Source organism: Rhododendron vialii, chromosome 6a (genome assembly GCF_030253575.1).
Source record: "Rhododendron vialii isolate Sample 1 chromosome 6a, ASM3025357v1".
In the NCBI taxonomy this organism is placed as follows: domain Eukaryota; kingdom Viridiplantae; phylum Streptophyta; class Magnoliopsida; order Ericales; family Ericaceae; genus Rhododendron; species Rhododendron vialii.
In genome coordinates this window covers 29353023-29455452 of record NC_080562.1, presented here as the reverse complement: position 1 = coordinate 29455452, position 102430 = coordinate 29353023, and the positions used below count along the sequence as shown (strand labels likewise).

At 37.7% G+C, this 102430-nt stretch overlaps 4 protein-coding genes and 2 long non-coding RNA genes across 9 annotated transcripts; 3 read left to right on the top strand and 3 right to left on the bottom strand.

The window, feature by feature from the left end:
- Positions 1–18486: 18486 nt before the first annotated feature.
- Positions 18487–21462, bottom strand: LOC131330141 (transcription factor TCP3-like). Of its 4 annotated transcripts, none has more exons than XR_009200981.1 (3): positions 20168–21462; positions 19064–19116; positions 18487–18599 (listed from the first exon to the last, which is right to left on the bottom strand). XR_009200981.1 is itself a non-coding variant. In XM_058363633.1 (3 exons), exon 2 carries the CDS (start codon positions 21112–21114, stop codon positions 20206–20208), a length of 909 nt encoding a protein of 302 aa, XP_058219616.1. In that variant the 5' UTR covers positions 21115–21134; positions 21221–21462; the 3' UTR covers positions 18638–19116; positions 20168–20205. The 4 variants fall into 4 exon arrangements, 3 of the variants coding, with proteins under 3 accessions (XP_058219615.1, XP_058219616.1, XP_058219614.1); XM_058363633.1 differs by lacking the exon at positions 18487–18599 and having other exon boundaries at positions 18638–19116; positions 20168–21134; positions 21221–21462; XM_058363632.1 differs by lacking the exon at positions 19064–19116 and having other exon boundaries at positions 18492–18599.
- Positions 21463–51702: 30240 nt separating this feature from the next.
- On the bottom strand, positions 51703–53704 carry LOC131330140 (uncharacterized). Its single transcript, XR_009200980.1, has 3 exons — positions 53577–53704; positions 52271–52334; positions 51703–51925 (listed from the first exon to the last, which is right to left on the bottom strand). It is a non-coding gene; the product is annotated as an uncharacterized LOC131330140 (long non-coding RNA).
- A 1534-nt stretch (positions 53705–55238) lies between these two features.
- On the top strand, positions 55239–60659 carry LOC131328604 (uncharacterized). Its single transcript, XM_058361530.1, has 5 exons — positions 55239–55437; positions 55573–55696; positions 57774–59172; positions 59485–60470; positions 60584–60659. The coding sequence occupies exons 1-5, from the start codon at positions 55239–55241 to the stop codon at positions 60657–60659; spliced, it is 2784 nt and encodes a 927-aa protein (XP_058217513.1).
- Positions 60660–69986: 9327 nt separating this feature from the next.
- On the bottom strand, positions 69987–71562 carry LOC131328603 (pentatricopeptide repeat-containing protein At3g58590-like). Its single transcript, XM_058361529.1, has 2 exons — positions 70107–71562; positions 69987–70000 (listed from the first exon to the last, which is right to left on the bottom strand). The coding sequence occupies exons 1-2, from the start codon at positions 71560–71562 to the stop codon at positions 69987–69989; spliced, it is 1470 nt and encodes a 489-aa protein (XP_058217512.1).
- A 4930-nt stretch (positions 71563–76492) lies between these two features.
- LOC131330139 (uncharacterized) lies at positions 76493–80047 on the top strand. The gene is made up of 3 exons (XR_009200979.1): positions 76493–76807; positions 78248–78330; positions 78567–80047. It is a non-coding gene; the product is annotated as an uncharacterized LOC131330139 (long non-coding RNA).
- A 5407-nt stretch (positions 80048–85454) lies between these two features.
- Positions 85455–86289, top strand: LOC131330138 (signaling peptide TAXIMIN 1). Its single transcript, XM_058363630.1, has 2 exons — positions 85455–85790; positions 85976–86289. The coding sequence occupies exons 1-2, from the start codon at positions 85675–85677 to the stop codon at positions 86097–86099; spliced, it is 240 nt and encodes a 79-aa protein (XP_058219613.1). The 5' UTR covers positions 85455–85674; the 3' UTR covers positions 86100–86289.
- The last annotated feature ends 16141 nt before the right edge of the window (positions 86290–102430 follow it).

Below are 102430 nucleotides of genomic sequence, written 5' to 3'. Positions count from 1 at the left end.
ATATTTGACATTTCGTTCACTCCGTTAACGGCATTGAGATTGTTTTTCCTTTTCAGTAGATGAAGGAGTGTGTATGGGAGTTTTTAAAGGTTGGGGGGGTGTCCGTGTCCAAACCAGATAGATGAGGGGGTGTCCGTGTAATTTCACCAAGGGTATATTTAACATTTCGTTCATTCCGTTAACGGCGTTGAGGTTTTTTCTCCTTTTCAATAGATGAGGGGTGTGTATGGGCGTTTTTAAAGATTAGGGGGTGTCTGTGTAATTTCACCCAAAAAAAAAAAAAAAACCCCAACTTCAATGAATTGCTGCATTAAAATTTGAGATAAATGTGCTCCAATTATATAGCTACATCTCAAAAAATTTCGCATGAATTACCAACTCGATAAGACAAGAAAATGAACGATCGAGATCAATCAAAGAAGAAGCCCAAGGTGGGCCCAATAGAGGGCAGTCGCCCTCATGCTTAACGTGTTCAAACTTCAATGCAATTTCTGGTTTCCGTTTCTAAAAACAAGTACGAACACAAATTGAATTCAAACTTTACAATTCAATGTACCCTTTTCTTAGTTAATTTTGGGTAAACTTTTGAAATGGTCCCTCTTGTTTCAACCAAGTCTTAGTTTTTGTCCCCCTAATAATAACAATTGCAACGCTTTTAATCTTGAAGTTTGGTTGACGTACCCATTAGGGTCAATAGATAACATTTGCTCCCGATAGAAAAGTGCCCAAGGATGGGCAGTTTCAACATTTGAGGACCTTTTCCATGTCTATCTATTCAACTCCTTAACCATGTCTCTCTATTCAACTCCTTAACCGAACTCGATCAAATAAGTTCATAAACGCGGAAGTATATTCAAAATTTCTTATTCTGGTAATATATGTGCAGTAACTTTCACTATCTTATTAGTTGTATTCTAGTGCTTGAGTTTGAGCTCGAACATGGCTCGTTTATATTAATTTGATTTGGCCCAAGTTGAGCTCGTGTTTTCCAAACACTAAAGAAACGTAGCTAAAAACTCGAGTACGTACTTCAACTAGTTTTGAACGAACCGAGGTTGAGACTTAGCACTTCAAAGCTCAACTCTACTTTGCCTTGTTTGCAAGCCTACTGCGATGTCTTTCGTACTTTCTCTCCAAATTATGGAATTATATGTGTCTCTCCTTCCAGTAAATAAACCAAGCATCCATGCCATGGGAAGTATCGTAAAATAAACTGAACAACAAAATAAATTTACTTGTAGCTCCTTGAAAGTAAATTGAGATAACAAAAAAAACAAATTTCTTTTTAGTATTTGAACATTTCAAACGTTAAGAATGGTTTATGTGGTCGAGTATGGTAGCGTGATTGGGGGGGTTTCTAGGAAAACGTTAGTCCGTTTACCAGGAAAAAAAATGGTCTCGGGAGAGAAAGACAGGTCAACAAATAAGACTTTTGTGCTAAAATGGCTTACATATTTGTCAATGTTCTCATTTAATTTAAGGTCTTTTTGTCCAAAACAATGACGACACCATTTGACTTTTACCATGAACCCACATTTGACAAATACGTAAATATAAAATGTGTGTATAATTGGGAGCATAAAGAGGGGTAGTGTAAGTGCATCTTGTCCCGAGCCAATAGACTCGGGGTATAAGGTGGGTCAGCTTAACCTCATCGATTCTGTGATTGGTGTTACGCCGGGGACACCCAGAAACATACAACACACACGCACCCATGCAAACGAAATGGGGGACCCTGCTCCTTTAGGGGACGGCGTGGGTGTTGGTCCCATCCAAGTTGTTCATGCTCGGCAAAAGACGATCTAGATTTCACCTTGGTCTCAGCCGTCCAGCCGAGGTGAAATCTAAGCCGTTCATTGCTGAGGATGGACGGCTCGGATGGAATCAACAAACATAAGGGACAACAGGATCCCTGGGTTTGGGAGGTGCATGGCAGTTGTGAACACACTAATTGGGTTTGGCCCCCAGTAATCCATTGCCAGCCAGATCGATCCAATCTAACCCAACTTTCAACCATTGGTACATGTGATTGCTTCGATTGTATTAGGTGCTCTAGAGACTAATTGGATGTATTAGGTAATACTTAGTGGTCGTAAAAGGGCGGGTTTTGGCAAAAATGGGTAAGTTGCAAATGAGCTTGGGTCTTTAATAGGTCATTGACCCATTAATTATGAGTTTAATTACACATACCCAACCTGACCCATTTATTTAAAAGCAAATCCGACCCACCTGTTAGCCCAATTACATACTATATACTAAAATTTAAAATGACTAAAATATCAATGTACACTAAAATGACTATATTATCCCTGTAAATTTAAATGACTAAAATTACCATACTATCCCTCTACTACTAAATACCAAATTATCCCCGTACACTTATTTTTTTCGATACATAGCGGGAGTAGCATGTCACTAGCTACTGTGAATTTTTTAGAACGCCTAAAGCAACTATATAGGAAGCAAGCTAAAAATTGGATAAAAACGATTCTTGTGAACTTTTTTGTCCATAATTTTTTTCGGTATTTTTTATTTTTCGTAACTATTTGTTTAGATTTTTGTGTTTTTAGAATTAATTATTTATCTCGAAGAGAAAAATCGAAAATGTATAAAATTATGGACCAATATTGAAAATATTCAATAACTGTGAAAGAGAGAAGGGGGGGTTGGTCAAAGCATGAAAGAGAGGACAGTTATTTAGCTTGGGTGGTTTTTTAGTTGGCCTATTCCTATTGGGTCATTTACCCTAACCTAACTGAGACCCAATTAAAATCCATTAGTCTACAACACATTAACCTAACTGAGACCCAATTAAAATCCATTAGTCTACAACACATGCACGTAACAGTCGTGTTCAAAAAATTTATACAAATTTCACAAAACAAACATAAAAGTAAAATCCTAATGAGTTATTTAATCTGGTAGGCTTGCAAAAAAAAAAAAAACTTTATCAGGAAGTATTACTTTTGACAACCGACTAAGTCATAAAATTATCTTAATTTACGAAGCTTTTGAAGGAGATTCTATATTTATATGGCCCATATTTCTATTGCTTCTATTTTGCATAACAAAGAGAGAGAAGAAGAAGAAGATCCCAATTCAGTGGCGAGAGAGGTCGAAAGTGAGGGAGGAGATCGGGGATTTTGATCTCATCAATTGATGAAGGGTTTTTTTGTATGAGTCATATTCATGGCTTATTAGGTCATTTAAGTTGACCCAATTAGACTCAATTAATAAATGGGTTGGACCCATTTTAGCCCAACTAATAAATGGGTTGGGTTGGATCTATTTTCTAGTAAGTGCGTTTGGATTTATTAATGAGTTTAGATTCAATTTGCCACCCATAGTAATACTTGTGCAAATATATAAATATAATGTGGCGGATTAAATTATGTTAATTTCTAATGGTTATGTACTTATGTGTCCACGTTAGCGTAAAACTGGGCCCAGATAGCTTCAGCGGAATGGGTTCCCAAGGTGGGCTTCCTTCAAAGGCCCATCCCATATAGATAAACTCACCAAATTAGTTAACCTCCATTCTTTAGTGGAATTCTCATGAATTTCATCTAAAAACAAATTCACCAAAAGCTCCATTCCTTAGTAGAAATATATACTTTTTGGGTAACAGATTAAGTTCTCCCAGAAACACCGAGCAAATGAATTGCCTTGAAAAAAAAAAAAATTCGTGGAATTGCCTCAATTTGAAATAGAAGAATGGACGACGGCCCAGCCCATGGGTCGGCCAGAGTTAGGTGGTCATGGTACTCCTGCGGCCTCCATACGCACATGAACTCTCCATCTTTCCATAACTCTACTCAGGCGGTCATGGTACTCCTGGGGCCTCCATCACCACATGAACTCTCCACTCCATACCTCTCCATACTCTATGAATGGCTCCCACTCCAGAGCCGACACCGAGAATCGCAATTGTTCATCTCATAAAACTCGTAGTTAGATACAACAAGAAAAGAAATAAGATTCATTGGACATTTATAAACATGTAAACAAATCACCTTTGTTTCAAACATATGTACAGTTTAAGTCTATAATCACATTGCTTTCCATTTTGTGAAGCAAAATACAATATGTTTTCATATTTATAAATATCTGATGAATATGATTTTTTTCATGAACGTAGATTGTCACACCCCAAAATGGGAAGTGACCGGCCATGAACCACAAGACGGAAACTCGTAGAACATGCAGCCTAAAAAAAAATTGATTAAAAACCAAGGCAATGAACTAATAAACGGTCAACCATTTTTTATTAACAACAACTCCAACCAATTAAGTTCAACTAAAAGTATGGGGCACAACCATCCCATGAACCAACCAATATCTAGTGATCCAACAATAATAAAGAGGGGTCGTTATCTGACAATTGTTTCGAATGCTGAAGTGATTTATTAAAATAAAACTAAGATGAGATACTCTAAGGAGGTCAAACAAAAGAATCCCCGAGGTGCCGTCAAAGTCTTTGCCTGACTCCTCAACTTGCCTGAAAGAGAAGTTAAAATAAACCCGTCAGCTGACGAGCTCAGTGAATAACAAGTATGTATAATAAATAAAGTTGAAAGCAGGGATTAAAATAATTTATCATTAAATCATAATTTGGCATACGAGCAAGGATGGAACCAAGGGGGGTCTAGTGGCAGCGGCCACCACGACAAGAATTTTAAAAAGTGCAATTATTATATGTGACAATTTTTTTTATTCGCAACTTATATAGTCTCGCAACTGCTAGGTTTTTTTTTCTTATTTTTTATTATATACTAGTCATAAATCTTCTCTCTTTTTTTTTTTCAAGAAAGGAGACCCAAAAAAATATTCCAAAATTAAATTCAATGGTCCAAAGTGAAATAATGTAAATAATGATGTGTAGTTAAGAAAAAAAAATTCCACACTCTAACCCTAAAACAATTTAACCTAAAAAAATTAAGGGAATTTAATTAGTATGTCATTATCGATGCCCAAAATTAAATTTAGTCTTTTTTCTTACTCCATGTGTAAATGACAAACATTATTTAGTTTAGTTTTTGTTATGTTATTTTAATTTTTTCTGGAGCCAATAACTGTGGAGACCCGCAAATTATTATAATTTTAGAAATCGTTTAATGCGTGAAAGAATTGTATTATTAATAAAGTTGTATGTTTATTTGTGGGGGTGTACGGATATACGTCTACCGTTGGGTATCGGACATTCGGAGAATAGTTGGATTTTGAGTTTCGGTGTTGAAATGATGTGTGGAAGTGTTGGTAGCAATCGGGGTTTGACTTGATGGACGTTGGCAAAAAAATTTCGAATCTGTCTTTGATGTACAGGTACATCTTTTTCCAGTACAGGTACATCGCGACCAGAAACTATAAAATGCTGAAATTTCTGGGTACCTGTACCGGTACCGTCATTCCACGGTACCGGTACATCGGGCAAAATTTTTGATTTTTCAGCACGCATGACAGCTCACTATAAATACCCCATTTTACCATTTTTCACACCCAAAACCCTCGAACTAGACCTGGAAACACCCCCTCTCACCTACCCAACTCCAATCTCACCCAAAACTTTTGATTTCAACATTAAATCTTCAAGATCCAAGGGTTTTCTTCCTCAAAATCACAAGATTCTTGCATTTGGTGAACCAAGGGTGAGTTTTGTGTTCTTGTTCTCACTTCTTGAAGCTCTACCACGTTTTTCTCTATCTCCTCTCGATTATTTGTTGATCTTTACTTGTTATTCATATTTTTGGGCTTTATTTATTCTAGATCTTGTATTCAAGCTTGGGTGAAGCTTGTCTTTGAAGGATTCAAACTTATAGCTCTTGGTAGACCTAGGGCTTTGCTTAAAACCCATCTAGGTAGGGATTTCTCTCTTCCTCTACATGTTTTGTGGTGACTATGTGTGATTTAGGTATTTATTTGCTATATATGATTGAATAGAATGTTTTATGGCTTGAGGATTGCATTTTCTTTGATAATGGTATTGTGGTAACGAGTGTCATGGTCCATGAGCTATATGTGTCGTCTTAGATAATGTCGGTGTGTGTGGAATGAGTTTAAGGCATTGATATCAATTGTGACGATAGTATGGTTATTGTTGTTGTGAAGTGAATGGGGGATTTAGTGTGACGCAAGGGGTGGAAACACACGGTTCGCAAGGGGTGGAGTCTATTGTGACGCAAGGGGTGGAAACACAATCTCGCAAGGGGTGGAATTTTGTTGGAAGGAGTGTGTGCGTGTGTGTACGTATGGGTTTGTGATTGGAAATTGTTACGACATTTGTAAAAGGGTGTTGATGTGCATTATTTGGATTTGTCGTTTAATTTGATTCGTTCATGCTTATCATCTCATTGCATGTAGATTTTGTAGAGAATTTCCTATTGGGCTAGTGTTGTAACGCCCCGACTTTTCGGAAGCAATATAAAGTAAAATCTTAAGAAAATTTGCTAAATAAATATAATTTTTCAAAATAAAGTTTAGCTATTACAATCACAAGATAAATTTACTGATTCAAAATACATTAACTTCAGAGCTGACTCTAGGCTTGATACAAATCCGAAACATATTCGATCTTCGTTCTTGATATTCTTTTCGTGTTGAACTGCAACATCTTTGAATCCTCTCCATTGAATCCTGCGCCCACTGGCAAATTGATTGCCGAAGCAAACGATTTGCCAGGATACAGACGTATCCGTGAGTGATAAATCACCCAGTAGAATAATCCAACCCAACTACCCCCCTTACTTTACAGATAGCAAGCAACAGGATAAATATAGTACGAAGAAGTAAAACATAGATTTCTCACATAAATTGATTTATTACTATCCATTATCTCTTTGTGTGATATAAGATCCCTCCGCGAGATTCTTTCCTCTCCAACCGCTAGCCATGCTCGGTCTCATGAGATCACTTCCCTTTTGCTGTCGCAGATACACCTAAGTTATGTACCGAGTATGCATCCTAATAACTATAACAAGGGGAAAACTTATCATGCCTGAATCACAACTAAGGTTTGTTTATCTTATATACCACCTCACAAATCACTTCACAATCATCACTGGACACCTGCCAGTCTATCAATTTATCACTGGACACCCGCCAGTTTCATTTTCATCACTGGACACCCGCCAGTCTATCAATTTATCACTGGACACTCGCCAGTTTCATTTTCATTACACAATTTATCACTGGTGTTTTTATCACTGGACACCCGCTAGTTTTATTTTCATCACACAATTTATCACTGGACACCAGCCAGTTTTATTTTCATCACACAAATATTCACTGGTGTTTTTATCACTGGACACCCGCCAGTTTTATTTTCATCACACAATTTATCATGCCTGCAGGCAATCTAAAAATAAAAACTTTCTAGTTTATCTATTAACTAGCATCGTCTAGACGAATTCTATTTCGCAATACCATCCCATGTTTCTAGGGTCCAATCTAGCATTTAAATCATGTATCGGCACAATATGCAATTAATCAATAATAATTAAACAATTAATAAATCATGAAATCACGCAACTTTTTATGGATGGGCTGTTGCCCTTAATCTCGTATGGCCAAGATGATGATAAGAGTAAGAGTTTTTTAAAATAATTTAAAAAAAATATTTTTCTAGGCTCTCATTAATTATTTCTAAGTAATTAGATTAATTAAAAAAAAACTAAAAAAATATATTAATTAGATAAAAATATTAAAAATATTTAACGTGACTTGATTAAGAGTTCGAGAGGTCCTATGCAACTAGTTGACTATCAAAAGTTGGGTTCGGTGGGTCGTAAGATTATTTTAAATAAAGACGTTAAATAAAGTGACCAAAAGTGAAGTAAATAGATAATAAATAATTTACTAATTAAAATATATTGAGGTTAACAAAGTTTTATCTTCGGAATGTAGAGAGTCTAAATAAAATTACTCGGGCATTAATAATATGGTTTATAAGGTCGTAAGAAATTTTTAATTGGAATGCTATAGAAATAACAATAAATGGTAAATTAAAAAAAATATTAATTTAACAAGATATCATCTTTGAGATGCAAGGAGTCTAGGAAAAATTAGTTTGGGTGTTAAAATGTTGTTTGGAAGGTCGCAAAGATTTTTCGTTAGTAAACTTGATAGATAACTAATAAATAATTCAATAAATAGATAATTAAATAATATAAAAAAAATGATCTCAACAAGTTATGATCTTTCAGGTGTGAAAAGTCTAGAAAAAATAGTCCGGGCGTCAAAATGAGGTTTGGATGGTCGCAAAGTTGTTTCGAAATATTTAAAACCAACTCAATCTACCAGATAAATTAAATTGATATAATTAATACATTTTATACTAAGATGATATTATACTGTAAGAAAAATAATATCAGATCAGTTGTTGTCATAATATTAATATCAGATAGATTGTAAAATAAATATCAGAAAGGTCATCTTCTATGTAAATAATTACAAATAAAATGTCAAGCTCAAAAATAATAACAAATTGGTGAATACGGCAGAAAACGCGCGGTAAACTATATATTTTTTCGTTTGGGACATATGATTAAGCATATAAACACTTAATATACTTAGAGAAGAGATTGGATAGGATTATAGTACCTTTAATCGGATCGAATTAATTTAAAAACGAATCTTGAATTTTGGGGAAGAAAACTTCGAATTTTTTTGATCGGGAGACTTTGGAACCAAATTGGACGATGCTTGGTGATGCTAGGAGTAGAAGGAAGAGATTTGAATGGTCGGATTGAGTTTCGGTTGGGTCTTGATACGAAACCCACTTTTCTCTCTCTTTTTTTTTCTCTCTCTAAAACTCTATGGATTGAAACTTGATTTTCTCTAGTTTTTCTCTCTCTTTTGGACTGGTGGGGCGTGGAGAATATTGTGGTGTAAATTTCGTGGGTCAATGGGGTGGGGTATTTATAGGAGAATTTCGGTGGAAGAGAATAAGAGTGAATTTAATGGGGTTGGGTTCATGGGATTTGAAATGGACGAATTTGGCTTGGTTTTTGGGTTAGGGAGGAAGTAGAGACTGAGTAGGAGACGGAGAGACGGAAAGAGTTTGAGGTGAGGGAGGAGAAGGAGTGTGCATGTACGCATGTATGTGTAGAAAAATTTAAAAAAAGAATGCATGTATATATTGTATACATAATTGTATTTAAAAAAAAAAGAATTGCATTAAGGAAAATAATTCTAATAATATTATATTTAGAAAAAAAATTGGGTCAAAAATCCGGGTCGTTACAAGTGTAGCTCAGCAAAATCCTTCTTTTCAGGTTTGAACGCAGGGCAATAGGTTGCATGACAGGGTGTATTTGGAAACGAAGACTTTTGGAAGCTAACATGACTTAGTTACTCATCCATCTTTGTATTAGTCTACTTTTGGATAGAGATGGTATTGTAACTAATTTACTTTGTTTGATCTTTTGACATAAGGTTGTAATATTCTAAATACTTTGCACATGTATTTAACTTAATTTGGGCCACGGTGCCAAGGATGTATTTTTTTTAAAAAATTTGGGGACTTCGTTTGTAATTAAACAGGTTGTAAACCATTTTGGGTATTATTTGTCCTATGCGAGGATCTTTTATCGAAATGATTTATCTATTTATATTAAAAATCGAGGGCGTGACAATGACTATTAATATTGTAATGCATTTTTTTATTTTTTTAGTATACATTTTGAAACGCCCCTCTATTTTTTAAAAATAAACTCCAAAATACACTGTATTTTAAACACTTCTAGGTCCCTATTTCTCCATAAATAAATTACATCACAAAAATAAACTTAACCCGCCTTCTAAGTAATCTTCTAGATGCTCCAAAATTATCAACTCTTTCAAGACCTCTCCAAATTAATCCTTATATGCTCCGATTCAATTTCCACTAATCCAGCTCTATACCTGAAAAAGAAATTATTCGGGAAGTATATGATACAACAGAATAACAAAGCTCATGTTCAAGTGGAATCAATAAGCGATAATCGACCACCAAGTCGAAGCAACAATCACAAGGGACCTCATACTATGTCCTCCTCAGTACATGACCAGTGACGACTCTCCCCCAATACCTTCCTCACCGAGTCATCCTCGACCCATCCTATATATTGGATAAGCTATTGGTGCATGAGTTCACTCGATCCGTGTACTAAACAGTTTTATAATACACAATCAACAACATCATATTCGATACAAATTATTTCACTTTCCAATAATATCTACAAGATTGAACAAATATCACGAGATAATCAAAAGGAGTACAAAAATGAGAGTGAATAAAGGATTCCAGAAGTGGGAAATATATCTTATGCTCCCTGTATTACCTCAAATATGACCGGCCATTTTGTCCATGAATCAATGCCTTAAAATATTTTTCCACATTTGAACTAAATATACCACTAGCCCACCAATATCTACCATCCAAGACATTATTATCTATTTATAAAATAAACTCTCAAGCTATATTTTTTTTTCCTTTTCTCTTTCTCCCTCCCTTGCCGAATTTCCTCTCTCTCCTTTGTCTTTCTCTAAAACTCTACAATTGGAAGCACACGAGTGGTGTGGTGTGTGGAGGGGATCGGAAGGAAAGCCTATTGATACTAACAATCTTACAAAATCGGATTCTAGAGGATAAGATCATAATCTTATAATGTCTAAACAAAATCCAATCTAATCTTATCCTAATCATATCTAATAAAATCCAATCTAATCTTATCTTAGATTTTTAGGATTATGAAGTAGGACTAGGGTTTCCTAGAAAGTCTAAGTTTAGATTTATCAATTAACAAAATCAATTATATCTACAAGAATGCTTCAATAAAATATTTAATTTTATTCAGGAAAAAAAATTAGCCTGAGATTTGGGTCATTACACATTTTGCCACTGCTAGGATAAAATCCTAATTCCGTCCAGTAGAATAATAAAGTAATCAATAAAGCATTTAACCTATGAACATTCTTAGTGATGATCACAACAATAACTCCATCAACAATAGGGAACCACAATCAAATAATACCATGACCAAAATAAATCTCATCAAAATTGGATCCAATATCAAACTTAGAGTCACTAGGGTTAGCAGCTCATAGTACTTTTCCCTTAGACGATCAGGCGAAAGAAAGCCGTTGAGCTTTGAGGTCACCGGCTTAACACGGTCATTTCCCCAATGGCTAGGGTCACCAACACGAAGAGTAATAATTTCCTTGAACTTCCAAAATAAATGTTCCCATTAATATCCACTAAGTTCTTACCAAAAAGAATATTAACAATTGATTTCAGAAAATTTATCGCACGTCAATTTATAGAACAACTTATAAACAGTTTTGAGTCTCCGAATATCATTCATATAAATTTCTGAAGGAAATACTTTTAAGGGACACAAGAGACTTTTGAAAATACATAACATATTTAACCACTCACTTGGGTCCAAAGGTAATCTAACCGAACAACGCGAAATGAAGTTAACCTGAACAAAAGAATATTACGAAATAATTAACCAATATGGATACTACGTTGGCCATGTACTAACTAGGAAATAATGTATCAATGAACTACCCAATCCCCAATCTAGATAACTAATTCAGTACCAAACTGAAACTATAAAACCCAAACTTTAATTTTAAATTTCAACAATATGCCTTCCATGCAGCCACCGATTTCCCTTCCAAAAATCAATTTGTCCACACACCACATGTACGTATAACACACAATCAAGGCCCAAGGCCATTTGGTTCCCTTCCCTATTGTGAATAACCAAATTCATAGCCCCACACTTGGCCATTATTTCCCACGCCACAACGCCATGCATAACACTCGATCGACACATGATCTCACCCATTTTACACAAACCATGACAGCACATGCACGCCACCACCCAACTCACAACCAACGATCACCGAGCGTCGAACACACACACACACTCTCTCTCTCCCTCTCTCGTTCTCTCTCCCGACACAAGCATAAACACAAATAGAACCCAATATATAATAAATTCTATATTAGTGCTCAATTCATGAACCCGATGTTTTCTTAAAAGAGGAGGCAAAGAGAGACGAAGAACAAAATTACCTCAAATGATCCCAGCGGAAATCTCCTCTGACTGCAGCAGCTCTCTCTCAAAAAGTTCTCTCAATCTCTTATCACAAACGTTCTCTCCAAATAAAAACCCTACACGGTAAAAATAACTCCTAACTTTGTAAAACTACCCACTACTCCCTATATTATAGCTATATAGCCAACTGATGTAATACCCCTAATTTGCAGCTGACAAGTTAATTAACGTAACCAACTAAAATAGACTCACTACTGTAATTAATAATTTTACTTATACCCTCAAATTAATAATATTGCACATAGTAACTATATTGCGCAGAAAAAAAAATGCTAGTTAGGACCCACACCATAAAACTCTCAATTAATAAATGGCCAAAATAATTAATAAGATAAATAAAATTTTTAGGCCGTAACATAGATAACTACATAGAATCCCTCGGTATTGACTCGAGAGTGGAAGCATCAAGGGTAGTATAGAGTATGGAAAGATGTAGTATGGAAAGGAATTGAACCCGTTCATATGAGATGAATACACTTAATCATGTACCCTACAAGAATGTGTGGTAGAGAAGACCTTGAAGCACCATCGGGTGGACTGGGTGGTGCTCCATGGGCAATTCTTGAACTGTTTTCAAGGCTCCAATTTAAAAAAAAAAAATTCATTTCATACAGCTCTTCATTAAATTCTTTCCAAGTCATTGCATCATATTCCTTGTTCAAAAATCTTCCCTTTTCTTTTCACTTCTTCCATTTAGGTCTGACCAATGTTCCCTACCTCCAGGGAAGAGCTGGAGCTTGGAAACAGGGGAGTACCTGATAAGTAGGATAGACTTGAGGAGCTCAGCACTACGAGAACTACAGACCTGGGGAGTATAATTAAGCTAACCTCACCAGGACCTCTCTAGGAACCTACCTGGAACAAAGTCAAGATTTGCCAGCTTCGTCCTTCAGACAAAGTTGGCAAAAGGTCCAAGGACCAGCTCCGGCCCCTAGCTATAACGAGGAGGATAATATCCATAATATTATCCACGGAATATACTTATTCCAATAAAGATACCACGTCGAGAAACCTAAATTCTTAGAGATAAAGGAATGCTGACGGTAAAATAAGCATAAAATGTCAATGATATACATGATCACGGGTAAAGATTCCTAGCTAAAGCAGGACGCCCATGGATTTCTAGCTAAGGCATGACTCCACATTCCTCAAAGAGGTAATTCGGAATCTACGAGATACAGTCCTACAAGGACTCAACCTCCTATCAAAATGCCTATAAATATGACAGTAGAACTCCAATAAAAGGTACGCAAACATATAAACCGAGAATCTCAATTCTCTCACCATATATATAGCGAGTACTCCACTGACTTAGGCATCGGAGGGTGGTTGGCACACCGCCACACCGGTGACTTAAGCTCTTGCTTTGTTTTGCAGGTCCAGGTTGGAGTTGACGACAAAGCTGATTCATTAGCGCAGATCACAATTTTTCCTAACTTTTTTTTTCCTCTTCAAATTCAGCAGAAATGCTCGTTGAAAGGCCAACCAAAATTACAGAAAATGAGATCCTCACAGTTTTTTACTGTAATTGAAACTTACAGGCTCTTTAAAACCAAAGATCCCATTTCTTGAATGAACTCTTTTTCAATGTGATACGTAGGATAGACCTAAGGAGCTCAGCACTGCAAGAACTACAGACCTGGGGAGTATAAGCTAACTTCACTAGGATCCTTCTGAGAACCTACCTGTAACAGATCCAAGACTTACCAGCTCCGTCCTCCAGACGAAGCTGGAAAGAGGTCCAAGGGCCAGCACTGGCCCCTAGCTATAACGAGATGGATAATATCCATAAATATTATCCATGGAATATACTTATTCCAATAAAGATACCATGTTGAGAAACCTAAATTCTAAGGGATAAAGGAATGATGACGATAAGATAAGTGTAAAATGCTAAAGATATACCTGATCAAAGGCAGGAAAAGATTCCTAGCTAAGGCGGGACACCCATGGATTCCTAGCTAAGGCAGGACTCCACATTCCTCAACGAGGTAATCCGGAATCTATGAGATACAGTCTTACGAGGACTCAACCTCCTATCAAGATGCCTATAAATACAACGGTAGAACTCTCACAAAGGTACACGCAACTTATAACCAAGAATCTCAATTCTCTCACCATACAGCAAGTTCTTTACTGACTTAGGCATCGGATGGTGGTTGGCACGCCACCATACCGGTGACTTCAGCTCTTGCTTTGTTTTGCAGGACCAGGTCGGAGCTTGAGACAAAACTGATTCATCACAATGTTTTACTTTTATTCCAAATCTATTTCCATCAGCCACTACATGTATTCTAATCTTCTAATATCTATAATATATATAAAGGGGGGAGAGTACCACTTTGGCCATGTCTCCTTTTTTTTAAAGCTCTGTGATGCTTTTTATTTCAAAAATTGTACACGGAAAACAAAAAGATTCACATACAATTAAATCCACTGAGGACTTAATCGTAGGGGCATAATAGACAAACCAATGCCAAATAACCACCAAACCAAATAACTACCCGCCCCACATCAGTTTGTCAGTTTCTCTTGTTGGAAAAATATGCGGAATTTCTCACAAATAAATCACGAAGGAAATAATAAAACTGCAGCGAACGTAATCCAAATGTGCAAATCACAAACCAAACGAACACAAGGAATTTTTACGTGGCTCCCCCAAAGTGTGAGGTACATCCACGAGACCAGAGTCCGATTCCACTATCAACAAATGTTCTTACAAATGAATTTACAAGAGACACAATATCTCACAAACACCCTGAGGTGAATCCAACAAACTCCAAATATGAAGAGGAAAGACCTCACCAAATGGATGAACAAAAACCCTCCAATAGCAGCCGGAAAAGGAGAGCTGGAAACAGAGCACAAACCAGCCCCAAATGTTGACGAAGAGGATGCTGAATATTGCTTCAAGAGAAAGAGAGAATGGCTGCCCCAATTGGTTCTCTTACCCACCGAAACACTAACACACGGTGCACTGAGCTTTTCTTTTTCTTTCTTTCCAAAAGGCCTCTTAACTTTTCTGATGGATTTTTTCCCAAAACAGACGAGGACCAATTTAGCTTCCGAGAGAAGCTTACCAAGCATGGCAAGTCATGTGCCAACTTGTGTAGAATGTTCTACCCAAATACTAGTCCATACAAATACAACTCTTTTGGGCCAAACAAATTATTATTGGGCTAATAAAATATCGGGCTTCCGCTAAGGAGGGAACCCAACATCTCTCCCACTACAAACTTCTACCCTATAGCAAAATCTCTCTTTCCCCTTTGTTTCGCAACCGAACAGCACCTGTACCCATCTTCCTCTACACTCTCTGCACAAATGGACATTTTCCTGTTGCATCAAGCGTTGGTGCTGGGCATTGATACAGAGATGACAACGAGCAAGACAAATTGGTTTTGTATTCTCTACTTTTAAGTGTTTATGCTCCTAGATTAATTGTTTAATCTTTTACCAATCTGACGGCATTTTGTTTTTATCTGCAAGAGTACGTAATAAGTGCAATTTATGTTGTGTTGCTGATAATGAAAATGTGAAATTCGCATGAGTGTTGATTTGGTTGTCGGTATAATGAACTTTCATTATGTATCTATGGATGAATGCACACGTGTATTGCGTGCCACCCTTCATTTTGTTTTATATTATCGCATGTACAAGTCGATTTTTCACAAAAACCAACCCTCTCTCTCTCTCTCTCCTCGTCGCCTCTAGGTTTAGCCCTATTCTTGCCGCCGCCGCCGCCGCCGGGGGGGGGGAGGTGCTCCTCCTTCCCTCCTCCCCCCGACCTGTTTTCCTCCCTCTCCCCCTCCATCTATTCCCTCATTCTCTCCTTTTCCAGATGTATTTCCCTTTCCCCCTCTCGATTTCGATGATTTTCCGTCTTCCTTTGTTTGGAAGACGAGGCAATTTCGTCTCCACCGGAGGTTCCTTGGCTCCTCCGGTAGCCTAACGGTGTGGGTGTCTATCGTTCAAATTTTTGGGTGGTCTGGTCGGGGCAGTGGTCTGGGTCTGGATCTGTCGGCTGTGGGTGGTGGTGCGGTGGCTTGGGTGGTGTTCTGGTAGCTGTCTAACTCTTTGTTTTGCAGGTTTTTTCTTCTATTCAGAAAAAGATCAGAGATGATAGCGGTGTTGATCGGTGACGGTTTCATTCCGGTGTTGGTGAGGTGGATGCGGCTCTCATGGCTGAGTTCTCTTGTCGTCTTTGTGTGCCGAAGTCCGGCCGGCGCCTGTTCGGAGTCCTTAGTCGGGCGTGGAGTTGTCATTTCACTGTGTTGGAGTGCTGCTGCTGCAGGTGAAGATCGTGTCTTCTGGGAAGGTTTGGGCAACTGTTGTGGTGGAGGTTTTGGTCTCCCTTGACTCTGATTAATCTGGTTCTTACTTCCGTAGGTCATTCCCAGCCGCCGGCCTCTACATCTGGGAGAGGTCGGCTCGGCTTAACGGCGAGGCTGGTCTCCGGTGTTTTGTACGGCAGTGATGGCTGGAGTGGTTAGGGTTTGGGGACTGGTTTGGGTGGGCCGGCCCTGGCTTGGGCCGGGTTTAGGTGTTTGGGCTTTCCTTGTTTATTTTGGATATGGGTTGGGCTTTATTGTTTCTCCTTGTTAAGAACCCTGTCGACCCTTGGGTGTTTTGGGCTTTGCCCTTGTGATGTTCATCCAACTCTTTGTTGGATTCCCTTCCCCTTTTCCCCTTTTTTAATAAAAATTCATCTTTTGCCGATAAAAAAAAAAGTCAATTTTTCACAAAGTATGTATAGTAGCTCCCACTTATTGTTTGATGATTGAATGTTGACAAAATATGCAGAATTCGACTTGCACATGCATCGCGTGTGCCCCGACCTCTAGTTAAGAGCCCATGGTAATACTGGTGACAGAGCCGCACGCTATGATTTTAAACTGCAGCATTATCTGTTGAGCAACGATTATAGCGAATCGGTGACGGATTCATGGATTTTGAAAATTTTGAAAAACCATAGTTTAAAAATACTGTATCTATTTTATTGGCTTTGAACCAAGTTTATAGTTGGATTTGAACGACCTAGGGGAAAACAATAATTATATAACCACACACACTTACACATACACTCACATCTTTTGGTAGGAGCTACACACATTGAAAGTGTAGTATGTGTGGGTTGCAATGTGAGTGAGTTTATGTAAATGTTTGAACGAGGATGATATTGAGGCCACTAATAACAATCTCCATGACCAATTTGTAAGATTCCTAAATGTTTTTTTTTTTGATCCGCATAAGATTCCTAAATGTTGACTTTATTATAATACCGCACACATTTGAACTTAACTTGAAGACATTAATATTATTTGTCTTGGTGAGAGCAATTTAAAAAGTAAAAATTCCGACCAAAGTTTAAGAAGGTTCACTAATGAGAAAAATATTCTAAAGCATGCAAATAGATTTTTTGAATTATTTGTTTGTCTTTAGCTTTTTTAAAAATTTAATTCATTTATTTTTTATTCATCTCATCAAGACTAATAAATAAAAGAAAAAAAAGGTTGACGCAAAACTAATTAACAGCAAGTTCAGAAAATAGAAAAATAAGTTAAATAAAAAAGTTAGGCCAAAGCCAAACAAAACGGATTAAGTCAGGCCCCGTTCCAGAAACCAAATAACTACTTTAAAAATAAGTATCTATTTTCAAGCTTAAAAATAATGGGTTTACGAAAATAATTTTTCAAATTTTTTTTAGGGTAATAATATCCATATTGCATATTTTTTTTATTTCAGTAAGCCTATTATTTTTAAGCTTGAAAATTACAAATAAGTACTTACTTTTAAGGGGCCTTACATGAGCAACCAAGCAAGAAATTTAAAATTTAAATTTGCCAGGCTACGTGAACAAACTTGTGCATAGATTCAGATAAAATTCTTCTACAGTAGTGGATTTCACAAACTCACACTTTCAATTAGCAGACCTGTTGTCTCTGGAAAAAAATAAATTAGGAGGCCTGTTTTCTATAAGAGAGTTTTGTTCCAGAAACGGAGCCTTTTAAGGGGCGGGGTGGCACGGGTTATCCCCGGTCCTAACTTCCTACAAAAAAAAAAAAAAAAATCAAAATTTTGCATCACAACCTCCCATCATTTTTAACGGCTATTAATTGTTGATGGATGATTAACTTATAAAAACACGTATTTTTTTTTGGGTATGTAATATTTATGAATAGTACTTTTTTTTGGTATTAATACTCTCTCTGTCTCAAAAAATAAGTGTTCTGTTCGAAAAATGAAAACTTAAACAATGCATTTTTGTTCAAGAAATTTCAATTTTATACTAGATTTTAATGAGTTTTTTTAAGTTTTGAATTTGTTCGAATAAAAACATATTCTTTTGAAATTCTCGATTTAAACGGACATTTTTTAGGATTGAGGGAATATATTAACCTTTTTGGATTCCACCTCCAAGTTCGAATTCTGCCTCCTGCCGCCACTGTTTAGATTATGCAACGAATATACGCTGCTGTGGAGTCTTTTTTAGCACTGGATAATACTGAAGCCAAATAAAAATGATTTTATTTTGTTTTTTTCTGGGTACAAAAACGTAACGTCAAACGTTAAGTTGAACAACACGCAAGTTTCTTTTTTGGGTAATAATTTTTTTACTCCCCGTTGTACAAATGCCTTGTATTTTTTTTTAGTGAAAAAAATTACAATTAATGTTTTCACATTAAAGACAATAAAAGAAATACACAAAAAAGAGAGAGTGTAAAAATCATTTCCCTTTCTCATCTTCCTTTTGTGAGGGTGGATGTGATCCAATTTTCAGTTGGATGGTCTTTCTCATCTTCCTTTTGTTTTGTTTTGTTTGGCTTCTGTTTTCTCTCTTCTGTAAGCGTTTGTTGCTTATTGAGTGCTCTCTCGATGTATCCCTTTCGAGTCAATAAAGGCTTTGCTTTGCCGAGCAAAAAAAAAAAAAAAAAAAATCATTTCCCTTTCTTGTTTACCTCACTGTATCCATTCAGTGTCTGAAATCTTTTCTATCTCTTGAATGTAACCTCTGTTAAGAACATAGATTATAGGAGAAACTTAGCTAATAAATAAATGGCCACAAAGAGAATTATGCTAATTAATAGTCAATAAACAGCAATTTAAGATAGGATAAGTCCTCCCCAGTCGCTAGACCCGGATTGGGAAATTCTATAGTGCGGCTTCCGGTAGGGCGATCTACCCTACAGGATTCCCTGATCCCACTAGACCCCGTCTAGGTTTGGTACTATATTAGGTTCCTTTTACGCTCACTTAAGCCCACTTTTGCTAAGATTTTTATTTTTTAAATACTTATTTCCTATTTTACAAGACATGTTTGGTCATTTTGTCACAATATATCAATTTTAATTTAAAAAATTAAAAATAATCGGAACCATTCATATTTAAATCTCGTTGAGATCATTGCCATGTCGAGATGGTTAAATGGGGTTCCATATGATGTGCCAACCGATTTTCGAAGGGAGGAGGCTTGTCAGCAGTTGCGTTGGCAACCAAAATTGGAGCGTCTAGTTGGCCCGCCCTTGGGCTCGGGTTTGTTTTAATAATCTAAATCGTTCACTTCATAAAGATCGGTGCGAACTTCAATCATGAAAGAAAAAACATGTTAACCGGAAATCGATAAGGAACACATTTTCTTTGAGAAAAACTGGAGAAAAAAGAACTCGATCCAGGGTCTGTGAGTCCATTTTTCTCCAAAAAAAAATTGCTCCGAAAAGATAATTGATAGAAATTTACTAAACATGGATTTTGGCAGGATTGAACATTTTCAAAAAAAAAACCTTCGCAACGAATTCTACAAAATGAACATTTTAGAAGATTAAAATGGTCTCAGCACGAGCCTGAAAACAGGCCAGGTGCACGCTCCAATTGAGGTAACCCAACTGCCGACAAACCGGCTACTTTCCAAAGAAAGTATTTCAACATCTACTCATCAATATGCGATACCAACTCTAAAAAGTGAAAGGTTTTAATCATTTCAAAATGGACTTGTAACTAGCCCAACGAAGATGAAACTAGACAAGGAGAGGAGCCAAACCCGGTTTATGGGTGCATATAGGTACCTGATGGAAAGGAGATTTCCAATTTTTAAGATGAGTTGTCATTGGTGAGAATTGGGAGGAACAGAGGATGGCTCATTGGAACGGTGAATCTGCTGCGGAATCTGAAACTGCAACAGACTCGGGGAAGCGAATTGGCCACCGGAAATCGAAGAAGAAGGCTGTTGAATTTGGTGGTGATTCATCCAGGCATGAGCCGGAGGGGATGAACAACTGGACTGAAGGGGCCCCCTCTCTGAATCCATCGAGCTTTGGCAAAAGAACTGGTGCGGATTGAACATGTACCCTTCTCTGTTCTCTCCGGTTCCTCCGCCGCCCCCGTCCCACGACGGCTCCGGAAAGTTGGTCTCAAAAGGCGCCGGACCCGACCCGTGAAAAAGGGTCTGGTTCTGATCAGTTGAGGAGTGGAGAGAGAGGCAAAGGTCTTGGGTGTGAAAATTCATTTGCGAAGTCATGGGGAAAAATGATTTCATTGGGTCTTGAATTGATTGATTCATCTGGAATGACGAATCAGCCCCTGGGGTTTCACCCAGTTGGTGGTGGTTTAGCTGCAATCCGTACCCGGAAGAGAATTCTGACTGGTGCCCTTCCAAAATGGTCATTTCGCTCGACCCTCCTACACCTGCTGCTGCTGTGGAATCGACCGGGTTCCATGGGGGTAGCTCGGCGAGCTTGTCGATGGCGTTCTTGGCCTTTTTTATGAGCCAGTCTACGGCTTTGCTGGGCCGGTCGTAGCCCAATCGGTCCTGCACGTCGTAGAACTGGATTGCGGTGTGGGCCGAGAGACGGACTCTCCTGTCCCTCGGCCCTTTCGCCGTGAACACCTTGCTGTGCCGGTCTTTCCGGCCCGTGGACCGGAGGATGTGGCCCCCTTGGACTTGTACTATCTCCCCTCCTCCTCGTCCTCCTCCACCTCCCCCTCCACCTCCGTTGCTATTCTTCATCATCATTCTATTCCCCTTTTTCACACCTGATCAAGAAATTTAATGAATCCCTAGCTTTCAACCTTTTTCCTGTTCAGAAAAAAAAAAGGAGGTGCAACTTTAAACAAGAAACCTGTCGAATGGTTAATTGTTCTTCATCTGGGTATTGCTCTTTTGTCCTCGCTGCTCTGATCTCTCTCTCTCTCTCTTGCCAATATTGAGGAGATTGGTTGGAGTGGATGAGAAGCAGCTATCACCACTCTGAAATTCTGACACTATTGATGCTGCTATTTTTGGTGATCCCAAAGAGGCCTCCTGCTGCCACAATTAAGCCCTGCAGAATTCACATCCGACCCCACTTGGGTTATTTATATACCGAAATGCTACTGCTACATACAATCTGTGCACAGATTGTGCACATATTTTGTGATGGGGCCCACCATAGATCCCATACAAATAATCCTAGCCATTCATTAAATGTAAAATATTTTTTCAAGGGTTTCTATAAATTTTTCAGCTCAATCCAATACCTATAGGTGCTTGATCTAATTATCTAACTTTTCATTATCTGAAAATCTGAATGAAAATTTAGATAATTGGATCGAGTACTTATAGGTATTAAATTGAGCTGATTTTTTACGGGGACTCTTGAAAAAATATTTTACATTTAATGAACGGTTTGGATCATTTATGTGGGACCCTTGATGGATCCTACTACAAAATCTGTGCACAATCTGTGCACAGATTGTCTGTACCAGTAGCATGGTTCATTTATATATGAAGAAAAGAGAAGAAACCCGAGATTGGAAACGAGCAAAAGTTGTTGTGCAGCTTTTTTGGAGGGTTGAGAGTTTTTCAGTGCCGGGTGGAAACGGGCTATGTGATGTCGAGCACGATTTTGACCGTCCAAATGTATTTTAAATGGTTTAAATCTGTTTGGATAATTTTTTAGTGTAACATTATCAAAACACCTCACAAGCCCAAACAGATCTGGGCTTGTTTTAGACCGCCAAAATATGTGCTTGACACCACATGGCCCGTACCCAATCGACGCTGAAAAATTTCTCGATTTCTAGGGAATAAATGAGGAGTCTGTATGTAAGGCTGGTGTGAAGGTGGAAGAAGAGGTTACCCACACTCGTACGACCTTTTCACCAAGTTCAGAGATAGGAGTATAGGAACAGAAAGTCTACACATATACAATATGTGCACAGATTTCATTGTGGGGCTCACCACAGGTCTCACAAAAATCATCCGAGTCGTTCATTAAATGTAAAAATATTTTTTCAAGGTTCCCGTAAAAAATAATCTCAATCCGATAACTATAAGTGCTCGATCCAATCATATAACTTTTCAATACCCAAAAATCTAAATGAAAAGTGAGATGGTTGGATGAAGCATCTATAGGTATTAGATTGAGCTTATTTTTTACGGGGACCCTTGAAAAAGTATTTTACATTTAATGAATGGCTCGGATGATTTATGTGGGATCCATGGTGGGCTCCACAATGAAATCTGTGCACAATCTGTGCACAGATTGCTGTGTGTAGAATAGTTTGTATAGGAAAGGCCATCGAGGAGGCATCATCAATAAATGAACAAAATTAAAAGTATTAGGTACAAATCCAAGTTTGCGTCATTATTTACCTGCATACTTGCATCCTTTTCACAAGTGGAGGTAGGATCCACAACACCATGTAGATGGTCTTATTATCATTTACTTTCTTTGTCTTTTTTCAAGTAGTATTTAATTTTGTATTTTTAATTTATTAAAAATACATTATCATTATATTTTGTACATTAATTTTTTCATTCACTTTTCAAAATTATTCTTCACTTTTATCGCATTAACTTTTTAAAAGGACAAAACAATAATTGTATAAACTTTTATCCCTCAACTTTTCAAAATGTATATTTATTAAAAGACGGTCTAAAATAGAATACTGGCTATTATTTGGGGACGGCGAGAGTATAAAAGAGGATGCAAGTGTGGAACCGTTTTTTCACTATCTCTCCTAGAACAAATTGATGTTAGGAAGGGTTTCAATTATGTCTTTTATGGTATTTAACATCGTACCCACGAGTCTAATTTTAGAGCGGTAGAGTGGTATTGTGTAACCAAATCTATGGGAGCACTCCGGGTCCAACAATCTCTCCCTCACGACGACGCTCCCGCGACTCAAACTCATGACTCCCTAGTTCTGATAGCACTTGTCGAACTGTTTTTCTACCATCTCCTAGAACCAATTGATATTATGGAGTGATTCAATTAAGTCTTTTATGACATTCGACATCGCACACGCAAATTTATTTTTAGAGCAGTCGCAGGGAGTGACATTGTGTAATCAAATCTATAGGGGTACTCCAAGCCTAACAATAAGAATAGATGTAAACTTAAACGTGTCTCTCAAATAGCTCATAAATGAATCTTGTCGTTTAGGTCGAGTACAATTAGGGTTGTAAACGAACCAAATCGAGCTGAACCCTGTTAAGTTCGGCTCGGATTTGTTAAGGTATGAGTTTGGCTCGAGTTCGATTCGAGCCTGAACAACTTGGCTCGAGTACGGCGCGTTAAAATTTTTCAAGGCTCGGGTTCGGCTCGGTTGGGTTTGTTAAGGTACTAGTCTGGCTCGAGTTCGACTCGGGTTTGATTCAAACTTGAACATCTTGGCTCGAGTTTGGCTTGTTAAACTCAAATGAATCGAGCCGAATTGAATCTAAGCTCGAATTGAGCTCGTCAAGACTCAGGTTTGATTCGGCTCAACTTTTTAAACTCAAGCGAACCCAAACTCTCTCATTGATCGTATAGAATTTGGGAGAAAAATAAGAATTGAATTATATATACAACCTTAAAAAATTTTACATTTACAAATAGACTCCTATTGAATTATTAATTAAATTTACGTATAGGTTCGCGAACCTAATCGAGCCGAATACCGTTAGGCTCAGGTTCGGCTCATTTACGGAACGAGCCTAGAATTGAGGTTCAGGTTTAGTTCGTTTAGCAGACGAATCGAACTCGAACGAGCTCTTACCGAACCGAGTCTTAAACAGTTCGTGAATGGCTCAGTTCATTTATAGCCCTAAGTACAATTCACTAAGTAAACTCTTTATATTACTCCCTCTATACCAATTTAATAGTTCTTCGCTCTTTTCTAACCGGACAAAAAATTAATTATATCTTTAAATCGGTAATGAATTTTATATTCAATATGGATCTTGTTTGATAGATCTCGATTAGTTCTATAATACAATATTTTCAAAATCACATAAAATATTATAAATTACAATATATAATTAATCAATTGATAAGTGATACGAACTCCAAAAAAAGTTTGTTAAATTGGGACGGAGGGAGTAATAAATTGTGTAATTGATAAAAAAAAACATTCTTTCCCGTCTCAATTTGCTTGTCTACTTTAACTATATTTTGATTCTCTAAAAAAGTTATCTATAATTTTCAAGTATAATATTTTTTACATACAAAATGAGATTTTTTTGATAAATTTCAACTAGTTCTATTCACAAAATTTATAATGCATTACAAATAAATTGTAAGACATAAATAAATGGTTTTCTAGGCGATGAAACTACCCAAAGGGCTACAAACACCCAAACATCCGGAGCCCTCGGTTGGAAAAACTAATCCTCAACTTTTGGGTTATCTTTATGAATTGGATAGGAATTCACTAGTACAGTGAAGCAAAACCCATAAAGGGTAGACAGAGTTCCACATTGGTAACAAAAACATAAAGTAAAAGAGGAGAAACCCGATCGAAAAAATCTCCCACCGCTAGGAAACTTGCCTTTCGCTCCACAACCAACTGCCAACAGAGATGAAGGTGGCAACGGTAATTTGACCAGCCTCACCGTTCTTCCCTCGTAGCAGAATCGGCTTTTGCAACCACCTACAACCAGCGAAAACCACAAACCGCAAAGAAAGGAAAATAATTTTCCTGCAAAACAAGTATTTGCCAAAAGAAAGGATGTCTTATTTTTCAGTAAGATCTTGTCAAAAGAACACACACAGAAAAATAAAGTTTACAGTATTTTCTTTTACTTCACCTCGCTTCACTTTTTTCTGAAAACCAATCTTCCATTCAACATTTCCGACAATTGAACGGAGCTTTAGGGGACAACAGGGTCCCCGAGTTCCAGTTCGCACTAGATATTAGTCCTACACATATCTTTTGAGCTAGCCCGTCATAGGAGTAATTTTCTTTCTCGTGTCATATTCCATTATTGATGAGATTAATCAGCTAATCTATAGCCAACAATCAAACAACCCCTATGCCATTATTGTCTGTATCCTCGAAATTTCTCTCCATCTATTGAAAATCAAAAAATGTTGCATGGATTAATTACTTAGGAGTGTTTGGTAACGTTTTTATATTTAGTTATTATTTTTACTTTTTTTGAAAACTTCTAAAGAAAACTTGTTTTTTAACATGTTTCTTTTTTTTTTTTTTTTTCATAAACTGTTTTAGAGTTTGTGTAAATTATGCTTGTTTTTTAACATGTTTCTATTTTTTTTTCATAAACTTTTTTAGAGTTTGTGTAAATTATGCTTGTTTTTTAACATGTTTCTATTTTTTTTTTCATAAACTTTTTTAGAGTTTGTGTAAATTATGCTTGTTTTTTAACATGTTTCTATTTTTTTTTTTCATAAACTTTTTTAGAGTTTGTGTAAATTATGGAAACTACAAATAAGTGTTTTACCCAATTTTGGAAACAGGAGATCTCACTGTTTTTATTTCATCTCGTCGATCCTGATCGTTTCCTTCTCTCTCGCGATGGCATCTAGTACCAGTACGCTCCTCCCTCCCTCCTCTCTCTCTCTCTCTCTCTCTCTCTCTCTCTCTCTCTCTCCCTCTCTCTCTCTCTCTCTCTCTCTCTCTCTCTCTCTCTCTCGTCACTTGCAAAACCTAGATCTCCATCTCTTTGAGTTTGTGTGTTTGGTCTATTGATATTCGTTCCTTTTTATGAAACTCATTCTCCAGTGGTGTATGTATAATCTATGTTCTTCTTGTACATTAATTGAAGAATACAAGCTTATTCAACTATTTTGAAAAGAAAATAGAATTTTTGTTGCCGCAATTTGATTTAAATCGTATTGAAACATTGGCTAGCGACAGTTAGTGAGAAAATGTCTCATATAATCAGTGGACACAACATAGTTTCTTCTTCTTTTGCATGTTCCATTAATTTATGTCATTTATGGATAGGAACTGAACACTACTAGAGCCCTAACTCCATAGAAACTAAGTGGTTCATCGATATTTTTCCAAAAACTGTCTAATGGATGTCTGGAGTGTTTCAATTTACTGAATATGTGTCTCAATAATGGATGTCCAGAGTGTAAGAATTGATATGAGTTATGTGTCAAATAATTGTCTGGGCTTTGATTGAACTGTATTTTTTCCAAGCTTTATTTTCTTTTATAGAACTTTTTTTCAAGCTTTTAGTTGGTCTATAGGGACTTCATTCTTTGGTTTTCTCTAATTCCATTCAATTTAAAGAATAAAAAAATACGAAAACAAAATGATACTACCAAACATGTTTTGTGTTTTCATAAAATTAATAAACTTGATTCTACTTCTAGTTTCTTAAAAACAAAAATCTAAAAATGTTACCAAACAATAGTTTTGTTTTCCTTCATATGATATAATAAATTTTCTTCACATATATACTATTCAAGCTTCGTTAATTAGAACTGCCAAGCTAGCACATTTGGTAAGTGCATGTCCCTCCTCCGTGGTGGCCTTGGTTCGAGCCCCATTAGAGTCGAGATTTGAAATTTCAAGTTTCAGGACTTTGGATAGTCTTTGAGTCTCTTTCCATGGGATGAGTCCTCTCCAGATACTTTAAGAGATTGGGTGGTGTCGTTTTCAGGCCTTTCCCGGGTCCGTTTTTATGATCAAGACCGTTGATATTTCAAACCTCGTTGAGAACATTAGGAACGTCAAAATTAATGTTAATCGGAATATATTTTTGTAATAACACATTTATCTCGAGAAAAATAGGTTTGGAAAACATTGTAACATTTGATAGAAATTTATTTTTCTCGAGATAAATATGTTTTGAGAACACATCAACTGATATCCGATTAACATGATTTTTTGCGTGCCTAATGTTCTCTAAGACGTCTAAAATATCAACAGTCCCGATCATCAAAACAAATCTGGTCAGGACCATCTAGTCCCTTCCTTTTAGAGGACCAGAGAGGATCTCATTCCCTTCCCAATGTTCTCCTAAATGATCTAATCCTCATTATATGTTTTGTGATTTTCCCCCCCAAAGTTTTGGATAGTTCCGTTGATAGGAAAAGAAAACAATACATCATCAGGAAAGGGATACAAGCAAAGTACGCACCCCACTGCATTCTAGGTTACACTGTGCGCCACAAAATCGTCACCACTCCAAAAACTCACGGCCATCATATTAATACCCTCCACACAGCCTCAAAGGGATGAAAAAGTCCTATAAAGGGGAAGAAAAGCCCGCACAGGAGTAGGACAAATCAAAGAACAACGACCTCCCAACGGAGGCCCAGGTAAACAAAGAAGAACAATCCTTCAAACGTACGGAGGCAGAAAGCTACGATCTGAAGAAAAAAAGAAACAACCAGTCAATGACCGGTAACAAATCACCCGAATAGGCTACTGAGTCACACCGAGTTAAGGACCAGTCACTCCAACACAGACCATTATATTTTTGTGATTAAGGAGCCACACATTTATTATATTAAAATACCTAAACGCAGAATGAGAAGGGTTATTGCTTTCATACCCCATGTTGTTCGGCCCAAAGACGAAACAATTTAGCCTTGTGATTTAACATAAATTGCGAAAAACGGTTTACGTAATAGAGTCTATATTGCCTTGACTTTGCTATATCTTTTTCTGTGCACAACAGTATAAAAAAAACAAACATGAAAAGCCACTCTACTTCGATGTCGAACCCAACGCTTCGCTCGTAGAGATGGGTGGAGGATCGCCACTAAATCTTGTTTCTGCCGCAGTATAACCACTACAGTATAACCACTAGATCTGTATCTTGACGGTGAAGGCGTCGCAGTTGGACAGCTCAAGAAGCCGTCGCCCAGTTGATTCTAGAGGTAGAACCTAGATCATGAACTCCAAATCTGGGTCTCCGTAGTCCAAAAATGATGACGAGAGTGGGAGATCTCATCTCTACCATCTCGCAACCATGGGGTTGGGCGATGAGAGGATAAGAGGGACAGAGAGGGGAGGAAGAAGGAAGGGGTGGGAGCTCCACTGGCCGAAGCCTTTCTTTCTCTCTCTTTCTAGACTCCCGCTTCTCAACACACTGTCACACCTCTCTCTCTCTCGCTCTCTCTCATTAAGTCGTGTTCACCTACAATGGCGACGCCAAGATTTGAACACAAGAGTGACACTGTTCGATGAGAATCTACTTATGTTGTTGAATGTTGTGCATAAAAGTGTTAAGAAGAAGAAAGTAAAGTGCAAAGTCATTAATTATTATTAGGCTTTGTCATGGGCGATATTTTTAGATTTTAAATATTAAATTCTTGATCCAACTCTTCTATGGTACTACTATACACAAATGAAAGCCATTGAGATCCCTTTTTTTATTTATTATTTGAACCGATATTATTTAAATTACTCTTTCTGCATTATACTAGTAATTAAGTAATAAGTACCTAATAATGTGTATAAACTATTTCTATGTTTAAAAGTTGGGTAGCAACTACCCCATCCCCCTGTAAGTGGTTCTGCCAAGATCACCTCTCTTTAAAGGGCAAATTTTTGTAGCCGTCTCTCTAGTTTTACGGTTGTCTCAATTTCTTCTCTCTAGTTTCGATTGTCTCAATTTCGTCCCTGTAATTTATTTTACGTTCCAAATTGGTAAAATCGTTAACACCGTTAATGAAACTAACGGAATAATATGATTAAAAAATTAAGTGCTCCAATTTTAAATTCGTTGAACCAGTGCAAAGATCTTATTTTTTTGATCATTTTATCCTAAATGGTCGTAATGAATTTTTGGCTCTAAGACCTTTCAATGAGCACCCGAAAACTCATTATTTAGTTTCAGGGTTCTCTTAGGGTGCTCATTGAAAGGCCTTAGAACCAAAAATCCATTATGACCATTTAAGATAAAATGATCAGAAAAATAAAATCTTCACACCGGTTCAAACGGACTGAAAATTGGAATACTTAATTTTTTAATCATATTTTTCCGTTAGTTTCATTAAGGTGTTAACGATTTTACTAATTTGGAACGTAAAACAAACTACAGGAACGAAATTGAGACAGCTGTAAAACTAGAGGGACGACTACGAAAACTTGCCCCTCTTTAAAAGTATAAAACCAATGTGTTCATCTCAAAAAACTTCACGCGCAGTAATTTTGGAAGGAAGGGGCAAATATTGTTTTCAAATATATATAGTATGAGATATACTGTAGATGGAAAAGATATTTTTCTCCAATAGGATTGCAGTTCAGAATAATATTTTCCGTCGACTTTGCACCTTAGTCCCACTTTCATATTTTAACCCTCATTAGTGTCACAACCAAACATAACACATACACACACCATGACCATGTGAGACCCACTAAACATGTGAGTGTGTATTTGTGTGGTCGTGGAATTTTTGTTTCAAGGATATGTGGCCATGCGTGTTTTTGAACAAATCACAAGAGTAAGTTGGTACGCAAATGGGATCCCCAATAGCGGGAGACAAAAGATCCTTACTAGAAAACACAAGTAGACGAGCCTCTGCTTGAATCTTTTTCTTCATGCATATGTAACTTACTCTTGTGTTCTTGTCTCCCGCTATTGGGGATCCCATTTGCTTACCAACTCAAGATTCAACCAACCAGGGGCGGAGCTATGTTGGGCCCGGGGGCCCCGACTCCCCTAGCCCCATTTTCAAATTTTTATTTTTTATATATCTAATTTTAAATATTATCGATAATTATTCATGTATAGGTGCTTATAATCTTAATATTTTGGTTTGATTTGATAAAAAATTTGTTATTTTATACTCTCATTTGTCAATTTTTTCATAAGTACAAAATAAACATGTGACTGTTGAAGTAGCCTAAAGAAAAAGGCAACACTTTAATTGCATTAGGTTAGAATCATTTTAATATACAAATTTAATCTATTGGAAAGCAAAAACTTTATTATATAATAAATATACATTTTGATAAAAAAAAATATATGCATGTCTATTAGAGTATTTACAATGCTATAATCAAAAGTAAAATATTTTTAAAATTAACAATGTTGGTGCAAAATATGGTTCACAATGTTATAATCAAACTTAACAACCTCCTTAGAATTAATCAAATTTTGGGTTTTGGATAACCAAAACTAGCAATCTTTTAACAATAACCAAATTTAATAGATCCTACATATTCTCAATCAAATACACCAATCATTATACAAAAATGTTTTATCTCTCTTCCCTTTTCCTCTCTTTCTTTTCAAATAATATTTTTGAAAAAAAATTTTTTATTAGAATTTTTTTTTAAAATATTTTTTTTCCAAAAAAAAAAAGTTTCAAAAACTATTTTCTATTTCTAGTAAATAGTTTTTATTAGTTTCAAAACTATTTTTAGAAAAACTATTTTCTACTGTTCACAGTTTTTAATTTTTTGTAGTTTGAAAATATGATGTGATAAGTTTTGGATATCTAATTTTGATTGTGTCATTGTAGACATCTACATTATTAACCTTAATAATCTTTTAAATGAATAATCAAAAGCTGATGTGTTCACTTTTGGTTATCAAATTTTGATTATAGAATTGTGTATACCTTTAAGCCGGGCCCCTTCAGATCAAAATCTTAGCTCCACCACTGCAACCAACCACATAGTTGTAAAGCTATATACATAGATATAGCAATTATATATTTCTCTCATAGTATAAGTTTCCTATTTGCAAGGCAAGTAGTTAGCATTTAGAAAAAACCCATTAAAGTACTACTAATTATAGCTTCTGGTAATCAATAATTTCCTAGATGAAGAATTCCTCATTGGTTAGGCCGAGCTATAAAAAGTTACTTACTTCTATTACATATGATACCAAAAGTAGCACCATTAATTTTAAGTATACTAGTATTATAATAGTTTCATTTGAACTTTAGACTAATATAATGTATTCTTTTAGGTATAGACTTAAATGAGAGTGAAGAAACTTGAGAATGGTCAATTAATATTGCATTTCTAAAATAGAAAAGAGTGACAAAATTTGAAGGCACTCTCTCTCTCTCTCTCTCTCTCTCTCTCTCTCTCTCTCTCTCTCTCTCTCTCTCTCTCTCTCTCTCTATATATATATATATATATATATATAATTTTTTTGTCAACAAAAGTAACATTTTATTAAGGATTAAGGGGAAAGGGGAAAGGGGATTCAAACCAAAGGTTGAAAAATACATCCAACAAATAAAGCCCCGTTACAGCTGATGTACAAAGCCTAGATATTACAAATGAGCAGTGGGTGTGTTTGTCTCTTTTTTGGTTTTTTGGGCTGGGATGGCTTCTTGCCATCCATGGGTGATTATTTTCCCTTCTGGTTCTTAACGGCATGGCATATGATTGTCGGAGTTCTCATTGCTCTGTTTTCATGCTTTGTGCTATGGATCCTTTTAATCTTTGTAATCTGTTTTCAAAGATTAATAAATTTTCTTTGTTGTTCAAAAAAAAAACAAATGAGTAGTGCTATAGGTACCGACACCCAGTGTAGGGAAATCGTATCGATGGCCGCACCGGGCCGTCACCGGCCACCGAACGGCCGATCCGAGACACATTGGATATCGTTGATTCCCGCGCGTATATACACGAAAAATAAGGTGTTTAAATCAAACACCCTAGACACATCGGATGTCGTTGATTCCCGTGAGGGCCCCCTCGTGTATATATGTATATGCATATATACACGAAAAAATGGTGTTTAGATCAAGCACCCTAGACACATCGGATGCCGTTGATTCCCACGCTAGCCCTCTCGTTTGTTTTTTAAAGAATTTTAGGACGGCTCTGATCGGTCGTCCGGTGGCCGGAGACTGCCTGGCGCAGCCGTCGGTACGATTTCCCTACACCGGGCGTCGGTACCTTTAGCACTACTCATTTGTAATATATAGGCTTTGTACATCAGCTGTAACGGGCTTTGTCTGTTGGATGTATTTTTCAACCTTTGGTTCGAATCCCCTTTCCCCCTTAATAAAATGTTACTTTTGTTTAGATCTTAAAAATAAAGTGTTTAGATCAAGCATCCTAGACACATCGGATGTCGTTGATTCCTATGAGAGCCCCCTCGATTTTTTTTAGAATTTTTGGATGGCTCGGATCAGCCGTCGGTACTCATATCATTTTCGTATTACAAATAAAGCTCAAAACATTTGATGGCCTAAAAAGTCCAAATCTTACACTTAACCACATAAAAAAAAAACCTAACTCACCAGAGTGGGAGGATCTATCTATAGTACTCTGCTGATGCTTCCGGCTCGCCTTAAGTTGCATGTCCAAAATAAGGATAAAAATGAAAAAGAAACGCGTGAATAACTAAAGACAAATTGTCAATTTAATTCTTAGTAATTGCAAAAAGCCAAAAAACATAGATCACCTATTTGGTAGATATTTTCCTTCAACCCTTTTTTTTTTTTATAAGCAACAAAATTTTATTAGAAACTCGACAAAGAGTACATCGAGGTGGCCAAAACTCAAGCTACAAGAGGAACCTTGAAGCGAAAGAGAAGACCAAAAGGGAAAAAGAAAAGAAAACACATCCAATGAAACTTTGGACCAACCCTTTGCTAGGACAAGGAACGTCGGATGGAAAATGTAAGTAGTTTGAAGAATAAGCTAATTTAGACCAAGAAAGTTGATATTCAAAGATTCCATGTGACCATGACTATTGGATTTGTTCTCTTTTTATCTCCCACAAAAGTCCTTTGAATGTACTAATATCAAGCCGCCCAATTCCATTTTGATGAGACAAGTGGATTTCAGTCCAGGAAAGTTGAAAATGATACTTTTACTAGCTAGTGGAGTCATATTTATTTTGTTATTTATTATTTTTTCTATCCATAATGGTCATATATCCATATGTATATGCCGCCAAGAGGCTCATCCCTTTGGCATATCCCCCACAATCATTGTAATTCAAGTTACCTATCTCTAAATATTACTCTCTCCGTCTTTTAATAAATATTCGACCCGCAAACCTAATTAAGTCTTTAAATAGGTGAATTCTTTTCTTTCAAAAATTTTGAAAAAAATACCTTCCGGGGGGAGTATTAATTTAGTTTTTTTTTTAATTTGAAAGCTAACATTATTTAGTTTGTGATCCAAAACACAAGGGGGGGAAAATATATCAGCTTTGAACAAAGAATGATTCTAAAAATACCCATTGGAATATTTACTTGGAATAAATATTGTAAATATTCCCAATAAATGGTGGACAACTATTGCTATACTGAATTTCTATGTCAATAGAATAGTTAGATTTACGAGTCACAACAAAAAGGCACTACATCAATTATATGAACTCTGTAAAAATTAAATCCAGAAACAAAATAAAACAACCATAGAAATACCACGACTGGAGAAAGAAACAAGTTTAATAATGAAATCTATACAAGACAAGAATCAGTTCTTGTCTTTTGCAAGGTTTGATCGTTCACATCATTTTTTTTTTTATCAGTGAAAAAACGAATTTATTAATTATTAGTATAGGTTCAACGACTAAAAGAAATTCGAGCATAAACGACATCACTAAAGGAAAAATTAAAATTCATAGCATTTGTCTGAAAACTTGCAGCACAAATAAATACATGGTGAAAATTCAATCCTCGACTTAGGTCTTGTTCCAGAACACCTTTTAAAAAAATAAGTACTTATTTCACATTTTCAAACTCAAAAATAATGTAAAAAATCTCGATAAAATCTATCAAACAAGATCCAAATTGCTAGGAAAATTATTTGCATAAACACATTATTTTTGAGCTTGAAATTACCTTATTAAAAAATGCTCCGTAAGTACTTAAATCGAGTTCTGGAAAGCCTTAATGGGCCTATTTTTGGACTTACTTTTTCTTGAAATGTCAGGAATTTATATCGAAACATAACGAATTCAAAATGGATTGAAGGGGTCCATCAACGTACAGGTCTATGGGTGTTATTATGTTTAAATTTGGTTGGCGACGCATAGACTTGTACAGATTATTGCATGCATCATAATCAATTTTCTTGTACTTTTATTGATATTTACACGTTTCTTAATTTATGGGAGTAGTACTCAAATTTACCGACTCTATTAATTTTCTTGCTTGTACAAAGGTACGGAGATATTCAGCTAATTAAGGTCATACAGTAGCTCACAATTTAACACTTTCTTCAAAAATTAAACCCACTACATGTGATCTACATGCAACTGGCTAGTACAATACGGAGTATATAGCAGCGCTGCAATGAGTACAGATTCGTACAAATCGCTTTAAATTTGGAGGCCGTCTCGGGTCTCGTAAAAAATCATCGAAGTCGCTCATTTTGTTCAAGGTTTTTGGTTCATGGTTCATGCAAAGATTAAGAGCCCGTTCCAGAAACGAAATAAGAACTTATTTTTTGTGTAATAAGAAGGCTTGTTCCTGAGAATAAGAAGGCTGCTACTTATTTTGGAAGAATTTATATAGGTACCGACCGGCCGGGGAGGGAAATCGTACCGGCAGGCGCGCCCAGCAGTCTCCGGCCACCGGACGGCCGATCCGAGCCATCCAAAAATTATAGAAAAAAAAATGAGCTAGCCGTAGCGGGAATCAACGGCATCCGAGGTGTGTAGGGTGCTTGATCCGAGCACCCCTTTTCCGTGTATATATAATCAAGCACCCTTCACGGAAAAGGGGTGCTCGGATCAAGCACCCTACACACCTTGGATGCCGTTGATTCCCGCGAAAGGCCCCCTCGTTTTTTTTTTTAGAATTTTTGGACAGCTCGGATCGGCCGTCCGGTGGCCGGATACGGCCCGACGTGGCCGCCGGTACGATTTCCCTCCACCGGCGCCCATTATTATAGCAACAGTCTTATTTTTTGTATAAGACAACTTCAAACTCAAAAATTATGTGTTTACGCAAATAATTTTCCTACCACTATAGATCTTGTTTGATAGATCTCATTGAGATCTTTAATACGGTGCAAAAAAAATTGAACTTTTTTTTTTCATTTGCATTATTTTTGAGTTTAAAAATGTGAAAAGAACTTTTTATTTGAATTTTGTGGAATGAATCTTCTTATTTTTGAATGAGAAGTGGCAAAATAAGTACTTATTTTTTAAGAAACTTTCCGGAACGGAGCCTAACTCAATGTCATATCGTTGGGGAGGCATTTACGGGACATCAAACTTTGTCCCGGAATTCAGTCTTTTTGAAGCGAAATTGAATGTATTGTAAACGTCTTTGCCGATATTGATTGAGCTGATTTTTTATTGAGGAAACCGAAACAATATCTTTTAACCAATATGAATGGTTCCGATCATATTTGTGGAATCCAAGACGGGTCTCAAAGTAATCTTTATGCTCGGGTACAGAACCCTGTCTATACCCACATCGTTTCTGGTACAATAAGTGGTTAGGTTTGCTATATTATTGGGAAAAAAAAGTTCACTTTCTATGAATTTCCTACAATCTGCTCAACAATGTACTACTTATTACAATTGAATTGAATAACGAGGTATGGACCTTTGGGAGTGAGAGATCGCAGGTTCGATTCATATGGATAGGAGATCAATCCTTTGTGATAATACTAACTTCTAACACATCCACTAACCCCCGCTGATATATACAATGTTGACCAAAAAAAAAAAAAAGAATAACGTGGTATGAAATAACACAGTATTTTTTTATTGTTTTTGATTTGGCGAAAGGAATTGAATGGTGTCAACTAATTTGGTGTCGTTCTCTCCTATGGAGCTTATGGGGCTTTTCGATTTTTTTGGCGTTTGTCCTTATTAAAAAGAAATTGTGTTTGGTAGTTATGCGTCAAACTTTTGTGAATTATTAATTCGTCTCAACTCTCAACGAGAAAAATTGAAAAAGCAACAAAAATTTACTTTTACCCAAATATTTTTGAAAATATCTAAGATAAAGCCTCAAAAGCCGTGACGAATCAGTAATCTGCAAAAATTTGGCGCAAAACTAACAAATGTCAATAAAATATGTATAAAAACAAAATGCCAAAAAACTCAAAAAGCTAAAAGGAACAAGGAATTGCAGCCGTTACTCTTAGTTTTTTGGGTTTTTTTCTTCTTTTTTTTGAACGGCAATTTTTTTTTTAACCTTTGAAATTGTTAGATTTGGGGTTTTTTCTTGCTTTATCATTATTTAAATTCTTTTCGTATTTGCTAGTTTTGTGCCACATTTTTATGATGATCGAAAATCGGCAAGTACATGATCGGATCGTGTTTGCTTAGAATTAACATTGCACCATTAAGCTGATTTTTAAAAAAGAACTGTTCCGAGATCAATGTACGCTAATCACAAGACTAAACTATGTCCGATCAATTTAGTTTTTTGCGTCAACACTCCACGACAAGCCGAGAAAAATGAACAAATTTATGGTTACCATGAGGTTAAGTCACCAAAACGCTCCAAAATTTTTTTTTGCTCGGCAAAAAACGCCCCAAAATTAGGCACAGTAAGAGCCACAGCATTCCTCTTCCAGATTAATTTATTGAAGTTTCTATAAATATCCATTACCAAAAGGAAAAAGAATTCACCAATTCACCACTGGAGGTTAATTAATTTATCCGATCATTAATCTCAACTCTGGAATTAGTCAAGTACGCACAAGTTAATTAGCTCATCCACCCGTTTATCGAAAAAAAAACAAAAACAAAACCACGGTATCTCTCGATGTGACAATTTGCACGGAATTTGGAACCGTAGAGACTTTATGCATCTATTCGTTATGTCTTTACATTGTGTGCCAATGTGAATGGAACTATTGATTGATTTAAGGAATTCAATTAACGATAAAGCTGCACGATTAGGCTGCGTCCGTCAATTGGCCAAACCTGGCCAACCTCTCTCTCTCTCTCTCTCTCTCTCTCTCTCTCTCTCTACTATACACTTCGATAAAGGCATAAAGGATGCTAGCTAGTAAAAGAGACAGTGTGAGAGTAAAGACAATTGGCAAAAGCTTTTCAGTACCATTCTTGAGCTGTGGAAAACGTGGTGTGATGGTCACCAAGCTAGAGAGGGCCGGGCGTGATCCGAGATGATTGATCAGCGTCCACTGAAATTTATGAGTCAGAGAGAGACAGTGATATCTCAAAGGAGAGATCTGATTTTGGAATTTATTATCATTGAAACAATAATGCTAGCTGCTGTGGAAGATGCCAACATGTCTTTGTCTTCGCAATTATACTCTTGCATTCATACCGGCTGCTCGAGGCAACTAACCTGTATTACACGGCACTTGGAAAGCCACATGCACCATATTCCCAGTATTTCTGGTGGAGCATACGCGTGCGTTGTTGTTGTAACGCGTTGTCGTTCTTTGCGACTAGTGGTGTGTGCAATGTCGAATTAATGTCGTAAAATGCATAGAAGTGTAGAACACCTTTCATGGTATATATAGTACCAATCGTTTCCAAGAAACTCGATTCCACAAGTGGTGCACATGAGAGTCGAGATGTTAGGAGTTCGGATTGCTGAAACGGTATCGTGAACGAAGAATTAATGTTGCTATACACATTGTCATTCACTACGGCATATATGAAAACTGGTTTGATGTCGAATGTTGTAAAAGAAATATGTGAAAATTCTTCTCAAATTAAGAGAATTGCTTTGGAGAGAGATGCATGTTGAACCTTGTATTTGATACTATTTACAATATTGTGTCAGGGAAAATAACTTCGTGTAATAGAAGGAATATGTAGGAGCAAATTTTGCTTTCGTCTTTGTAACTAACTTCAACTGTGTGACATACGCTCACCAGAGTCATGACGCCAGGATTATAAATTATCCTGACAATCATTTCAGTAACCAAGCATAGAATAACATATGATCAGACACAATTGCTTCTAACTTACAAACGCATCTAATCCGCGAATCAAAATTTAAGTCAATCAAATGGAGCTGCACAGTAGTAGGAGTAATTAAGGGAGTGTTCCGATTTCTAAAAAAAGAAACTTTTAGAAAATGAATGTAATTTCAAACTCAAAAATCATATATTTACATAAATAATTTTCTACCACTATGGATTTTATTTGATAGATCTCATTGAGATCTTTTAGAAGGTGCAAAAAAATTTTTTTATTATATTTAAATTTAAAATTACATTCTTTTTTAAAAAAAAAATTTTAAAAGAAAGCGGAACACTGCCTAACTTTTGGTATCGTTGTTGGAATGCTTTTCATGGCCACGTGTGCGTGTGTCAGTGTGTGTGTGTGAGAGAGAGAGAGAGAGTGAGTGAGTGCGGGCATCCACTTGGTATTGCGAAGTCGCAACGTTCAAAAGTAGTGCAAGGAAAGGACTTGACTGGAAGGAGCATCTAGAGGCACCGTAAGTTCGTATTCCTTCCGTCTTTAAATAAATATTCAGCGTGTATATTTAAGCGTTTAAAAAAATTCATTGTATCGTTAAAAAAATTAATTTTTATAATAAATCAATAGATAGCAATGAATTCTATTAGATTGTAAAAAAAATTAAATTTTTTAACAAAAAGCATGCATCCTTTGTAAGTCCTAGGTTTGCGAGCCGAATACTTATTTAGGGACGGAGGGAGTGATTTTTTTACTATTATAGGTATCTAGATTAATTTACACACATCTCAACTAATTTTATAAAAAAAAAAAATGCATGCTGATTTTGCCATACTCTTTTTTGTTAATGTCACTCTCCTACAAGTGTATTTTTGGTGTAAAAATACACTTGCAAGGAAATGACATTAACAAAAAAGGGAGTGGCAAAATCATTTCCCAAAAAATTCCACCGTCTAAAGAATTGATAGCAATAAAGTTTGAGCAAAGGCTCCTAAGAATTTAATAGCGTTTGAGAGGTTTTAAACTGTAGACCTTAATTAGAAGGGAAAAAAACCCGTATGCCTGGGGGCACGTCAAGATTTGGTTGCTAGTGAATTTTTTCTCCCATCTTGATATCTGATCTAGAGCAACATGCCCCATTTATTTGACTTCATGTTCGGAATTTTCAAAAAAAAAATTGAACAGTGAAGACAAATTTATTAACCACATTCAATTTTGGAGAAATGCATGTAAAGATCTGCAGAATTGATGTTAAATTGTAGAGACATGAAATCTCTCATAAATCCATCCACAATATTGATAGTTGTGGTCGCAGGTAGAAGCATGGGCGCACTTCTAATCTGAAACTCCGGATGCTAACTTCGTACCAAACCAAACCAAATAAATCAAGCCTTAAGTCTCAATTAATTATGGTCGGTTAAATGAATCCGTTTTATTTAGTCTTAATCGGATTCATGTGAGAGATAAGACTCGAACAAGATACAGACGGAGTTATTTAGTTTACTCAATCACGAGGGAACTTTGAATTGTTTATTTCTCATTTTTTCTGTTTAATATCCTTGCAAGAAAATTTTGCAAAATTTACATGTTTTTGCAAGCTGGTCTGTGTCTGAACACAGCTTCAGAGCGGACAGAAACCTAAAGTTTCCACTGAATGGATCTAGGAGTTTGAACTGGTGACTATGACTTATTAGCAAGTGGAGCAAGAGGGGGTTGTCAATTTGAGCATCTCAAGTCTCAACCAACAACATTTGTGTGTGAATGTGAAGTTCTTTAATTCTGTATCTGGTTTTGGGATAAGTACTACTTGACATCCAACATTCTCAACTAATTGTTCTTTTCTCTGAATGAGAAGACAAATCACATATACGAACTCCCAGCTAGTTAGAGAGGGCTGGGTGCATGCTTAGTCACGTAATCTTTTAGTAGGACCCTTGCTTTGCACTTGTGCTTTCAATTTTTCTTTTCATGAATTTTAGTAGTTTGAGAAATTTTTTAAAGATGTTATCACACTCACGCTCGCTCTATCTCCTGCCCGCGCACACACATTATGTGACTTAGGCTGGGCGTAAATGTCCTAATATCAATGTTTCTTTTAAATACCCGTTGTCTTGAGCTTAACTTAAATATGAGAGTTTTGTTTTTATTTGAATTTTTTTTTTTGTATTTGTTAGTTTTGCGCCAAATTTTTATGAGTTATTGATTCATCTCGACGAGAGGAATCGGAAAAGTAATTTTTTTTTTACTTTTACCCAAGTATTTTTAGAAATAACCATTTTTTAGCAAAAAAATGACACATTCACGTTAAAAAGTGATTATTTCTCAAAATACTTAGGTAAAAGTAAAAAAAATTTACTTTTCCGATTCCTCTCATCGAGACGAATCAATAACCCACAAAAGTTTGACGCAAAACTAACAAATGCAAAATAAATTCAAATAATGACAATTTCCGGATATAAGTTAGGTTTAAGAGAACAGGGCTGATAACAACTCCATCAAACATCGCAATCATAGACCCCTGGACCGTGAATTCCGTGTATATGTATGTCTCACCCTATATGAGAGAACATTACAAATAACCGTTAAATAAAAACCTTATGCAGATACATATATACAGGATCGGTGGATGTTAATTTGGATATTGCACAGGAGCTTCTCAGAGCAGCTGATCAATATCTGAAATAGGCTCGGAGTACTTATAAAAAATGTCAAATTTTTAACAAGGGCAGGGCTTATAGACGAGCAAGACTTTCGGCATGGAAATTTTTAACAAGGTTTACTAACGGTTCTTCTAGAATATTCCAGAAGTCTTACTTCGTAGGTTGGCTATGCTACCCCAATGATAGGTGCAAACTGCAAAGGGGCCTACCCCAGAGAAAGAAACCAAACAAACATTGGCACCCGGCCTTTAGACCAAACAAAACCAGGAAAATGAAGCTAAGTCTCAATTTGAGAGAAGACCAAGGATGGAGTCAAGAAGGATCTGGTAAGGGCGGCCGTCACGGCAAAAATTTTAGAAAATGTAATTATTATATAAAAAAATTATAATTATTCTCAACTTATATGGATTCACCACCGCCAGATTTTTTTTCCCTTATTTTTTGCTATATTCTGGTCCTAAATCCTCAGTAATTTTTTTTTCAAGAAAGGAGATTCAAAATAGTATTCCTAAACTATTTGAATATTCAATTCCATTGGAAAAAGGTTAGTTTTCTTGAATTTTTTAATATTCAATTCAAGTTAGAGAAATTATTTGAATATTTTGAATCCCTTATTGAGTTTGTATTGAGCAATACGCACTATATGAAAAAAAATATAACAATTTATTGATTTGTATAAACTAATATGGTAGGTAATCATGATCAAGAAAAAAATTGATTGTTCTTTAAGAAAAGAAGTGTTGAACAAAGTGTTGATCACATACATTGAGAAGGACATATCTAAAAGTTTTGACACCGATTATATCATCGATGCTTTTATATGGCATGAAAGAGTATTGGACACAATTCAAGATGCATTGCTTTAGTAGATATATTAAATTAAAGTTTTTTTCGTACTCCATGAGAAAATGACAAATATCATATACTACTATAGTTTTTATTATGTTGTTTTAATTTTTCCTAGAGTCAATGGCTTCATATTGCAATGCATATTTTTATTTTTGTAATATACATGTCACCACTGCTAGAATAAAATTCTAGCTCCGTCCCTGAGAAGACCTACCCTGGGGGAGCTATGCCAATATGTGCAGACCATTTTAGGCTGAAATTATAAAAATCCCCCCATTTGTTTCACCGGGAAATGGTATAGAAGTACAGAACAGCTGCTATGGAAAGTTTAAAGACCAGACGCTATATATATTGGCACTTTCCTCCCCTGAGTCCTAGCCCAGTTAGTTTCTTGAGGACGAGATAAGCGAGGTCTCTGAATCTGTTTCCCCCGAAAGTGAAAATTAATAAACCGCGACGGCGTGAGTGGTTTTTCTTCTTGTTGCGAGCATGCCAAGACTTGACTGCTGTCCGAATTAGTGTTAAGGCCTACGTGCCTTAATCTGACTTCTACTAGAACGATTGCGTCCGATCCAAGGGTAAGGTCATAAAATGGTTCGTGGTTTGCCTTATTAGTTTTATCTTGTCTCGTTTTCTTTCCATTTTCCATAACGGTTAGAAAATTTTTTAAGTCCTTTCCATGCTGAGTACAAGGAACACCAGTACAAGGAATTGAAATGGAAATGGATTGAATGGTAATAAATTGACTACTTTGCTAGCAAGTAAAGATAATTGAATTGATTTGAATATGCGCAGGGCTTCATTGGTGTTGAACTCTTTTCTAAGTTTTCACTTCTTGTATTTTTAGGCAGGAGCTCCAGACTTGAGTTGCTTCTACCCATGGCTGCCAAGTGTCTCATGTCTTGCTCCTCACTCAAGGATAACGGTTACAGGGCTGAAGGCCTTCTTTTTTTTGCACGGAAACTTGCCAAAAAATAAATCTTCTTTTTCCTTTTCTCCTCATGCACCCACCAAGGCTAATGGTTGAAATGTTTACCAAAACTAACGAACATATTTGTTGATTTGGAGTCCTCATTTGTGGGCCATTTGATAGCTTTAAGGAATTTTATATGAAAAACTTATAAAGAAAGGACTTATGGGAGCTCACAAATTACTTTTCCTTCTTTCCACAGGCTTATCAAAAAGATGATAAGGTCTTGAGTAAAAAACTTTTTGAAAATGGCCTAAATGCCCTACCAAAGGAGCCAATCAACTAAAGGCCGTCATTTTTGACCGTGCATCCCCACGTGGTGGGCTCCTAGGCCTTACGAATTTTATCCATTACTCTTTGTCTTACTGTATTTATTTGGACCTCTTCTTTTTGGGCCAAATAAATCTAAAGATGGGCCAGGACCTGAAAAACTAATTTGGACTTTAATTAATTGGGTCATGCTCTAAACATTAATGCAGTCCATTAATTTCCACAATTAATTCAGCCCTGCCCTTTCAAATTCAATTTGGCCCAATGTGATCCACTACAAATTCAATCAAGGCCCAAAATAAAATTTTCAGCCATTAATTGATTAATAAATCCCTTTTTAAAATTTGGCCATATTTGGGTATATCCAGAATCGCATTCTTCCTTAGTAAGAGGATCATCCTGAATGATACATAGTCATCTAAGCGCGTAATGTCGAAACCAGACAATCTTGTAGCAGGTCACTTCAAGATCAAGAGTTCTTGCGTTTAGGAGTTTGATCTGCCTGTGGTTCTTCTGTATGCGCGTAGGTCCTATCCATTGAGAGTATCTACGGAATTCACAGTACATCACCTGCACATCCACTTAAAAACTAAGCCTTATAAGTGGTGAGTCATCTAATTGTATATTAAGATCCAATCCATTTTTATTTATCCGACATGGGACTTAATCCTTCACACATGTTCCCAACAATCTCCGATCCTCATGTGTAACCATGCATTGGGTCTATCTCCCCCTTGATTTGATCCATTTGACTCCCCCATGATTCTTGATCTATTATCATTCTTCAATACTGTGTCCGAACTCGGGTTTATTCACTGCACCCACTCCATCGAAAGCCACCATACTCTACGAGAGCCACCTTGCTACCGGCCACCTGCCGCACACAAAAGGAATTTCCTGCTCCATTGAGAGTTGCAAAGGATTTTCCACTCCACCTAGAGTTTTCGTGCAAGCCCACGACCCCAGATGCTTCCAAAAGAGTCTGTTCATAGATCGTCAGCCATTGGCCCTGATACCACTTTTTGTGAGTCTAATCGGCTTGTGATTCTCCTGCATGCGTGTAGGCCCAATTTATTGAAGAGTATCTAAGGTCCAACCCTTTTTTATTTATCCGATCAATGAATGACTCAAATCTATTGCACAACACTTGCTGCATTCAACAATTGCAAAATTCACGTGTTCCGGACACGTACATTCCAATGCTGCGCTCTGGCACCTAACCAACGTAGCTCCACATGGTGCTCCATCCATCCTCCCCCTCCATGGCCCAAATAACTCCACCTCAAGTTGCCACCGCAACAGCGTCGCAGCTCACGACAATGCCCTTCTCTCATGGAACCCGAGTAGATCCACCATCACGCCGCCGACCCGATTCCGACCACCTCCACAAACACCTCACTACCAAGCCTAACACACAGGGGTGGAGCTATGTTGAGGGCCCCGGCCCCGTGTTAGTAATTTATTTTAATCAATAGAAAATTAGAGACCGCCCCTCTTTTTTAGCCTCGGTTTGAACCCAATCCTGAATATTATTTCCGAACCTGCATAGGCTCGGATATTTCCGAACCTGCATAGGCTCGGATATGTTATATCATGACTTTTTTGCCCTTTTTATTCCGCCTCTTGACTAAATATCTCCATCATCAACAAATCCTCTCTCTCTCATCTCGATCTCACCACCACCACCACTGATACCAGATTCCCGTTCAAGAACAGATTATCCGACGGCCGTTCAAGAACAGATCGTTCAAGAATGGACGTGAAGTTGAACTCTTCTTTTCTCTCATTCGGACGAACAGTAGAAAAGTTGAATAGCACTCAAACAATGAGGCTTCAAATCGTTCGCCAAGCCGAAGCGAGCTCAACCGCCGACAGAGTGCCGGAGAACCCCTCGATGGGGATGTGGCGATTTGGATCCGAGACGGCGGAGGAGTTGCTGCATGCCATGACAGTCGTCTCGATCGAAGTCGGTGCACAATATTTCTCTAAACTCAGAGATGATGTTCGTTTCAAACTCTAAACTCACCTGCATTCTCTCTCTCTCTCTTTATGTTCAAGAAGGAGACAGAGTAGATGAACAATTATCAAACCCAAACCAAGAAAAGCAAACGAATTGAAAAAGTTTTTGTGGACTTTATTAGGTAGGTACAGAGAAATGGTGGTGGAGGATTTTCTCTATTTTCTTTTAAATATTTTAATTTTTGGCCTTATTTTTTTATTATTATTACTACACTTGGTTAGATTTTAGCTGAGTGTTACGAATTTGTTTAATTTTTTGGTACTTCTCAAAATTGTTCAATTTTTGTTTATGTGTGTATTTTCTATGAGAATTATTTATTTTCCATGAGATTTGTGTATTTGTCCATAAGAATTATGTATTTTTCATGAGAACAGTGCATTTTCTATGAGAATTGTATATTTTTTGAGAGAACTGTCTATGAGAATTGTGTATTTTAGATGAGAACTGTATATTTTCTATGAGAACTATGTATTATCTACAAGAACTGTGTATTTGTCTATGAGAATTGTGTATTTTCTATGAGAACTGTGTACTTTTCTATAAGAACCGTGTATTGTCCATGAGAACTATTTATGAGAACTGTGTATTTTCTTTCAGAATTGTGTATTTTTCTATGAAAATTGTTTATGAGAATTATGTATTTTCTATGAGAACTATGTATTGTCTATGAGAATTGTGTATTTTCTATAAGAACTATGTATTTTCTTTGAGAAATGTGTATTTTAGTGTGTGATGAGACTATGTGAACTGTGTATTTTCTATGAGAATTGTGTATTTTATGTGAGAGCTGTCTATGAGAATTGTATATTTTCTATGAGAACTGTGTATTATTCATGAGAACCGTTTATTTTTCTATGGGAACTGTATATTTTTCTATGAGAACTGCGTATTTTTTTATGAGAATTGTGTATTGTCCATGAGAATTGTCGATTAAAATAGTGTATTTTCTATGAGAACTATATATTTTTTATGAGAACTGTGTATTTCAATGTGTAATAAGACTATTTGAACTGTATATTTTTCAGTTCACATAATTCAGTTCTCATAATCAGATCACAAAGTTAGTTCTCTATGAGAACAGTCACTTCTTATAGCCAATTCTCATAAAATTGAGTATGAAAACTGACAGTTCTCATAGAATTGACTATGAGAATTGATAGTTCACATAGTCAGTTCTTATAGCTCAGTTCACATAACTAGTTCTCTATGAGAACTGAATAGTTCTCATAGAACTAACTATGAGACTTGACAATTCTTATAGCCAATTCACATAGCCAAGGGTATTTTTGTCCGAAATAATATAATTCAGGAATTGATTCTAAAAATATAACTCTTATAGCCTCAGTTCTCATAGCCATAGTTCAAGGGTATTTTTGTCTAAAATAATATGTTAACTTGGGCTATGTGAATTGGCGGGGATATTTTTGTTCGAAATATTATGTTAACTGGCTATGAGAATTGGCAGTTCTTATAGCCAATTCACATAGCCAATGGTATTTTTGTCCGAAATAATATGGGTCAGGAACTGATTCTAAAAATATAAATTTTATTAAAAATGAACATATACACAAAAAGTTAAGAAGAATGGGCAAAATAGTAAAAATGCATGAAAAGTAAAAAAAAAAGGACTGAAATAAAGAAGGAATATTTTTGTCAGGACTAAATTAAGTCCAAACCTACTTTTTAGGGCCGGCCTAAAAATTCCCCTTTAATCAATGGGTATCTGTAATTTTAACGTGGGGAAATAAATAAGTATTTAATATCATAGAGCTCGTAATATAATTGAGACAAGGATGAAAGTGCAATTATAATTCTATAGTGGGATAAATTATAATTAGTGAAATAAAAAATAAAATCCTGATGGGATTAGGATTTCTTATTTATGTTGGGAGCCGGAACTTATTACTCTTCAGGTCCCTATCGTATCTATATATATACACGTTATGCTTTCTAGGTCAATTAGAGGTTTTCTATTATTCACGAAATAGAGACAGGCTTAGGGAGAGCAAACAGATCGCGAAAGAGTCCATACTCGGTTCGTGTTCTAGACATGCAGGGAATACGATAGAAGATTTGTAAGGTGCAGTCAAGCAGTATACGTGGCTTATAGCAAGACGTCCTATAACAAGTTCAACTAGCGTTCGTGTTGCAGGGAGTTGAGGTGAATCCCTAATTCCGCCTTGTAGGGTTTTGCGGATTTTTTTGTTGTCTAATCTGTACGCGTCATTATTGAGTTCTTGGAATCATTTCCTAACACCTCGAGCTCTTGAGTTTTATTTTTTATTCTGTACATATCTGATTTTTAATATTACTACTCCTTCCGTCCCAAAATGTTTGTCCGGTCCGCAAATCAAGGTCTTAAAAATAATATAATTTTTGTAAGAAAAATTCAAAAGTTTTTCAACAACTTACTAGATATCAATGAGTTCTTTTAATTTGTGAAAAAAAATTGAATTTTTTCTTACAAAAATGTATTATTTTTAGGTTATCGTTTTGCGGACCAAACAAACAATTTGGGACGGAGGGAGTAATATTTACTCGTGTATAGCTACTTATAATCTTTAATAATTTTAGTTTGATTGCATAAAAAATCGGTTATTTTATATTTTTCATTTCTCAATTTCTTTCATAATAAAAAATAAGCACGTGACAGTTGAAATAGCCTAAAGATAAATTAAAATAAAATAATTGGTATACTTTAGCTGCATTAGGCCAAAATTATTTCATTATACAAATGTAATGTATTGAAAAACAAAAAATTTATGATATAATAGGTATACGTTACGATAAAATTTTATGTCTACTAAGCCGGTCCTCGGGATCAAAATCCTAACTTCTTCACTTTAAAATCCTAACTTCACCAGCGCTAACACAACCACAGCCATAGAGAATGTAACGCCCCGACTTTCCGGAAGCAATATAAAATAAAATCTTAAGAAAATTTGCTAAATAAATATAATTTTTCAAAATAAAATTTAGCTATTACAGTCACAAGATAAATTTACTGATTCAAAATACATTAATCTCAGAGCTAACTCTAGGCTTGATACAAATCCGAAACATACTCGATCTTCGTTCCTGATATTCTTTCCGTGTTGAACTGCAACATCTTTGAATCCTCTCCATTGAATCTTGTGCCCACTGGCAAATTGATCGCCGAAGCAAACGATTTGCCAAGATACAGACGTATCCGTGAGTGATAAATCATCCAGTAGAATAATCCAACCTAACCACCCCTCTTACTTTACAATTAGTAGGTAATAAGATAATATTGAATCGAATAAGCCAAACAAATATTCTCCACATAAGCCAGTTCATTACTATCCATAACCTAATGTGAAATCTAAGATCTCTCCGCGAGATCTTTCCTCCCCAACCGCTAGCCATGCCCTGTCCCATGAGATCATTTTCTTTTGTTGTCGCGGATTGCACCTCAGTTATGTACCTAGCGTGTATCCCTCTCATTACAACAAAAGGAAGCTTATCATGCCCGAATCATAACTAGGGTTCGCCTATCTTATGCACCACTTCACAATCACCACAATCATCACTGGGCTTACTTTGCTAGTATCAATTCATCACTCAATACTGGGCTTACTTTGCCAGTTTCAAACCATCACATCCAATTCATCACATCTCAAAATCACGCCTGCAGGCAATCTAAAAATAAAACTGTTCAATTCATCCATTACCTAGCATCGACTAGGTGAGTTCTATTTGCATACCACCCCATGTCTCTAGGGTTCAATCTAACATTTCAAATCAAGTATCGGGCAATATGCAATTAAAACGAATAATAATTAAAATAAATTACAAGTAAAGCAATCACTCAACCTTTTATGAATGGGCCGTTGCCCTTAGTCTTGTATGGCCATGATGATAATAAGTAAGAACCTTTTTAAAAGAATTTTAAAAGAAATATTTTTCTAGGTTGTCATTAATTATTTCTAAGTAATTAGATTAATTAAAAACTAATTTAATGCATTAATTAGGTAAAAATATTAAAATAATTAACATGACCTGATTAAGAGTCCGATGGGTCCTATGCAACCAGTTGAGTATCAAAAGTTGGGTTCGGAGGGTCGCGGGATTATTTTAAATGAAGATGTTAAATAAAGTGGCCGAAAGTGAAGTAAATAGATAATAAATAATTTACTAATTAAAATATGTTGAGGTTAACAAAGTTTCATCTTCAGAATGTAGGGAGTCTAAATAAAATTACTCGGGCATTAATAATATGGTTTATAAGGTCGTAAGGAATTTTTGATTGGAAACGCTATAGAAATAACAATAAATGGTAAATTAAATAAAAAAAATATTAATTTAACAAGATATCATCTTTGAGATGCAAGGAGTCTAGAAAAATTTAGTATGGGTGTTAAAACGTAGTTTGGAAGGTCGCAAAGATTTTTCGTTAGTAAACTTGATAGATAACTAATAAATAATTCAATAAATAGATAATTAAATAAAAAAATATGATCTTAATAAGTTATGATCTTTCAGGTGTGAAAAGTCTAGGAAAAATAGTCTGGGTGTAAAAAATGAGGTTTGAAATGTCGCAAAGTTGTTTCGAAACATTTAAAACCAACTCAATCTATCAGATAAATTAAACTGATATAATTAATACGTTTTATACTAAGATGATATTATATTGTAATAAAATAATATCATATCAGTAGTTTTTTGTAATATTAATATCAGACGGATTGTAAAATAAATATCAGAAGGATCATCTTCTTCGCAACTAATTACAAATAAAGTGTCGGGCTCAAAAATAATATCAAATTGATGAATATGGCAGAAAACGCGCGGTAAGCTATATTTTTTTCGTTCGGGACATATGGTTAAGCATATAAACACTTAATATACTTAGAGAAGAGGTTGGATAGGTTTATAATACCTTGAATTGGATCGAATTGATTTCAAAAACGAATCTTGAATTTTGGGGAAGAAGACTTCGATTTTTTTTGATCGGGAGACTTTGGGATCAGATTGAGGCTTGTTTGGGGATGCTCTAGATTGTAGGAAGAGTTTGGAACGATCGAATTGGATTTCGGTCGGGTCTTGGTACAAAATCCACTTTTCTTTCTCTTTCTTTCTCTCTCTAAAACTCCATGGATTGGAGCTCCGTTTTCTCTAGTTTTTCTCTCTCTTTTGGACTAGTGGGGCGTGAAAAATATTGTGGTGTAAATTTCGTGGGTCAATGGGGGGGGGGGGTTATATAGGTGAATTTGGAAGAGGTTTGATAAGAGTGAATTTAATGGAGTTGGGTTCATGGGATTTGGAATGGACGAATTGGACTTGATTTTAGGGTTAGGGAGGAAGTAGAGACTGAGTAGGAGACAGAGAGACGAAAGGAGTTTGTATTTGTGCATGCATGTAATTTGTGTGTAGAAATTTTAAAAAAAGAATACATGTATATATTACATGCATAATTGTATTTAAAAAAAAGATTTGCATTAAGAAAAATAATTCTAAATAATATATATTTAGGAAAAAAAATTGGGTTAAAAATCCGAGTCGTTACAGAGAATCCCCTTAAATGCTAACCCCCACTCCTAGAGTTCGCCACCCATCTAGTGTCTTCCCTCTAGTCTACTGTCCATTTGTAATTTTTTGGGCCCATTTCGGATCCACGTTGATAATCGGAACTGTTCATCATGTAGAACTCGTCGAGACGAGCCACCCTACCAAAAATCAAGACCATCGGATATGTATTGATACTTGTTTGAACACATTTATTTGATAAAAATGGTGTTGGGCGGGTTCCTATCCAGTGTGCCCAACATCATTTTTATCAAATAAATGTGTTTCAAATAGGTATCAATACAAATCGGATAGACGTAATTTTTGGTATGGTGGCTCGTCTCAACGAGATCTACATGATTAACAGTTTCAATTATTAACGTGGGTTCAAAATGGGCCCACAAAATACAAACTGGACAGTAGACTAGAGGTAAGAAAACTGGAGGGGAGGCGACTCCCACTCCTAGCCCCAGTTATCAACCCCAATCGAACCCAAATAAAAAATACTCAAAATTTGAATCTAAAAATATTCCACAAAGTTCCTACAGATGCCACCCCTAATTCATTGTAATCCCCGCTGCTAGCACTCTGAAGATCAACCTCAAGTCAAACCTAAATCGGATATAGCCCCCAACATTGTTGAAAAATAAGTACTAAAAGCTGAAAAAATAAGTACCGAAAACTGAAGCTAAAGATTGAAAAATTAAGTACTAAAAATTGGATGTTAAATGTTTTAAGTTGAAAAGCTCTTTGATAAAAATATCAAAAATTGAATCAAAACGTAATGGTGATTGAGGTGGTTGTTAGTAGTGTGCGGAATGATAGTTGTAGCGGAGGTGGTGTGGTGAAAAGATGGTGGTGGAGGGACATTGGTGGTAGATAACGGTACAAATGCTAATAGTACCGAGAGATGGTGTAGTCGTTGTCATGAAGAAGAATTAAGGAATTTGAAGGTAGCCTAGAACATGATGGATAGATAGAGAGATAGTGGTAGTTGGAGCGGGAGTGGTTTGAGTGGTAGTGGTAATTATAGTGCTGGAATGGTGGCGGCGGCGGCGGTAGTAATTGTAGCAATCATGGAGTGGGGTGGGAGTAGCGGCTGCAATAGAGTGGTGGTTGTGGGGGCGGTAGTAAAAACTCCTAGCAATAATGGTGTTGCTGACAGTGGTAGCTATAGGGGTAGTATCACGCCCCGCCCCGCAAAACAACACCCATTGTGGGCCCGAGTCGGCGCGGCCACGTGACATTCCCAAATCACCAACCAAACAACCACTTAACAAAAGTAATTAACTCAGAATAAACCAGCGGAAGACTTAACATTAATATTAACAAAAGAGTCGACATCAAACCCATACCATTACATACTTGGCATACTAAAGTGTAATACATCATTGCTACAAAACGAGTTGATAATATGTACAAGACGATTCACCACCACCGACACAAACAACAACCTTAAAGCCAACCCCAAAACGCCGACCGGTAGTGGATCATCCTACGAACCCCTGCTATCTGGCAATCCAAAAGAAAACCAGGAGTGTGTGAGATATAGAATAAATCCAATAAAACTCAACATAAACAACTAACTGAACAACTACAATTTATGTTCACAACACATGCAGTGACACGTTTGCCACATCCCATGTACCCAAGGTATTGTGTCCCGCACACCAAGCTCCCATTTGCCGTAAATAGAACGGCACGACCCGCGACAAGGTGTGACTCACTCCACAAACCTTATACGGGTACAATTAACATACACCAATCATGCACGCTAGTAACTAAACCAACCATAGCATGATGCACAACCAACATGTTAACATCTTATTGAAGATATAAGATATCAAACACACTCACCTGTGAGTCGACCGAAGTATGCCAACTTATGGTTTTGGCACCTCCCGATTACTCAGCTCGTTACCTAACCACACGCTTAACCGTATTAGTAATAAGTTCAACGAACAATCAACACAAGAATAATAAGCTCATAAGGAACTACACAATGGCCAAAGAATAACACGCATGAAGTTCAAACACAACAACACTCCCAAAATAACAAGACATCCTACAACCAGCCTGTCTTTAAAAGACTGTAGCATTTTATAGGATCAAAGTTGGGTTATGAAACCACCACCATTAGAAAGTAGACTTTCAGTACACCAATATCGATATAGAGTTTGTCCTAAATAGATTTCAAATGACAAAGTTACGACTGTCCAAAGATGCACACTTAGAAACACAACTCTGCAGTTTCTGCAGATCAGCCAAGTTCGAACCAAAAGCTGTATTTACCTACGAAATTTCAAGGTACAAACCTTACATGTTCTAAAGGGTACAAGAGTCTAGTTTCCAAATCAAAAACCGGTTCGCAAATCCGATACACGTGCTAAAAGATATGCCTATTTTTTCCAAGATGTGTCGATGCAGAAAATACGAAATTCAGCAGAACTGTCTGTGATCGAAAGATCACTAAAAATCGTACACTTAAATATTTTTAGATGATTCTTGCACCAAAACATCACCAACTCAACAATCTTTAAGACTCATAAGGACCCATAGCCAGTAAGTACATTTAACTGTGACAACATTGATGAATAACATAATTCCAAAACCAGCCCAGATTTCCAGAGTTAACAAACCATTAACTTCAGAACCAAAACAGAGTTTTCCTAGAAGTAACTAAGGCATAAACCTTACATGTTCAGAAAGGTATGTAAGTCTAGTTTCAGAATCAAAAAACGGTGCGTAAAACCGACACCCGAGCAAGAAGTTATGCCCAAATTTCCAACACGTGTCTGTGCTGTCTGCACAGACGCGAATCAGACACCAGTTCAGTCCACGAATTTTGTAGGCCAGAACACTTCGAGTTATTTTCTGAAAATTTAACACGATGCAATAGACTTACAGATGAACCTTCAGGATTTTTTTCAAGAATTTAGAAGATTTCTAGGTACCTTGAATAAATTCATCAAAACAGGACAGATTATGAACTTGTTCAAACACAGTTATGCATGTTCATCATATACACGAATTCTCTGAAACAAAAACTCAATTCCAACCTCAAAAACCCTCTCCCATGGCTTCAATTCAGAGCATAATAGATGTAGAACATGAAATCTAGCATGGAAACATGAATTTCAGCACTTAAGAAGATGAAACTCACCTAATTAAACTTCAATTCAAGGCTAACTAAATCTTCTCTAAGTTTTCCCCTATTCTTCTCTTCTTCCTCCTGCCGTCCCTCTCTCTCTCTCTCTCTCTCTCTCTCTCTCTACATGTATCAATGAAGAAAAGAAAATAGAACACATACTCCAGTTTAATAAACTCTAGGGAAAATTATTGTGTGCCAACAAGACCAAATGCTATCATGCTCCAACTCACAAATCACACACAAGCCCTCACGCTTCTAATGTATGCAATTTAACCCCGTGACGCATAATTTAATTAAATACGTGAATTAAAATACCAAATATCCGAGACAAGTGCGACAGGTAGTGATGGTGTTATAGTGGTGATGGCACCGGAGTGATGGTGGGGTAGTAATTGTACCAACTATGGAGTGATGGTGTACTAATGGCGGGAGCGGAATCGGGGTGGTAATGGCAGCGATGGTAGAGCAATGGTGGTGATAGTGGCAATGGTAGTTGTGGTGGCGGCTGCAGTGATGAGCAATGATGGTAGTAGTAGTGATAACAGTGATGGAATGGTAGTAGTGATAACACTTATATATAAAAGACTGACAAATTAAGTCAGAATTAAAGAGGTATCAGGTTATTTACTTTTTTTTACCTTTTTTGAGTTTACATTTTGAGATGCACTTAAAATATTAAGTATGAAAAAATATGGCTATCATACCTACTTAATTATTTACTCCTATTACTTAATACATTTAGTTTTAAGTGTTGAATTGAGTTATCAAACAATCTTTAAATTCAAGCTTATTCGAAAACATCATAAAGAAAGGAGAAATGAGGGAGAAAGGGAAGGAGAAAACTCATTAACAGACAAAAACAAAAGAAATGAATAAGGGTATTTTTTTAATATATGCAAAAAAAATAATAATAAGGGTCTTACACAAGCAAACATTACTCAGATGCATAATTTTGTTTCTAGTATTGTGCGTAATTTAGAAACTCTGGAAAATTAACTTTTGATAATTCAAAGTTCATAACTATGTTTCAAAATCTATAATCTACCAAAACCCATTATAAATGTACAAAGGAAAAGGTAAAACAATCATTCTACAATTACAAATACTTATATAAATATTTATACAAACATACTCATATTCACATTGAGGCCCACACACACTATGCCTCCAGTGTACGAGCCTCACCAAAAAATGTGAATGTATGCCTAAAGTGTTTGTGTGAGTGTGTGTCGCTATATAATTATTGAAAGTAAAAACCCAGATTTTCTTCCATTTTAAGTATTCTACGCCTCGTGCCTAAAATGAATTTGCCGTGCCAAAATCAGGGGAGCCCGCCAATGTTATTTTTACTCCCCCATAGCCTTCCAAAATTTGAACTCTCCCTCTTCTCTCTCTCTCTCTCTCTCACTGAAAACTTGGCCTTGTGAGAATTGAAAATAACATGAGTTTGAATCCTCCCTCCCTGCCTCTGAAATCCAGATTTTGAACACCCTAAAACACCAAAAAGTTTTGGAGAGAGAGAGAGAGAGAAGCAAAATTAAACTTTGAATCATCCCTCCAAAACAAACCCCCTCCCCCATTCACCCACGACTACATATAGCTCTCACTCCACAATCCCCATCTCTCCATCTCACTAGCGAACTCCCTTCTCTCTCTCTCTCTCTCTCGTCAGAAATGGAGGTTGCCTCTTCTTCTTGTCAACACAACGACAAAGAGAACATCCCACCGTTTGCTCAAAACCAGATCCATCCAGCTCCTCCAGTGGTTCAAACTTGTTCCGCAAAGAATGCCAAGAGAAGGTTGAGGAGGCTTCTAAGGGATATAACCCACCTTTTCAACTCCCAAATCCAATTAGATTTGGCTCGGGACACCGGTTTCCCGCTCCTGCTTTGAATTTTCGAAAGCGAAAGGCGATTGATGACATTGATTCAATGCACCAAATGAATTCCAAGTCGTTAAGGATGAATTTCAGATAGCTCCAATTTATTTCTTTTTCTAAATTTTACAGCTATACTCAATCATATAACGCTCAAAATTTTACATGCAGCTGAATTGTGTTTTCCTTTCCGAAATTTACTCAAACTGATCAGTTTGAGTGTACGATTTGAATTCATTTTCGTCGAGTTTATGCAGTATATGAGGAATCTGAAAACTTAAAACCTCGTTTAGTTAAGATTCTGTACTTATTTTTTATTTTACGAGACATATTATTCTTTCACAATACATAACTTTTAATTCAAAAAATAAGTAATTTTCCTTGGCGAAACGAGGCCAATCTGTAGAGACCCGTAAATTCATTTTATAATTTTATTGTTTTATAAATGGAAAAGTGATGGATTAATGAGAATATTGTAGTTGGGGGTCAAAGTGTAAGGAGTTGAAAGTTATGGGTGCTAGTGTAATTTGTGCATGTGTGTGCCGTGTATATGCCTGGGAAATTTTTTTCCCTTTTCACTTTTTTTTTCATCTCTCTCCCAGCTCTCTCTCGGCTCTCTCCTTCTCTCTTGCCCTCTCACCAAATTTCACTCCAATAACCCAAAACCCACTCAACACAACCTTCAAACATTCATCCTCTACGCGTATTGTGGTCCGTATTTCACCGGTTGGAGCTCGGTGGAGTCGTATTGCTCTCGGTTTCGATTTTCGGAAGCTAGGGCTTGAAATTCTTGTGGGTTTCGTTCTTCGGCCTCGAGGTAGGGATTCTACCTCTCAATATATGTAATAGAAGTGCTCTCCTTGCTTGAAATCGTGTCTATTGTTGTTGTTGTTGTTGTGGTTGGATTTCTTGAAGTCTGCAGAAAATTTGCTCGAACACCCATTTGTATCGATACTGCTCTTCTCAGTATCGATACAGGAATCTCTGGAACGGCTTAGGTTACTGTCGTATCGATACTGATTAAATCAGTATCGATACAATCGGTCTCTGGAAGTTTTTAAGGCCTGTTGTATAGATACTGAAATTCATAGTATCTATACTTCAATGCCTTAAGGCTAAGTTTTGTTTCTTGTTCCGACTCCATTGTCTTGACCCCCGATCGCTTCTAACTTGTTCCAAACGTCACCAAATCACTCCATAACACTATCGATCATATTCGTTGAGTTCGTTGAGTATCTTTGCAACCCTCGCCCCTTGTTTGGTATAGTTGGACGTTGATTTCCATATGGACTTTGATTAAATTGAAATGACACGTTATGTGAGTAAGAGATTTTTGGACACTTATCGACACAACGAGAACATTTGGGGCCCATCGACGGGTGGGTGCCTGGCAGGGGATATCAGGGTCCCATAATTAGCCTGGCAGGAGCTTATGCTCATAATGATCACTCAAGGCCTAACCTTCTCGGTGGGCGCTTGGCAGGGGATATCGGGGTCCCATAATTAGCCCGGCAGGAGCTTCGGCTCATGACACTTAACGTGAAGCGATATTGGACACATGGAGAGTGAAACGGTTAAAGATTGAGGTGTATACCAAATTTCATACTGAGTTTGTCGGATTGTTAAGCCTCGGTTATTGCCTATTGTGTGGTCTGTATCTCGTTCTTCCTTGTGATCATCCTTGCATTTCTCTTGCATATAATGTTAGCGTAGAATTTCCTACTGGGCTAGTGTAGCTCAAGCCTATTATCATTTTCAGGTACTAATACAGGACAATAGCGTGCATGCTTGGAATGCTTGGATGTGATCATTATTTTGAAAGCTATCGATTGAGGAGTTACTTAGGCATCTTTGTAAATCTCTTTGAAGATGTATTTGTAACTTTATAGTAAATCTTTTGACTATGGAATATTGTAACCTTTAACTCTTGAATATTCAGTACTTGCGTTAATTTGGGCCTCGGAGCCGAAGATGTAATATTTTGGGAACGCTACTTCATTTTGGTTATCGTACAAATTATGGCGAGATTTTATTTATGGAAATCATTTATATTTATGTTAAAAATCGAGGGTGTGACAACTTGGTATCAGAGCGTTAGGTTTAGAACACCTAGCGACCGTGGGGAGACGTTTCGTCTCATGGGTTCAAAATTCTGTATATTTTTTTTTTTTACATGACTTGTGCATGCTTGTGTGACTAACATTCGTATGATTACGTGGCATTGCATTTTCGATATCGTAGAGTGGTGTAGAGTTGTTATTAACCTGTGTTGGGAATTTGGGGACATAGTTGTGATGTTGTGATTAATAGTTTTCCTTTCTTATATCTTGTAGTAAAATGCCTCCGAAATCGCGTGTTAGGCGGGGTGTGGCAGGAAACCGGGGAGGTCGTGGCCGTGGGGTGCCACCAGAGGATGAGGTTAGTCAGCATGGGGAGAACCCAGGTAGGAATCCGGGGGCTGGGGCCGGTAGGGCTGCAGAAATACCACCCAATCAAACTCAATTTGCTAGGGATCTTGTCGCAGCACTTACAGCTGCAAATCTGTTCAACCAAGCTCCTAGAGAAAATGCAGACAACCGAGCCTTATCAGCAATGCGAGAATTTAGCCGTAGGAATCCACCGACGTTTGATGGGACAAGTAGTGATCCTCTTGTGGCCGATCATTGGTTAGCACAAATCCGTAAACTTTTCAATGCTCTTAAGATTACCGAAGACGATTTACGAGTGAATATCGTGGCTGTTCAACTTACCGGGGAAGCCAATGAGTGGTGGGAGTCTGTCCTAGAATCTAGGAAGGATGCGAGGAGAGCGACAAGGACCGTAGCTCAAGTAAATGAACCGGATGTTGAAAATTTGACGTGGGCCGAGTTTGAGACATTATTTGAGGAACAATACTTTCCAGAGACTAGTCGTGAGCAGTTGAGAGATCAGTTTGAGAAGTTGGAGCAGGGGGGTATGACCGTGTCGGAATACGCTCAAAAGTTTCAGTCTTTATCTCGATTTGCGCCAGAGTTGGTGGCGACGGAGGAAAGGAAATGTAGACGTTTTGAGAAAGGGCTTCATAATACCGTGAGGAGAATGGTAATGGTGCAACGTAAGACAAAATACGCCGAGGTTGTTGAGTGTGCGAGAAGTATTGAAATACCAAAGGAAGCACAGAGGAATAGGGGAGTTTGGGAACCGAGGCAACAAGTTGTGAGTGTGAGTTCATCGTCAGGAAGCTTTGGGAGTCAAGGACGGAAGAGACAGAGGGAACCATCTCAGCAACCATCTAACCAATCCAACTTTAGGGTACCTTCTTCTTCAGGGACTCGGGGTGCTTTGTCTAGACCTCCGTCTGTGTGCTACAAGTGCAATCAACCTGGACACGTTCGTGCTCAGTGTCCACATCTCCAGAAGGCTTGTTATGTTTGTGGGAAGATGGATCATCTCGCTAGGAATTGTCCTCAGGGGTCGATAGTGCAAAGTGAGTCGGGTTCCGTGCAGCAGCCGGGAACGGGGTATAATGTTGGCCAACAGTTTAGGGGCACTCAGAGGCAGCAACAACCTCACTTCCGCCAGACTACGTCGGTTCAGAGTTCCGGGGGTGACAAGGGAGCGAGTTCTTCCGCGCCTACACAGGGTTCTGGTCAGAGGGGAGGTTTTGCACAAGGTCAGAGTACCCAGGGGCGTGTTTTCAACATCAACTCGAATGCTTCACCTTCTATTTCTCAGGTTCCAGAAGCATCCGTTGTGAGGGGTACATTTCTTTTGTTCAACTCCTTTGCTAAAGTACTCTTTGATTCTGGAGCATCGCATTCATTCATTGCTGCATCATTTGTGTGTGCCTTGGAATTGGAAACGGAGAGTCTTAGTCCTCCTTTGTTTGTTGAGACACCATTAGGGGGTAGAACGCCTCTTGGTCATATTTGTCGAGATTGCGAGTTAGTCATTTGTGACCATCGTTTTGTATTTGACTGCATCGTTTTGGGAATGTCGGGGTTTGATCTTATCTTGGGAATGGATTGGCTATCTACCTTTCATGCTACCATCGATTGTTTCAAGCGTCGAGTTCGTATTTGCCCTCTTGAGGGTCCTTGTTTCCAATTCTTTGGGGAGCGTCGGGAGCCGTTGGAACCGTATCTATGTGGGTCTCGAGAGCGCGAGTCAATTTATTCCTTGTTGGCGAGTTTGACGTTAGATGAAGATTTGTCGACACGTGGGGAGTTACCTTTAGTAGTTCGCGAATTTCCCGATGTTTTTCCTGAAGAGTTACCTGGTTTACCCCCTGAAAGAGAGATTGAATTCGTTATCGATTTACTACCCGGTACCGCTCCTATCTCTATACCTCCGTATCGTTTCGCGCCAGCCGAATTGAGAGAGTTGAAGACTCAATTGCAGGAATTGGAGAACTTAGGATTCATTCGTCCGAGTACGTCACCGTGGGGAGCACCGGCTCTTTTTGCGCAAAAGAAGGATGGTTCACTCCGCTTGTGTATCGATTATCGTAAGCTAAACCGAGTCACCATTAAGAATAAGTATCCCATGCCTAGAATCGATGACTTGTTTGATCAACTTCGGGGTGCGACCTGTTTTTCCAAAATTGATTTGAGGTCCGGTTACCACCAGTTGAGGGTTCGGAGAGAGGATATTCCTAAGACCGCATTCCGCACTTGTTATGGCCATTACGAATTCGTTGTTATGCCTTTCGGATTGACGAACGCTCCAGCTACATTCATGGACTTAATGAATCGTATCTTTCGTGCATACCTTGATCGTTTTGTGGTTGTATTCGTCGATGATATCCTTATCTATTCGCCAACGGAGGAGGAACACCAATCGCATCTCACCATTGTTCTTGAAATCTTAAGGGAGCACCAATTGTACGCCAAGCTTAGTAAGTGTGAGTTTTGGCTATCCGAAGTCAAATTTTTGGGTCACGTGGTTTCGAAGGGTGGCGTGTCCGTCGATCCAGGAAAAATAGAGTCTGTTATGAATTGGCAACGACCGAAGAACGTGTTCGAAATTCGTAGTTTTTTGGGTTTGGCCGGGTACTACCGCCGTTTTGTTCTTGATTTCTCTCGTTTAGCAGCGCCAATGACTAGATTAACACGTAAGGGGACTCGTTTTGTTTGGAGTGACGCATGTGAGATGGCCTTTGAAGAATTGAAGAAGCGATTGACGACTGCACCGGTTTTGATTGTGCCCGAACGTGGAGTTGGCTACTCTGTATATTGTGATGCGTCTAAGGAAGGGTTAGGGTGCGTGTTGATGCAAGCAGGGCGAGTAGTGGCGTATGGATCGCGACAGTTGAAAACTCACGAGCGAAACTACCCTACCCACGATCTAGAACTTGCAGCCGTCGTTTTTGCTTTGAAAAGTTGGCGCCATTACTTGTACGGTGAGAAGTTTGAAGTCTTTTCCGATCATAAAAGTTTGAAATACTTATTCTCTCAAAAGGAACTTAACCTTCGACAACGCCGTTGGATGGAGCATTTAGAGGACTACGATTTCGAATTGCAATATCACCCGGGGAAAGCGAATGTCGTGGCGGATGCGTTGAGTAGAAAACCGATACACTTAGCGAGTCTAGCTATCCACGAGTGGAAAATGATGAACGATTTGGGCTTTTATGCTTCGCATTTCGAGGAAGTTCGGGAAGGGGTTACGTTATGCAACTTGACCGTGCAATCAACTTTATCGACTCGAGTAATTGAGGCACAACAACACGATGAAGAAGCGGAGGAACTTCGTGCTAAATTCCTTAGTGGAAAAGCTCAAGAGGGGTGGATGATACACGCCGATCAAAGCTTGCGCTATCAAGGAAAGTTGTTCGTACCCGTTTCGTGTCGGGAAGAAATCTTGCGAGAGTTTCACCATTCACCGTTAGCCGTCCATCCGGGGGGAACGAAAATGTATCATGACTTGCGTAGGCAATTTTGGTGGTCCGGAATGAAGAGGGACGTTGTGATTTTCGTATCCAGGTGTCTTACGTGTCAACAAGTGAAAGCCGAACATCAACGACCCGTGGGAGAGTTACAACCATTGCCTGTGGCCGAGTGGAAGTGGGAGAACGTGACGATGGATTTCGTTACGGGTTTACCGAGGTCGCCAAGGGGGCATGACGCTATTTGGGTAATCGTGGACCGTTTGACGAAAACAGCACACTTTTTACCTATTCAGGTTACCGATTCCGTGGATGCACTTAGCCGTTTGTATATTCGGGAGATTATCCGACTTCATGGGATTCCCGTATCTATCGTGTCCGATCGAGATCCGAGATTTACCGCGCGTTTTTGGCAAAGCTTGCAAGCCGCTTTGGGCACCAACCTTTTGTTTAGTACTGCGTATCATCCTCAAACCGATGGGCAATCCGAGAGAACGATTCAGATTTTGGAAGACATGCTTCGGGCTTGTGTCTTGGATTTTCGGGGTAGTTGGGAGGATCACTTACCGTTAGTCGAATTCGCGTACAATAATAGCTATCAATCTAGTATCGAGATGGCACCTTATGAGGCTTTGTATGGGAGACCATGTCGATCGCCTGTGTGTTGGACCGAATTAGGTGAGGCTACGTTAGTGGGGCCGGATATGATCAAGGAGACCTCCGAGAGTATGAAAGCTATTCGCCAACGCCTTAAGAAAGCACAAGAAAGAACAACCGAACAAGTCAAGGTGATCCGCCAAAGATTGTTGACCGCTCAAAGTAGACAAAAGAACTATGCTGATCGTCGTCGTCGCCCATTGTCATTTGAAGAAGGGGACCACGTATTCCTTAAAGTATCGCCTCGTAGGGGTTTGTCGCGTTTTGGAAAGAAAGGGAAGCTTTCGCCACGTTATATTGGGCCGTTTGATATCATTGAGAAAATTGGGGAGGTCGCGTATCGTTTGGCGTTGCCACCGAAGCTATCGGGTGTACATGACGTGTTTCACGTGTCTATGTTGAGGAAATATGAACCGGATCCGTCGCACGTGTTAGAATGGTCCGAACTTGAGTTGGAGGCCGACGTGTCTTATGGAGAGGAACCGATGCGTATCCTAGATTCGCGCGACCAAGTACTAAGGGGTAAGACGATACCGTTAGTGCGAGTCTTGTGGAGCAATCAGGGTAGAGAAGAGTCGACATGGGAAAGGGAGGACGAAGTTAGAGAAAAGTATCCGCACCTATTTTCGGAATGAACCAATGTGAGTGTTTAAGATTTACGTGTCTTGATAATTGACTTGTTGCATAAGATTAATGGCTATGATTGTTGCATGCATATGTGATGTATATGTTAGCTAAACCTTGGCTTGGAAAAATTTCGAGGACGAAATTTCTTTAAGGAGAGTAGAATGTAGAGACCCGTAAATTCATTTTATAATTTTATTGTTTTATAAATGGAAAAGTGATGGATTAATGAGAATATTGTAGTTGGGGGTCAAAGTGTAAGGAGTTGAAAGTTATGGGTGCTAGTGTAATTTGTGCATGTGTGTGCCGTGTATATGCCTGGGAAATTTTTTTCCCTTTTCACTTTTTTTTTCATCTCTCTCCCAGCTCTCTCTCGGCTCTCTCCTTCTCTCTTGCCCTCTCACCAAATTTCACTCCAATAACCCAAAACCCACTCAACACAACCTTCAAACATTCATCCTCTACGCGTATTGTGGTCCGTATTTCACCGGTTGGAGCTCGGTGGAGTCGTATTGCTCTCGGTTTCGATTTTCGGAAGCTAGGGCTTGAAATTCTTGTGGGTTTCGTTCTTCGGCCTCGAGGTAGGGATTCTACCTCTCAATATATGTAATAGAAGTGCTCTCCTTGCTTGAAATCGTGTCTATTGTTGTTGTTGTTGTTGTGGTTGGATTTCTTGAAGTCTGCAGAAAATTTGCTCGAACACCCATTTGTATCGATACTGCTCTTCTCAGTATCGATACAGGAATCTCTGGAACGGCTTAGGTTACTGTCGTATCGATACTGATTAAATCAGTATCGATACAATCGGTCTCTGGAAGTTTTTAAGGCCTGTTGTATAGATACTGAAATTCATAGTATCTATACTTCAATGCCTTAAGGCTAAGTTTTGTTTCTTGTTCCGACTCCATTGTCTTGACCCCCGATCGCTTCTAACTTGTTCCAAACGTCACCAAATCACTCCATAACACTATCGATCATATTCGTTGAGTTCGTTGAGTATCTTTGCAACCCTCGCCCCTTGTTTGGTATAGTTGGACGTTGATTTCCATATGGACTTTGATTAAATTGAAATGACACGTTATGTGAGTAAGAGATTTTTGGACACTTATCGACACAACGAGAACATTTGGGGCCCATCGACGGGTGGGTGCCTGGCAGGGGATATCAGGGTCCCATAATTAGCCTGGCAGGAGCTTATGCTCATAATGATCACTCAAGGCCTAACCTTCTCGGTGGGCGCTTGGCAGGGGATATCGGGGTCCCATAATTAGCCCGGCAGGAGCTTCGGCTCATGACACTTAACGTGAAGCGATATTGGACACATGGAGAGTGAAACGGTTAAAGATTGAGGTGTATACCAAATTTCATACTGAGTTTGTCGGATTGTTAAGCCTCGGTTATTGCCTATTGTGTGGTCTGTATCTCGTTCTTCCTTGTGATCATCCTTGCATTTCTCTTGCATATAATGTTAGCGTAGAATTTCCTACTGGGCTAGTGTAGCTCAAGCCTATTATCATTTTCAGGTACTAATACAGGACAATAGCGTGCATGCTTGGAATGCTTGGATGTGATCATTATTTTGAAAGCTATCGATTGAGGAGTTACTTAGGCATCTTTGTAAATCTCTTTGAAGATGTATTTGTAACTTTATAGTAAATCTTTTGACTATGGAATATTGTAACCTTTAACTCTTGAATATTCAGTACTTGCGTTAATTTGGGCCTCGGAGCCGAAGATGTAATATTTTGGGAACGCTACTTCATTTTGGTTATCGTACAAATTATGGCGAGATTTTATTTATGGAAATCATTTATATTTATGTTAAAAATCGAGGGTGTGACACAATCTATACATTCTATGTGTTTACTTTTGTCCTTTGCGTTATTTATGATCACTTTTTGAGAAATTTAATAAAAATTTGCTTGGTTGAGGATTTGTTATACTTATTTTTTTTAGATTATTTTTGAAAAACAACTTAGCTTTCATACTAGTAAATAGTAGTAGGGTGAGGCCGAACCGATCAATTCAGGGAGAATATGTAAAACCCTGACCAAGACAATGGGACGACCAAATTGGTTCGAGGTCGTTCGGTCCGGTCGGGGAGTTCAGATTTTTCAGTTGTTTTGGGTTGGGCTCAAAACACTTTTGCCCATATTTTTGGGACCAAATACAAAAACAAAAATAATGAACAAAAAATGGTACTATATACTATTTCTTAAAATAAATGGGCTGGAGGTCCAAAACTTGGCCAAGACAACCAAAAATACCATGTTGGGTTCAAACCGGGGTATATATGTTAGTACTATGTTTTTTGGGTCAGGTTCGGGTGAAATTTCAAGCAACAGGAATCGAATTAAAATTCAAAATTTTCTACCTCAAAAATCGATACCGACCAAATTCCGATAATTCCTATCGGTTTTTCTCAATCGTTTGGGGGTGGTCAATTAAATTTTCACCCCTAGGAAATAGTATCACAACAAGGCCGGCCCTAACTTATTAGGGCCCTGCTTGGATGAAGCGAAAAGAGGAGGGGAAAAATTAGAAGGGGTATATGGGGAGGGGCCCACCTGTTTTTCCCCGTTTGGCAACCCAATTTGTTTCCCTATTATTTTTCACCCCTTTTCGTTTTCCCCAGTTGTAGGGATTGTATAGGAATTGTAGGGTCTTAGTTTTGGGCTCCTCTTGAGGTCCCCAAAAATAATCCCCTTGTGGAAGGGTGTTTTGTGGAAGAAAATACCCTTCATTATCCCCTTTTTCCATCCACCATTTAACCAACTTCTACTCTCCATTCTACTCAAAATCATAATTTCCATTCAAACCTATCCTAAGACTCCTTATTTAGTTTTAGGGCTCTCTTAGGGTGCTCATTGAAAGGCCTTAGAGCCAAAAATCCATTATGACCATTTAAGATAAAATGATCAAAAAAATAAGATTTTATCACTGGTTCAAACAGATTGAAAATTGGAACACTTAATTTTTTAACTATATTTTTTAATATATAAATGGTGTAAAAAAAGAAGTGTTCCAATTTTCAATCCGTTTTGAACCGGTGGAAAGATTTTAATTTTTCGATCATTTTATCCTAAATAGTCATAATTAAATTTTGACTCTAGGGCTCTCGTTGATTAGCCCTAAGAAAGTCTGAAATCAAATATCTCTTAGGGCTAATTAACGAGAGCCATAGAATCAAAATTTAATTATGACCATTTAGGATAAAATAATCAGAAAACTAAAATCTTTCCACCAGTTAAAATGGATTGAAATTTGGAACACTTAATTTTTTAACCTTTTTAGACAGTTTATATATTTAAAAATATGGTTAAAAAATTAAGTGCTCTAATTTTCAATCCGTTTGAACCGGTATGAAGATCCTATTTCTCTAATCATTTTATCATAAAGGGTCATAATTAATTTTTGGCTCTAGAGCTTTCGTTAGTTAGCCCTAAGAGATATTTAGTTCTATGATTTTCTTAGGGCTAATCAACAAGAGCCCTAGAGTCAAAATTTAATGATGACCATTCAGGATAAAATGATCAGAAAACTAAAATCTTTCCACCGGTTGAAACGGATTGAAATTTGGAACACTTAATTTTTTAACCATATTTTTTACTAATATATAAACTGTTTAAAGAGGTTGAAACTAACATTTTATCTCCAAAAGCTAATTAGATTAACATTAGCATCTTTAACAACATAATGAAAATTCATTCTAACACAATCGTCAAAATCAAATTCCTTAAAAAATCACTTTCCAAAAAAATGTTTTCATTTTTCTGAACAATTAAAATTGCATCTCCCTCAATGAACATTATCTAGATTAAATGAATTTATAAGGCTTAAACATTTTATAGATTAAATGAATTGATTTTATCAAAAAAAATGATAAATACGAAACATTAATTAAAAAAAATTTAATATAAATTTTTTAGGATAGACATTTCTTAATTAATTAATTTTTTTTATACTTCTAATAGTCCAAAATTGATTAAATATATTGATTTTTGAATTTATATACTTATTTTAATACATAATCAAATTTAACACTATACATGGGCAAAATAGTCATTTGACAGCTTTTTCCATCATTCACCCCTTCTTATCCCCCATTTTATAAACCATCCAAACAAAGTCAAATTTTATCCCTCTATTTAATACATCATCCAAACCACATACTATTTTATCCCCCCTCCATAAACATCAAATCGATATGGACCAACCCATCAAAATTAATACCCCTTATTATCTTATCTCCCCTTCATATTTTTTACCCCCTATTTTTTACCTACATCCAAGCAGGCCCTAGGGGTTGGAAGCAAAACGCAAAACAAAAACAAAACAGAACAAAATACTCCATAAGACTATGCTGTCACTTTCTCCAATGCGGCTCCAAACTGCACAAGATGACTTGTGAAATAGTCTTTGAGCTGATACCAGGGGAAAACATTGACTATTTCATCCTTCATAATTTCATACCTTGTTCAGGAGCAAATACTATTTTGTGATTCATATCTCGTTCAGTTTTTAGAAAAAATAAAAATAAAAATATATATTTTGTTCTCATCAACAATTTGCAATTTCCTTTCAAATGGGGACCATAAGAACAGCCAACATGAGCGCAACGAGTTCATACCACAATAAAGACAATAGAAAAAGGAGGCAGAAAATTCTATCTCATCTACCAAATTCATAAAACAAAATCAGAATCAGCTGTGGAGCTTTATTTGTGCAGTCTCTTGCTTTAGACACAATATTGTTTGACGAAACGTATAATCCCCCAATTACGCCCGTTAAACCAAAATCTTGGTTACTAATCGTGGATTCAGACAATCATGGTGCTCACTGCTTGGGATCTGGTTCCGAAGGAGTCGTTCTGTCTTGAAATACCTTTCCATGCGATACAGACTTCGTCTCCACTGTTGGGAGATATGAACCGTAATATTTGGAAGAATGAAGACTTTCGACCATGTTATGCTTGAGAAGACGTGCTTGCTAACTGACGGAAAGTGTCCAGAGCACGACTAGTGTCTTTGCTGCAGTAGGGTAACCCATTCCTGGTAGAAAGAAATGAGAATGAAGTAGAGTGTCTTGTGTTACTCGAGTAACAAAGTTGAAACAAATGACTACCCATACAGGGCTAAGAGATGGTGGTGCTAGTGGAGATTTCATGAATCCGTGAACAATTAAGGAAAAATGATTGATTTCTGTGCAGGCGGAGATTATATTAACTATCTGAGCAAGTTAGCAAATTAGCATATCTGGTAATTGGTACATACAAGTGTGCCTGTGATCGAGTTATTAGCAAAGAAGAGCGGTCCCTGCTAGTGAAGTTACATGAATCCTTATTAATTACTACATTTCACCTAAGGCTTTGGTTGATTATCCACAACATTGCATAGGACAATGATTCTCGAGAAATATGAGCCAGAGGAAAAAATGAACGAAAAAGAAATTAGCAATATTTAATTTTCCACCATCTATTCAGTTTAAAGGAAGTTCTTGCAAAAAAAAAAAAAGAAGAAGACAAAGTATCATCTTTCAAGATACATAAATCCTTAAAGGAAACAATTATGATAGCACCCTCCATTTCCTGCAATTATTCAGTATGTATAAACGGGAAACACCTATCGTTTTTTTTTTCTTCATTTCTCTTCCCTTTCCCGTCCCAAGTTTATCTGTTTCTCAAACTTGGGCAAACATCACTCAGCAGTTCAAATGACGGGTAATTGAAAGCAACAGGTTGGAACAAGTTGGAGATTACATTAAGCCACAATAGATTGCACGTAGTAGCTCATCAGCTTGTGCTCCAAAAATGGAATGAATAAGTGACAGCGTCAGACATTGGCGCAAGTGGACATCATGAAAAGATATCCCGTCCCAAGTTTATCTGTTTATCTGTATTCATTGCTTTCCAGCTTTGGTTCAAAATGGGAAAGTTTAAACAATTCTCCTGCACACTTAATTCTGTACGGATAAATTCACTTACTTGGAGATGCCAGACTAGCACACCATGAAGGCAGCTGACTACTGCACAGCCGACTGAGAGGTTGATTCAGCTCAAAGAAAAGACATCCCGGAGATGTCATGTCTTAATTGAAAGTAATTCTTTGCAAGTCATAGATTTTGAACAAGGTAAGGAACCTTTAATTCCAAGGTACAAGTAGTACAAAAAAGCATACTCACTCTATCTCACATACTTTGGTAAGAAGCTTTGAGACTATGTTTTCCATATCTGATTCCGGATAATTAGAGCATCTCCAACCCATGGTTCAAATCCTACGTGGAGTAGAAACGGTAACTTTTGGCATCCTCATTTGATCCCACCCTGATGCCAAATAGAGTGTCAAATCCAACGTTGATTTGGCTATACACCATTTGCTTCAAATTTGACTCCTCACACCAAATCTACTTTTGGCTTTTTGGAATTCAAAAAGTAGGTGTTTTGTAGTTTAGTACTTTGAATTTGACATCAAGGTTGGAGATGGAGGTTTGTTGGTGTCAAATTTGGAGATGTCAGATTTCCCATAAACCTTCAAATAAATTTGGTATCTTCAAATTTGACATAATGGCTGGAGATATACAAATGACAACCATAAATGTTGCTAGAACGACAAGAAGCATTATTGCTCAATTGGCCAAATAATGAAGATTATGCACAGTGCATGGTTTATACGCTATAAATATCTGTAACCGATGTCATGGGTCATTAATTTTCATGGTGGTTTATTTTTAGAAGTTCAATAAATCAATACCTGGCTCAGAAATTAACAGAAGACCAAAGAATGCACGAATGAACACTATCTGCCTGCGTAAAGAGAAGTGTCAATATCTTGACACAACGGTACACAAGCTCACCGGCTCGATTCCAAGTTTACATTATCCACTTCTAGATTCTCTGCATCTCGCTGTCTGTTACAGGCTTCAAGAAATCTACACCATATCAAGGCATTTTGGAGGGAAAGGCATGCCAAGAATTAGGGCTGCAAACGATCCGAGCCGCTCGCGAGCGGCTCGGAGCTCGGCTCGATAACGGCTCGGCTCGGCTCGGTTCAAGACAAAAACGAACGAGCTCGAGCTCGAGTCCTGGGCTCGTTTCATAAACGAGCCGAGCTCGAGCTAGTCGAAACTCGGCTCGAATTGGCTCGCGAGCTCGATTATATTATATATATTTATATATATATTTATATATATTTGTTTCATAAACGTGCCGAACGAGCCGAGCTCGAGCTCCGTAAATACATATCGAGCCGAGCTCGAGCTCGAGTCCTGCAGCTCGTCACGAGCTCGAGCCGAGCTCGAGCCAACTAAATTTTTGCCTAGCCGAGCTCGAACACTCTAAAACTCGGCTCGGCTCGGGTCGGCTCGTTTGCAGCCCTACCAAGAATTAATCGCTCTGCTTCCTTCAGATCTCCATATCTAGTCAATAAGTCCACCATAAGTTGATAGTGATTGAAGTCTGGTTCATTCCTGTAAGTCATATTCATTTCCCCAAAAAGTTGCTTTCCTTCTTTCACCAACCCACCATGTCTGCATGCTGAAAGCACAGCAAGAAAAGCAACTCTATCTGGCATAAAACCAACTGCTTCCATTTCTCTGAACATTTGTAATGCCTTGTATGATTGACCATGAAGCCCTAGTGTTGAAATTACAACAGTCCATGAGATAAGATTTCTATCTGCCATTTCGTCGAATATTTTCAGACAACTCTCGAGGCTCCCACATTTTCCATACATGTCTATAATTATGTTGGAAACAAATGTGTCGCAACGTTTGGAATCCGTTTTTATGATGAGACCATGGAGCAAACTACCCAAAGCTAGATTGCAAAGGCTAGTGCAAACACTCAAGAGGCTAACATAAGTATACTTGTCAGGATGAATCTGAGCCACCCGCATGTGTCCAAGAAGTTCAAAAGCCTCCTTGTTATCGCCATTGCGGGAGCAAGCTGCAATCAAGATGTTCCAAGATACAATGTCCGGTTCCTCAAGTAGAGAATACAATTCTTGTGTCTTATGATATTGGCCTGTCCTATTGTAAATTCCAGCAATCACATTAGATGGGACAACAGGAAGTTGTGTGTCATTAGCAGGAACTAAAATCAAGGCATCGGATATCAGACCACTTTTGGCATACGAGGTAATGAGAGAGCATGATACATACTCATTCCCGTGGTAACCCATTTTTATTATCAAAGAATGAAGCTGCTGCAACTCTACAGTGTCGGATGACTTGAGTAGAGTAGAAAATGATAACTCATTTAGCTGACAACCGAATTGAATCATTTCACACAGCAGCTGAACAGGGGAGAAACAGCATTTCTGCAAGTACCCCCAAATTAAAGCGTTCCAAGAAACCACATTCTTCTCATCTATATCATCGAAACAACCCTGTGCATCCCCCAACCAATCAGTTTTAGCATATAAATCAACCAATGCACTACCTACAAATATATCACGATCTAACATGTGTTTAATTGCCATACCATGGATCAGTTTTCCATACATCAGATTCTCTGATCTGGTACAGGAGTTAATAACACTAACAAATGTTGTCCTGTTAGGCCAGACTCCATCAATACACATTTTCAAATAGAGCTCAAGCGCTTTACCTGGACTCTCACTTTTTGTCAGTGCACCAATTATTGTATTCCAAGACACAACATCCCGGATAGAAGCCTCCCCAAATACTTTCTCAGCTATGCATGGCCCAGAGCACTTTACATACATATTGAGCAAAGAATTTAGAACCAAAACATTGCAAACCAACCCATTTTTCACCAATAAACCATGTACTTGCTCTCTTAATTCTAGGTCCTGCTCCCACAAAAATCCTGATAACACACCAACATAAGAATATTCTGTCAACGCCCATTCCGTCTTCATGATCTCGCGGAACATAACTATTGACTCTTCAGCAAACCCATGATGGCCAAACAAAGACATCATTGTGTTCCACGTAACCAAATTCTTCCGAGGCATGTCTTCAAAAGCTTTAAGACATTCGTCTAAGCACCCATGCTTCCCGAACTGACCCAACAATGCAGTCCCTGCAAAAAGCATCAGGGTAAAGCAACCCACTCTTCAGTACCAATGCTTGCAAGTAAAACCCTCTATAGAGATCCAAAGACTGGCACGACAAAAGACCCCCGAACGTGAATTGGGTGGGCTCATACCCACACAACCTCATCTCAGAAAACAATTTCCAAGCTTCCTCTGCATCCCCACAACGGCTATAACAACCAATCATGGTATTATATGAGACAGTGTTTCGTCGAGGCATTTCATCAGACACCTTGCGAGCAAGAAATAGCTCACCAAACGATGCGTAGGCCGAGATAATATTGTTGTTAAGGAAGATGGGTTGTGGGCAATTCCAGCCTGTCGTAATGGCGAGTGCGTGGAGAGACTTGGTGGCGTCGAGTGACCTGATTCTTGGGAATTCTTTGAGTAGGTGAAGAAGAATACGTTGGTGATGGAATTGTCCATGGAAGAGCAGAGGAGTGATTGTATGTTGAGAATGACAATGTTGAAGGGGGAATGTGAGGAGATTTGGTGGAGATATGGAAAGGGTTTTGGTTAAGTTGAAAAGCAGATGTACAGACCTTGATGAAGCTGCCTTTCTCATGCAGACTAGGCGGCCAACAATGGACTGTGTTTACGTATACGTATTGTTTAAAGTCACACTAATACTTTCATTACTTTGGTGACAACAATTGGCTATGTAAACTTTCAGCTTCGATAAAAGGTAAGAGAATATGAGATCTTATTTAACCAAAAAATAATATAGGATCTTAATTATACCCAAAGAAAAATTAAATATTGGATCAATTACTTATATTAATCGGATCAATATGAAATTTTATTAGTAAACTCATAAAATTATTTAATAAATAATGAACCATTTGAATTGTTTGTGCGAAACTCTAAAATAGAACCCACATATGATCCCATCGGTACGTTTTGGTTTCGGATGTGATAACTTTGAAAGTTGAAAAAATGTAGGAATGAAATTATGAAAATAAAAAGGTTATACATGGAAATAGGTGAAAGGGTATAGTTGTCTCAATAGATTCGATTGACCTGACCTAGATAAGAGTGGTACTTATTTAGTTGGTCTTAAATTGAACGCTTGCCGTGAGAGCATGCACACTATTTGCAACACTGCTACACACATAGACTTTTGCATACAAATCGTGCATAGATCACGGTGTGGGGCCCACTACAGGTCTCACACAAAAGATCCGAGCTATTCATTAAATGTAAAACATTTTTTCAAGGGCCCCTACAAAAAATCAGCTTAATCCGATACCTATAGATACTCGATCCAATCATCCAATTTTTCATTAAGATTCTCGGAGAATGAAACGTTAGATGATTAGATTGATCTCTTATAGGTATTGGATTGAGCTGATTTTTTGCAAAGACTACTTGGAAAAATATTTTGCATTTAATGAACAGCTCGGATTATTTATGTGGAACCCGTAGTGGGCCCCACATCATGACCTATGCAAGATTTGTGTGTAAATAATCTGTGTGTACACTTACTGCACTATTTGATAGGTATTGATAGGTAAAATTGCTAATCAATAATACACTTTTTACGGATCAAAAAAAAAAAAAACACTTTTTACATTTTAGCTACACATATTTCTTTTAACACTACAATAATACTCTCATTTTATCTATTATTTATTAAAATACTATTTCTTTTTCTTTTTCCTTTCTCTTTCTCTTTTTCTTTTTCTTTTCTTCTTCTTCAAGAAAAGGATTGAGGAGAGAGGGACAAGCTGGGAGATAATAGTATTATAAATGGTTTTTTCCCCTTTTAAAATATGCAAGACAAAAACCAATAAAACTATGCGTACATCATTTAGTGTACACTAAACGTACACTGCTTTCTACAAGACCCATTAAGTGATTTCATACAAATAATCTGAGCAACTCAACTTTTTCAAAATATTTTTTTAAGTACCATGTAAAAGATCAGCTCCGTTGAATATTGATAAATGCTTGATTGATTCTACATCCAATTTGATGACAGAAGATTGGGCATAGAATCAATCAAGCCTTTACCGATAACCCACAAAGCTGATTTTTAATAATAATGATTAAAAAATATTTTTTAAAAATTGAGCAGAGCCGATCATTCGTGTGGGACTCCTAAGTGGGTTCCGTAGAAGGCGGTGTACACCAAATGGTATACCCATAGCAGGGCTCGACAAAAACCCAGTTGGGTAATGTTCTTAGCATTAATAAATATTCTTAGCTTGTCTTTGGCGTCTATTAATTATCAAAACAAGTTCTGGGCCATCATTTTCCTTCCTCTTTGGCAAAATGACGGCCCGGAACGTATTTTGATAATTAATACCCGCTAAGGACATTTTCAGTATTAATAAATGTTTTTAGCTTGTCCTTGACGGGTATTAATTATCAAAACACGTCATGGGCCGTTATTTTTCCTTTTTCTTTGTTTTCAATTTGATTGAGGCCCGTTCCGCTGAGGTTTTTATTTTTTAAGTATTTATTTTCTGTTTTATAAAATATGTTATTCTCTTATAATACATTGCATTTAATTAAAATAAATAAGGAGGTGTGTTCAAATTTTATCCCCCGAGGCCTGAGTAGCAAAAAGTAAAAAAAAAAAATCGGATATAACCGCACCCAGATTTCTATAACCCCACCCAGATTTCTATATCAGAAATCCTGGCAAAAGTCACACGGAGTATCCGACTTCCATAACCCTTTAACAAACTTGTTAACAAAAAGCCTTCATCAATCCTATTTAAAGCTGTCAGATCTTGATCTAATGATTTGCCATTTTGAGGTAACTTCTGGGTACATTTTTTTTGCACTTAGCATTTTTCTTAACATATTGATCTGTCCAAATCCTCACCGTTCAATTGCTTTCCATCAAAACAAGCTGAGCCGTTTCAGACATCAAAAAGTGGGAAACACAAGTTCCCAAAAATAAAAAACCCCTCTCTCAAACGTAACCTTACAGGCCAACGGTTTGTAGCTCAATGACACTACTCACATCTTTTCATATAAAATGTGAGAGGAGAGTGAGTGTTTGGTGTGATGGTGCTGCCGAGCACCCTCGTGCCAAGCGAGGTGTTGAGCGGCATCCGACTGAATTGAATTTGAATACATACAAATTTGAACTGTCGATTGCTCAGCAAAGATCTGAGTCGTTGATTATCGAGATGAACGATCAGATTGGATGCTCGGCACTAATGCCAAGCACCTTCGCTTGATAGCATCTCTTAATCCCCCCACCGATATGCCGCTTAGCAGTACCCCTTTCCATCATTGAGCAGTCTAGACTTCAACGTTGAGTAAACTAGACATCTATCGAGTGAAAAAAAAAAAAAAACACGTATCCTTCCAACTCTAGCAAACACAAGTTTCAAAAAGTCAAAAACCCTATACGTATAGCCACTTTACAGAGAAACTTGTATATATATCCCAAGTATAGGAGGGGTAACGGTATCTCCTTTGGCCTGATTTTGGAGTAATTTTTTGGCCATTTTTCGATATGCAAAAAAACAAAAAATTGGGTTCCAATTTAGAGAATAAATTATCTCTGCAGGAGAGGAGAAGTGGGCTTTTCCTCCAAACCAATTTCCTGCCCACGTCATCAAAAGTACAAAACCAATTGTAGAATCATGTGCTTTGATTTGGACTTACTCTTAACTGGGGAAACTAACTACTCCTTCGGTAAAAACATGTGTTCTAATTGCTAGAAATTGGAAGATAACATGACTAAAAAAATTAGGGAAATGATTTTCACTCTCCTTTTTATAATTCACATTCTTTTTTTTTTGGTTTTTATCAACTTGAATTTACTATCTTGCCCTTTATTCAATACACTTTTTTACATATTCAAGGACGCTATTTTAAATTCGTTTTGATAAAAACAAAAAAGAAAAGTGTGGATGGTTAAAAGGAAGTGTGAAAATCATTTTTCAAAAATTAATTGCTCCAATTTTCAACCCGTTAGAACCGTTGCGAAGATCTTATTTTTCTGATCATATTATTCCAAAGGGTTATAGTTAAATTTTGTCTCTAGGACTCCCATAATTAAGTTTTTGCTCCATGGAGTCCCAAATAAAGAGCAGAAACTTAATTATGATAGCCTTAGAGATAAAATTTAATTATGACATTTTAGAATAATATGATCAGCAAAACAACATCTTCGCACCGGTTCAAACGGATTGAAAATTGAAATACTTAATTTTTAACTCTATTTTTTAAATATATAAACAGTCTAAAAAAATTAAGTACTCCAATTTTTAATCCGTTTGAACCATTGCGAAAATCTTATTTTTTATTATATTATTCTAAATGGTCATAATTAAATTTTATCTCTAGTACTTTCATAATTAAATTTCTGCTCCATAAGATCCCAAATAAAGAGTAGAAATTTAATTATGAGAGCTTTAGAGAAAAAAATTAATTAGAAGCTTTTAAGATAAAATGATCAGAAAAAAAATATTTTCAGCGATTCAAACGAATTGAAAATTGGAACACTTTAATTTTCTTAATCATATGTTATTGTACAACTAGTTTTGTACTTTTGATGACGTGGTCGCAGTGAATTGGTTAGGAGGAAAAGCCCACTTCTCCTCCACTCGTGGAGAGAATTTATTCTCTCCGATTTATTTAATTTTTGTGTATGCCGATCATATATCTATTAAAGTTCGATGAACATAATTTCTGTCAAAATTAATGTTTTCGTCAAACTCTATAAAATGGACGGAGCCGACCATCAAAATGTACTAAAAAAATAGCCAAAAACTTAAAAACTGACAAGACCATCACCCCTCCTATACGTGAGATATGAAAAAGTTTCTCCACTTCACAACCTCCGCGAATCCCCCGCCCCCGCCCCCCCCTAACCCCCCCCCCCCCCCCCCCCCCCCCCCAAACCAAACCCCAACCCCCAGGATAAATACACACACCTCAGTGGCCTCAGTTCACACGCCTCTTCGTCATCCTCTTCCTAGACGGCTGAATCCTGAATATTGGTACGGCCAGGATCCTCTCCTGTCCTCTCCGGGGACCGGAGAGGATCCCTGTTCCGTATTGCTTCTCTCTCTTTTTCCCAATTTCTGTCTCGATTAGTCCTTAGCTTTCTACTCCGTTACCGATTAGCCGGCGGTACACCGATCGAGGCCAGGATCCGTGTCAACCGGATCCGAAGAAGCCCGAAGAAATCAAACAGGTAATGGTCAGTCACGGATCCAACAGCTATTCTTTTCTTCGAGGAACAATCTTGTGAATATGTTTTGTTTTCTGTCCTAGATTTTCCCCTTTGTTCTTCCTTATTTTTGCTTTCCACGAAAAAGTAATCCTTTTCTTCGTTTATTTTGCCAATCTGAAAATTTTCAGATTGTTTTAGTTTTCACGTTCATTTTTGGAGCCGGATCCTCTCCCGTAACTGTCTGGACAGTTGCTGAGACAAATAATGGTATTCTTACCAGTAAGAATACATTGTAATGTGAGAAAGAAGTGAGACTATCGAGACAGTAACTAGAGAGGATCTCAACCCTTCATTTTTACCCCTCCCCTTTGACTATCAAGGACAGGGCCTGGCCGGCCGTCTTGATAGAATCAATCAAAATTCCATCGATCGTAGATCGTAGCATTACGTTGTAGCCAGTGATTGCCTGAAGGACTGGGCCTTATCATTGCGGTAAAAGTAGATCAAAAGATGTGTCTGATCTTTATTATGTTATTGCCTATCTATTGGTTTAGCCATCTTATTCGGTCCTTTCTTATGTCTTGAAAACATGGAGGTTGGTTAATATAATCAGCTGGTTCTGTTTTTGGAATGTGTTAGACTTCTATGGACAGATTAAACTTCTTACCCATTGTTCTCAGATTTTTGAGGGATCTATCCAGAGATTAGATGAGCCTTTGATGCAAGGACTATAGGGAATATTGTGGAGCGAGCATGAAAGGATTGGCAAATCTTGCTTAGTTTTATCACTCAATCCTTTTTAAATAGATCAATTGAATGTTACAGTTTGGGTAGTTCTAATGAATAAGGCCACCATGCTAATTCTAATCAGCTTCTTTCTTTCTATTCTTGACTTCCGTCAAGTATACTTCAAACTTAGGTGTGAAAGTGGTTGTGTTTAGGTCGGGTGATGTTAGGTAAGAAAATGGTTGTGTTTGGGTTGGGTTATGTTAGTCCACGATCTCTTACTTATTCCTTCTACTTTTCTTGTCCTCTTCCTTTTCTAGTGTTTGAGGTTCGGAATGACTGGGGCAGTTACTCCAATTTAATCAGAAGTGTTGTGTGATTAGTTTGAAATGCTATTGTTGGTTAATCTTATGCAATGCTTATTAGGGAGACCAAATGTATGCACTTTACAACAATGATCATGAGGGATGCAGAACAAGTAGGAACAAAGGAACATTGTCCGAGACAATTATGGAGTATGGGCCATCATTCACAACACAAACTGTTGTAGTATAGCTTTGGAATGGGCCGATTTCGTGTAATGTAGTTATGCCAATTTACTAGGCTTATCAAGTGAAAAAGATAATGTCCAACTTTCGACCTTTCTGAAAGTTTGGTGTGGTGGTTTCTTAATGTTTGGTGTATGAATCAAACTACTTTATGCCAACTAATTCGTGGCCTTTTTTCCCTTTCCAGGAGTTCCTTCTATGTTCCAACAATTTGAAGAACTTGGGAGCTTTCATGAACGTCCGAGAGAGTGGGATCATCTATGTTGTGGGGTAAACCACCTATGAAATCTATTTCGTTCGATCTCTTTTTATTTTCAATTTCTTGTAGTTTCTTTTGTATACCTAGACAGTAGCAAGGGGTAAACTGATAGAAAATTTATTGAGATTTAATGTGATTAAACCATGCAAGGGTTTAATAAATTCTTCAAATTGGGATTGAGTTGATTTTTGCTTATGTTGTTGCTCTTTAATTTTTTTGGTCGTAATTTGTGTCCAACTTGGTTTAGGTTGGAGTTGCATTATCGGCATTGACAATTCAACATGCAAATTGTTCATATCAGAGTGAAATATGCACGAGGGCTTGTGGACACAAGGTTTTTCGAATGGGAAAGTGCCTGACTTTTCGCTAGTCTATACATATTGAAGAACAGTTTCGTTTTCCTTGGAATTTGAAGACATGTGGCTATGATGATCACGTTGGCAAAGCTATTTAATGCATAAGGATTTGCGTACGTTGGTTGATCAATTCATGCAATAAGGGCAAGGTATTATTGATCTGTTGCTGAAATTGAATACGGAGTATTAGTTTTTCCATGACATTAGAATAACATAAATCGCCACGAAAATTTGAACTACGAATCTCAGAAGGCGCCTCATCTGCAAATGATTATCTTCCAAAGAGTAGGCAGTTATGCTAGCAGAGCCGCCAAGGTGTAGCAAAAGCAACGGTGCCCATATGACCCATTGCTATTTTCATGATCGCCTTGGGCATCTGAGAGCTTGCCGAGAGCAACTGTTGCCGCCGCCATTAAGTAGGCCAACTAGACTAGGGCACTAATCCATGGTGATGATATATACTTTCTACGATTGCCGAATATGGGAAGAATGACTTGTAAAGTGAGACTGAGTAGAACTAGTATTCGAAGGTATCACACATCCTAGAGTCTCCTTACCCATATTAAGAATCGGATCCATGTTAGAGTGAGATGGATTTGATTTCGACATTGGTGAGGAGACTCTGGGACGTGCGGGACCTCCAGATACTGGTTCTACTTAGTCTCGCTTTACAAATCATTCTTTCCATATTTGGCAATCGTAGAAAATATATATCATCATTATGGATTAGTGTCCTAGCTTGGTCAGCCTACTTAATGGTTGATGGTTGCAACAATTGCTCTTGGCAAGCTCTCAGATGCCCAAGGCGATTATGCAAATAGCAATAGATTATGGGCCATATGGGCACCGTTGCTTTTGCTACACCTTGGTGGCCCTAATAACACAACTGCTTACTCTTTGGAAGATAATCATTTCTGGGATTAGTGGTTCAAATTTTCTTGGCGATTTATATTATTCTAATGTCGTGGAAAAATTCATGGTTCTCGTTCATGTCGATCCGGTGTTAGTAGCGGGAATTATCAAGTACGGGGAGACTACGTGGATTCTCAAGTGGGTGAGCGACGATAAATACAATGATATTATACCCTTGGTGATATTGGAGATTGTTATGATTAGTTTTGGCCTCGTAAACTTTGAAGGAAATTGGGAATTGTTGGGAGAGTTATGGCTATTATGATATTACGAACCCTTTCCCATGGGTTAATATCGAAGTTACTAATAACTTGCATCTAATAACTTGTGTGATGCAGTGGAGGTTTAAATGGGACTCCTGTATGATTCTTTATATACAAAGGCAACCAAAGTATATGGCAAGGGAGGTTGTATTTGCAACCAAAGTATAAAGCAAGGGAGGTTGTATTTTGCTTTGGATGTACTGTGATTGTGTTAGTAGGATTGTTCTTCCAACTTTTACTTTTCAAGATCAGGGAAGAAGATGATCATGATCAGGAGAATTCGCATGGGAAAATTTTTCAGTGCCGAGCGGGTACCCGCTCGCGCATCGGAGCTGTCCATTGCGTGTTTGAACGGCTCAGATTTGGAGCCGTCCAAAAGTGTATCGGACGGCTCGGATGCGCTGAGCGGATACCACGTAGGATATACCCGCTTGGCACTGAAAAATCACTCATTGGCATGGGATTGATATTGCAATCAAAGGGAGCATTCAACCACTCCTTATGGATTTTCGTTATTTTATGTGCTAGTTTTTAGTTTGTAAGAGTGGTCAAAGTACCAAGACCTGATGTTAAAGTTGCCCATAATCTCGCTACGGCAGCCGTGCTTAGTTTGTAATTCTGTTATTATCTACGGGACTATATTTTGCTCAAAAATGAAAATCCTAGGAGCTCTAGCTTTGGAGATTTATTCTGCCATCGTAATATTTTCGCGTTGGCTAATTGTGTCAGATTTTTTCATGGCTTTTCTACATGAAAACAAATCCGGTCTTGAATGATGGGGCAATGATCTACTACTTGATCGTTGTCTCAAAGTTTAGCGAGCCTGATGTTCAAAAGTGGACGTAGGGATTAAGCTTTCAATTTTGCAATCCGGCATCAAGAACCCGAATCCTTTCGTTTGATTTTCCAAGTATGTGACTTTTTGCTTTCTTGTTTTTCTTTGCATGTTGATTGGGTTACATGCATGGCTTTCTCCTTGGTTATTCTGATTCTGGGTTTTGGGGGAAATTGTGTATATGAAGGATGGGTCGGCCATGACAATGTCGAAAATCACTTTTTTTTTTTTTATAAACAACTTTAAAAATTCGTTCACTTATTGGTGTTCTCCCAACTTTTTAGTATACCTGAGATACCAACACCCTTGGTATCCCTTCCGGTTCGTTTTCATTTTTTCGGCCATTTTTCGATCACATTTGGATGATCGATTCCGTTCATTTTGTAGAGTTCAACGAGAACTATAATCATATCAAAACTCATGTTCATTGGACTTTAATAAATACATGATCGGTACCTGTGAAAATTGCAAAAAAAACAAAATTGGGTTTCAATTCAGTGTGGTTTTGGATCCAGTTTTGGTTTTTTTCAATTTTCATGTGTACCGATCATGTTTCTACAAAAATCCAATGAACACGAATTTTGGTATGATTATAGTTCTCGTTGAACTCTACAAAATGAATGAAATCGATCATCCAAGTGTGATCGGAAAATAGCCGAAAAAATGAAAACGGACCGGAAGGGATACCAAGGATGTTGGTATCCCAGGTATACTAAAAAGTTTCTCTTCTTATTATAGTATGTTTGACTTATAATGAACTAGAGATTTTGGTGTATCCCTTTTAACAGACAGAAGATAAAATAGAATATTTGAAAACGAGACTGCGAACCACCATTTTTCTTAGGATTAGTATGGTATGTATTCCCTGTAAATATAAATTTCTTGGCCGGGCATTGATTTTTTTTAACATGGCCGGCCATTGATCGTAACTAGGTTTTTGGGTAATGATTTTAGCACTCCAAACTTTCTTACAAATGCACTCCAATTTTTTTTTCTTTAATGCTTAAAATTACACCCAACACAAGCATTAGAAACTAAATTTTCAAATACATTTATAACAAAGTGAAGTGTAAACAAACCTAGAAAATATAAATTCCTCGGATCAACGAAATGTGGGCTAAGAGCATCTCTAACCAAACTCTATATCTCTTTATTTTGGACATATCAAATGGACTCCAACCAAGCTCTATTGGAGTTTTTAAATATCCATCCTCATACCTCATCCCACGTAAGTATTCATCCCGATCATTTTGAACGGTTATATTTTCATCCTTTTCACTTGTGAAATACCTTATCTACCCTTATTTGGTGATACACGTAAATATGCATAAATATTGTTGCCTAATTAGGTGGCATGTAATTAGGAATTATGTAAATATAGTTTCCTAATTAAGTGGAATTTGATTGGTGATTTCAAACGGAAGGAGATAAATTCAAATCTTTGTTATCTTTTTTTTCAATGTAAATCATTCTCTCTCTTTAATTTCATGATTTTTTCACCATGATTTATCGATTCAATCTAAACAATTACGTACGATTTAATGAATACACTTATGATTATGGTTTAATGAATACACCATGATTTATTTAAAAAAATACAAATCCAAGCCATGATTTCATGAACTATGAATAAAAATAAACCATGAAATACATAAATAAACCATGAAATCGTAAACAAATAAACCATGAAATACACAAATAAACCACGAAATACATGAATAAAAATAATTCATGAATACACAAACCATGACTAAAAATAACCATGAAATACATAAATGAACCATGAAATTGTAAACAAATAAATAATGAAATACACAAATAAACCATGAAATCCATAAATAAGCCATGAAATACAATAATAAACCATGGTCCGTACATCTTCCGCCACCATCCTCCAACACCAATCCAACCGTTGGTTAGACTCTCCGGCTGCAGAACTCGCCGGGAATCCACCGCACTTCTTGCACTTGGAGGCGGCCACACACATCTACCGACATGACCGGCACGAAGAATGAGATCCCAGCCATGTGGAATCCATGGGTGCACTATGCAACGCTCAGATTTTGGACTTCGTCTCTGGCAACGAACTCCGTCAAGCAAATGGCGCAATCGGAGAATTTACCGGCGTTCTACGTGAGCTTCGGGAGAGAATTGAGGACTTTCTTCCTGAGGCCTCTGTTCGCCAACGGTAGCGAAGTAGGTGAGCAGCCGGCGGCTCTATCGGAGATTATGGCGGACAAGAGGGCGGTGAGAATGTCGACGAAGTCTTGGTCCTGCCGACACAAATTAATGGTTTTGGATTCCCGACGAGGATGACGATGCAGATTAATGGTTTTGGAAGGTTGGGTTTGGGGGTTTAAATAGTTCGGATGTTAGAGGAAAAATAGATATGGAAGTGCTGCCGGAAATTTCGGGATTGAGAGAAAATTGAGCATCGATTTTATCGCGGGGATGGGAGGATTAATTTTTGGTCCCCTTTTTTGGTTTCTATAATATATATATATATATATATATATATATATATATATATATATATATATATATATATATATATATATATAGGGACAGTCTTGGTATTATGAAAATATGAGGATGAAATCATAAGTGCAAAATAAATGCCGGATGAAAACTTACGAAAAGTGGCACCCGAGGACGATTCTTTAAGTCTCCCAGCTCTATTTTGAAGCTCCAAAATGGAGACTTCATTTTGGGTCTTCAAATATAGAGACCCCAAAAAATGAAAACTCATCTTATTTTTCCATAATTTGGACCAAATTATAGATAATGACAAATACACCAATATTAGATGTTTTTAGTGGAAAATTCAAAAAATGATAATTTGAATTTTGAAAGAATTTTGATCAAAGTTTTTTTGTTGTTGAAAGAATGTTGATAATGTAGAGGTGAAAATGTAGATTTGTGGTTAGCATGTGTATGTAATAGTAACAAGTTCAAAATTACTTTTGAATTAAAACTAATATTTTGAGTCTCGATTGAAACGCCATTGCTAGACATATTATACTATCGAACACAAATCGATAGTATAATATTTACCAAAATACCAAGATCTACCAAAATACCAAGATCTACTCTCTCTCTCTCTCTAAAAAAAACTCTCTCAACAAAGAAGCCCTAGCCGCCGCCGGCGGGGGGAGGCCTCCGCCTCTCTCTCTCCTTCCTCCCCCCTCACTGTTCATTTTTCCCCCGCCCTCCTCGCCTCGTGGTCTCCTGCCGCTTGCTTTCCGTGCGCATAGTAGGGTTCGTTCGTTGCTTAGCCTGGCGTGGCTCCCCTGTTCAGCGGCTTCGCCTGGCGTGTGGTGGTGGCCCACAGTCCGTTGTTCCACACGGCGACTCCAGATCTGTCTTGCTCGAAGTCGACGACGAGATAATAAGGTGTGCGGTTGGGTTGGGGCTTTTTCCCTCTTTTGGTTTTTTTTTCTGTTTACGGGTTGTTTCAATCCGGGTGTTCTCCGATCTGGGTCCCCCCAGATTCGGCCTGTGCTGGTCTGGGTTTCCCCCAAGTCCGGCGGTTTTGGTGGTGGGCGAAATAAATTTAGTTTGGTTTTGAAGGGTGGTAGGTTTTGAGGGTTGTGGTCGACGACTAGTTCAGTGGTGTTGTGGTGTTTTCCGACAGCAACAACTATGTAGCCGGTGTTGGGGGTCTTTGTAACAACACTGGTTTGTTTGTTCTGGGCCGTACACGGCAGATCGGGTGTGATGGAGGGTCTGGTCTTCAGCCGCCGTGGTCTCTGTTCAAGTCGGTCGGTGGCCGGTATGGTCTGTCCATGAGGGCTAGTTTTTCCTTTACGCTTGTATTCTGTTTGTTGTTTTTTATTACATCTGCTCCTTGTTGTGTAATGGTTTGTGTAATAGTTTGTGCTGGGATTTCTTTTGAGATCTTTCTGTCTTGTCCCGGACGGGATTCTCATATCGGCACCTAGTGTTGATTTGCTTTTGCAGGGTGTCCTAGGGTCCCGGATTAGGTAGTTTGGTGCACTCCTGTATTTTGCGATGTAATATTTGCCTTCAGGTGTAATGAAATTGTCTTGTCCCGGACGGGATTCTCATATCAGCACCTAGTGTTGATTTGCTTTTGCAGGGTGTCCTAAGGTCCCGAATTTGGTAGTTTGGTGTATTCCTGTATTTTGCAAAGTAATATTTGCCTTCGGGTGTAATGAAATTGACTGATTCAAAAAAAAAAAAAAAGTCTCAGTTGAAGATTCTAAAGTAACCGTGCATGAGAAAAATTATTCAATGCTCCAGGGCACGTGGTGCCCCAATTATTCTCTCTACCACTCGTTTATATGATTTCTATCACAAAGTATATAGAACCTACGCAAATATGTTATGTATATACGTGGAGAGTGACTTGGGACATTGAATAATTGTAAAGAATATGAGTATATACATTCATGTACATACACCGCATAAATATGTATTTCGAGCCCTTCTCGGGTCCCACCAAAATGATTTGAGTCGCTTGTTTTGTTCAAAATAGTTTCTTTTAAAGTTCCTGTTAAAAATTAACTTTTACGGATATCGGTGTAAACATTTACAAAATATCCAATTTTTCTTCAGAATTTAAGCCTTTACTGGTACCCAAAAAAGTTAATTAAAAAAACTCTAAAAAAACTGTTTTGAACAAAACGAATGAATCGGGTCATTTTTTTTAGGACCCGAGACATGAACCCATTGGGCATAGAATAATGGCCGACCGTCATCACCAACCTTACCTGGCAGCATCCCGTGGCATTAATCACAGACTAGACACATTTCGAAGCGTATATCTATCCTATTCCTATTCCTATCACCGTCGCTTCGGGTAGAAGACCTTGAACGTGTCCTCCCCCTGGCATTATCCCTCGTCACCAAATCCTATACAAATACCCAACCAGACCACAGACGGAGAGAGAGAGAGCACTCTAGACCAAATCTCTGAAGAATAGTACTAGTACTAAGTTTTAGAGAGAGAGAGAGAGAGAGAGCATCATGTGCTGCGGAGGACAAGACGGAGATTGCAGGCCGCTGGGCTTCCTACTGGGCCTGCCCTTCGCCTTCCTTGCTTGTCTCATCTCCCTCGTCGGCATCATTGTCTGGATCGTCGGGTAAATCCTTCTCTCTCTCTCTCTCTCTCTCTCTCTCTCAATTTACAATTTGGTTCTCGTAATACACATAGACGTGTACACACACACACTGTAGATCAGTACGTATATATGATCTGATTAGGTGTTTGAATGTTCGTACGATCTGAATCTAATATGGTTGATAAATTCTCAAAACACGCGCGCAGGTTGTTGTTGACATGTATATGCCCGTGTTGTCTGTGCGTTACGGTCATCGTTGAGTTGGCCTTGGAGCTCATCAAAGCCCCCATTCACGTCATCGAGTGGTTCACTGCTCAGATCCCCTGTTAATCTTCTTTTCTCAATTTCCCTTTCTTGTTTACCCTTGTTTTTCATTTTCAGATTTCCCCTTCATTTTGTACTTTTTCTACGTACGTATTATGTCTTTTCGTTGTGGAACTGATTGCAATTCCAGTGTTGTTTTGGTGATATTCTCTGTGTTGATTATTGGTGCTTAATTCGTACTTATGACTTGGTTTTACTTCTGAGATTTCTCGTTTCCATTGACTTTTTTGGTATGTTTGTGTATCTGTATGGAAATTGATCGGTGAATATTAAGTCGGTAAGGTAGTTTTGCTACAAAGAATTACTTGTAACTTTTTTGACCTTTTAGAGGTTCTGTTTTTTTCGATGTAAAATATATTATAATATTTTAGAAAATAAATTTTAAAATTTTATTTTTTGGTGTTTGATTGACACATAAAAAATATTTTCAGAGAGAGAGACAGAGAGGATAAGATGGTGAATTCGATTTGAGAGGGAGAGAGAGAGAGAGAGAGAGAGAGAGAGTTGAACATTAGTCAGGACTAACGATCAAAGAAACTTATTAGTGAGAATTCTAGTAGAAGGCGCAGCAGCAGGTTTATTTCGAAAAACAACTTACAGAAGAATTAAGGTAAGTTATTTTCATCCGATTAATAGGAAATGTTTTACATATAAAATGTTTTTTTCAATTTTTATACAATCAAATATTGGAAAATAGGTAAAATGAAAAATATTTTACGTCCAAACAAACAGAGCCTCAATTTTGTTTGATATACTTGGTCTAATCTTATTTGTCAATTTAGAGTGATGACCGGCGAGATTTTAATTGTTTATATTGATCTTAAGACCAATGACATTCGTTTAAACAGACACAGATGTCTTCGACGGAGTAATTTTTTTGCGTGGATTATGTATGTACACATTGAGATTTACAAAACGAACATCTTAGGTCGTGATGGGTGTTATATTGCCTTGTATGAGTAATCATCGCACAAGAAGAGCTTGATTTGATTCCATGACAATGTGCCAAATTCTTCAGCGTGAAATGGAATGGCATGCATACACAAAATGAACCATCTAAACCATCTAAACCAGTCTAGGCACGCATACACAAAATCAGATTGGGAGACACGCTTGGCAGCAATGACAATTGATGGTTTGAAACTTGATCGAGCAATGGACGGTTCAAATTTGTATGTGCTCAGATTCAATCCGAACTGTTCGTACTGAAATGAACGGCCGAATGCTGCTCGGCACCAGGGTGCTTGGCAGCATCCCCGGGTCCCAAGGGATACATGAACGGGGATCAATCAGGATAGATACAAAAGTATCGGGATAGATACATAAAACTTGATGAGTAATGTTTTGCGAATTTCTTTCTTTTTTTCATTCATTAATTTCAATCTACTCTATTCTAGGGGACTTGAGGAGGGGGATGAGTGCTTAAGGGAATCGAACTTTGCCCATATGCATATGAGTACAAGAGAAGTACCAATTGCACTCCACTCCACTTACATGTTTTGCAAATTTCTGCTTCGTTCGCTCCGATATAAGAGATAACGCCCCAAGCGTAGGGTCTAATACGTCAGTTGAAGCATGATAATCCGAAAATTCGGGATCGTACCCAAGGGAATAATTAATTCGGCTTTGCTGGATTTGTAGATGCAAGCAAGAGCTTTCGGCTTTTAGACAGCCAACTTGGTTTTACGTGCGTAGTGGAAATTAAAAGGGGCTAAATTGAAAAGCTAATAAACTAAGATAAAAGACAGGTTAGGTCTAGGAATTACTAACACTCACGACTCAAGTCAAACTGCATTTCTCACCCAAATACGCAATTCAGGATACACAATTAAGGTTCCCGAATCGGAAAAATAGAATGGTTCGAACACCAAGCTAGCTCTAGAATTTATTTAGCAAATGCCTCGTGCGTCAGAGCTCCAAGCATCATGTGTGGTAGGTAGACGATGCTCCTACATACACATGATCAAGGAGATTAACACCTTAGCGATTTGACAAATAAACCCGAACCCCACATCGATTCCAGAACCAAAGGTTTAAACTTTATAGTGAAAAACGCAATTCTACTTGAGCCATGAGGTGCTAATCACCCCATGATCTAACCTTGAAAAACTACTCACCCATATCTAGAGAGATAAGAGCAAACAAAAATCTTCTTAACAAGACTTGAAATAAACTAGAGATTAAGATAGACCGGGAGTAAAGAAACAATTTTAATTAAAGCAACAATATCAAAAACTAACAACTAAAGGCAGAAATTAAAGTATTTAAAACTGAAAATGAAGAACACTCAAGAACAATTTGAATTGCAATGAAATCTAATATAGATCTAGAAATTGTACTACTTGAATCTATTCTTCTTGTTTGTACAAAATGATGTCACAAGCTTTTATACTCCGGGGATCCACGCGCAGAATATACCGCGAGATGCTCTGAAGATTCTCCTCTAAGCCCCTCGGCATCGATGGCAACGGCCTTAGAGTGTTTCACTAACATGCTCGGCATCGATGGAATGTTTCACTTTACATCGATGCCGAGGCCTATAGCTCTGATCCTCTTAAGTGCTTCGGCATCGATGGACCTCCATTCTTCCCATCGATGCCGAACCCCATAGCTCTAGCGCTCTGGCCTGCTGCTGCCTTGGCTTGCCTGCTTCTTGCTTTGGCGATTCTGCTTCTGCATTGGCTGTGCCTTGGCACTCCTAGCCGTCGGGTCACTTTTGCCTTGGCAATTCTGCTTGATCTTGGTTTACTTCTGCCTTGGCCTTTAAAATTCCTTTCTTTGACAATTCACCTACAAAACAGAACTAAAACACTCTACACGCAAATATCGTTAACAATAACTAATTAGTACTTGAATTAAACTAAAACTAGGTAGTAGCGCACCATACATTACATTCTAGGGTGCTTATCACACCTCCAACTTAAGGTTTGCTAGTCCCTAACGAACGAAATGTAGAAAATTAGAAAACTAGCAACTATGCAATCCTTCCGAATTCACAACTTAGAACATGCTCAACATTATCGACTAGGAAGAGTTCAACAATCCAGCTTTTTATTTCATTTCTACAACTCACATTTTCAGCATCCAACTAAATAGGCTAAGTATCAAGCAAGTTAAAGAGCAAGCTAAAAAGGTTTGTGTCCTCGAACAATGGGAGGATACGGGACACAAAACTTTCGAATTCAGACTAAACCATATCCATCGAAGAAGTGCTTGACAAACAGGCAACAGTGAACAAGAAATACTATGCCTCAAACAACGAAAGCACTTATTCAACAGAATTGAAAACTAGCAGATGATATTTGGATAACGAAAGGAAAGCATGCCATACAACTAATTACGCAACTATCAGATAATCAATCAAAATGGAATCCATGCGAGCATAGGATCAACTAAGGTCTTTTTAAGCTTGTAATGACCTTGGTTATAAAGGGAAGGGACTACAAAATAGTGTACTGGCCATATGCTAGCATGGTTCATCTACCATTGGCCACTACCGACCCTAAACTACCCAAGACATAACCACACACCAGCCAAACAAAGTTACGAATAAGAAATAAAGAAAACTACTAGAGAAGTCATACTAACACTACTACCACCGACTCTAACACACCTAGTCGCCATCCTCATCCGGCATCTCATGATATTAAGCCTCGAGCTCCCCATTTCCATCGGATTCTTTCTCATCTAGAATGTATGCTAGCCCATAAGTCAACGAATTCTTTTATCAAAGTATTCAACCCTTTTTCGAATTCATTTTTGCTCTTTCATAACATTTTTTTGATCTCCTTTCTTTGAGGAATATGGTCATTTGAGGTGAAATTTGTAGTGAGAGAGATATTGGAGAGCCAATTTTGGGGCTTTTTGGAGAGGGAGATGAAAATTTGGAGCTTTAACTTTTGTAGTGAGAGAGGAAAGATAGGAAATCATGTATCAATTCTGTGCCTTTTCGCATTCCAATCACTTTTATCACATTAACACCACCCTCAAATCTTCTTGAATCATTGAAAATCATTTTCACGCAGCCCTCCAAACATCCGGTTACCTAGGTTAAAGCAAAGAACGGGAAAAGACAGGATGCAAAGTAGGATGAGGTGATACATATGTGGTATGATCATGTAAAGAATGCCTTGTATCCTTTCCTAAGTGCGATTTGGATTCCAAAATGATTGAAAATCGACATTCAAACACAATTAGAGATGGACATGCGATTATTCTCCTAACTACAAGCATGTTTATTTGAAAGATGGGGATATGGGCCAAAACTTGCTCAAAAACTTAACTCAAAACTTAAACAATTCAATCTTCAACTAAGCATGTAAAGTGAGAAGCACAAAATTCTTAGGATTATTACGAACTCTTGCCAACTAACAATTATTGAGCATGCAACAAGTTATGAAAAAGAACAAAAACTATGATAAAAGAAAGGATTGCAAGTAAAAACCCTTTTATTTATTTTTGAAATTTTCTGAATTTTCTCATTTTTTTTTTTGAATTTTCAATTTCCAAATGTTTTTGAAAATTTCAAATTTTTGCAAAATCAAACAAATAGCACATAAGCTAACCCCTCCCCCCAACTTAAAGCGATGCTATGTCCTCATAGCACGAAGAACAAGAGCGAAGAGAGGAAGAGTGCGCGAATGTACCATCCAAGGGGAATATGCTATGCCCTCAACCCTCTTTCGAATTCACTTTTGCTCTTTCATAACATTTCTTTGATCTCCTTTCTTTGAGGAATATGGTCATTTGAGGTGAAATTTGTAGTGAGAGAGATATTGGACAGCCAATTTTGGGGCTTTTTGGAGAGGGAGATGAAAATTTGGAGCTTTAACTTTTGTAGTGAGAGAGGAAAGATAGGAAATCATGTATCAATTCTGTGCCTTTTCGCATTCCAATCACTTTTATTACATTCACACCACCCTCAAATCTTCTTGAATCATTGAAAATCATTTTCACGCAACCTTCCAAACATCCGGTTACCTAGGTTAAAGCAAAGAACGGGAAAAGACAGGATGCAAAGTAGGATGAGGTGATACATATGTGGTATGATCATGCAAAGAATGCCTTGTATCCTTTCCTAAGTGCGATTTGGATTCCAAAATGATTGAAAATCGACATTCAAACACAATTAAAGATGGACATGCGATTATTCTCCTAACTACAAGAATGTTTATTCGAAAGATGGGGATATGGGCCAAAACTTGCTCAAAAACTTAACTCAAAACTTAAACAATTCAATATTCAACTAAGCATGTAAAGTGAGAAGCACAAAATTCTTAGGATTATTACAAACTCTTGCCAACTAACAATTATTGAGCATGCAACAAGTCATGAAAAAGAAAAAAAACTATGATAAAAGAAAGGATTGCAAGTAAAAACCCTTTTATTTATTTTTGAAATTTTCTGAATTTTCTCATTTTTTTTTTTTGGATTTTCAATTTTCAAATGTTTTTGAAATTTTCAAATTTTCGCAAAATCAAACAAATAGCACATAAGCTAACCCCTCCCCCTAACTTAAAGCGATGCTATGCTCTCATAACACGAAGAACAAGAGCGAAGAGAGGAAGAGTGCGCGAATGTACCATCCAAAGGGAATATGCTATGCCCTCAACCCTCTTTCGAATTCACTTTTGCTCTTTCATAACATTTCTTTGATCTCCTTTCTTTGAGGAATATGGTCATTTGAGGTGAAATTTGTAGTGAGAGAGATATTGGAGAGCCAATTTTGAGGCTTTTTGGAGAGGGAGATGAAAATTTGGAGCTTTAACTTTTGTAGTGAGAGAGGAAAGATAGGAAATCATGTATCAATTCTGTGCCTTTTCGCATTCCAATCACTTTTATCACATTCACACCACCCTCAAATCTTCTTGAATCATTGAAAATCATTTTCACGCAACCTTCCAAACATCCGGTTACCTAGGTTAAAGCAAAGAACGGGAAAAGACAGGATGCAAAGTAGGATGAGGTGATACATATGTGGTATGATCATGCAAAGAATGCCTTGTATCCTTTCCTAAGTGCGATTTGGATTCCAAAATGATTGAAAATCGACATTCAAACACAATTAGAGATGGACATGCGATTATTCTCCTAACTACAAGCATGTTTATTTGAAAGATGGGAATATGGGCCAAAACTTGCTCAAAAACTTAACTCAAAACTTAAACAATTCAATCTTCAACTAAGCATGTAAAGTGAGAAGCACAAAATTCTTAGGATTATTACGAACTCTTGCCAACTAACAATTATTGAGCATGCAACAAGTCATGAAAAAGAACAAAAACTATGATAAAAGAAAGGATTGCAAGTAAAAACCCTTTTATTTATTTTTGCAATTTTCTGAATTTTCTCTTCTTTTTTTTTGGATTTTTAATTTTCAAATGTTTTTGAAAATTTCAAATTTTCGCAAAATCAAACAAATAGCACATAAGCTAACCCCTCCCTCCAACTTAAAGTGATGTTATTCCCTCATAGCACGAAGAACAAGAGCGAATAGAGGAAGAGTGCGCGAATGTACCATCCAAGGGGAATGTCAACCCCTAAATACCTCGACCAAGTTGGAGAATTTCATGTCAATGCCTTGCTCCAGCCAAATTAGATGCTTTCAGGGTCTACTCCTTCGGTTCTACCAACTCGGAACCATAGCTAGTTACACTGGGCCATATCCAAAGCTTTATCGGACTAATAACCGCGGCGCTTAGCCGCACTCATGCTTAGGGCTCCTGAACGCCTCACTCACTCCGGCTTTAGGCCCAAACTACCAAGGCTGGTGTGGTAGCAAATAAACCATGCAGAAAACTTAAGAGAACGACTTTCCACAAAACAAATGACATTAGAACCACTGGCCCGTATTATCCGGCTTCAAACCAAACCAAAATTAAAAGACAGAACATAAAGAAAATGCAAAAAACAAATTAAAAACATGCAATACATAATGAAGTGCACCACCCAATCATCACGCGATCATACGAGTCATACTTTTCTTCCCATTCCCTACCGGTGGGGTAAAAAAATGGGTGGCTATACCAGACCGTCGAAAATGAAAAAGAAATGAGAGAGAGAAAAAGAGTGCGACAATGAGTGAAAGAGAGAGAAAATATGTTCATCCACATGATAGTTTCGAATAGTTATTATGCCATTAAGAGCTAATATAATAAACATAACACCCCATGCTACACTCTTTGCCAAGAATTGAACTCGGCCACACCACAAGATAAGATACTTTGAGTAAAGCAATTGCCGAATTCGTTTTAAAAACTTAAGTTCCACCAAGTGCATAGCCCAAACAAAATCAATTTTCAATTTGTTGACCAAATCTACAACATAAGGATGATAAACCACAAGAAAATTGTCAACACCAAGAAAATCAATTGGTTCTATGATTGGTAACTTCTCAAGAATAGGCTCACATGCATCTTGCTTTTCTAACAAAGAGTGTGAGAAATCTACCTCGCCATCCATTTCTTTAGTGGTGAGAGGATCAAGGTACGGAGAATTCAAAGGGACAGTTGTAGCTTCCATGGGCTCTAACTCTTCAAAGATTGGTCCATAAGCATCTTGTTTAGCCAACAACGAATACAAGTAATCCACTTCGGCATCCATTTCTTTAGCAGTGAGAGGTTTTTCCAACGGATCTTCATAGTAGATGTCTGACGTTTCAAGCATGTTCATCTCGTGAGCAAGAAGTAATTCCTCCGGGGAAGAATCAAGATACGGGAGATCGAAAGAGACAACTTTAGCGGTGATGCGTTTTCCCCCCGGATCATCATATAGAGGGGCATCGACAAGAGAGGGAAGAACCTTCTTCTCTATTGGGGGTAGTTCTTCAAACTCTTCAAATTTTGGAGTCCAAGAGGTCATGGGACACGCTTTATCCTCCTCATTGATCAACGCATGCAAATACCTCACTTCGGAAGATTCGAGAAATTCGGCCTCCTCGGTTGTAAGAGCAACTTCCAAAGGATCACTGTAAAGCAACTCATCCACGTGTTCTTCTACAAGAGTATCGATAAGGCTCACTTCATTCACGTTCTCGTCATCTCCCATTTGACTACCCACATTAAAAACATTGACCTCCATCTTCATGTTACCAAAGGTCATATTGAGAAGTCCATTTCGACAGTTGATAACTGCATCCGCCGTGGCTAAGAAGAGTCTTCCAAGAATTACCGGGGTAGAGGCAGCTGAAGAGTCGGTCGGATTTGTATCGAAAATCACAAAATCCGCCGGATAGACAAACTGATCAACTTGCACTAGAACATCTTCCACTACTCCCCTTGGTACATGAACACTTCGATCGGCTAATTGGAGTGTGACACGAGTAGGCTTCATCTCCCCCAAACCAAGTTCTTGATAAACAAAGTATGGAAGTAGATTAACGCTAGCACCAAGATCGAGCAAAGCTTGTTCGATACGCTTCCCTCCAATTGTGACAGCAATAGTAGGGCTCCCCGGATCCTTGTATTTAGGCGCAATATTCGTTTGAATGATAGAACTCACTTGCTCAATAAGGAATATCTTCTTTTAAACATTAAGCTTACGCTTCCGAGTGCATAGATTTTTAAGAAACTTGGCATATGACGGAGTCTGCTTAATTGCATCCATAAGAGGAATGTTAATCTTCACTTGATTGAATAACTCATGCAACTCCGCATTCAAATTTGGTTTCGCTAAAGCCCTCAAACGTATTGGTGCCGGTGTTGGAATAACTTGAGGTTTCAATACACTTTTCTTGTTCTTGCCTTTATCTTTTTCTTCTTCTTCAAGAGTCTCCTTGCTTGCTTCCTTGGGAGATTCCCCAAGGGTTGATGTTGGACTTGAACGATCGATAGGAGGAGGCAAACAAGATGGTTCCGGAGGCATCACCACTTGGTTATCCACCGTCTTGCCACTTCGAAGAGAAATAATAGCCTTTGCTTGCTCGGGGAAAGTCACCGAAGAGCTAGCAAAGTGAAGACCTTGAGAAGTCGGATTAGAATTTGGTTGCGGATTAGGTTGAGGTTGAGTAGGAAACTTTCCTTTCTCTTGTTGTAACAAACCCACTAGTTGTCAACTTGCCCAACTGATTTCTGATATCATTCATCATCTGAGTTTGTTGCTCATTGATAGCAGTTTGACCTTGCAAGAGAGAACTGAATTGATCTTCCCAAGAACGCTTTGGTGGTTGTTGGTGAAATTGGGCAGGCTGTTGAAATTGGTTTGCATGTGGGAATGGAGCAGAAGGAGCAAAACCAGGCGGACCTTGAGCTTGAGGGAACCGGAAAGCATTCTGAGGTTGTTTCCAAGGTAATTGAGGAGCGGGGGGTGGAACTTGAGAAGAACTCCCTTCATTAGATTGATTCCAACGGAAAGCTGGGTGTTGCCTTGTCCCCGGATTATAAGATTGAGAATAAGGGTCAAAACGTTGCACGACATGTACTTCTTCTGGAGCAATCCCATTAATCACGTTCTTAAGAGCAGGAATGTTGGGGCACGCTTCGGTAGAATGGCCCACAATCTCACAAATAACACAAACTTCCTCCACTTGACGCACTGCTTTCACTTCTTGGGATTGAGCACTCTTTAATTCTAACTTGTCAAGTTTTCGAGCAATCTCCTCCAATCGAGTTTCAAAAGCTGTATGCTCCGCAATAGAGAATTTTCCTGAACCTGTAGGACCTTGATTGTACATTGCTCTATCTTCTGGATCTGCGAACTGCCAAGATTGGGTCTTCTCAGCTAGTGACTCATAGTAATCCCAAGCATCCTCCGGTGTCTTTCCCATAAAATCACCTCCACCCATAGTATCTAGAAGCTGTTTACTCTCTTGAGAACACCCTGTGTAGAAATAGTTGACTCTGAGATACAATGGAAGGTTGTGATGAGGAACCGACATAAGCAAGTTCTTGTATCGCTCCCAATACTTGTGGTAAGTCTCTCCATCCCTTTGCTTGAAACATTGAATCTGATCGATAAGTAACTTTGTCCTGCTTGCTGGAAAGAACTTAGTGGTGAAAGCATCCTGAACTTCTCCCCAGTTACGCAGAGATTGAGGCTTCAAAGAATTGAACCATTGTTTTGCCTTGTCTTTGAGAGTGAATGGAAACAACTTCAGGCGGGCTTGATCAAGTTGCCCCGGTACTGTAACAAAAGAGTGTAGAATATTCTCGAACTCCAGGATATGCAAATAAGGATCCTCCAATTCTCGCCCCCGAAATTTTGGAATTATTCGAAGATACTCAGCCTTGAATTCAAATGTATTCCCAGCGATCGGAGTCGGAATAACGATAGGAGATACTTGAGGAGCCCGTTCTGGATTCAGATAATCACGTAGAGTATGAACTGGAACTTCTTCGGCCATGGGGCCTTTGCAATTGCGATTTAGTTTGCGAGGCGGAGAGTGGGCAGGATACACCCTGGCAATGCTACGGATTCTTGGCGGTGAAGAAGAACGATGAAGCCGATTGGAAATTGGGCTTCGGTAAACACGCATACACAAACAAATACTACTAACTAACTACCAACAAACTATCAGACTGGAAGGGCTATGCCGCCACCTCAACTCAACAAACAGAATATGCGAGGGGTTATGCCACCACCTCGGCTAAGCAATGCAATTAAATTTAAGCTAACTAACTAAGCTAACTAAGAACAAACTCGATATTTAGCCAGACTTCGTTACACCTCAAGTTTAGTAAAACTAGGTTAGAGGTATCCACCAAGCTAAATACGAATTACTAACACATAAACTACTAAACTACTACTAGACAAAAGCGGGATACTTACAGTGGTTTGTCGAACCTCCAAGAAAGCCATAATAAGAAATCCCCGGCAACGGCGCCAAAAATGCTTCGTTCGCTCTGATATAAGAGATAACGCCCCAAGCGTAGGGCCTAATACGTCAGTTGAAGCATGATAATTCGAAAATCCGGGATCGTACCCAAGGGAATAATTAATACGGCTTTGCTGGATTTGTAGATGCAAGCAAGAGCTTTCGGCTTTTAGACAGCCAACTTGGTTTTACGTGCGTAGTGAAAATTAAAAGGGGCTAAATTGAAAAGCTAATAAACTAAGATAAAAGTCAGGTTAGGTCTAGGAATTACTAACACTCACGACTCAAGTCAAACTGTATTTCTCACCCAAATACGCAATTCAGGATACACAATTAAGGTTCCCGAATCGGAAAAATAGAATGGTTCGAACACCAAGCTAGCTCTAGAATTTATTTAGCAAATGCCTCGTGCGTCAGAGCTCCAAGCATCATGTGTGGTAGGTAAGCGATGCTCCTACCTACACATGATCAAGGAGATTAACACCTTAGCGATTTGACAAATAAACCCAAACCCCACATCGATTCCTGAACCAAAGGTTTAAACTGTATAGTGAAAAACGCAATTCTACTTGAGCCATGAGGTGCTAATCACCCCATGACCTAACCTTGAAAAACTACTCACCCATATCTAGAGAGATAAGAGCAAGCAAAAATCTACTTAACATAATGAAATAACAAGACTTGAAATAAACTAGAGATTAAGATAGACCGGGAGTAAAGAAACAACTTTAATTAAAGCAACAATATCAAAAACTAACAACTAAAGGCAGAAATTAAAGTATTTAAAACTGAAAATGAAGAACACTCAAGAATAATTTGAATTGCAATGAAATCTAATCTAGATCTAGAAATTGTACTACTTGAATCTATTCTACTTGTTTGTACAAAATGATGTCACAAGCTTTTATACTCCGGGGATCCACGCGCAGAATATACCGCGAGATGCTCTGAAGATTCTCCTCTAAGCCCCTCGGTATCGATGGCAACGGCCTTAGAGTGTTTCACTAACATGCTCGGCATCGATGGAATGTTTCACCTTACATCGATGCCGAGGCCTATAGCTCTGATCCTCTTAAGTCCTGCTGCTGCCTTGGCTTGCCTGCTTCTTGCTTTGGCGATTCTGCTTCTGCCTTGGCTGTGCCTTGGCACTCCTAGCCGTCGGGTCACTTTTGCCTTGGCAATTCTGCTTGATCTTGGTTTGCTTCTGCCTTGGCCTTTAAAATTCATTTCTTTGACAATTCACCTACAAAACAGAACTAAAACACTCTACACGCAAATATCGTTAACAATAACTAATTAGTACTTGAATTAAACTAAAATTAGGCACTAGCGCACCCTACATTACATTCTAGGGTGCTTATCAATTTCACAAAGCCTTTAGATAGAGTACTGGAGTATTACTTAAGGTCTTATTTTAGTTAATTGGAAAATATAGGTCAACACCCAGTTGATTTATGTGAAAAACGAGATTATCTTATTTTGAATATAATTCAGTGATTAAAAAATAAAGGTTAAAGTACACACTGAGACCCCCTCAACTACGACTTTTTTCTAGAGAGACCTCCTAACATTTAAAATCGCCCATATAGACCCCATCAATTATAACCGTTAACCAATCAACACTCTTTTGTCAAAATGACCGTTAAGATAAAAAGGTCAGTGTGTGGGAGATTTTTTAGGGATAGAATTGTTATTTCTCCTCATTCCATTAACAGAGTTAGCCAATTGTTTATTTTATGTTGTTGATAGGGTCTGTATGAGCGGTTTTAAACTTTAGAGGGTCCCAATGAGAAAAAAAGGCATAGTTGAAGGGTATCTGTGTACTTTCACCTAAAATAAAAGTCCAAGATCAACTCGGTAGGTTCTAGTAACTTATTTAAAAGGATTTTCCATAAATAAATAAATAAAAACCTTATTTAAAAGGAGTTTGACCAAATAAAGCACGTCATTGATCATCCTTCAGATGATGTGGTGTTTGTCTTCAAAAAATCTTAGAATGGATTATAAAATTAGAATATTCCTTACCAACTAGAGCAAGCAGAAGAAAAGTTTGTCCTATTTTCCGTTGTAAGCACAAGCACTCTTGGGTACGAAAGGCATAACATGTGCCATACAAACACTCTTTGTGTACGAAAAGCATATAACATGTGCCATGTATCAAATAAATTGAGTGCAATTTTATTCATCCACTTAGAAAGTACGTAAAAGTTACTCTTATTTCATGGAGCTCACACCGAGTCCTAGTGTGATGATTAGAGTCTTTCGTTTTATAGAGGCTAGTTACTAACAATTTCGCAAAAAAATTAGTTCAATCCCCCTAGGTAAGTATTTGGTCAAATACCTCTTGTTTTGGTTTAAAATTTTAAGTCCTAAAATTTAGACCGTAATTCCAATATTTGGATCGAGCAATTGAACTCATTCAATCATCGAAGTGGTGCACAATATGGTGATCACAAAGAGTGAGTAGTGTTCACACAAAATTTTTTTTTTTTTTGAAGTGTGCATGAAATTTAACTCCATATTACTCTATACGTATCCTACCATTCGCCTATTATCGAATTTTTAATTCGCTAAAAAATAGAAGAATAGGAGACATATTCGCATAGTTTTTGAAATTTTGTTCCACAGATAAAAAAACAAGCCATGAAAATACCTCTCTTTTTTTTTAATTTAAGGCACAATACTCAAGATGAAAAAGAAAAGAAAAGAAGAGACGGCTGGAGTAAGGAAGGAATACATCAAATTGTTTATATTTCTTGTTTCTTACGTTAGCTCTTTTTATTTATTTATTATTTTTTTGGGGAGAATTTGGACGGGTGTAGGGTTATTGGCCATAATGGCATGCGTCTGACTTATGAAATCGTACTATATTATATAATTCGCTAATGAAGAGCCCCACCTATTTAATTAGTCCCGAATAAAAATTTGGATAAACAGGTCTTAAGTCTGAACTAATCCATTTTCCTTTTTGAGAGCGAATCTCAACTACTTTTTGTTTTTTTCTTTTCAAAAGTTGAGAGGTAGTAATCATTAAAAAAGTGTCTTATTTTCGGTTGTGCTGTAAAGAGCATGTTTACAACACCAACCAATTACAGTCGTTTATTCGCGTAATCAATGACTAAGATTCGTTTTTTATTATGACCGATCATAATTAACTCTTCTACGGAAAAATTTAATTAACATCTTGACCATTTAAATTACTTTTGAACGGTCACGATTGAGTGCTATAAACACTTATTTGGCGGCTAGGGTTTGAACAATTATTGGTCGAGTGTCCGAATCTCAACTACTTATTCTGTCCTTTACTGCAACTATGCCATTTTTTTCTTATTTGTTTGTTCAATAAATTATATGAGTTGTTACTTGTTACACAGTATGTAATGGAGCAGGAGTTGGCAACAGCACACATAAACAAAAGGGAAATGCTACGGTGTCCACCAGCCATTTGGGGACATCGTAATTTTTGGCATAATCGGCCATTACAAGCATAACCAAGACCAGTGATACGAATAACCAAGGCCTCACAAAGGCATAACTCCCAAAATTCCTAAATTATGACCGGGGACACCATAGCATCATGCTAAACAAAATATAAGTTCAAATTCTATTCCATCATCACCATTTGTGGGCTCCACTGTGCGTATATTGTAGTAATCTTAACCGTTCATTTTGTAGGGCTCATAAAATAGTATATATCCACAAAAAATAAGTTTTATCGGACATTGATAGGTATATAAAAAATAGAAGTAGATAAGTTTTTAAGTTACCTATCCATGACCGTCTATTTTATCGACGGTAGATAAGTTTTTTGATCAATCTGATTTTTTGCATGAATGTACTGTTCTAGAGGCCCTTTAAGATGAATGATTTAGATTACTGCAAAAATTGCACAAGAGGACCCGCAAAATAATTCAAACTCGAACAAACAAAATGAGTACATGAGCAAAATATTCATGTGCATACCATATGCAACCAAATAAGAGTGTGAATTATAAAGTTTTCGTATAAAATATATGTATAGGTATATTTGAAAAAACGCATATCACGAACAATTAAACTAAGTGCACCGATCATCTAGTATGCTTGGTATAAAATTTGGGGAATATTGGCGAAACCCTACTCCTCCTGGGAACGATGTTCCAGTGTCTACTAACAGACGCGACTCAAGTGAGCCTTAAAAATATATTCATGATATGGATTGTGAACATAATTTTATGACATCAGATATGATGTAAATGCACGTAGAAATTAAATAATTATCTAGGACTTAACTGAAAGCGCATCAGAGGAATTACAAATAATATGGATGAAATGTTCTGAAGTTCCGCATAACTTCTCAGTTCAGGAGCGAAACCAACTATTTTAGGTTTCATATATATAAACTGTATAGGTCTGTTGTGATTTGCTAACAGCTGACCTAAACAACACCTCTAGATGGCAATGCCTTCGTTTGGTGGGGATGAGCATGATCGAGGAACTTGGGTGGTAGCTAGTGGGTTGATTGGTGGTGCCCATTTCTTTTGCTTAACGCCAAAGTGTATTTTAACTGCCTTCGCGGTCAGAGCGGTGCTGCAGTGAGCAAATTACTACAGGACCCCGAATACGCTGAACGAAGAGTCAAAATTTTCATTCGAAATAATAGACTTTTTCAACATTTTTTGTTTCCCTGTTAGGTTTTGATTTTGTTGATATCCTTAGGCAAACAGCTACCTAATCGACCGGTACATGTAAGGGTGATCGTAACTCAAACACAGAAGCACCTCTAGGCATTTACTTGGCAAATGCACTCAACAAATTTGGTACCAGTTATCTGCATGTGGTCGAGCCGAGGATGGTAAAAGTAGGCGATTAGTATGAAACTCAGCGTAGCCTTTTCCCCATAAGAAAAGCCCTTAAGGGGACTTCGATTGCTGCTGGTGTGGTTTCATCAAATTTGATGGTGAAATTTGATGGTGACAGAGCTGTGGGTGAGGATGATGCAGATATGATTTCTTTCGGGGGATTGTTTTGTGGCTAATCCGGATTTGCCTAAGCATTTTGAGCTCGAGGCCTCTCTGAACAAGCACGACAAGGGCAAGTTCTATACTATGAGTCCGCATGTCGGTTACGCTGACTACCCATTGCTTGAATTCATGCCGAAAGTGATCTGTTTATGCTCAAAATGATGGTAAGGGAATTGTTTTCTAATCAGCGTTTGTGTGTGTAAATATGGTATCAAGTACTACTAAATGGAGACATCGCAAATGAGAATAAAATTGCGAAACTTCTCCATATATAGATTGCTTTGTATCATGTAAAGCTTGATGGTTTTCCCTGTTTGTTGATGTTTTGGGCATTTGTCCTTGCAAGGATTGTGTGACTTGTGTGTGCAATCAGTTTTGAGTTGTGTGGAGATTTGTATGTGCTAGCTGCTATTTCTCTCCGTGTAATAAGACAACGTACACCACCACTCCTAATACACTATTTCCACCAGTAGAAATCCAACCTTCTTAAGCATTCGACAAAGAAATCGGTGTGTGTGGATCCC

What these genes read in the sequence shown, in the direction of transcription:
- LOC131328603 (XM_058361529.1), bottom strand. Translation starts at nt 71,562, where the DNA reads ATGCCTCGGAAGAATTTGGTTACGTGGAACACAATGATGTCTTTGTTT.
- LOC131330141 (XM_058363632.1), bottom strand. Translation starts at nt 21,114, where the DNA reads ATGATGATGAAGAATAGCAACGGAGGTGGAGGGGGAGGTGGAGGAGGA.
- LOC131328604 (XM_058361530.1), top strand. Translation starts at nt 55,239, where the DNA reads ATGGAGGTTGCCTCTTCTTCTTGTCAACACAACGACAAAGAGAACATC. An exon ending in AGATTTGGCTCGGGACACCG is followed by an intron (nt 55,438 to 55,572) that starts GTTTCCCGCTCC and finishes TAAATTTTACAG; the next exon opens with CTATACTCAATCATATAACG. An exon ending in AGGTTCCAGAAGCATCCGTT is followed by an intron (nt 59,173 to 59,484) that starts GTGAGGGGTACA and finishes GATTGTTTCAAG; the next exon opens with CGTCGAGTTCGTATTTGCCC.
- LOC131330138 (XM_058363630.1), top strand. Translation starts at nt 85,675, where the DNA reads ATGTGCTGCGGAGGACAAGACGGAGATTGCAGGCCGCTGGGCTTCCTA. An exon ending in ATCATTGTCTGGATCGTCGG is followed by an intron (nt 85,791 to 85,975) that starts GTAAATCCTTCT and finishes ACACGCGCGCAG; the next exon opens with GTTGTTGTTGACATGTATAT.